Source organism: Homo sapiens, chromosome 10, assembly GCF_000001405.40.
Source record: "Homo sapiens chromosome 10, GRCh38.p14 Primary Assembly".
Taxonomy (NCBI): Eukaryota; Metazoa; Chordata; class Mammalia; order Primates; family Hominidae; genus Homo; species Homo sapiens.
The window spans coordinates 41775433-41911640 of record NC_000010.11 but is presented as its reverse complement, the minus strand read 5'-3'; the positions used below and the strand labels follow the sequence as shown (position 1 = coordinate 41911640).

The 136208-nt window shown below is 38.1% G+C and overlaps 65 annotated features.

The window, feature by feature from the left end:
• Nucleotides 26991-27770: an enhancer, noted in NCBI's record as "OCT4-NANOG-H3K27ac hESC enhancer chr10:42355559-42356338 (GRCh37/hg19 assembly coordinates)". NCBI's record gives its function as "activates a minimal SCP1, AML or CMV promoter by ChIP-STARR-seq in naive and primed H9 embryonic stem cells {active_cell/tissue: H9 hESC(naive and primed)}" and the evidence as "EXISTENCE:reporter gene assay evidence [ECO:0000049][PMID:30033119]".
• Nucleotides 27771-28550: an enhancer, noted in NCBI's record as "OCT4-NANOG-H3K27ac-H3K4me1 hESC enhancer chr10:42356339-42357118 (GRCh37/hg19 assembly coordinates)". NCBI's record gives its function as "activates a minimal SCP1, AML or CMV promoter by ChIP-STARR-seq in naive and primed H9 embryonic stem cells {active_cell/tissue: H9 hESC(naive and primed)}" and the evidence as "EXISTENCE:reporter gene assay evidence [ECO:0000049][PMID:30033119]".
• Nucleotides 28551-29330: an enhancer, noted in NCBI's record as "OCT4-NANOG-H3K27ac-H3K4me1 hESC enhancer chr10:42357119-42357898 (GRCh37/hg19 assembly coordinates)". NCBI's record gives its function as "activates a minimal SCP1, AML or CMV promoter by ChIP-STARR-seq in naive and primed H9 embryonic stem cells {active_cell/tissue: H9 hESC(naive and primed)}" and the evidence as "EXISTENCE:reporter gene assay evidence [ECO:0000049][PMID:30033119]".
• Nucleotides 29331-30110: an enhancer, noted in NCBI's record as "OCT4-NANOG-H3K27ac hESC enhancer chr10:42357899-42358678 (GRCh37/hg19 assembly coordinates)". NCBI's record gives its function as "activates a minimal SCP1, AML or CMV promoter by ChIP-STARR-seq in naive and primed H9 embryonic stem cells {active_cell/tissue: H9 hESC(naive and primed)}" and the evidence as "EXISTENCE:reporter gene assay evidence [ECO:0000049][PMID:30033119]".
• Nucleotides 30111-30890: an enhancer, noted in NCBI's record as "OCT4-NANOG-H3K27ac-H3K4me1 hESC enhancer chr10:42358679-42359458 (GRCh37/hg19 assembly coordinates)". NCBI's record gives its function as "activates a minimal SCP1, AML or CMV promoter by ChIP-STARR-seq in naive and primed H9 embryonic stem cells {active_cell/tissue: H9 hESC(naive and primed)}" and the evidence as "EXISTENCE:reporter gene assay evidence [ECO:0000049][PMID:30033119]".
• Nucleotides 30891-31670: an enhancer, noted in NCBI's record as "OCT4-NANOG-H3K27ac-H3K4me1 hESC enhancer chr10:42359459-42360238 (GRCh37/hg19 assembly coordinates)". NCBI's record gives its function as "activates a minimal SCP1, AML or CMV promoter by ChIP-STARR-seq in naive and primed H9 embryonic stem cells {active_cell/tissue: H9 hESC(naive and primed)}" and the evidence as "EXISTENCE:reporter gene assay evidence [ECO:0000049][PMID:30033119]".
• Nucleotides 31671-32450: an enhancer, noted in NCBI's record as "OCT4-NANOG-H3K27ac-H3K4me1 hESC enhancer chr10:42360239-42361018 (GRCh37/hg19 assembly coordinates)". NCBI's record gives its function as "activates a minimal SCP1, AML or CMV promoter by ChIP-STARR-seq in naive and primed H9 embryonic stem cells {active_cell/tissue: H9 hESC(naive and primed)}" and the evidence as "EXISTENCE:reporter gene assay evidence [ECO:0000049][PMID:30033119]".
• Nucleotides 32451-33231: an enhancer, noted in NCBI's record as "OCT4-NANOG-H3K27ac-H3K4me1 hESC enhancer chr10:42361019-42361799 (GRCh37/hg19 assembly coordinates)". NCBI's record gives its function as "activates a minimal SCP1, AML or CMV promoter by ChIP-STARR-seq in naive and primed H9 embryonic stem cells {active_cell/tissue: H9 hESC(naive and primed)}" and the evidence as "EXISTENCE:reporter gene assay evidence [ECO:0000049][PMID:30033119]".
• Nucleotides 33232-34011: an enhancer, noted in NCBI's record as "OCT4-NANOG-H3K27ac hESC enhancer chr10:42361800-42362579 (GRCh37/hg19 assembly coordinates)". NCBI's record gives its function as "activates a minimal SCP1, AML or CMV promoter by ChIP-STARR-seq in naive and primed H9 embryonic stem cells {active_cell/tissue: H9 hESC(naive and primed)}" and the evidence as "EXISTENCE:reporter gene assay evidence [ECO:0000049][PMID:30033119]".
• Nucleotides 34012-34792: an enhancer, noted in NCBI's record as "OCT4-NANOG-H3K27ac-H3K4me1 hESC enhancer chr10:42362580-42363360 (GRCh37/hg19 assembly coordinates)". NCBI's record gives its function as "activates a minimal SCP1, AML or CMV promoter by ChIP-STARR-seq in naive H9 embryonic stem cells {active_cell/tissue: H9 hESC(naive)}" and the evidence as "EXISTENCE:reporter gene assay evidence [ECO:0000049][PMID:30033119]".
• Nucleotides 34793-35571: an enhancer, noted in NCBI's record as "OCT4-NANOG-H3K27ac-H3K4me1 hESC enhancer chr10:42363361-42364139 (GRCh37/hg19 assembly coordinates)". NCBI's record gives its function as "activates a minimal SCP1, AML or CMV promoter by ChIP-STARR-seq in naive and primed H9 embryonic stem cells {active_cell/tissue: H9 hESC(naive and primed)}" and the evidence as "EXISTENCE:reporter gene assay evidence [ECO:0000049][PMID:30033119]".
• Nucleotides 35572-36352: an enhancer, noted in NCBI's record as "OCT4-NANOG-H3K27ac-H3K4me1 hESC enhancer chr10:42364140-42364920 (GRCh37/hg19 assembly coordinates)". NCBI's record gives its function as "activates a minimal SCP1, AML or CMV promoter by ChIP-STARR-seq in naive and primed H9 embryonic stem cells {active_cell/tissue: H9 hESC(naive and primed)}" and the evidence as "EXISTENCE:reporter gene assay evidence [ECO:0000049][PMID:30033119]".
• Nucleotides 36353-37132: an enhancer, noted in NCBI's record as "OCT4-NANOG-H3K27ac-H3K4me1 hESC enhancer chr10:42364921-42365700 (GRCh37/hg19 assembly coordinates)". NCBI's record gives its function as "activates a minimal SCP1, AML or CMV promoter by ChIP-STARR-seq in naive and primed H9 embryonic stem cells {active_cell/tissue: H9 hESC(naive and primed)}" and the evidence as "EXISTENCE:reporter gene assay evidence [ECO:0000049][PMID:30033119]".
• Nucleotides 36381-36675: a silencer, noted in NCBI's record as "tiled region #3881; HepG2 Repressive DNase matched - State 24:Quies". NCBI's record gives its function as "represses a minimal TATA promoter and a strong SV40 promoter by Sharpr-MPRA in HepG2 cells {active_cell/tissue: HepG2}" and the evidence as "EXISTENCE:reporter gene assay evidence [ECO:0000049][PMID:27701403]".
• Nucleotides 37133-37912: an enhancer, noted in NCBI's record as "OCT4-NANOG-H3K27ac-H3K4me1 hESC enhancer chr10:42365701-42366480 (GRCh37/hg19 assembly coordinates)". NCBI's record gives its function as "activates a minimal SCP1, AML or CMV promoter by ChIP-STARR-seq in naive and primed H9 embryonic stem cells {active_cell/tissue: H9 hESC(naive and primed)}" and the evidence as "EXISTENCE:reporter gene assay evidence [ECO:0000049][PMID:30033119]".
• Nucleotides 37913-38691: an enhancer, noted in NCBI's record as "OCT4-NANOG-H3K27ac-H3K4me1 hESC enhancer chr10:42366481-42367259 (GRCh37/hg19 assembly coordinates)". NCBI's record gives its function as "activates a minimal SCP1, AML or CMV promoter by ChIP-STARR-seq in primed H9 embryonic stem cells {active_cell/tissue: H9 hESC(primed)}" and the evidence as "EXISTENCE:reporter gene assay evidence [ECO:0000049][PMID:30033119]".
• Nucleotides 38728-39610: an enhancer, noted in NCBI's record as "OCT4-NANOG-H3K27ac-H3K4me1 hESC enhancer chr10:42367296-42368178 (GRCh37/hg19 assembly coordinates)". NCBI's record gives its function as "activates a minimal SCP1, AML or CMV promoter by ChIP-STARR-seq in naive and primed H9 embryonic stem cells {active_cell/tissue: H9 hESC(naive and primed)}" and the evidence as "EXISTENCE:reporter gene assay evidence [ECO:0000049][PMID:30033119]".
• Nucleotides 39611-40492: an enhancer, noted in NCBI's record as "OCT4-NANOG-H3K27ac-H3K4me1 hESC enhancer chr10:42368179-42369060 (GRCh37/hg19 assembly coordinates)". NCBI's record gives its function as "activates a minimal SCP1, AML or CMV promoter by ChIP-STARR-seq in naive and primed H9 embryonic stem cells {active_cell/tissue: H9 hESC(naive and primed)}" and the evidence as "EXISTENCE:reporter gene assay evidence [ECO:0000049][PMID:30033119]".
• Nucleotides 40493-41374: an enhancer, noted in NCBI's record as "OCT4-NANOG-H3K27ac-H3K4me1 hESC enhancer chr10:42369061-42369942 (GRCh37/hg19 assembly coordinates)". NCBI's record gives its function as "activates a minimal SCP1, AML or CMV promoter by ChIP-STARR-seq in naive and primed H9 embryonic stem cells {active_cell/tissue: H9 hESC(naive and primed)}" and the evidence as "EXISTENCE:reporter gene assay evidence [ECO:0000049][PMID:30033119]".
• Nucleotides 41375-42256: an enhancer, noted in NCBI's record as "OCT4-NANOG-H3K27ac-H3K4me1 hESC enhancer chr10:42369943-42370824 (GRCh37/hg19 assembly coordinates)". NCBI's record gives its function as "activates a minimal SCP1, AML or CMV promoter by ChIP-STARR-seq in primed H9 embryonic stem cells {active_cell/tissue: H9 hESC(primed)}" and the evidence as "EXISTENCE:reporter gene assay evidence [ECO:0000049][PMID:30033119]".
• Nucleotides 42257-43138: an enhancer, noted in NCBI's record as "OCT4-NANOG-H3K27ac-H3K4me1 hESC enhancer chr10:42370825-42371706 (GRCh37/hg19 assembly coordinates)". NCBI's record gives its function as "activates a minimal SCP1, AML or CMV promoter by ChIP-STARR-seq in primed H9 embryonic stem cells {active_cell/tissue: H9 hESC(primed)}" and the evidence as "EXISTENCE:reporter gene assay evidence [ECO:0000049][PMID:30033119]".
• Nucleotides 43139-44020: an enhancer, noted in NCBI's record as "OCT4-NANOG-H3K27ac-H3K4me1 hESC enhancer chr10:42371707-42372588 (GRCh37/hg19 assembly coordinates)". NCBI's record gives its function as "activates a minimal SCP1, AML or CMV promoter by ChIP-STARR-seq in primed H9 embryonic stem cells {active_cell/tissue: H9 hESC(primed)}" and the evidence as "EXISTENCE:reporter gene assay evidence [ECO:0000049][PMID:30033119]".
• Nucleotides 44021-44902: an enhancer, noted in NCBI's record as "OCT4-NANOG-H3K27ac hESC enhancer chr10:42372589-42373470 (GRCh37/hg19 assembly coordinates)". NCBI's record gives its function as "activates a minimal SCP1, AML or CMV promoter by ChIP-STARR-seq in primed H9 embryonic stem cells {active_cell/tissue: H9 hESC(primed)}" and the evidence as "EXISTENCE:reporter gene assay evidence [ECO:0000049][PMID:30033119]".
• Nucleotides 44903-45784: an enhancer, noted in NCBI's record as "OCT4-NANOG-H3K27ac hESC enhancer chr10:42373471-42374352 (GRCh37/hg19 assembly coordinates)". NCBI's record gives its function as "activates a minimal SCP1, AML or CMV promoter by ChIP-STARR-seq in primed H9 embryonic stem cells {active_cell/tissue: H9 hESC(primed)}" and the evidence as "EXISTENCE:reporter gene assay evidence [ECO:0000049][PMID:30033119]".
• Nucleotides 45785-46667: an enhancer, noted in NCBI's record as "OCT4-NANOG-H3K27ac hESC enhancer chr10:42374353-42375235 (GRCh37/hg19 assembly coordinates)". NCBI's record gives its function as "activates a minimal SCP1, AML or CMV promoter by ChIP-STARR-seq in naive and primed H9 embryonic stem cells {active_cell/tissue: H9 hESC(naive and primed)}" and the evidence as "EXISTENCE:reporter gene assay evidence [ECO:0000049][PMID:30033119]".
• Nucleotides 46668-47549: an enhancer, noted in NCBI's record as "OCT4-NANOG-H3K27ac hESC enhancer chr10:42375236-42376117 (GRCh37/hg19 assembly coordinates)". NCBI's record gives its function as "activates a minimal SCP1, AML or CMV promoter by ChIP-STARR-seq in primed H9 embryonic stem cells {active_cell/tissue: H9 hESC(primed)}" and the evidence as "EXISTENCE:reporter gene assay evidence [ECO:0000049][PMID:30033119]".
• Nucleotides 47550-48432: an enhancer, noted in NCBI's record as "OCT4-NANOG-H3K27ac hESC enhancer chr10:42376118-42377000 (GRCh37/hg19 assembly coordinates)". NCBI's record gives its function as "activates a minimal SCP1, AML or CMV promoter by ChIP-STARR-seq in naive H9 embryonic stem cells {active_cell/tissue: H9 hESC(naive)}" and the evidence as "EXISTENCE:reporter gene assay evidence [ECO:0000049][PMID:30033119]".
• Nucleotides 48433-49313: an enhancer, noted in NCBI's record as "OCT4-NANOG hESC enhancer chr10:42377001-42377881 (GRCh37/hg19 assembly coordinates)". NCBI's record gives its function as "activates a minimal SCP1, AML or CMV promoter by ChIP-STARR-seq in naive H9 embryonic stem cells {active_cell/tissue: H9 hESC(naive)}" and the evidence as "EXISTENCE:reporter gene assay evidence [ECO:0000049][PMID:30033119]".
• Nucleotides 49314-50196: an enhancer, noted in NCBI's record as "OCT4-NANOG-H3K27ac-H3K4me1 hESC enhancer chr10:42377882-42378764 (GRCh37/hg19 assembly coordinates)". NCBI's record gives its function as "activates a minimal SCP1, AML or CMV promoter by ChIP-STARR-seq in naive H9 embryonic stem cells {active_cell/tissue: H9 hESC(naive)}" and the evidence as "EXISTENCE:reporter gene assay evidence [ECO:0000049][PMID:30033119]".
• Nucleotides 50197-51078: an enhancer, noted in NCBI's record as "OCT4-NANOG-H3K27ac-H3K4me1 hESC enhancer chr10:42378765-42379646 (GRCh37/hg19 assembly coordinates)". NCBI's record gives its function as "activates a minimal SCP1, AML or CMV promoter by ChIP-STARR-seq in naive H9 embryonic stem cells {active_cell/tissue: H9 hESC(naive)}" and the evidence as "EXISTENCE:reporter gene assay evidence [ECO:0000049][PMID:30033119]".
• Nucleotides 51079-51960: an enhancer, noted in NCBI's record as "OCT4-NANOG-H3K27ac-H3K4me1 hESC enhancer chr10:42379647-42380528 (GRCh37/hg19 assembly coordinates)". NCBI's record gives its function as "activates a minimal SCP1, AML or CMV promoter by ChIP-STARR-seq in naive and primed H9 embryonic stem cells {active_cell/tissue: H9 hESC(naive and primed)}" and the evidence as "EXISTENCE:reporter gene assay evidence [ECO:0000049][PMID:30033119]".
• Nucleotides 51161-51455: a silencer, noted in NCBI's record as "tiled region #1927; HepG2 Repressive non-DNase unmatched - State 24:Quies". NCBI's record gives its function as "represses a minimal TATA promoter and a strong SV40 promoter by Sharpr-MPRA in HepG2 cells {active_cell/tissue: HepG2}" and the evidence as "EXISTENCE:reporter gene assay evidence [ECO:0000049][PMID:27701403]".
• Nucleotides 51961-52841: an enhancer, noted in NCBI's record as "OCT4-NANOG-H3K27ac-H3K4me1 hESC enhancer chr10:42380529-42381409 (GRCh37/hg19 assembly coordinates)". NCBI's record gives its function as "activates a minimal SCP1, AML or CMV promoter by ChIP-STARR-seq in naive and primed H9 embryonic stem cells {active_cell/tissue: H9 hESC(naive and primed)}" and the evidence as "EXISTENCE:reporter gene assay evidence [ECO:0000049][PMID:30033119]".
• Nucleotides 52934-53532: an enhancer, noted in NCBI's record as "OCT4-NANOG hESC enhancer chr10:42381502-42382100 (GRCh37/hg19 assembly coordinates)". NCBI's record gives its function as "activates a minimal SCP1, AML or CMV promoter by ChIP-STARR-seq in naive and primed H9 embryonic stem cells {active_cell/tissue: H9 hESC(naive and primed)}" and the evidence as "EXISTENCE:reporter gene assay evidence [ECO:0000049][PMID:30033119]".
• Nucleotides 53656-54608: an enhancer, noted in NCBI's record as "OCT4-NANOG-H3K27ac-H3K4me1 hESC enhancer chr10:42382224-42383176 (GRCh37/hg19 assembly coordinates)". NCBI's record gives its function as "activates a minimal SCP1, AML or CMV promoter by ChIP-STARR-seq in naive H9 embryonic stem cells {active_cell/tissue: H9 hESC(naive)}" and the evidence as "EXISTENCE:reporter gene assay evidence [ECO:0000049][PMID:30033119]".
• Nucleotides 54609-55560: an enhancer, noted in NCBI's record as "OCT4-NANOG-H3K27ac-H3K4me1 hESC enhancer chr10:42383177-42384128 (GRCh37/hg19 assembly coordinates)". NCBI's record gives its function as "activates a minimal SCP1, AML or CMV promoter by ChIP-STARR-seq in naive and primed H9 embryonic stem cells {active_cell/tissue: H9 hESC(naive and primed)}" and the evidence as "EXISTENCE:reporter gene assay evidence [ECO:0000049][PMID:30033119]".
• Nucleotides 55561-56512: an enhancer, noted in NCBI's record as "OCT4-NANOG-H3K27ac-H3K4me1 hESC enhancer chr10:42384129-42385080 (GRCh37/hg19 assembly coordinates)". NCBI's record gives its function as "activates a minimal SCP1, AML or CMV promoter by ChIP-STARR-seq in naive and primed H9 embryonic stem cells {active_cell/tissue: H9 hESC(naive and primed)}" and the evidence as "EXISTENCE:reporter gene assay evidence [ECO:0000049][PMID:30033119]".
• Nucleotides 55561-57464: a biological region, named in NCBI's record as "OCT4-NANOG-H3K27ac-H3K4me1 hESC enhancers GRCh37_chr10:42385081-42386032 and GRCh37_chr10:42384129-42385080".
• Nucleotides 56388-57133: a silencer, noted in NCBI's record as "fragment chr10:42384956-42385701 (GRCh37/hg19 assembly coordinates)". NCBI's record gives its function as "represses an EF-1alpha promoter that drives an FKBP-Casp9 reporter gene in an ReSE screen in HepG2 liver carcinoma cells {active_cell/tissue: HepG2}" and the evidence as "EXISTENCE:reporter gene assay evidence [ECO:0000049][PMID:32094911]".
• Nucleotides 56513-57464: an enhancer, noted in NCBI's record as "OCT4-NANOG-H3K27ac-H3K4me1 hESC enhancer chr10:42385081-42386032 (GRCh37/hg19 assembly coordinates)". NCBI's record gives its function as "activates a minimal SCP1, AML or CMV promoter by ChIP-STARR-seq in naive and primed H9 embryonic stem cells {active_cell/tissue: H9 hESC(naive and primed)}" and the evidence as "EXISTENCE:reporter gene assay evidence [ECO:0000049][PMID:30033119]".
• Nucleotides 57465-58416: an enhancer, noted in NCBI's record as "OCT4-NANOG-H3K27ac-H3K4me1 hESC enhancer chr10:42386033-42386984 (GRCh37/hg19 assembly coordinates)". NCBI's record gives its function as "activates a minimal SCP1, AML or CMV promoter by ChIP-STARR-seq in naive and primed H9 embryonic stem cells {active_cell/tissue: H9 hESC(naive and primed)}" and the evidence as "EXISTENCE:reporter gene assay evidence [ECO:0000049][PMID:30033119]".
• Nucleotides 58417-59368: an enhancer, noted in NCBI's record as "OCT4-NANOG-H3K27ac-H3K4me1 hESC enhancer chr10:42386985-42387936 (GRCh37/hg19 assembly coordinates)". NCBI's record gives its function as "activates a minimal SCP1, AML or CMV promoter by ChIP-STARR-seq in naive and primed H9 embryonic stem cells {active_cell/tissue: H9 hESC(naive and primed)}" and the evidence as "EXISTENCE:reporter gene assay evidence [ECO:0000049][PMID:30033119]".
• Nucleotides 59369-60320: an enhancer, noted in NCBI's record as "OCT4-NANOG-H3K27ac-H3K4me1 hESC enhancer chr10:42387937-42388888 (GRCh37/hg19 assembly coordinates)". NCBI's record gives its function as "activates a minimal SCP1, AML or CMV promoter by ChIP-STARR-seq in naive and primed H9 embryonic stem cells {active_cell/tissue: H9 hESC(naive and primed)}" and the evidence as "EXISTENCE:reporter gene assay evidence [ECO:0000049][PMID:30033119]".
• Nucleotides 60321-61272: an enhancer, noted in NCBI's record as "OCT4-NANOG-H3K27ac-H3K4me1 hESC enhancer chr10:42388889-42389840 (GRCh37/hg19 assembly coordinates)". NCBI's record gives its function as "activates a minimal SCP1, AML or CMV promoter by ChIP-STARR-seq in naive and primed H9 embryonic stem cells {active_cell/tissue: H9 hESC(naive and primed)}" and the evidence as "EXISTENCE:reporter gene assay evidence [ECO:0000049][PMID:30033119]".
• Nucleotides 61273-62225: an enhancer, noted in NCBI's record as "OCT4-NANOG-H3K27ac-H3K4me1 hESC enhancer chr10:42389841-42390793 (GRCh37/hg19 assembly coordinates)". NCBI's record gives its function as "activates a minimal SCP1, AML or CMV promoter by ChIP-STARR-seq in naive and primed H9 embryonic stem cells {active_cell/tissue: H9 hESC(naive and primed)}" and the evidence as "EXISTENCE:reporter gene assay evidence [ECO:0000049][PMID:30033119]".
• Nucleotides 62226-63177: an enhancer, noted in NCBI's record as "OCT4-NANOG-H3K27ac-H3K4me1 hESC enhancer chr10:42390794-42391745 (GRCh37/hg19 assembly coordinates)". NCBI's record gives its function as "activates a minimal SCP1, AML or CMV promoter by ChIP-STARR-seq in naive and primed H9 embryonic stem cells {active_cell/tissue: H9 hESC(naive and primed)}" and the evidence as "EXISTENCE:reporter gene assay evidence [ECO:0000049][PMID:30033119]".
• Nucleotides 63178-64130: an enhancer, noted in NCBI's record as "OCT4-NANOG-H3K27ac-H3K4me1 hESC enhancer chr10:42391746-42392698 (GRCh37/hg19 assembly coordinates)". NCBI's record gives its function as "activates a minimal SCP1, AML or CMV promoter by ChIP-STARR-seq in naive and primed H9 embryonic stem cells {active_cell/tissue: H9 hESC(naive and primed)}" and the evidence as "EXISTENCE:reporter gene assay evidence [ECO:0000049][PMID:30033119]".
• Nucleotides 64131-65081: an enhancer, noted in NCBI's record as "OCT4-NANOG-H3K27ac-H3K4me1 hESC enhancer chr10:42392699-42393649 (GRCh37/hg19 assembly coordinates)". NCBI's record gives its function as "activates a minimal SCP1, AML or CMV promoter by ChIP-STARR-seq in naive and primed H9 embryonic stem cells {active_cell/tissue: H9 hESC(naive and primed)}" and the evidence as "EXISTENCE:reporter gene assay evidence [ECO:0000049][PMID:30033119]".
• Nucleotides 65082-66034: an enhancer, noted in NCBI's record as "OCT4-NANOG-H3K27ac-H3K4me1 hESC enhancer chr10:42393650-42394602 (GRCh37/hg19 assembly coordinates)". NCBI's record gives its function as "activates a minimal SCP1, AML or CMV promoter by ChIP-STARR-seq in naive and primed H9 embryonic stem cells {active_cell/tissue: H9 hESC(naive and primed)}" and the evidence as "EXISTENCE:reporter gene assay evidence [ECO:0000049][PMID:30033119]".
• Nucleotides 66035-66986: an enhancer, noted in NCBI's record as "OCT4-NANOG-H3K27ac-H3K4me1 hESC enhancer chr10:42394603-42395554 (GRCh37/hg19 assembly coordinates)". NCBI's record gives its function as "activates a minimal SCP1, AML or CMV promoter by ChIP-STARR-seq in naive and primed H9 embryonic stem cells {active_cell/tissue: H9 hESC(naive and primed)}" and the evidence as "EXISTENCE:reporter gene assay evidence [ECO:0000049][PMID:30033119]".
• Nucleotides 66987-67938: an enhancer, noted in NCBI's record as "OCT4-NANOG-H3K27ac-H3K4me1 hESC enhancer chr10:42395555-42396506 (GRCh37/hg19 assembly coordinates)". NCBI's record gives its function as "activates a minimal SCP1, AML or CMV promoter by ChIP-STARR-seq in naive and primed H9 embryonic stem cells {active_cell/tissue: H9 hESC(naive and primed)}" and the evidence as "EXISTENCE:reporter gene assay evidence [ECO:0000049][PMID:30033119]".
• Nucleotides 67939-68889: an enhancer, noted in NCBI's record as "OCT4-NANOG-H3K27ac-H3K4me1 hESC enhancer chr10:42396507-42397457 (GRCh37/hg19 assembly coordinates)". NCBI's record gives its function as "activates a minimal SCP1, AML or CMV promoter by ChIP-STARR-seq in naive and primed H9 embryonic stem cells {active_cell/tissue: H9 hESC(naive and primed)}" and the evidence as "EXISTENCE:reporter gene assay evidence [ECO:0000049][PMID:30033119]".
• Nucleotides 69376-70142: an enhancer, noted in NCBI's record as "OCT4-NANOG-H3K27ac-H3K4me1 hESC enhancer chr10:42397944-42398710 (GRCh37/hg19 assembly coordinates)". NCBI's record gives its function as "activates a minimal SCP1, AML or CMV promoter by ChIP-STARR-seq in naive and primed H9 embryonic stem cells {active_cell/tissue: H9 hESC(naive and primed)}" and the evidence as "EXISTENCE:reporter gene assay evidence [ECO:0000049][PMID:30033119]".
• Nucleotides 70143-70908: an enhancer, noted in NCBI's record as "OCT4-NANOG-H3K27ac-H3K4me1 hESC enhancer chr10:42398711-42399476 (GRCh37/hg19 assembly coordinates)". NCBI's record gives its function as "activates a minimal SCP1, AML or CMV promoter by ChIP-STARR-seq in naive and primed H9 embryonic stem cells {active_cell/tissue: H9 hESC(naive and primed)}" and the evidence as "EXISTENCE:reporter gene assay evidence [ECO:0000049][PMID:30033119]".
• Nucleotides 70909-71674: an enhancer, noted in NCBI's record as "OCT4-NANOG-H3K27ac-H3K4me1 hESC enhancer chr10:42399477-42400242 (GRCh37/hg19 assembly coordinates)". NCBI's record gives its function as "activates a minimal SCP1, AML or CMV promoter by ChIP-STARR-seq in naive and primed H9 embryonic stem cells {active_cell/tissue: H9 hESC(naive and primed)}" and the evidence as "EXISTENCE:reporter gene assay evidence [ECO:0000049][PMID:30033119]".
• Nucleotides 71675-72439: an enhancer, noted in NCBI's record as "OCT4-NANOG-H3K27ac-H3K4me1 hESC enhancer chr10:42400243-42401007 (GRCh37/hg19 assembly coordinates)". NCBI's record gives its function as "activates a minimal SCP1, AML or CMV promoter by ChIP-STARR-seq in naive and primed H9 embryonic stem cells {active_cell/tissue: H9 hESC(naive and primed)}" and the evidence as "EXISTENCE:reporter gene assay evidence [ECO:0000049][PMID:30033119]".
• Nucleotides 72941-73442: an enhancer, noted in NCBI's record as "OCT4-NANOG-H3K27ac hESC enhancer chr10:42401509-42402010 (GRCh37/hg19 assembly coordinates)". NCBI's record gives its function as "activates a minimal SCP1, AML or CMV promoter by ChIP-STARR-seq in naive H9 embryonic stem cells {active_cell/tissue: H9 hESC(naive)}" and the evidence as "EXISTENCE:reporter gene assay evidence [ECO:0000049][PMID:30033119]".
• Nucleotides 73443-73942: an enhancer, noted in NCBI's record as "OCT4-NANOG-H3K27ac hESC enhancer chr10:42402011-42402510 (GRCh37/hg19 assembly coordinates)". NCBI's record gives its function as "activates a minimal SCP1, AML or CMV promoter by ChIP-STARR-seq in naive and primed H9 embryonic stem cells {active_cell/tissue: H9 hESC(naive and primed)}" and the evidence as "EXISTENCE:reporter gene assay evidence [ECO:0000049][PMID:30033119]".
• Nucleotides 75416-76036: an enhancer, noted in NCBI's record as "OCT4-NANOG-H3K27ac hESC enhancer chr10:42403984-42404604 (GRCh37/hg19 assembly coordinates)". NCBI's record gives its function as "activates a minimal SCP1, AML or CMV promoter by ChIP-STARR-seq in naive H9 embryonic stem cells {active_cell/tissue: H9 hESC(naive)}" and the evidence as "EXISTENCE:reporter gene assay evidence [ECO:0000049][PMID:30033119]".
• Nucleotides 77022-77523: an enhancer, noted in NCBI's record as "NANOG hESC enhancer chr10:42405590-42406091 (GRCh37/hg19 assembly coordinates)". NCBI's record gives its function as "activates a minimal SCP1, AML or CMV promoter by ChIP-STARR-seq in primed H9 embryonic stem cells {active_cell/tissue: H9 hESC(primed)}" and the evidence as "EXISTENCE:reporter gene assay evidence [ECO:0000049][PMID:30033119]".
• Nucleotides 77565-78432: an enhancer, noted in NCBI's record as "OCT4-NANOG-H3K27ac hESC enhancer chr10:42406133-42407000 (GRCh37/hg19 assembly coordinates)". NCBI's record gives its function as "activates a minimal SCP1, AML or CMV promoter by ChIP-STARR-seq in primed H9 embryonic stem cells {active_cell/tissue: H9 hESC(primed)}" and the evidence as "EXISTENCE:reporter gene assay evidence [ECO:0000049][PMID:30033119]".
• Nucleotides 78433-79298: an enhancer, noted in NCBI's record as "OCT4-NANOG-H3K27ac hESC enhancer chr10:42407001-42407866 (GRCh37/hg19 assembly coordinates)". NCBI's record gives its function as "activates a minimal SCP1, AML or CMV promoter by ChIP-STARR-seq in primed H9 embryonic stem cells {active_cell/tissue: H9 hESC(primed)}" and the evidence as "EXISTENCE:reporter gene assay evidence [ECO:0000049][PMID:30033119]".
• Nucleotides 79410-79987: an enhancer, noted in NCBI's record as "OCT4-NANOG hESC enhancer chr10:42407978-42408555 (GRCh37/hg19 assembly coordinates)". NCBI's record gives its function as "activates a minimal SCP1, AML or CMV promoter by ChIP-STARR-seq in primed H9 embryonic stem cells {active_cell/tissue: H9 hESC(primed)}" and the evidence as "EXISTENCE:reporter gene assay evidence [ECO:0000049][PMID:30033119]".
• Nucleotides 80240-80813: an enhancer, noted in NCBI's record as "OCT4-NANOG-H3K27ac hESC enhancer chr10:42408808-42409381 (GRCh37/hg19 assembly coordinates)". NCBI's record gives its function as "activates a minimal SCP1, AML or CMV promoter by ChIP-STARR-seq in naive H9 embryonic stem cells {active_cell/tissue: H9 hESC(naive)}" and the evidence as "EXISTENCE:reporter gene assay evidence [ECO:0000049][PMID:30033119]".
• Nucleotides 80814-81386: an enhancer, noted in NCBI's record as "OCT4-NANOG-H3K27ac hESC enhancer chr10:42409382-42409954 (GRCh37/hg19 assembly coordinates)". NCBI's record gives its function as "activates a minimal SCP1, AML or CMV promoter by ChIP-STARR-seq in naive H9 embryonic stem cells {active_cell/tissue: H9 hESC(naive)}" and the evidence as "EXISTENCE:reporter gene assay evidence [ECO:0000049][PMID:30033119]".

The following is a 136208-nucleotide window of genomic DNA, read 5'->3' as shown; positions in this document are numbered from 1 at the left end:
AGTCCTTTCCATTCCATTACATTCCACTCGGTTTGTTTCCATTACATTGAATTCCATTCCATTCCATTCCATTCCATTCCATTCCATTCCACTCCTCTCCATTGCATTCCATTGCATTCCATTCCACTCGGGTTGTTTCCTTTCCATTCCATTCCATTAGTATCCGTTCCATTCCATTCCATTCATTCCATTCCATTCCATTCCACTCAGGTTGATTCCGTTCGATTCCATTCCATTCCATTCTAGTTGATTCCATTGCATTGCATGCCGTTCCATTCCGTTCTACTCCATTCCAATCCATTCCACCCGGGTTGATTCCATTCCATTCCATTCCATTCCATTGCATTCCACTCGGGTGGATTCCATTCCATTCCATTCCATTCCATTCCATTCCATTCCATTCCATTCCATTTCGTTCCTTTCCTGTTGATTCCCTTCCATTCCATTGCATTCCATTCCATTCCAATCGGGTTGATTTAATTCCATTCCATTCCATTCTAGCCCATTCCATTCGATTCCAATCCATTCCGTTCCATTCCATTCCATTCCTCTCCATTCCAATCCATTCCATTCCATTCCATTCCATTTCTTTCCATTCCCCTCCATTCCATTGCATTCCATTCCACTGGTGTTTATTCCATTCCACTCCATTCCATTGCATTCCATTCCATTCCATTCCATTCCATTCCATTCCATTCCATTCCATTCCATTACATTACATTTCATTCCATTACATTCCATTTCATTCCATTCCATTCCATTCCATTCCACTCGGGTTGACTCCATTCCATACCATTGCATTCCATTGCATTCCATTCGTTTCCTTTCCATTCCATTCCTTTCCATTCCATTCCTTTCCACTCGAGTTGATTCTATTCCATTCTATTCCATTCCATTCCATTCCATTCCATTCCATTCCATTCCATACCATTCCGTTCCCTTTGATTCCTTTCCAGTTGATTCCATTCCATTCCATTGCATTCCATTCCATTCCAGTCGGGTTGATTTCATTCCATTCCATTCCATTCTAGCCTTTCCATTCCATTCCGTTCCTGTCCATTCCATTCATGTCCATTCCATTCCGTTCCATTCCAGTCCACTGGTGTTTATTCCATTCTAGCTCTATTCCATTGCATTCCATTCCACTGTTTTTTATTCCGTTCCACTCCATTCCATTGCATTCCATTCCATTCCATTTCATTCCATTCCATTCCATTCCATTCCACTGGTGTTTATTCCATTCCACTCCATTCCTTTGCATTCTATTCCATTCCATTTCATTCCATTCCATTCCATTCCATTCCACTCGGGTTGACTCCATTCCATTCCATTGCATTAAATTCCTTTCCTTTCCATTCCATTCTAGTCCATTCCTTTCCATTCCATTCCATTCCATTCATTCCACTCGTTTTTATTCCATTCTATTCCATTCCATTCCACTCGGGATGATTCCATTCCATTCCATTCCATTCCATTCCATTCTACCCGGGTTGATTCCTTTCCATTCCATTCCATTCCATTCCATTCCATTCCATTCATTTCATTCCTTTCCAATTGATTCCATTCCATTCAATTGCATTCCATTCCATTCCAATCGGGTTGATTTCATTCCATTTTATTCCATTCCATTCCATTCCATTCCATTCCATTCCATTCCATTCCTGTCCATTCCATTCCATTCCATTCCATTCCATTCCATTCCATTCCATTCCATTGGTGTTTATTCCATTCCACTCCATTCCGTTGCATTCCATTCCATTCCATTTCATTCCATTCCATTCCGTTCCATTCCAATCCACTCGGGTTGACTCCATTCCATACCATGGCATTCTGTTGCATTCCATTCCTTTCCTTTCCATTTCATTCCTTTCCATTCCATTCCTTTCCACTCGAGTTTATTCCATTACATTCTATTCCATTCCATTGCATTCCATTCCATTCCATTCCATTCCATTCCACTCGTGTTTATTCCATTCCATTCCATTCCATTCCATTCCATAACATTCTACTAGGGTAGATTCCATTCCATTCCATTCCATTCCATTGCTTTCCATTCCACTCGGGTTCATTCCATTCCGTTCCGTTCCATTCCATTCCATTCCATTCCATTCATTTCCATTCCATTCCATTGCACTCTACTCGGGTTGATTCCATTCCATTCCATTCCATTCCATTAAATTCCATTCCATTCCATTCCATTCCAGTTCATTCCATTCTTTCCATTCCATTCCAGTTCATTCCATTCCTTTCCATTCGATTCCATTCCATTGCGTTGGAATCGGGTTGACTCCAATCCATTCCATTACATTCCAGTCCTTTCCATTCCATTCCATTCCCTCGCTTTTTTTCCATTCCATTGAATTCCATTGCATTCCATTCCATTCCATTGCATTCCATTGTATTCCATTCCACTCTGGTTGTTTCCTTTCCATTACATTCTATTAGTTTCCATTCGGTTCCATTCCATTCATTCCATTCCATTCCATTCCATTCCATTCATTCCATTCCATTCCATTCCATTTCATTCCTTTCCAGGTGATTCCATTCCATTCCATTGCATTCCATTCCATTCCAATCGGGTTGATTTCATTCCATTCCATTCCATTCTAGTCCATTCCATTCCATTCCATTCCATTCCATTCCATTCCACTGGTGTTTATTCCATTCCACTCCATTCCATTGCATTCGATTCCATTCCATTCCATTCGATTCCATTCCATTCCATCCACTCGGGTTGACTCCATTCCATACCATTGCATTCCATTGCATTCCATTCCTTTCCATTCCATTCTATTCCTTTCCATTCCATTCCTTTCAACTCGGGTTGATTCCATTCCATTCTCTTCCACTCCATTCCATTCCATTCCATTCTATTCCATTCCATTCCATTCCACACGTGTTCATTTCATTCGATTCCATTCCTTTTCATTCCATTGCATTCCATTGCACTCGGGTTGTTTCCATTCCATTCCATTCCATTCTATTCCACTCGGGTTGATTCCATTCCATTCCATTCCAATCCATTCCACTCGGGTTGATTCCATTCCATTCATTTCCGTTCCATTCCTTTCCATTCCTATCCACTCGGTTTTATTCCATTCCATTCCATTCCATTCCATTCCATGCCGTTACAGTCCATTCCATTCCATTCCACTCGGGTTGATTCCACTCCATTCCATTGCATTCCATGCCGTTATATTCCATTCCATTCCATTCCATTCTATACCATTACATTGCACTCGAATTGATTCCTTTCTATTCCATTCCATTCCATTCCATTCCATTCCATTCCATTCCATTCCATGACGTTACATTTCATTCCACTCGAGTTGATTCCATTCAATTCCATTCCATTCCATTCCGTTCCATTCCATTCTACTCGGGGTCATTCCATTTCTTTCCATTCCATTCCATTCCATTCATTTCCTTTCCATTCCATTCGACTCCCCTCGGGTTGATTCCATTCCGTTCCATTCCATTCCATTAAATTCCATTGCATTCCAGTTCATTCCATTCTTTTCCATTGAGTTCCATTCCCTTCCATTCCATTCCGTTGCGTTGTAATCGGGTTGATTCCAATCCATTCCATTACATCCCAATCCTTTTCATTCCATTATATTCCACTCGGTTTGTTTCCATTACACTGAATTCCATTCCATTCCATTCCATTCCATTGCATTCCATTGAATTCCATTCCACTCGGGTTGTTTCCTTTCCATTCCATTCCTTTAGTTTCCATTCCATTCATTCCATTCAATTCCATTCCATTCCATTCCTTTCCATTGCATTCCATTGAATTCCATTCCACTCGGGTTGTTTCCTTTCCATTCCATTCCTTTAGTTTCCATTCCATTCATTCCATTCCATTCCATTCCATTCCACTCAGGTTGATTCCGTTCGATTCCATTCCAATCCATTCCATTCCATTCCATTCTAGTTGATTCCATTACATTCCATGCCGTTCCATTGCATTCCACTCCATTTCAATCCATTCCCCTCGAGTTGATTCCATTCCATTCCATGCCATTCCATTCCATTCCATGCCATTCCATTCCATTCCATTGCATTCCACTCGGGTTGATTCCATTCCATTCCATTCCATTCCATTTCATTCCTTTCAAGTTGATTCCATTCCATTCTATTGCATTCCATTCCATTCCATTCCATTCGGGTTGATTTCATTCCATTCCATTCCATTCTAGTCCATTCCAGTCCATTCCATTCCATTCCATTCCATTCCATTCCTGTCCATTTCATTCCATTCCATTCCATTCTAGTTGATTCCATTGCATTCCATGCCATTCCATTACATTCCATTTTATTCCAATCCATTCCATTAGGGTTGATTTCATTCCATTCCATTTCATTCCATTCCATAGCATTCTACTCGGGTTAATTCCATTCCATTCCACTCCATTCCATTCCATTCCATTCCACTCCATTTCATTCCATTCCATTCCACTCCACTTCATTCCTTTCCTGTTGATTCCATTCCACTCCATTGCATTCCATTCCATTCCAATCTGGTTGATTTCATTCCATTCCATTCCATTCTAGTCCATTCCATTCCATTCCATTTCATTCCATTCCATTCCATTCCATTCCTGTCCATGCCATTCCATTCCATTCCATTCCACTAGTGTTTATTCCATTCCACTCCAATCCATTCCATTCCATTCCATTCCATTCCATTCCATTCCATTCCACTCGGGTTGTCTCCATTCCATACCATTGCATTCCTTTGCATTCCATTCCTTTCCTTTCCATTCGATTCCTTGCCATTCCATTCCTTTCCTCTCGAGTTATTCCATTCCATTTTTTCCATTCCATTCCATTCCATTCCATTCCATTCCGTTCCATTTGATTCCTTTCCGGTTGATTCCATTCCATTCCATTCCATTGCATTCCATTCCATTCCAATCCGGTTTATTTCATTCCATTCCATTCCATTCTAGTCAATTCCATTCCATTCCATTCCATTCCATTCCATTCCATTCCATTCCGTTCCATTACTGTCCATAAAATTCCATTCCATTCCATTCCATTCCATTCCATTCCATTCCATTCCTTTCCATTCCATTCCATTCCATTCCATTCCATTCCATTCCACTCGTGTTCATTTCATTCCATTCCATTCCTTTCCATTCCATTCCATTCCGTTGCAGTCGGGTTCATTCCATTCCAATCCATTCCATTCCATTCCACTCGGGTTGACTCCATTCCATTCCATTCCACTCCATTCCACTCGGGTTGATTCCATTCCATTCGTTTCCATTCCATTCCATTCCACTCGGTTTGTTTCCAGTCCATTCCATTCCATTCCATGCCGTTATAGTCCATTCCATTCCATTTCACTCGGGTTGATTCCACTCCATTCCATTGCATTCCATGCCGTTACATTCCATTCCATTCCATTCCATTCCAATTCATTCCATTCCATTCCTTTCCATTCCATTCCATTCCTTTCCATTCCATTCCACTCTGGTTGATTCCATTCCATTCCATTCCATACCATTCCGTTCCATTGTATACCATTACATTGCAGTTTAATTGATTCCATTCTATTCCATTACATTGCACTCGAATTGATTCCATTCTATTCCACTCCATTCCATTCCATTCCATTCTATTCCATTCCATTCCATTAATTGACATTCCGTTTCATTCCACTCGAGTTGATTCCATTCCATTCCATTCCATTCCATTCCATTCCATTCCATTCCATTCGTGTTTATTCCGCTCCATTCCATTCCACTCGGGTTGATTCCATTCCATTCCATTCCATTCCATTCCATTCGACTCGGGTTCAATCCTTTTAGTTCCGTTCCATTCCATTCCATTCCATTCCATTCCATTCCATTCCATTCCATTCCACTCGGGTTGATTCCATTCCATTCCATTCCATTCCATTCTACTCGGGTTCATTTCATTTCGTTCCGTTCCATTCCATTCCATTCCATTCCATTCATTTCCTTTCCATTCCATTCCACTCCACTCGGGTTCATTCCATTCCGTTCCATTCCATTCCATTAAATTCCATTGCATTCCAGTTCATTCCATTCCTTTCCATTCCATTCCATTCCCTTCCATTCCATTCCGTTGCATTGTAATCGGGTTGATTCCTATCCATTCCATTACATCCCAGTCTTTTTCTTTCCATTACATTCCAATCGGTTTGTTTCCATTACACTGAATTCCATTCCATTCCATTCCATTCCATTCCATTCCATTCCATTCCATTGCATTCCATTCCACTCGGGTTGTTTCCTTTCCATTGCATTCCTTTAGTTTCCATTCCATTCCATTCCATTCATTCCATTCCATTCCATTCCATTCCACTCAGTGTGATTCCGTTCGATTCCAATTCAATCCATTCCATTCCATTCCATTCTAGTTGATTCCATTGCATTCCATGCCGTTCCATTCCATTCCACTCCATTCCAATTTATTCCACTCGAGTTGATTCCATTCCATTCCATTCCATTCCTTTCCGTTGCATTCCACTCGGGTTGATTCCATTCCATTCCATTCCATTCCATTCCATTCCATTCCTCTCCATTCCCTTCCATTTCATTCCTTTCCAGTTGATTCCATTCCATTCCATTGCATTCCTTTCCATTCCAATCGGGTTGATTTCATTCCATTACATTCTATTCTAGTCCATTCCACTCCATTCCATTCCATTCCATTCCATTCCATTCTATTCCATTCCTGTCCATTCCATTCCATTCCATTCTAGTTGATTCCATTGCATTCCATGCCTTTCCTTTCCATTCCACTCTATTCCTATGCATTCCACTCGGGTTGATTTTGTTCCATTCCATTCCATTCCATTCCATTGCATTCCACTCGTGTTGATTCCAGTCCATTCCATTCCATTCCATTCCATTCCATTCCATTTCATTCCTTACCAGTTGATTCCATTCCATTCCATAGCATTCCGTTCCATTCCATTCCATTCCAATCCTGTCCATTCCATTCCATTCCATTCCATTCCATTCCATTCCATTCCACTGGTGTTTATTCCATTCCACTCCATTCGATTGCATTCCATTCCATTCCATTTCATTCTTTTCCACTCAACTCTGGTTGACTCAATTCCATACCATTGCATTCCATTGCATTCCATTACTTTCCTTTCCATTCCATTGCTTTCCGTTCCATTCTTTTCCACTCGAGTTGATTCCATTCCATTCTATTCCATTACATTCCATTCCATTCCACCCGTGTTTATTCCAGTCCATTCCATTCCATTCCATTCCCCTCGTGTTGATTCCATTCCATTCCATTCCATTCCATTCCATTCCATTCCATTCCATTCCATTGTATTCCTTTCCACTCCATTCCATTCCATTTCATTCCACTCGGGTTGATTCCATTCCATTCCATTCCATTCCAGTCCATTCCATTCCATTCCATTCCACTCGGGTTGATTTCAGTCCATTCCATTCCATTCCATGCCATTAGATTCCATTCCATTCCATTCCACTCGGGTTGATTCCACTCCATTCCATTCCATTCCATGCCATTCCATTCCATTCCATTCCATTCCATTCATTTCAATTTCTTTCCATTCCATTGCACTCTGGTTGATTCCATTCCATTCCATTCCATTCCATTCTATACCATTACATTGCACTCGAATTGATTCCATTCTATTCCATTCCATTCCATTCCATTCCATTCTATTTGGTTGATTCCAATCCATTGTTTTCCATTCCTTTCCATTCCATTCCCTTCCATTCCATTTCACTCGGGTTGATTCTATTCCATTCCATTCCATTCCATTCCATTATATTACATTCCATTCTAGTTGATTCCATTGCATTCCATGCCGTTCCATTCAATTCGTCTCTATTCCTATCCATTCCACTCGGGTTGATTTCATTCCATTCCATTCCATTCCATTCCATTCCGTTGCATTCCACTGTGGTTGATTCCATTCCATTTCATTCCATTTCATTCAGGTTGAGACCATTCCATTCCATTCCATTCTGTTCCCTTCCGTTCCGTTCCATTCTATTCCATGCCATTCCATTCCATTCCGTCCCATTCCATTCCATTCCACTCCATTCCATTCTATTCCACTCGGGTTGATTCCATTCCATTGCATTCCAATCCATTCCATTCCATTCCATTCCACTCGAGTTCATTCCATTCCATTCCATTCCATTCTATTCCGTTCCTTTCCATTCCATTCCATTCCATTCCATTCCATTCCATTCCATTCCATTCAACTCGGGTTCATTCCGTTCTGTTCCATTCCATTGCATTCCGTTCCATTCCATTCCATTCCATTCCATTCCATTCCATTCATTTCCATTCCATTCCATTCCATTCCAGTTCATTCCATTCGTTTCCATTCCATTCAATTCCGTTGCATTGGAATCGGGTTGATTCCGATCCATTCCATTACATTGCAGTCCTTTCCATTCCATTGCATTCCAGTCGGTTTTTTTTCCATTATATCAAATTCCATTCCATTCCATTCCATTCCATTGCATTCCATTGCTTTCTATTCCACTCGGGTTGTTTCCTTTCCATTCCATTCCATTAGTTTCCACTCCATTCATTCCATTCCATTCCTTTCCATTCCACTCAGGTTGATTCCGTTTGATTCCATTCCATTCCATTCCATTCCATTCCATTCCATTCCATTCCAGTTGATTCCATTGCATTCCATGCCATTCCATTCCATTCCACTCCATTCCAATCCATTCCAGCCTGGTTGATTTCTTTTCATTCCATTCCATTCCATTCCATTTCATTCCACTCGGGTTGATTCCGTTCCATTCCATTCCATTCCATTTCAATTCTTTCCAGTTGATTCCATTCCATTACATTGCATTCCATTCCATTCCAATCGGGTTGATTTCATTCCATTCCATTCCATTCTAATCCATTCCATTCCATTCCAATCCCTTCCATTCCATTCCATTCCTTTCCTTTCAATTCCATTTCATTCCATTCCCTTCCATTCCATTCCATTCCATTCCATTCCATTCCATTCCATTGCTTACTAATCGGGTTGATTCCAATCCATTCCATTACATTCAATTCCTTTCCATTCCATGCCATTTCACTCGGGGTGTTTCCATTCCATTGAATTCCATTCCATTCCATTGCATTCCATTCCACTCGGGTTGTTTGCATTCCATTCCATTAGTTTCCATTCCATTCCATTCATTTCCATTCCATTCCATTCCACTCCACTCGGGTTGATTTCATTCCATTCCATTAAATTGCATTCCATTCCATTCCAGTTCATTCCATTCCTTTCCATTCCATTCCATTCCCTTCCATTCCATTCCATTCCGTTCCATTCCATTCCATTCCATTCCCTTCTAATCAACTCGGGTTGATTCCATTCCATTCCATTCCTTTCCATTCCATTGCATTCTACCCGGGTTGATTCCATTCCATTTCATTCCATTCCATTCCATTCCGTTAAATTCCATGCCGTTCCATTCCATTCCAGTTCATTCCATTCTTTCCTTTCCATTCCATTCCGTTCCACTCTATTCGATTACATTCCATTCTGTTGCATTGGAATCGGGTTGATTCCCATCCATTCCATTACATTCCAGTCCTTTCCATTACATTACATTCCACTCGGTTTGTTTCCATTACATTGAATTCAATTCCATTCCTTTGCATTCCATTGCATTCCGTTCCACTAGGGTTGTTTCCTTTCCATTCCATTCCATTAGTTTCCATTCCATTCCTTTCCATTCATTCCATTCCATTCCATTCCATTACACTCAGGTTGATTATATTTGATTCCATTCCAATCCATCCCATTCCATTCTATTCTAGTTGATTCCATATCATTCCATGCCGTTCCATTCCATTCCACTCCATTCCAGTCCGTTCCACTCGGGTTGATTCCATCCCATTCCAACCCATTCCATTCCACTCCATTCCATACCATTCCATTGCATTCCATTCCATTCCATTCCATTTCATTACATTCCTTTCTGTTCCACTGAGGTTGATTCCATTCCATTGCATTCCTTTCCTTCAATTCCATTCAATTTGATTCCATTCCATTCCACTCGTGTTGATTCCACTCCGTTATATTCCATTCCATTCTATTCCTGTCCATTCCATTCCATCCCATTCCATTCCATTCCACTGCAGCTGATTCCATTCCATTCCATTCCATTCCATTGTATTCCATTCCATTCCAGTCCATTCCACTTGGGTTGATTCCATTCCATTCCATTCCATTCCATTCCATTCCATTCCCTTGCATTCGACTCGGGTGGATTCCCTTCCATTCCATTCCATTCCATTCCATTCCATTCCATTCAATTCCTTTCCATTCCATTTCGTTCCTTTCCAGTTCATTCCATTCCATTCCATTGCATTCCATTCCATTCCAATCGGGTTGATTTATTTCCATTCCATTCCATTCTAGTCCATTCCATTCCATTCATGTCCATTCCATTCCATTCCATTCCATTCCATTCCATTTCTTTCCATTCCACTCCATTCCATTGCATTCCATTCCACTGGTGTTTATTCCATTCCACTACATTCCATTGCATTCCATTCCATTCAATTTCATTCCATTCCATTCCATTTCATTCCTTTAAATTCCATTCCATTCCATTCCATTCCATTCCATTCCATTCCACTCGGATTGACTCCATTCCATACCTTTGCATTCCATTGCATTCCATTCCTTTCCTTTCCATTCCATTCCTTTCTTTTCCATTCCTTTCCACTCGAGTTGATTCTATTCCATTCTGTTCCATTCCATTCCATTCCATTCCGTTGCATTCCATTCCGTTCCCTTTGATTCCTTTCCAGTTGATACCATTCCATTCCATTGCATTCCATTCCATTCCAATCGGTTTGATTTCATTCCATTCCATTCCATTCTAGTCCTTTCCATTCCATTCCATTTCATTCCATTCCTGTCCATTCCATTCCGTTCCATTCCATTCCACTGGTGTTTATTCCATTCCACTCCATTCCATAGCATTCCATTCCATTCCATTGCATTCGATTCCATTCCAATCCATTCCACTCGTGTTGACTCCATTCCATACCATTGCATTCCATTGCATTCCATTCCTTTCCATTCCATTCTATTCCTTTCCATTCCATTACTTTCCACTCAGATTGATTCCATTCCATTCTCTTCCATTCCATTCCATTCCATTCCATTCCATTCCATTCCATTCCATTCCACTCGTGTTCATTTCATTCCATTCCATTCCTTCCCATTCCATTCCATTCCGTTGCAGTCGGGTTCATTCCATTCTAATCCATTCCATTCCATTCCACTCGGGTTGATTCCATTCCATTCCATTCCACTCCATTCCACTCGGGTTGATTTCATTCCATTCGTTTCCATTCCATTCCATTCCACTCGGTTTGTTTCCAGTCCATTCCATTCCATTCTATGCTGTTACAGTCCATTCCATTCCATTCCACTCGGGTTGATTCCACTCCATTCCATTGCATTCCATGCCGTTACATTCCATTCCATTCCATTCCATTCCATTTCATTCGATTCCATTCCTTTCCATTCCATTCCATTCCTTTCCATTCCATTCCACTCTGGTTGATTCCATTCCATTCCATTCCATTCCATTCCATTCTATACCATTACATTGCAGTTTAATTGATTCCATTCTATTCAATTACATTGCACTCGAATTGATTCCATTCTATTCCATTCCATTCCATTCCATTCCATTCCATGACGTTACATTTCATTCCACTCGAGTTGATTCCATTCCATTCCATTCCATTCCATTCCATTCCATTCCATTCGTGTTTATTCCGTTCCATTCCATTCCATTCCATTCCACTCGGGTTGAATCCATTCCATTCCATTCCATTCCATTCCATTCCCTTCCATTCCATTCCCTTTGATTCTTTTCCAGCTGATTCCATTCCATTCCATTGCATTCCATTCTATTGCAATCGGGTTGATTTCATTCCATTCCATTCCCTTCTAGTCCTTTCCATTCCATTCCATTCCATTCCATTCCATTCCTGACCATTCCATTCCATTCCATTCCATTCCATTCCATTCCATTCCACTGGTGTTTATTCCATTCCACTCTATTCCATTGCATTCCATTCCACTGTTGATTATTCCATTCCACTGCATTCCATTGCATTCCATTCCATTCCATTTCATTCCATTCCTTTCCATTCCATTCCACTCGGGTTGACTCCATTCCATACCATTGCAATTCATTGCATTCCATTCCTTTCCATTCCATTCCATTCTAGTCCATTCATTTCCATTCCATTCCATTCCATTCCATTCCACTCGTGTTTATTCCATTCCATTCCATTTCATTCCACTCGGGTTAATTCCATTCCATTCCATTCCATTCCATTCCATTCCATTCCATTCCTTTCCATTCCACTCGGGTTCATTCCATTCCGTTCCGTTCTACTCCATTCCATTCCATTCCATTCATTTCCATTCCAATCCATTCCACTCCACTCGGGTTGATTCCATTCAATTCCATTCCATTCCATTAAATTCCATTCTATTCCATTCCATTCCAGTTCATTCCATTCCTTTCCATTCCATCCCATTCCATTCTAGTTGATTCCATTGCATTCCATGCCGTTCCATTCCATTCCACTCTATTCAAATCCATTCCATTCGGGTTGATTTCATTCCATTCCATTCCATTCCATTCCATTCCACTGCATTCCACTCGGGTTAATTCCATTCCATTCCATTCCATTCCATTCCATTCCATTCCATTCCTTTCCATTTGATTCCTTTCCAGTTGATTCCATTCCATTCCATTGCATTCCATTCCATTCCAATTGGGTTGATTTCATTGCACTCCATTCCATTCAATTCCATTCCATTCCATTCCATTCCAATCCATTCCATTCCATTCCATTCCATTCCTGTCCATTCCATTCCATTGCATTCCATTCCTTTCCACTGGTGTTTATTCCATTCCACTCCATTCCATTGCATTCCATTCCATTCCATTACATTACATTCCATTGCATTCAATTCCACTCGGGTTTACTCCATTCCATACCTTTGTATTCCATTGAATTCCATTAGTTTCCTTTCAATTCAATTCCTTTCCAATCCATTCCATTCCATTCTATTCCATTCCATTCCATTCCATTCCATTCCATTCCATTCCATTCCTTTCCATTCCACTCTTGTTTATTCCATTCCATTCCATTCCATTCCATTACATTACATTCCACTGGGGTTGATTCCATTCCATACCATTCCATTCCATTCCATTCCATTCCATTCAATTCCATTCCATTCCATTGCATTCCATTCCACTGGTGTTCATTCCATTCCACTCTATTCCATTGCATTCCATTCCATTGTTGATTATTCCATTGCACTCCATTCCATTGCATTCCATTCCATTCCATTTCATTCCATTCCATTCCATTGCATTCCACTCGGGTTGACTCCATTCCATACCATTGCATTCTATTGCATTCCATTCTTTCCTTTCCCTTCCATTCCTTTCCATTCCATTACTTTCCACTCGAGTTGATTCCATTACATTCTATTCCATTCCTTTCCATTCCATTCCATTCCATTCCAATCCTGCTTATTACATGCCATTCCATTCCATTCCATTCCATTCCATTCCATTCCATTCCATTCCAATTTTGTAGATTCTATTGCGTTCCATTCCATTCCATTCCATTCCACTCCACTCGGGTTGATTCCATTCAATTCCATTAACTTCCATTCCATTCCATTCCATTCCATTCCATTCCAGTTCATTCCATTATCTTCCATTTCATTGCATTCCATTCCATTCCATTGCATTGGAATCGGGTTGATTCCAATCCATTCCATTACATTCCAGTCCTTTCCATTCCGTTACATTCCACTCGGTTCGTTTCCATTACATTGAATTCCATTCCATTCCATTACATTCCCTTATAATCCATTCCATTCCATTCCATTCCAGCCTCATTGATTCCATTCCATTCAATTATAATCGAGTCCATTCCATTACATTCTACTGGGTTTGATTCCTTTCCATTCCATTCCATTCCATTCCATTCCGTTCCATTTGATTCCTTTTCAGTTGATTCCATTCCATTCCATTGCATTCCATTCCATTACAATCGGGTTGATTTCATTCCATTCCATTCCATTCTAGTCCATTCCACTACATTCCATTCCATTCCATTCCATTCCATTCCATTCCATTTCTGTCCATTCCATTGAATTCCATTAAATTCTATTTGATTCCATTGCATTCCATGCCATTCCATTCCATTCCACTCTATTCCAATCCATACCATTCTGGTTGATTTCATTCCATTCCATTCCATTCAATTACATTACATTCCACTAGGGTTAATTCCATTCCATTCCATTCCATTGTATTCCATTCCATTCCAATAGGGTTGATTTCATTGCACTCCATTCCATTCCATTCCATTCCATTACATTACATTACATTCCTGTCCATTATATTCCATTCCACTGGTGTTTATTTCATTCCACTCCATTCCATTGCATTCCATTCCATTCCCTTTCATTCCATTCCATTCGATTCCATTCCTCTCGGGTTGACTCCATTCCATACTATTGCATTCCATGGCATTCCATTCCTTTCCTTTCCTTTCCATTCCTTTCCAATCCATTCCTTTCCACTCGAGTTGATTCCATTCCATTCTATTCCATTCCATTCCATTCCATTCCATTCCATTCCACTCGTGTTTATTCCATTCCATTCCATTCCATTCCATTCCATTCCATTCCATTCCATTCCACTCGAGTTGATTCCATTCCGTTGCATTCCATTCCATTCCCTTCCATTCCATTCCCTTCCAATCAACTCGGGTTGATTCCATTCCATTCCATTCCATTCCATTCCATTGCATTCTACCCGGGTTGATTCCTTTCCATTCCATTCCATTCCATTCCATTCCATTCCATTCCATTCATTTCATTCCTTTCCAATTGATTCCATTCCATTCAATTGCATTCCATTGCATTCCAATCGGGTTGATTTCATTCCATTTCATTCCATTGTAGTCCATTCCATTCCATTCCATTCCATTCCATTCCATTCCATTCCTGTCCATTCCATTCCATTCCATTCCATTCCATTCCATTCCATTGGTGTTTATTCCATTCCACTGCATTCCGTTGCATTCCATTCCATTCCGTTGCATTCCATTCCATTCCATTTCATTCCATTCCATTCCGTTCCATTCCAATCCACTCGGGTTGACTCCATTCCATACCATGGCATTCTATTGCATTCCATTCCTTTCCTTTCCATTCCATTCCTTTCCATTCCATTCCTTTCCACTCGAGTTGATTCCATTACATTCTATTCCATTCCATTCCATTAGATTCCATTCCATTCCATTCCATTCCACTCGTGTTTATTCCATTCCATTCCATTCCATTCCATTCCATTCCATTCCATTCCATTCCATTCTACTCGGGTAGATTCCATTCCATTCCATTCCATTCCGTTCCGTTGCATTCCATTCCACTCGGGTTCATTCCATTCCTTTCCGTTCCATTCCATTCCTTTCCATTCCATTCATTTCCATTCCATTCCATTCCATTCCATTAAATTCCATTCCATTCCATTCCACTTCATTCCATTACTTTCAATTCTATTCCAGTTCATTCCATTCCTTTCCATTCGATTCCATTCCATTGCGTTGGAATCGGGTTGACTCCAATCCATTCCATTACATTCCAGTCCTTTCCATTCCATTCCATTCCCTCGATTTTTTTGCATTACATTGAATTCCTTTCCATTCCCTTCCGTTCCATTGCATTCCATTGCATTCCATTCCACTCGGGTTGTTTCCTTTCCATTACATTCCATTAGTTACCATTCCGTTCCATTCCATTCATTCCATTCCATTCCATTCCATTCCATTCCATTCCATTCCATTCATTCCATTCCATTCCATTCCATTCCATTCCATTCATTCCATTCCATTCCATTCCATTCCATTTCATTCCTTTCCAGGTGATTCCATTCCATTCAATTGCATTCCATTCCATTCCAATCGGGTTGATTTCATTCCATTCCATTCCATTCTAGTCCATTCCATTCCATTCCATTCCATTCCACTGGTGTTTATTCCATTCCACTCCATTCCATTGCATTCCATTCCATTCCATTCCATTCGATTCCATGCCATTCCATCCACTCGGGTTGACTCCATTCCATACCGTTGCATTCCATTGCATTCCATTCCTTTCCATTCCATTCTATTCCTTTCCATTCCATTCCTTTCAACTCGTGTTGATTCCATTCCATTCTCTTCCATTCCATTCCATTCCATTCCATTCCATTCCATTCCATTCCATTCCATTCCATTCCATACGTGTTCATTTCATTCGATTCCATTCCATTTCATTCCATTGCATTCCATTGCACTCGGGTTGATTCTATTCCATTCCATTCCATTCTATTCCACTCGGGTGGATTCCATTCCATTCCATTCCAGTCCATTCCACTCGTGTTGATTCCATTCCATTCATTTCCATTCCATTCCTTTCCATTCCATTCCACTCGGTTTGATTCCACGCCATTCCTTTCCATTGCATGCCCTTACAGTCCATTCCATTCCATTCCACTCGGGTTGATTCCACTCCATTCCATTGCATTCTATGCCGTTCCATTCCATTCCATTCCATTCCAATCCATTCCATTCCATTCCTTTCTTTCCATTCCACTCTGTTTGATTCCATTCCATTCCATTCCATTCCATTCCATTCTATACCATTACATTGCACTCGAATTGATTCCATTCCATCCCATTCCATTCCACTCCATTCCATTCCATTCCATTCCATTCATGTTTTTTCCATTCCATTCCATTCCATTCCACTTGGGTTGATTCCATTCCATTCCATTCCATTCCATTCCATTCCATTCTACTCGGGTTCATTCCATTTCGTTCCATTCCATTCCGTTCCATTCATTTCCTTTCCATTCCATTTGACTCCCCTCGGGTTGATTCCATTCCATGCCATTCCATTCCATTAAATTCCATTGCATTCCAGTTCATTCCATTCTTTTCCATTGAATTCCATTCCCTTCCATTCCATTCCGATGCGTTGTAATCGGGTTGATTCCAATCCATTCCATTACATCCCAGTCCTTTTCATTCCATTATATTCCACTCGGTTTGTTTCCATTACACGGAATTCCATTCCATTCCATTCCATTCCATTGCATTCCATTGCATTCCATTCCACTCGGGTTGTTTCCTTTCCATTCCATTCCTTTAGTTTCCATTCCATTCATTCCATTCCATTCCATTCCATTCCACTCTGGTTGATTCCATTCGATTCCATTCCAATCCATTCCATACCATTCCATTCTAGTTGATTCCATTGCATTCCATGCCATTCCATTCCATTCCACTCCATTTCAATCCATTCCACTCGAGTTGATTCCATTCCATTCCATTCCATTCCATTCCATTTCATTCCTTTCAAGTTGATTCCATTCCATTCCATTGCATTCCATTCCATTCCAATCGGGTTTGTTTCATTCCATTCCATTCCATTCTAGTCCATTCCAGTCCATTCCATTCCATTCGATTCCATTCCATTCCTGTCCATTTCATTCCATTCCATTCCATTCTAGTTGATTCCATTGCATTCCATGCCATTCCATTCCATTCCATTTTATTACAATCCATTCCATTAGGGTTGATTTCATTCCATTCCATTTCATTCCATTCCATAGAATTCTACTCGGGTTAATTCCATTCCATTCCATTCCATTCCATTCCATTCCATTCCATTCCACTCCATTCCATTACATTCCATTCCACACCACTTCATTCCTTTCCTGTTGATTCCATTACCTTCCATTGCATTCCATTCCATTCCAATCTGGTTGATTTCATTCCATTCCATTCCATTCTAGTCCATTCCATTCTATTCCATTTCATTCCATTCCATTCCATTCCATTCCTGTCCATGCCATTCCATTCCTGTCCATTCCACTAGTGTTTATTCCATTCCACTCCAATCCATTGCATTCCATTCCATTCCATTCCATTCCATTCCATTCCACTCGGGTTGACTCCATTCCATACCATTGCATTCCTTTGGATTCCATTCCTTTCCTTTCCATTCGATTCCTTGCCATTCCATTCCTTTCCCCTCGAGTTGATTTCATTCCATTCTATTCCATTGCATTCCATTCCATTCCGTTCCATTTGATTCCTTTCCTGTTGACTCCATTCCATTCCATTGCCTTCCATTCCATTCCAATCCGGTTGATTTCATTACATTCCATTCCATTCTAGTCCATTCCACTCCATTCCATTCCATTCCATTCCTGTCCATTCCATTCCATTCCATTCCATTCCATTCCATTCTAGTTGATTTCATTGCATTCCATGCCTTTCCATTCCATTCCACTGTTTTCCAATCCATGCCACTCGGGTTGATTTCATTCCATTCCTTTCAATTGCATTCCATTCCATTCCATTCCATTCCATTCCATTTCATTCTTATCCAGGTGATTCCAATCCATTCCATTGCATTCGATTCCATTCCAATCGGGTTGATTTCATTCCATTCCATTCCATTCTAGTCCATTCCATTCCATTCCATTGCATTCCATTCCACTGGTGTTTATTCCCTTCCACTCCATTCCATAGCATTCCATTCCATTCCATTGCATTCGATTCCATTCCATTCCATTCCACTCGGGTTGACTCCATTCCATACCATTGCATTCCATTGCATTCCATTCCTTTCCATTCCATTCTATTTCTTTCCATTGCATTCCTTTCCACTCGGGTTGATTCCATTCCATTCTCTTCCATTCCATTCCATTCCATTCCATTCCATTCCATTCCAGTCCATTCCATTCCATTCTATTCCATTCCATTCCACTCGTCTTCATTTCATTCCATTCCATTCCTTTCCATTCCATTCCTTTCCGTTGCACTCGGGTTCATTCCATTACAATCCATTCCATTCCATTCCACTCGGGTTGATTGCATTCCATTCCATTCCACTCCATTCCACTCGGGATGATTCCATTCCATTCCTTTCCATTCCATTCCATTCCACTCGGTTTGTTTCCAGTCCATTCCATTCCATTCCATGCCGTTACAGTCCATTCCATTCCATTCCACTTGGGTTTATTCCATTCCATTCCATTCCATTGCATTCCATGCCGTTACATTCCATTCCATTCCATTCCATTCCATTCCATTTCATTCCATTCCATTCCTTTCCATTCCATTCCATTCCTTTCCATTCCATTCCACTCTGGTTGATTCCATTCCATTCCATTCCATTCCATTCTATACCACTACATTGCAGTTTAATTGATTCCATTCTATTCCATTACATTGCACTCGAATTGATTCCATTCTATTCCATTCCATTCCATTCCATTCCATTCCATGACGTTACATTTCATTCCACTCGAGTTGATTCCATTCCATTCCATTCCATTCCATTCCATTCCATTCCATTCGTGTTTATTCCATTCGATTCCATTCCATTCCACTCGGGTTGATTCCATTCCATTGCATTCCATTGCATTCTACTCGGGTTGATTCCATTCCATTCTATTCCATTCCAATCCATTCCATTCCATTCCATTCCATTCCATTCATTTCATTCCTTTCCAGTTGATTCCATTCCATTCCATTGTATTCCATTCCATTCCAATCTGGTTGATTTCATTCCATTCCGTTCCATTCTAGTGCATTCCATTCCATTCCATTCCATTCCATTCCATTCCATTCCATTCCATTCCATTCCATTCCTGTCCATTCCATTCCCTTCCATTCCATTCTATGCCACTGCTGTTTATTCCATTCCACTCCATTCCATTGCATTCCATGCCATTCCATTTCATTCCATTCCATTCCATTCCATTCCATTCCATTCCATTCCATTCCATTCCACTCGGGTTGACTCCATTCCATACTATTGCATTCTATTGCATTCCATTCTTTCCTTTCCATTTCATTCCTTTCCATTCCATTCCTTTCCACTCGAGTTGATTCCATTACATTCTATTCCATTCCTTTCCATTCCATTCCATTCCATTCCATTCCATTCCATTCCAATCGTGTTTATTACATGCCACTCCATTCCATTCTATTCCATTCCATTCCATTCCAATTGTGTACATTCCATTCCGTTCCATTCCATTCCATTCCATTCCATTCCATTCCATTCCACTCGGGTTCTTTCCGTTCCGTTCCGTTCCATTCCATGCCATTCCATTCCATTCCATTCCATTCCATTCATTTCCATTCCATTCCATTCCACTCCACTCATGTTGATTCCATTCCATTCCATTCCATTCCATTCCATGAACATCCATTCCATTCCATTCCATTCCATTCCATTCCATTCATTTCCATTCCATTCCATTCCTCTCCACTCGGGTTGATTCCATTCCATTCCATTCCATTCCATTCCATTCCATTCCATTCCATGAACATCCATTCCATTCCATTCCATTCCATTCCATTCCATTCATTTCCATTCCATTCCATTCCTCTCCACTCGGGTTGATTCCATTCCATTCCATTCCATTCCATTCCATTCCATGAACATCCATTCCATTCCATTCCATTCCTGTTCATTCCATTCCCTTCCATTCCATTCCATTCCATTCCATTGCATTGCATTGGAATCGGGTTGATACCAACCCATTCCATTACTTTCCAGTCCTTTCCATTCCATTACATTCCACTCGGTTTGTTTCCATTACATTGAATTCCATTCTATTCCATTCCATTCCATTCTATTCCATTCCATTGCATTCCATTGCATTCCATTCCATTCCATTAGTATCCGTTCCATTCCATTCCATTCATTCCATTCCATTCCATTCCATTCCACTCAGGTTGATTCCGTTCGATTCCATTCCATTCCATTATAGTTGATTCCATTGCACTGCATGCCGTTCCATTCCGTTCTACTCCAATCCAATCCATTCCACCCGGGTTTATTCCATTCCATTCCATTGCATTCGACTCGGGTGGATTCCATTCCATTCCATTCCATTCCATTCCATTCCATTCCATTCCATTCCGTTTTGCTCCTTTCCAGTTGATTCCATTCCATTCCATTGCATTCCATTCCATTCTAATAGGGTTGATTTAATTCCATTCCATTCCATTCTAGTCCATTCCATTCCATTCCATTCCATTCCATTCCATTCCTTTCCTGTCCATTCCATTCCATTCCATTCCATTTCATTCCATATCCATTCCATTCCATTTCTTTCCATTCCACTCCATTCTATTGCATTCCATTCCACTGGTGTTTATTCCATTCCACTCCATTCCATTGCATTCCATTCCATTCCATTTCATTCCATTCCATTCCATTCCATTCCACTCGGGTTGACTCCATTGCATACCATTGCATTCCATTCCTTTCCTTTCCATTCCATTCCTTTCCATTCCATTCCTTTCCACTCGAGTTGATTCTATTCCATTCCATTCCATTGCATTCCATTCCATTCCAATCGGGTTGATTTCATTCCATTCCATGCCATTCTAGTCCTTTCCATTCCATTCCATTCCTGTCCATTCCATTCCGTTCCGTTCCAGTCCACTGGTGTTTATTCCATTCCACTCCATTCCATTGCATTCCATTCCATTCCATTTCATTCCATTCCATTCCATTCCATTCCACTCGGGTTGACTCCATTCTATACCATTGCATTAAATTCCTTTCATTCCCATTCCATTCTAGTCCATTCCTTTCCATTCCATTTCTTTCCATTCCATTCCATTCCATTCCACTCGTGTTTATTCCATTCTATTCCATTCCATTCCACTCGGGATGATTCCATACCATTCCATTCCATTCCATTTCACTCGGGTTCATTGCATTCCCTTCCGTTCCATTACATTCGATTCCATTCCATGCATTTCCATTCCATTCCATTCCACTCCACTCAGGTTGATTCCATTCCATTCCATTCCATTAAATTCCATTCCATTCCATTCCACTCCAGGTCATTCCATTCCTTTCCATTGCATTCCATTCCCTTCCATTCCATTCGTTTTTATTCCATTCCATTCCATTCCATTCCATTCCATTCCATTGCACTCGTGTTGATTCTATTCCATTCCATTCCATTCCATTCCATTCCATTCCATTCCATTCCATTCGTGTTGATTCCATTCCTTTCCATTCCAGTCCATTCCATTCCATTCCATTGCATTCCATTCTTGTTGATTCCATTCCTTTCCATTCCAGTCCATTGCATTCCATTCCATTCCACTCGGGTTTATTCCATTCCATTCCATTCCATTCCATTGCATGCCGTTACAGTCCATTCCAATCCATTCCACTCGAGTTGATTCCACTCCATTCCATTCCATTCCATGCCGTTACATAACATTCCATTCCATTCCATTCCATTCCATTCCATTCCATTCCATTCCATTCCTTTCCATTCCATTCCACTCTGGTTGATTCCATTCCATTCCATTCTATACCATTACATTGCACTCAAATTGATTCCATTCTATTGCATTGCATTCCATTCCATTCCATTCCATTCCATTACATTACATTACATTACATTACATTCCACTCAGGATGATTCCATTCGATTCCATTCCAATCCATTCCATTCCATTCCATTTTAGTTGATTCTATTGCATTCCATGCCGTTCCATTCCATTCCACTCCCTTCCAATCCATTCCACTCGTGTTGATTCCATTCCATTCCATTCAATTCCATTCCACTGCATTCCACTCGGGTTGATTCCATTCCATTCCATTCCATTCCATTCCATTCCATTCCATTCCATTCCATTCAATTCCATTCCATTCCATTTGATTCATTTCCAGGTGATTCCATTCCATTCCATTGCATTCCATTCCATTCCAATCGGGTTGATTTCATTCAATTCCATTCCATTCTAGTCCATTCCACTCCATTCCATTCCATTCCATTCCATTCCATTCCATTCCATTCCATTCCTCTCCATTCCATTCCATTCCATTCTAGTTGATTCCATTGCATTCCATGCCTGTCCTTTCCATTCCACTCTATTCCTATGCATTCCACTCGGGTTGATTTTATTACATTCCATTCCATTCCATTGCATTGCATTCCACTCGTGTTGATTCCATTCCATTCCATTCAATTCCATTCCATTCCATTCCATTCCATTCCACTTCATTCCTTTCCAGTTGATTCCATTCCATTCCATAGCATTCCGTTCCATTCCATTCCATTTCAATCCTGTCCATTCCATTCCTTTCCATGCCATTCCATTCCATTCCATTCCATTCCATTCCATTCCATTCCATTCCATTCCATTCCACTGGTGTTTATTCCATTCCACTCCATTCCATTGCATTCCATTCCATTCCATTTCATTCTTTTCCACTCCACTCTGGTTGACTCAATTCCATACCATTTCATTCCAGTGCATTCCATTACTTTCCTTTCCATTCCATTGCTTTCCATCCCTTTCTTTTCCACTCGAGTTGATTCCATTCCACTCGATTCCATTCCATTCCATTCCATTCCATTCCATTCCATTCCACTCGTGTTTATTCCATTCCAATCCATTCCATTCCATTCCACTCATGTTGATTCCATTCCTTTCCATTCCATTCCGTTCCATTCCATTCCATTCTATTCCATTCCATTGTATTCCTTTCCACTCCATTCCATTCCATTTCATTCTACTCGGGTTGATTCCTTTCCATTCCATTGCATTCCAGTCCATTCCATTCCATTCCATTCCACTCGGGTTGATTTCAGTCCATTCCATTCCATTCCATGCCGTTAGATTCCATTCCATTCCATTCCACTCGGGTTGATTCCACTCCATTCCATTCCATTCCATGCCGTTCCATTCCATTCCATTCCATTCCATTCGATTCATTTCAATTTCTTTCCATTGCATTGTACTCTGGTTGATTCCATTCCATTCCATTCCATTCCATTCTATACCATTACATTGCACTCGAATTGATTCCATTCTATTCCATTCCATTCCATTCCATTCCATTCCATTCCATTCCATTTGTTTGATTCCAATCCATTGCTTTCCATTCCTTTCCATTCCATTCCCTTCCATTCCATTTCACTCGGGTTGATTCTATTCCATTCCATTCCATTCCATTATATTACATTCCATTCTAGTTGATTCCATTGCATTCCATGCCGTTCCATTCAATTCCTGTCTATTCCTATACATTCCACTCGGGTTGATTTCACTCCATTCCATTCCATTCCATTCCATTCCATTCCATTCCATTCCGTTGCATTCCACTTTGGTTGATTCCATTCCATTTCATTCCATTTCATTCAGGTTGATACCATTCCATTCCATTCCATTCCGTTTCTTTCCGTTCCGTTCCATTCTATTCCATGCCATTCCATTCCATTCCGTCCCATTCCATTCCATTCCATTCCATTCCATTCCATTCTATTCCACTCGGGTTGATTCCATTCCATTATATTCCAATCCATTCCATTCCTTTCCATTCCACTCGTGTTCATTCCATTCCATTCCATTCCATTCTGTTCCGTTCCTTTCCATTCCATTCTATTCCATTCCATTCCATTCCACTCGGGTTCATTCCTTTCTGTTCCATTGCATTGCATTCCGTTCCATTCCATTCCATTCCATTCCATTCCATTCCATTCCATTCCATTCCATTCATTTCCATTCCATTCCGCTCCATTCCAGTTCTTTCCATTCGTTTCCATTCCATTCAATTCCGTTGCATTGGAATCGGGTTGATTCCGATCCATTCCATTACATTGCAGTCCATTCCATTCCATTGCATTCCAGTCGGTTTTTTTTCCATTATATCAAATCCCATTCCATTCCATTCCATTCCATTGCATTCCATTGCTTTCTATTCCACTCGGGTTGTTCCTTTCCATTCCATTCCATTAGTTTCCATTCCATTCATTCCATTCCATTCCTTTCCATTCCACTCAGGTTGATTCCGTTTGATTCCATTCCATTCCATTCCATTCCATACCATTCCAGTTGATTCCATTGCATTCCATGCCATTCCATTCCATTCCAATCCATTCCAATCCATTCCACCCGGGTTGATTTCATTTCATTCCATTCCATTCCATTCCATTGCATTCCACTCGGGTTGATTCCGTTCCATTCCATTCCATTCCATTTCAATCCTTTCCAGTTGATTACATTCCATTACATTGCATTCCATTCCATTCCAATCGGGTTGATTTCATTCCATTCCATTCCATTCTAATCCATTCCATTCCATTCCAATCCCTTCCATTCCATTCCATTCCTTTCCATTCCATTCCATTACATTCCATTCCATTCCCTTCCATTCCATTCCATTCCATTCCATTCCATTGCTTTCTAATCGGGTTGACTCCAATCCATTCCATTACATTCAAGTCCTTTCCATTCCATGACATTTCACTCGGGGTGTTTCCATTCTGTTGAATTCCATTCCATTCCATTCCATTCCATTCCATTCCATTGCATTCCATTCCACTCGGGTTGTTTGCATTCCATTCCATTAGTTTCCATTCCATTCCATTCATTTCCATTCCATTCCATTCCACTCCACTCGGGTTGATTCCATTCCATTCCATTCCATTAAATTGCATTCCATTCCATTCCAGTTCATTCCATTCCTTTCCATTCCATTCCATTCCCTTCCATTCCATTCCATTCCGTTCCATTCCATTCCAATCCGTTCCATTCCATTCCATTCCGTTCCATTCCAATCCATTCCATTCCATTCCATTGCATTGCAATCGGGTTGATTCCAATCCATTCCATTCCATTCCAGTCCTTTCCATTACATTACATTCCACTCGGTTTGTTTCCACTACATTGAATTCAATTCCATTCCATTGCATTCCATTCCATTCCGTTCCACTCGGGTTGTTTCCTTTCCATTCCATTCCATTCCGTTCCACTCGGGTTGTTTCCTTTCCATTCCATTCCATTAGTTTCCATTCCATTCCTTTCCATTCATTCCATTCCATTCCATTCCATTCCATTCCATTCCACTCAGGTTGATTCCGTTCGATTCCATTCCAATCCATCCCATTCCATTCCATTCTATTTGATTCCATATCATTCCATGCAGTTCTATTCCATTCCACTCCATTCCATTCCATTCCATTGCATTCCATTCATTTCAATTTCTTTCCATTCCATTGCACTCTGGTTGATTCCATTCCATTCCATTCCATTTCATTCTATACCATTACATTGCACTCGAATTGATTCCATTCTCTTCCTTTCCATTCCATTCCATTCCATTCCATTGCATTGCAATCGGGTTGATTCCAATCCATTCCATTCCATTCCAGTACTTTCCATTACATTACATTCAACTCGGTTTGTTTCCATTACATTGAATTCAATTCCATTCCATTGCATTCCATTACATTCCGTTCCACTCGGGTTGTTTCCTTTCCATTCCATTCCATTTGTTTCCATTCCATTCCTTTCCATTCATTCCATTCCATTCCATTCCATTCCATTCCATTCCATTCCACTCAGGTTGATTCCGTTCGATTCCATTCCAATCCATCCCATTCCATTCCATTCTATTTGATTCCATATCATTCCATGCAGTTCCATTCCATTCCACTCCATTCCATTCCATTCCATTGCATTCCATTCCATTCTATTCCATTCCATTTCATTACATTCCTTTCTGTTCCACTGAGGTTGATTCCATTCCATTGCATTCCTTTCCTTCCATTCCATTCAATTTGATTCCATTCCATTCCACTTGTGTTGATTCCACTCCGTTATATTCCATTCCATTCTATTCCTGTCCATTCCATTCCATCCCATTCCATTCCATTCCACTGCAGCTGATTCCATTCCATTCCATTCCATTCCATTGCATTCCATTCCATTCCAGTCCATTCCGCTTGGATTGATTCCATTCCATTCCATTCCATTGCATTCCATTCCATTCCATTCCATTCCATTCCACTCGTGTTGAATCCATTCCATTCCATTCCATTCCACTCGGGTTGATTCCCGTCCTTTCCATTCCATTCCATTCCATCCCATTCCATTCCATTTCACTCTGGTTGATTCCATTCCATTCCTTTCCATTCCAATACATTCCAGTCCATTCCACTCTGGTTGATTCCATTCCATTTTATTAAATTGCATTCCATTCCATTCCATTCCATTCCATTCCATTCCTTTCCATTCCATTCCTTTACATTCTACTCCATTCCATTCCATTCCATTCCATTCCATTCCATTCCATTCCATTTAACATGGGTGGATTCCAATCCATTCCATTCCATTCAATTCCATTCCCTTCCATTCGGGTTGATTCCATTCCATTCCGTTCCATTACTTTCTATTCCATTCCATTCCATTCATTCCATTCCAATCTTGTTGATTCCATTCAATTCCATTTCGCTCCATTCCATTCCATTCCATTCGATTCCATTCCATTCCTTTCCATTCATTCCACTTGGGTTAATTCCATTCCATTCCATTACATTCAATTCCATTCCATCCCATTACATTCCGTTCCACTCGGGTTGAGTCCATTCCATTCCATTCCATTTTATTCCACTCCACTCGGGTTGATTCCATTCCCTTCCATTCCATTCCATTCCATTCCATTCCACTCGGGTTGATTCCATTCCATTCCATTCCATTCCATTCCATTCCACTCCATTCTATTCCATTTCATTCCATTCCAGTTGGTTCCATTCCATTCCATTCCATTCCATTCCATTCCATTCCACTCGGCTTGATTTCATTCCATAGCATTCCAGTTGATTCGATTCCATTCCAATCCATTCCATTCCATGCCACTTCTTGTTGCTTCCATTCCATTCCATTCCATTCCAGTTGATTCCATTCCATTCCATTCCTTTCCATTCCATTGCATTCCATTCCCTTCCATTCCATTCCATTCCATTCCATTCCATTCCGTTCCATTCCATTCCATTCCATTCCATTCCGTTCCATTGCTTTCTAATGAGGTTGATTCCACTCCTTTCCATTACATTCAAGTCCGATCCATTCCATGCCATTTCACTCGGGTTGTTTCCATTCCGTTGAATTCCACTCCGTTCCATTCCATTCCATTCCATTCCATTCCATTCCACTCAGGTTGATTCCATTCCGTTCCATTCCATTCCATTCCATTCCATTCCATTCCAGTTGATTCCATTGCATTCCATTCCGTTCCATTCCATTCCATTCCATTCCATTCCATTCCATTCCACTAGGGTTGATTCCATTCCATTCCATTCCATTGCATTCCATTCCATTCCATTCCACTCAAGTTGATTCCGTTCCATTCCATTCCATTCCATTTCATTAAATTCCGTTCCTGCTGTTTCCACTGCCTTCCATTCCATTCCAATCCATTCCATTCCATTCCGTTCCACTCTCGTTGATTCCATTCCATTCCATTCCATTCCATTCCATTCCAGTTGATTCCATTGCATTCCATTCCGTTCCATTCCATTCCATTCCATTCCATTCCATTCCATTCCATTCCATTCCATTCCACTGGGGTTGATTCCATTCCATTCCATTCCATTGCATTCCATTCCGTTCCATTCCACTCAGGTTTATTCCGTTCCATTCCATTCCATTCCATTTCATTAAATTCCGTTCCTGCTGTTTCCACTGCCTTCCATTCCATTCCAATCCATTCCATTCTATTCCGTTCCACTCTCGTTGATTCCATTCCATTCCATTCCTCTCGGGCTGATTCCGTTCCATTCCATTCCATTCCATTTCATTCCATTCCATTCCATTCCATTTCATTCCATTCCATTCCATTCCATTCCTTTCCATTCGGGCTAATTCCATACCATTCCATTCCATTCCATTCCGTTCCTTTCCATTCCATTCCATGCCAGTCATGTTGATTCAATTCCATTCCTTTCCATTCCATGCCATTCCATTCCATTCCTTTCCATTCCATTCCACTGGTTTGATTCCGTTGCATCCATTCTATTCCATTACACTTTGGTTGATTCCATTCCATTCCACTCGGTTTGATTCCTTTGCATTCCGTTCAATTCCATTCCACTTTGGTTCATTCCATTCCATTCCATTCCATTCCACTGTGGTTGATTCCATTCTATTCCATTCCATTCCATACCGTTCCAGTCCATTTATTTACATTCCACTCAGGTTGATTCCATTCCATTCCATTCCATTCCACTGTGGTTGATTCCATTCTAATCCATTCCATTCCATACCGTTCCAGTCCATTTATTTCCATTCCACTCAGGTTGATTCCGTAGCATTCCATTCCATTCCATTCCATTCCTTTCCATGCCATTCCATTCCATTCCATTCCATTCCATTCCATGACTTTCCATTCCTGTCCATTCGTGTTGATTCCTTTGCATTCCATTCTTTTCGATTCTTTTCCACTCCATTCCCTTCCGTTCCATTCGGGATGATTCCATTCCATTCCATTCCATTCCTTTCCATTCCATTCCATTCCATTCCATTCCACCGGGATTGATTCCATTCCATTCCATTATAATCCATTCCATTCCACCCGGATTGTTTCCTTTCCATTCCATTGTAATGCATTCCATTCCACTGGGGTTGATTGCATTCCATGCCATTCCATTCCATTCCATTCCATTCCATTCCATTCCATTGCAGTTGATTCTAATGCCTTCCACTCCATTCCATTCCATTGCATTCCACTCCATTCAATTACACTCGGGTTGATTCCATTCCATTCCATTCCACTCAGGTTGATTCCATTGCATTCTCTTCCATTCCATTCCGTGCCTTTCCATTCCATTCCATTCCACTCGGGTTCATTCTATTCCATTCCATTGCATTCCATTCCATTCCATTCCATTCCATTCCATTCGTGTTTATTCCATTCCATTCCATTCCATTCCATTCCACTCGGGTTCATTGCATTCAGTTCCGTTCCATTCCATTCCATTCCATTCCATTTATTTCCATCCCATTCTATTCCACTCCACTCGGGTTGACTCCATTCCATTCCATTCCATTGCATTAAATTTCATTCCATTCCATTCCATTCCAGTTCATTCCAATCCTTTCCATTCCATCCCATTCCATTCTAGTTGATTCCATTGCATTCCATGCCGTTCCATTCCATTCCACTCTATTCCAATCCATTCCATTCGGGTTGATTTCATTCCATTCCATTCCATTCCACTGCATTCCACTCGGGGTAATTCCATCCCATTCCATTCCATTCCATTCCATTCCGTTCCATTTGATTCCTTTCCAGTTGATTCCATTCCATTCCATTGTATTCCATTCCATTCCAATCGGGTTGATTTCATTGCACTCCATTCCATTCCATTCCATTCCATTCCATTCCAATCCATTCCATTCCATTCCATTCCATTGCATTCCATTACTTTCCACTGGTGTTTATTCCATTCCACTCCATGCCATTGCATTCCAGTCCATTCCATTCCATTCCATTCCATTGCATTCCATTGCACTCGGGTTTACTCCATTCCATACCATTGCATTCCATTGCATTCCATTCCTTTCCTTTCCATTCCATTCCTTTCCAATCCATTCCATTCCATTCTAATCTTGTTTATTCCATTCCATTCCATTCCATTCCATTCCATTCCATTCCATTCCATTCCATTCCATTACATTCCACTCGGGTTTATTCCATTCCATTCCATTCCACTCTGGTTGATTCCATTCCATTGCATTCCATTGCATTCCATTCCTTTACATTCCACTCGGGTTTATTCCATTCCATTCCATTCCATTCCATTCCATTCCAATCCATTCCATTCCATTCCATTCCATTCATTTCATTCCTTTCCAGTTGATTGCATTCCATTCCATTGTATTCCATTCCATTCCAATCTGGTTGATTTCATTCCATTCCATTCCATTCTAGTCCATTTCATTCCAATCCATTCCATTCCATTCCATTCCCTTCCATTCCATTCCATTCCATTGCTGTTTATTACATTCCACTCCATTCCATTGCATTCCATTCCATTCCATTTCATTCCATTCCATTCTATTCTATTCCACTCGGGTTGACTCCATTCCATACCATTGCATTCTATTGCATTCCATTCTTTCCTTTCCATTCCATTCCTTTCCATTCCATTCCTTTCCACTCGAGTTGATTCCATTACATTCTATTCCATTCCTTTCCATTCCATTCCATTCCATTCCATTCCAATCCTGTTTATTACATGCCACTCCATTCCATTCCATTCCATTCCATTCCATTCCATTCCAATTGGGCAGATCCATTCCATTCCAATCCATTCCATTCCATTCCATTGCATTCCATTCCATTTATATCCACTCCATTCCATTCCACTCCACTCGGGTTGATTCCATTCCATTCCATTCCATTCCATTCCATTAAATTCCATTCCATTCCATTCCATTCCACTTCATTCCATTCCTTTCCATTCCATCCCATTGCATTCTAGTTGATTCCATTACATTCCATGCCGTTCCATTCCATTCCACTCTATTCCAATCCATTCCATTCGGGTTGATTTCATTCCATTCCATTCCATTCCGTTCCACTGCATTCCACTGGGGTTAATTCCATTCCATTCCATTCCATTCCATTCCATTCCTTTCCATTTGATTCATATCCAGTTGATTCCATTCCATTCCATTGCATTCCATTCCATTCCAATCGGGTTGATTTCATTGCACTCCATTCCATTCCATTCCATTCCATTCCAATCCTTTCCATTCCATTCCATTCCTGTCCATTCCATTCCATTGCATTCCATTCCTTTCCACTGGTGTATATTCCATTCCACTCCATTCCATTGCATTCCATTCCATTCCATTACATTACATTACATTGCATTCAATTCCACTCGGGTTTACTCCATTCCATACCATTGCATTCCATTGCATTCCATTCCTTTCCTTTCCATTCCATTCCTTTCCAGTCCATTGCATTCCATTCCAATCCATTCCATTCCATTCCACTCTTGTTTTCCATTCCATTCCATTCCATTACATTCCACTCGGGTTTATTCCATTCCATTCCATTCCATTCCATTCCATTCCATTCCGTTCCACTCGGGTTGATTCCATTCCATAGCATTCCATTCCATTCCAATCTGGTTGATTTCATTCCATTCCATTCCATTCTAGTCCATTCCATTCCATTCCATTCCATTCCATTCCATTCCATTCCATTCCATTCCATTCCATTCGGGTTGATTCCATTCCATTGCATTCCATTCCATTCCAATCTGGTTGATTTCATTCCATTCCATTCCATTCTAGTCCATTCCATTCCATTCCATTCCATTCCATTCCATTCCATTCCATTCCATTCCATTCCGTTCCACTCGGGTTGATTCCATTCCATTGCATTCCATTCCATTCCAATCTGGTTGATTTCATTCCATTCCATTCCATTCTAGTCCATTCCATTCCATTCCATTCCATTCCATTCCATTCCATTCCATTCCTGTCCATTCCATTCCCTTCCATTCCATTCCATTACACTGCTGTTTATTCCATTCCAATCCATTCCATTGCATTCCATTCCTTTCCATTTCATTCCATTCCATTCCATTCCATTCCATTCCACTCGGGTTGACTCCATTCCATACCATTGCATTCTATTGCATTCCATTCTTTCCTTTCCATTCCATTCCTTTCCATTCCATTCCTTTCCACTCGAGTTGATTCCATTACATTCTATTCCATTCCTTTGCATTCCATTCCATTCCATTCCATTCCAATCCTGTTTATTACATGCCATTCCATTCCATTCCATTCCAATAGGTGTATTCCATTCCGTTCCATTCCATTCCATTCCATTCCATTCATTTCCTTTCCATTCCTTTCGACTCCACTCGGGTTGATTCCATTCCATTCCATTCAATTCCATTCTGTTGCATTCCACTCGGGTTGATTCCATTCCATTGCATTCCATTCCATTCAATTCCATTCCATTCAATTCCATTCCATTCCATTTGATTCCTTTCCAGTTGCTTCCATTCAATTCCATTGCATTCCATTCTATTCCAATCGGGTTTTTTTCATTCAATTCCATTCCATTCTAGTCCATTCCACTGATTCCATTCCATTCCATTCCATTCCATTCCATTCTAGTTGATTCCATTGCAATCCATGCCGTTCCTTTCCATTCCACTCTATTCCTATGCATTCCACTCGGGTTGATTTTATTCCATTCCATTCCATTGCATTCCACTCGGGTTGATTCCATTCCATTCCATTCCATTCCATTTCATTCCTTTCCAGTTGATTCCATTCCATTCCACAGCATTCCGTTCCATTCAATTCCATTCCAATCTTGTCCATGCCATTCCATTCCATTCATTCCATTCCATTCCATTCCATTCCACTCTGTTTGATTCCATTCGATTCCATTCCAATCCATTCCAGTTGATTCCATTCTAGTTGATTCCATTGCATTCCATGCCGTTCCATTCCATTCCACTGCATTCCAATCCATTCCACTCGGGTTGATTCCATTCCATTCCTTTCCATTCCATTCCATTCATTTCCATTCCATTCACTCGGGTTGACTCCATTGCATTCCATTCCATTCCATTCCACTTGGGTTGATTCCATTCCATTCCATTACATTCCTTTCCGTTCCATTCCATTCATTTCCATTCCACTTGTGTTGATTCCATTCCATTCCATTCCTTTCCAGTCCATTCAGTTTGATTCCATTCCATTCCATTCCTTTCCATTCCTTTCCATTCCTTTACATTCCATTCCATTCCATTCCATTCGGGTTGATTCCATTCCATTCCGTTCCATTCCATTCCATTCCATTCCACTCCATTCCATTCCATTCCATTCCACCCAGATTGATTCCTTTCCATTCCATTATAATCCATTCCATTCCACTCAATTCCACTGGGGTTTATTCCATTCCATTCCATTCCATTCCATTCCATTCCATTCCATTCCATTCCGTTTCTTTCCCTTCCATTGCAGTTGATTCTAATGCCTTCCATTCCATTCCATTGCTTTGTATTCCATTCCATTCCATTCCATTCCACTCGGGATGATTGTATTCCATTCCATTCCAGTCGGGTTCATTCCATTCCATTCCATTCCATTCCATTCCATTCCATTCCGTTCCATGACGTTACATTTCATGCCACTCTAGTTGATTCAATTCCATTGCATTCCATTCCATTCCATTCCATTCCATTCCATTCCATTCCACTCGGCTTCATTCCTTTTCGCTCCGTTCCATTCCTTCCAATCCATTCCATTCCATTCTATTCCATTCCATTCCATTCCATTCCACTAGGGTTGATTCCATTCCATTCCATTCCATTCTACTCGGGTTCATTTCATTTCGTTCCGTTCTATTCCATTCCATTCCATTGCATTCATTTCCTTTCCATTCCATTCCACTCCACTCGGGTTGATTCCATTCCGTTCCATTCCATTCCATTAAATTCCATTGCATTCCAGTTCATTCCATTCCTTTCCATTCCATTCCATTCCATTCCATTCCGTTGCATTCTAATCGGGTGGTTTCCAATCCATTCCATTACATCCCAGTCCTTTTCATTCCATTATATTCCACTCGGTTTGTTTCCATTACACTGAATTCCATTCCATTGCGTTCCATTGCATTCCATTCCACTCTGGTTGTTTCATTTCCATTCCATTCCATTAGTTTCCATTACATTCAATTCCATCCATTCCATTCCATTCCATTCCACTCAGGTTGATTCCGTTCGATTCTATTTCAATCCATTCCATTCCATTCCATTCTAGTTGATTCCGTTGCATTCCATGCGGTTCCATTCCATTCCACTCCATTCCAATCCATTCCACTCGAGTTGATTCCATTGCATTCCATTCCATTCCATTCCATTCCATTCCATTCCATTCCATTCCATTCCTTTCCAGTTGATTCCATTCCATTCCATTCCATTCCATTCCATTCCATTCCATTTCATTCCTTTCCAGTTGATTCCATTCCATTCCATTGCATTCCTTTCCATTCCAATCGGGTTGATTTCATTCCATTCCATTCCATTCTAGTCAATTCCATTCCATTCCATTCCATTCCATTCCAGTCCATTCTATTCCATTCCATTCCTGTCCATAACATTCCACTCTGGTTGATTTCATTCCATTCGATTCCATTCCATTCTATACCATTACATTGCAGTCGAATTGATTCCATTCTATTCCATTCCATTCCATTCCATTCCATTCCATTCCATTCCATTCCATGACGTTACATTTCATTCCACTTGAGTTGATTCCATTCCATTCCATTCCATTCCATTCCATTCGTGTTTATTCCATTCCATTCCATTCCATTCCATTCGGGTTGATACCATTCCATACCATTCCATTCCATTCCATTTTAATCGGGTTCATTACTTTTCGTTCCGTTCCATTCCATTCCATTCCTTTCCATTCCATTCCATGCCGGTCATGTTGTTTCCATTCCATTCCTATACATTCCGTGCCAATCCATTCCATTCCTTTCCATTCCATTCCTGTCCTTTTCATTCCATTCCATTCCATTCCATTCCATTCCATTCCATTCCATTCCATTCAATTCCATTCCACTGGTGTTTATTCCATTGCACTCCATTCCATTGCATTCCATTCCATTCCATTGCATTCAATTCCATTCCATTCCATTCCACTCGGATTGACTCCATTCCATACCCGTGCATTCCATTGCATCACATTCCTTTCCATTCCATTCCATTCCTTTCCATTACATTCCTTTCCACTCCAGTTGATTCCATTCCATTCTATTCCATTCCTTTCCATTCCATTCCACTCGTATTTATTCCATTCCTTTCCATTCCATTCCATTCCATTCCACTCGGGTTGATTCCATTACATTCCATTCCACTCAATTCCTTTCCATTCCACTCCATTTCATTCCATTGCATTCCAGTCGGGTTGATTTCATTCCATTCCTTTCCATTCCATTCCATTCATTTCCATTCCATTCACTCGGGTTGATTCCATTGCATTCCATTCCATTCCATTCCACGTGGGTTGATTCCATTCCATTCCATTACATTCCTTTCCGTTCCATTCCATTCATTTCCATTCCACTTGAGTTGATTCCATTCCATTCCATTCCATTCCGTTCCATTCCATTCCAGTCCATTCGGGTTGATTCCATTCCATTCCATTCCTTTCCATTCCTTTCCATTCATTTCCATTCCATTCCATTCCATTCTATTCGGTTTGATTCCATTCCATTCCATTCCATTCCATTCCATTCCATTCCATTCCACTCCATTCCATTCCATTCCATTCCACCCGGATTGATTCCTTTCCATTCCATTTTAATCCATTCCATTCCACTCCTTTCCACTGGGGTTGATTCCATTCCATTCCATTCCATTCCATTTCATTTCTTTCCATTCCATTCCAGTTGATTCTTATGCCTTCCATTCCATTCCATTCCATTGTATTCCATTCCATTCCATTCCATTGTATTCCATTCCATTCCATTCCATTCCACTCGGGATGATTGCATTCCATTCCATTGCAGTCGGGTTGATTCCATTCCATTCCATTCCATTCCATTCCATGACGTTACATTTCATTCCACTCGAGTTGATTCCATTCCATTCCGTACCATTCCATTCCATTCCATTCCATTCCATTCCATTCCATTCCATTCGTGTTTATTCCATTCCATCCCATTCCATTCCACTCGGGTTGATTCCATTCCATTCCGTTACATTCAATTCTACTCGCCTTCATTCCTTTTCGTTCCATTCCATTCCATTCCATTCCATTCCATTCCATTCCATTCCATTCCGCTTGGGTTGATTCCATTCCATTCCATTCCATTCCATTCCATTCCATTCCATTCCATTCTACTCGGGTTCATTTCATTTCATTCGGTTCCATTCCATTCCATTCCATTCCATTCCATTCCATTCATTTCCTTCCCATTCCATTCCACTCCACTCGGGTTGATTCCATTCCGTTCCATTCCATTCCATTAAATTCCATTGCATTCCAGTTCATTCCATTCCTTTCCATTCCATTCCATTCCCTTCCATTCCATTCCGTTGCATTGCAATCGGGTTGATTCCAATCCATTCCATTACATCCCAGTCCTTTTCATTGAATTATATTCCACTCGGTTTGTTTCCATTACACTGAATTCCATTCCATTCCATTCCATTCCATTGCATTCCATTGCATTCCATTCCACTCGGGTTGTTTGCTTTCCATTCCATTCCTTTAGTTTCCATTCCATTCCATTCCATTCCATTCCATTCCATTCCACTCAGGTTGATTCCGTTCGATTCCATTTCAATCCATTACATTCCATTCCATTCTAGTTGATTCCATTGCATTCCATGCCGTTCCATTCCATTCCACTCCATTTCAATCCATTCCACTCGAGTTGATTCCATTCCATTCCATTCCATTCCATTCCATTCCATTCCTTTCCAGTTGATTCCATTCCATTCCATTGCATTCCTTTCCATTCCAATCGGGTTTATTTCATTCCATTCCATTCCATTCTAGTCATTTCCATTCCATTCCATTCCATTCCATTCCAGTCCATTCCATTCCATTCCATTCCTGTCCATAACATTCCACTCTGGTTGATTCCATTCCATTCCATTCCATTCCATTCTATACTATTATATTGCAGTCGAATTGATTCCATTCTATTCCATTACATTGCACTCAAATTGATTCCATTCTATTCCATTCCATTCCATTCCTTTCCATTCCATTCCATTCCATTCCATGACGTTACATTTCATTCCACTCGAGTTGATTCCATTCCATTCCATTCCATTCCATTCCATTCCATTCCATTCCATTCGTGTTTATTCCATTCCATTCCATTCCATTCCACTCGGGTTGTTTCCATTCCATTCCATTCCATTCCATTCCATTCTACTCGGGTTCATTACTTTACGTTCCGTTCCATTCCATTCCATTCCATTCCATTCCACTCGGGCTGATTCCATACCATTCCATTCCATTCCATTCCATTCCTTTCCATTCCATTCCATGCCAGTCATGTTGATTCCATTCCATTCCTATCCATTCCGTGCCATTCCATTCCATTCCTTTCCATTCCATTCCTGTCCTTTTCATTCCATTCCATTCCATTCCATTCCATTCCATTCCATTCCACTGGTGTTTATTCCATTCCACTCCATTCCATTCCATTCCATGGCATTCAATTCCATTCCATTCCATTCCACTCGCATTGACTCCATTCCATACCCGTGCATTCCATTGCATTCCATTCCATTCCATTCCATTCCATTCCTTTCCATTACATTCCTTTCCACTCGAGTTGATTCCATTCCATTCTATTCCATTCCATTCCATTCCATTCCACTCGTATTTATTCCATTCCATTCCATTCGATTCCACTCGTATTTATTCCATTCCATTCTACTCCATTCCATTCCATTCCACTCGGGTTTATTCCATTACATTCCATTCCACTCAATTCCTTTCCATTCCACTCCATTTCATTCCATTGCATTCCACTCGGGTTGATTTCATTCCATTCCTTTCCATTCCATTCCATTCATTTCCATTCCATTCACTCGGGTTGATTCCATTCCATTCCATTCCATTCCATTCTATTCTACTCGGGTTCATTTCATTTCTTTCCATTCCATTCCATTCCATTCATTTACTTTCCATTCCATTCGACTCCACTCGGGTTGATTCCATTCCGTTCCATTCCATTCCATTAAATTCCATTGCATTCCAGTTCATTCCATTGTTTTCCATTGCATTCCATTCCCTTCCATTCCATTCCGTTGCATTGTAATCGGGTTGATTCCAATCCATTCCGTTACATCCCAGTAATTTTCATTCCATTATATTCCACTCGGTTTGTTTCCATTACACAGAATTCCATTCCATTCCATTCCATTCCATTCCATTGCATTCCATTCCACTCGGATTGTTTCCTTTCCATTCCATTCCATTCCATTCCATTGCATTCCATTGCATTCCATTCCACTCGGGTTGTTTCCTTTCCATTCCATTCCTTTAGTTTCCATTCCATTCCATTCCATTCTTTCCATTCCATTCCATTCCACTCAGGTTGATTCCGTTCGATTCCATTCCAATCCATTCCATTCCATTCCATTGTAGTTGATTCCATTGCATTCCATGCCGTTCCATTCCATTCCACTCCATTCCAATCCATTCCACTCGAGTTGATTTCATTCCATTCCATTCCATTCCATTCAATTGCATTCCACTCGGGTTGTTTCCATTCCATTCCATTCCATTCCATTTCATTCCTTTCCAGTTGATTCCATCCCATTCCATTGCATTCCATTCCATTCCAATCGGGTTGATTTCATTCCATTCCATTCCATTTTAGTCCATTGCAGTCCATTCCATTCCATTCCATTCCATTCCATTCCATTCCATTCCATTCCATTCCTGTCCATTTCATTCCATTCCATTCCATTCTAGTTGATTCCATTGCATTCCATGCCATTCCATTCCATTCCATTCTATTCCAATCCATTCCATTAGGGTTGATTTCATTCCATTCCATTTCATTCCATTCCATAGCATTCTACTCGGTTAATTCCATTCCATTCCATTCCATTCCATTCCATTCCATTCCACTCCACTTCATTCGTTTCCTGTTGATTCCATTACCTTCCATTGCATTCCATTCCATTCCAATCGGGTTGATTTCATTCCATTCCATTCCATTCTAGTCCATTCCATTCCATTCCATTCCATTCCTGTCCATTCCATTCCATTCCATTCCATTCCATTCCTGTCCATTCCATTCCACTAGTGTTTATTCCATTCCACTCCAATCCATTGCGTTCCATTCCATTCCATTCCATTCCATTCCACTCGGGTTGATTCCATTCCATACCATTGCATTCCTTTGCATTCTATTCCTTTCCTTTCCATTCCATTCCTTGCCATTCCATTACTTTCCCCTCGAGTTGATTCCATTCCATTCTATTCCATTCCATTCCATTCCATTCCATTCCGTTCCATTTGATTCCTTTCCAGTTTATTCCATTCCATTCCGTTGCATTCCATTCCATTCCAATCCGGTTGATTTCATTCCATTCCATTCCATTCTAGTCCATTCCACTCCATTCTATTCCATTCCATACAATTCCATTCCTGTCCATTCCATTCCATTCCATTCCATTCCATTCCATTCCATTCTAGTTGATTCCATTGCTTTCCATGCCTTTAAATTCCATTCCACTCTATTCCAATCCATTCCACTCGGGTTGATTTCATTCCATTCCTTTCCTTTGCATTCAATGCCATTCCATTCCATTCCATTTCATTCTTATCCAGGTGATTCCATTCCATTCCATTCCATTCGATTCCATTCCAATCGGGTTGATTTCATTCCATTCCATTCCATTCTAGTCCATTCCATTCCATTCCATTCAATTCCATTCCACTGGTGTTTATTCCATTCCACTCCATTCCATTGCATTCCATTCCATTCCATTGCATTCGATTCCATTCCATTCCATTCCACTCGTGTTGACTCCATTCCATACCATTGCATTCCGTTGCATTCCATTCCCTTCCATTCCATTCTATTGCTTTCCATTCCATTCCTTTCCACTCTGGTTGATTCCATTCCATTACATTCCAGTCCATTCCACTCGGGTTGATTCCATTCCATTCCTTTCCATTCCATTCCATTCCACTCGGTTTGTTTCCAGTCCATTCCATTCCATTCCATTCCATGCCGTTACAGTCCATTCCATTCCATTCCACTCGGGTTGATTCCACTCCATTCCATTGCATTCCATGCCGTTACATTCCATGCCATTCCATTCCATTCCATTCTATTCCATTCCATTCCATTCCATTCCATTCCTTTCCATTCCATTCCACTCTGCTTGATTCCATTCCATTCCATTCCATTCTATACCATTACATTGCAGTAGAATTGATTCCATTTTATTCCATTACATTGCACTCGAATTGATTCCATTCTATTCCATTCCATTCCATTCCATTCCATTCCATTCCATTCCATTCCATGACGTTACATTTCATTCCACTCTAGTTGATTCCATTCCATTCCATTCCATTCCATTCCATTCCTTTCCATTCCATTCGTGTTTATTCCATTCCATTCCATTCCATTCCACTCGGGTTGATTCCATTCCATTCCATTCCATTCCATTCCATTCTACTCGGGTTCATTACTTTTCGTTCCGTTCCATTCCATTCCATTCCATTCCATTCCATTCCATTCCATTCTACTTGGGCTGATTCCATACCATTCCATTCTATTCCATTCCATTCCATTCCATTCCATTCCTTTCCATTCCCTTCCATGCCAGTCATGTTGATTCCATTCCATTCCTATCCGTTCCGTGCCATTCCACTCCAATCCTATCCTTTTCATTCCATTCCATTCCATTCCATTCCATTCCATTCCACTGGTGTTTATTCCATTCCAATCCATTCCATTGCATTCCATTCCATTCCATTGAATTCAATTCCATTCCATTGCATTCAATTCCTTTCCATTCCATTCCACTCGGATTGACTCCATTCCATACCCGTGCATTCCATTGCATTCCATTCCTTTCCATTCCATTCCATTCCTTTCCATTACATTACTTTCCACTCGAGTTGATTCCATTCAATTCTATTCCATTTAATTCCATTCCATTCCACTCGTATTTATTCCATTCCTTTCCATTCCATTCCATTCCATTCCATTCCATTGCATTCCATTCCATTCCATTCCATTCGGGTTGATTCCATTACATTCCATTCCACTCAATTCCTTTCCATTCCACTCCATTTCATTCCATTCCTTTCCATTACATTCCATTCATTTCCATTCCATTCACTCGGGTTGATTCCATTGCATTCCATTCCATTCCATTCCACGTGGGTTGATTCCATTCCATTCCATTAAATTCCTTTCCGTTCCATTCCATTCATTTCCATTCCACTTGAGTTGATTCCATTCCATTCCATTCCATTCCATTCCATTCCATTCCAGTCCATTCGGGTTGATTCCATTGCATTCCATTCCTTTCCATTCCTTTCCATTCCTTTCCATTCCATTCCGTTCCCTTCCATTGGGGTGATTCCATTCCATTCCGTTCCATTCCATTCCATTCCATTCCATTCCACTCCATTCCATTCCATTCCATTCCACCCGGATTGATTCCTTTCCATTCCATTATAATCCATTCCATTCCACTCCATTCCACTGGGGTTGATTCAATTCCATTCCATTCCATTCCATTCCATTCCATTTCATTTCTTTCCCTTCCATTCCAGTTGATTCTAATGCCTTCCATTCCATTCCATTCCATTCCATTCCATTCCATTCCATTCCTTTCCAGTTGATTCCATTCCATTCCATTGCATTCCTTTCCATTCCAATCGGGTTTATTTCATTCCATTCCATTCCATTCTAGTCATTTCCATTCCATTCCCTTCCATTCCATTCCAGTCCATTCCATTCCATTCCATTCCTGTCCATAACATTCCACTCTGGTTGATTCCATTCCATTCCATTCCATTCCATTCTATACTATTACATTGCAGTCGAATTGATTCCATTCTATTCCATTACATTGCACTCGAATTGATTCCATTCTATTCCATTCCATTCCATTCCTTTCCATTCCATTCCATTCCATTCCATGACGTTACATTTCATTCCACTCGAGTTGATTCCATTCCATTCCATTCCATTCCATTCCATTCCACTCCATTCGTGTTTATTCCATTCCATTCCATTCCATTCCACTCGGGTTGATTCCATTCCATTCCATTCCATTCCGTTCCATTCTACTCGGGTTCATTACTTTACGTTCCGTTCCATTCCATTCCATTCCATTCCATTCCACTCGGGCTGATTCCATACCATTCCATTCCATTCCATTCCATTCCTTTCCATTCCATTCCATGCCAGTCATGTTGATTCCATTCCATTCCTATCCATTCCGTGCCATTCCATTCCATTCCTTTCCATTCCATTCCTGTCCTTTTCATTCCATTCCATTCCATTCCATTCCATTCCATTCCATTCCACTGGTGTTTATTCCATTCCACTCCATTCCATTATATTCCATTCCATTCCATGGCATTCAATTCCATTCCATTCCATTCCACTCGCATTGACTCCATTCCATACCCGTGCATTCCATTGCATTCCATTCCATTCCATTCCATTCCATTCCTTTCCATTACATTCCTTTCCACTCGAGTTGATTCCATTCCATTCTATACCATTCCATTCCATTCCATTCCACTCGTATTTATTCCATTCCATTCCATTCGATTCCACTCGTATTTATTCCATTCCATTCCATTCCATTCCATTCCATTCCATTCCACTCGGGTTTATTCCATTACATTCCATTCCACTCAATTCCTTTCCATTCCACTCCATTTCATTCCATTGCATTCCACTCGGGTTGATTTCATTCCATTCCTTTCCATTCCATTCCATTCATTTCCATTCCATTCACTCGGGTTGATTCCATTCCATTCCATTCCATTCCATTCCATTCTATTCTACTCGGGTTCATTTCATTTCGTTCCATTCCATTCCATTCCATTCATTTACTTTCCATTCCATTCGACTCCACTCGGGTTGATTCCATTCCGTTCCATTCCATTCCATTAAATTTCATTGCATTCCAGTTCATTCCATTGTTTTCCATTGCATTCCATTCCCTTCCATTCCATTCCGTTGCATTGTAATCGGGTTGATTCCAATCCATTCCGTTACATCCCAGTAATTTTCATTCCATTATATTCCACTCGGTTTGTTTCCATTACACAGAATTCCATTCCATTCCATTCCATTCCATTCCATTGCATTCCATTCCACTCGGATTGTTTCCTTTCCATTCCATTCCATTCCATTCCATTGCATTCCATTGCATTCCATTCCACTCGGGTTGTTTCCTTTCCATTCCATTCCTTTAGTTTCCATTCCATTCCATTCCATTCTTTCCATTCCATTCCATTCCACTCAGGTTGATTCCGTTCGATTCCATTCCAATCCATTCCATTCCATTCCATTGTAGTTGATTCCATTGCATTCCATGCCGTTCCATTCCATTCCACTCCATTCCAATCCATTCCACTCGAGTTGATTTCATTCCATTCCATTCCATTCCATTCAATTGCATTCCACTCGGGTTGTTTCCATTCCATTCCATTCCATTCCATTCCATTTCATTCCTTTCCAGTTGATTCCATCCCATTCCATTGCATTCCATTCCATTCCAATCGGGTTGATTTCATTCCATTCCATTCCATTTTAGTCCATTGCAGTCCATTCCATTCCATTCCATTCGATTCCATTCCATTCCATTCCATTCCATTCCATTCCATTCCTGTCCATTTCATTCCATTCCATTCCATTCTAGTTGATTCCATTGCATTCCATGCCATTCCATTCCATTCCATTCTATTCCAATCCATTCCATTAGGGTTGATTTCATTCCATTCCATTTCATTCCATTCCATAGCATTCTACTCGGTTAATTCCATTCCATTCCATTCCATTCCATTCCATTCCATTCCACTCCACTTCATTCGTTTCCTGTTGATTCCATTACCTTCCATTGCATTCCATTCCATTCCAATCGGGTTGATTTCATTCCATTCCATTCCATTCTAGTCCATTCCATTCCATTCCATTCCTGTCCATTCCATTCCATTCCATTCCATTCCATTCCTGTCCATTCCATTCCACTAGTGTTTATTCCATTCCACTCCAATCCATTGCGTTCCATTCCATTCCATTCCATTCCATTCCACTCGGGTTGATTCCATTCCATACCATTGCATTCCTTTGCATTCTATTCCTTTCCTTTCCATTCCATTCCTTGCCATTCCATTACTTTCCCCTCGAGTTGATTCCATTCCATTCTATTCCATTCCATTCCATTCCATTCCATTCCATTCCGTTCCATTTGATTCCTTTCCAGTTTATTCCATTCCATTCCGTTGCATTCCATTCCATTCCAATCCGGTTGATTTCATTCCATTCCATTCCATTCTAGTCCATTCCACTCCATTCTATTCCATTCCATACAATTCCATTCCTGTCCATTCCATTCCATTCCATTCCATTCCATTCTAGTTGATTCCATTGCTTTCCATGCCTTTAAATTCCATTCCACTCTATTCCAATCCATTCCACTCGGGTTGATTTCATTCCTTTCCTTTCCATTGCATTCTTGTCCACTCCATTCCATTCCATTCCATTCCAATCTATTCCATTCCATTCCATTCTGGTCCATTCCATTCCATTGCATTCAATTCCTTTCCACTGGTGTTTATTCCATTCCCCTCCATTCCATTGCATCCCATTGCATTCCATTTCATTCCCTTCCATTCCACTCGGGTTGACTCCATTCCATACCATTGCATTCCATTGCATTCCATTCCTTTCCTTTCCATTCCATTCCTTTCTAATCCATTCCTTTCCACTAGAGTTGATTCCATTGCATTCCATTCCATTCCATGCCATTTCATTCCATTCGATTCCATTCCACTCGTGTTTATTCCATTCCATTCCATGCCATTTCATTCCATTCGATTCCTTTCCACTCTTGTTTATTCCCTTCCATTCCATTCCATTCCATTCCATTCCATTACTTTCCACTCGGGTTGATTCCATTCTGTTCCATTCCATTCCACTCGTGTTGATTCCATTCCACTGCATTCCATTCCATTCCATTGCATTCTACTCAGGTTGATTCCATTCCATTCCATTCCATTCCAATCCATTCCATTCCATTCCATTGCATTCATTTCATTCCTTTCCAGTTGATTCCATTCCATTCCATTACATTCCACTCCATTCCAATCGGGTTGATTTCATTCCATTCCATTCCATTCTAGTCCATTCCATTCCATTCCATTCCATTCCATTCCATTCCATTCCATTCCATACCATTCCATTCCATTTCATTCCTGTCCATTCCATTCCATTCCATTCCATTCCATTGCATTCATTTCATTCCTTTCCAGTTGATTCCATTCCATTCCATTACATTCCACTCCATTCCAATCGGGTTGATTTAATTCCATTCCATTCCATTCTATTCCATTCCATTCCATTCCATTCCATTCCATTCCATTCCATTTCATTCCTGTCCATTCCATTCCATTCCATTCCATTCCATTCCACTGCTGTTTATTCCACTCCACTCCATTCCATTGCATTTCATTCCATTCCATTTCATTCCTTTCCATTCCATTCCATTCCCCTCGAGTTGATTCCATTCCATTCCATTCCATTCCATTCCATTTCATTCCTTTCCAGTTGATTCCATTCCATTCCGTTGCATTCCACTCCATTCCAATCGGGTTGATTTCATTCCATTCCATTCCATTCCTGTCCATTCCATTCCATTCCATTCCACTCCATTCCATTCCACTCCATTCCATTGCATTCCATTCCACTGGTGTTTATTCCATTCCTCTCCCTTCCATTGCATTGCATTCTATTCCATTTAATTCCATTCTTTCCATTCCATTCCTCTCGGATTGACTCCATTCCATACCACTGAATTCCATTGCATTCCATTCCTTTCCTTTCCATTCCATTCCTTTCCCTTCCTTTCCTTTCCACTCGAGTTGATTCCATTCCATTCTATTCCATTCCATTCCATTCCATTCCATTCCGTTCCATTTGATTCCTTTCCACTTTATTCCATTCCATTTAATTGCATTCAATTCCATTCCAATCGGGTTGATTTCATTCCATTACGTTCCATTCTATTCCATTCCACTCCATTCCATTCCATTCCATTCCTGTCCATTCCATCCCATTCCAATCCATTCTAGTTGATTCCATTGCATTCCATGCCGTTCCATTCCATTCCACTCTATTCCAATCCATTCCAGTCGGGCTGATTTCATTCCATTCCCTTCCATTCCATTCCATTGCATTCCACTCAGGTTGATTCCATTCCATTCCATTCCATTCCATTCCATTCCATTCCATTCCATTCCATTTCATTCCTTTCCTGTTGATTCCATTCCATTACATTGCATTCCATTCCATTCCAATCGGGTTGATTTCACTCCATTCCATTCCATTCTAGTCCATTCCATTCGATTCAATTCCATGCCATTCCATTCCATTCCTTTCCTGTCCATTCCATTCCATTCCTTTCCATTCCATTCCACTGGTGTTTATTCCATTCCACTCCATTCCATTGCATTCCGTTCCTTTCCAGTTCATTCCGTTCCATTCCATTCCATCAGATTCCCTTCCATTCCATTCCACTCGGGTAGATTCCATTCCATTCCATTCCATTCCATTCCATTGCATTCCATTCCATTTCATTCCATTCCACTCGGGTTCATTCCATTCCGTTCCGTTCCATTCCATTCCATTCCATTCATTTCCTTTCCATTCCATTCCACTCCACTCGCGTTTATTCCATTCCATTCCATTCCGTTAAATTCCATGCTATTCCATTCCATTCCAGTTCATTCCATTCCTTTCCATTCCATTCCATTCCGTTCCACTCCATTCCATTACATTCCATTCTGTTGCATTGGAATCGGGTTGATTCCAATCCATTCCATTACATTCCATTCCACTCAGTTTGTTTCCATTGCATTCCATTCCACTCGGGTTGATTCCATTCCATTCCATTCCGTGCCTTTCCATTCGATTCGATTCCCTTCCATTCCACTCGGGTTCATTCCATTCCGTTCCGTTCTTTTCAATTCCATTCTATTCCTTTCATTTCCATTCCATTTCATTCCACTCCACTCGGGTTGATTCCATTCCATTCCATTCCATTCCATTAAATTCCATTCCATTCCATTCCATTAAATTCCATTCCATTCCATTCCATTAAATTCCATTCCATTCCATTCCATTCCATGCCGTTGCATTGGAATCGTGTTGATTCCAATACATTCCATTACATTCCAGTCCTTTCCATTCCATTACATTCCACTCGGTTTGTTTACATTACATTGAATTGCATTCCATTCCTTTCCATAACTTTGCATTCCGTTGCATTCCATTCCACTCGGGTTGCTTCCAATCCATTCCATTCCATTAATTTCCATTCCGTTCCATTCCATTCATTCAATTCCATTCCATTCCATTCCTTTCCACTCAGGTTGATTCTGTTCGATTCCATTCCAATCCATTCCATTCCATTCCATTCTAGTTGATTCTATTGCATTCCATGCCGTTCCATTCCATTCCACTCCATTCCAATCCATTCCACTCGGGTTGATTCTATTCCACTCCATTCCATTCCATTCCATTCCATTCCATTCCATTCCATTGCATTCCACTGCATTCCATTCCACTCGAGTTGTTTCCTTTCCATTCCATTGCATTAGTATCCATTCCATTCCATTCCATTCATTCCATTCCACTCAGTTTGATTCCGTTCGATTACATTCAAATCCATTCCATTCCATTCCATTCTAGTTGATTCCATTGCATTCCATGCCGTTCCATTCCATTCCACTCCATTCCAATCCATTCCACTCAGGTTGACTCCATTCCAATCTAGTCCATTCCATTTCATTCCATTCAATTCCATTCCATTGCATTCCATTCCATTCCTGTCCATTCCATTCCATTCCATTCCATTCCATTCCACTCCATTCCATTGCATTCCATTCCACTGCTGTTTATTCCATTACACTCCATTCCATTGCATTCCATTCCATTCCATTCCATTTCATTCCATTCCATTCCATTCCGTTCCAATCGGGTTGACTCCATTCCATACCTTTGCATTCTTTTGCATACCATTCCTTTCCTTTCCATTCCTTTCTTTTCCATTCCATTCCTTTCCACTCGATTTGATTCCATTCCATTCCATTCCATTCCATTCCGTTCCATTCCGTTCCCTTTGATTCCTTTCCAGGTGATTCTATTCCCTTCCATTGCATTCCATTCCATTCCAATCGGGTTGATTTCATTCTATTCCATTCAATTCTAGTCCTTTCCATTCCATTCCATTCCATTCCATTCCTGATCATTCCATTCCATTCCATTCCGTTCCATTCCATTCCACTGGTGTTTATTCCATTCCACTCTATTCCATTGCATTCCATTCCACTGTTGTTTATTCCAATCCACTCCATTCAATTGCATGCCATTCCGTTCCATTTCATTCCATTCCATTCCATTCCATTCCACTCGCGTTGACTCCATTCCATACCATTGCATTCCATTTCATTCCATTCCTTTCCTTCCCATTCCATTCTAGTCCATTCCTTTCCATTCCATTCCATTCCATTCCATTCCACTCGTGTTTATTCCATTCCATTCAATTCCATTCCATTCGATTCCATTCCATTCCAGTCCATTCCTTTCCATTCCATTCCATTCCATTCCATTCCATTCCACTCGTGTTTATTCCATTCCATTCAATTCCATTCCATTCCATTCCATTCCATTCCATGTCACTCGGGTTCATTGCATTCCATTGCATTCTAGTCCATTCCATTCCATTCGTTTCCATTTTATTCCATTCCATTAAATTCCATTCCATTCCATTAAATTCCATTCCATTCCATTCCATTCCATTCCAGTTGATTCCATTCCTTTCCTTTCCTTTCCATTCCATTCCATTCCATTCCATTCCATTCCATTCCATTCCATTCCATTCCATTCCGTTGGATTGGAATCGGGTTGATTTCAATCCATTCGATTACATTCCAGTCCTTTCCATTCCAGTACATTCCACTCGGTTTTTTTCCATTACATTGAATTCCATTCCATTCCATTCCATTCCATTGCATTCCATTGCATTCCATTCCACTCGGGTTGTTTCTTTTCCATTACATTCCATTAGTATCCATTCCATTCCATTCCATTCATTCCATTCCATTCCATTCCATTACACTGAGGTTGATTCCGTTCGATTCCATTCCAATCCATTCCATTCTATTCCATTCTAGTTGATTCCATTGCATTCCATGCCGTTCCATTCCATTCCATTCCATTCCAATCCATTCCAGTCGGGATGATTCCATTCCATTCCATTCCATTCCATTGCATTCCACTCGAGTTGATTCCATTCCATTCCATTCCATTCCATTCCATTCCATTTCATTCCTTTCCAGTTGATTCCATTACATTCCGTTGGTTTCCACTCCATTGCAATCGGGTTGATTTCATTCCATTCCATTCCATTCCTGTCCATTCCATTCCATTCCACTCCTTTCCATTCCACTCCATTCCATTGCATTCCATTGCACTGGTGTTTATTCCATTCCTCTCCATTCCATTGCATTCCATTCTATTCCATTTAATTCCATTCTTTCCATTCCATTCCACTCGGGTTGACTCCATTCCATACCATTGAATTCCATTGCATTCCATTCCTTTCCTTTCCATTCCATTCCTTTCCATTCCTTTCCTTTCCACTCGAGTTGATTCCATTCCATTCAATTCCATTCCATTCCATTCCATTCCCTTCCGTTCCATTTGATACCTTTCCAGTTGATTCCATTCCATTTATTTGCATTCCATTCCATTCCAATCTGGTTGATTTCATTCCATTACATTCCATTCTAGTCCATTCCACTCCATTCCATTCCATTCCATCCCATTCCATTCCATTCTAGTTGATTCCATTGCATTCCATGCCGTTCCATTCCATTCCACTCTATTCCAATCCATTCCATTCGGGCTGATTTCATTCCATTCCATTCCATTCCATTCCCTTGCATTCCACTCGGGTTGATTCCATTCCATTCCATTCCATTCCATTTCATTCCTTTCCAGTTGATTCCCTTCCATTACATTGCATTCCATTCCATTCCAATCGGGTTGATTTCACTCCATTCCATTCCAATCTAGTCCATTCCATTCCATTCCATTCCATTCCATTCCATTGCATTCCATTCCATTCCATTGCATTCCTGTCCATTCCATTCCATTCCTTTCCATTCCATTCCACTGGTGTTTATTCCATTCCACTCCATTCCATTGCATTCCATTCCATTCCAATCGTGTTGATTTCATTCCATTCCATTCCATTCTAGTCCATTCCATTCCACTCCATTCCATTCCATTCCATTCCTGTCAATTCTACTCCATTCCATTCCATTCTAATCCTGTCCATTCCATTGCATTTCATTCCATTTCATTCCATTCCATCCCGTTCCATTCCATTCCACTCATGTTGATTCCATTCCATAATATTGCATTCCATTGCATTCCATTCCTTTCCATTCCATTCCATTCCTTTTCATCCCATTCCTTTCCACTCGACTTGATTCCATTCCATTCTCTTCAATTCCATTCCATTCCATTCCATTTCATTCCATTCCACTCGTGTTTATTTCATTCTATTCCATTCCATTCCATTCCATTCCCTTGCACTCGGGTTGATTCCATTCCATTCCATTCCATTCCGCTCCATTCGGTTTGATTCCATTCCATTCCATTCCAGTGCATTGCATTCCATTCCATTCCACTCGGGATTATTCCACTCTATTCCATTCCATTGCATGCCATTACAGTCCATTCCACTCCATTCCACTCGGGTTGATTACACTCCATTCCATTCCATTCCATGCCATTTCATTCCATTCCATTCCATTCCATTGCATTCCATTCCATTCCATTCCACTCCACTCTGGTTGATTCCATTCCATTCCATTCTATACAATTACATTGCACTCGAATTGATTCCATTCTATTCCATTCCATTCCATTCCATTCCATTCCATTCCATTGCACTCGGGTTGATTCCATTCCATTCCATTCCATTCCATTACATTCCACTCGGATTGATTCCATTCCATTACATTCCAGTCCATACCATTCCATTCCATTCCACTCGGGTTTATTCCACTCCATTCCATTCCATTCCATGCCGTTACAGTCCATTCCATTCCATTCCACTCGGGTTGATTCCACTCCATTCCATTCCATTCCATGCCGTTACATTCCATTCCATTCCTTTCCATTCCATTCCATTCCATTCCATTCCATTCCATCCGTTTCCGTTCTATTCCACTGTGTTTGATTCTATTCCATTCCATTCCATTCTATACCATTACATTGCACTCGAATTGATTCCATTCCATTCCATTCCATTCCATTCCATTGCAGTCGAATTGATTCCATTCCATTCCATTCCATTCCACTCGGATTGATTCCATTCCATTCCATTCCAGTCCATAGCATTCCATTCCATTCCACTCGGGTTTATTCCACTCCATTCCATTCCATTCCATGCCATTACAGTCCATTACATTCCATTCCTCTCGGGTTGATTCCACTCCATTCCATTCCATTCCATGCCGTTACATTCCACTCCATTCCATTCCGTTCCATTCCATTCCATTCCTTTCCGTTCCATTCCATTCCATTCCTTTCCATTCCATTCCATTCCATTCCATTCCACTCGGGTTCATTCCATTCCGTTCCATTCTATTCCATTCCTTTCCATTCCATTCATTTCCATTCCATTCCTTTCCACTCCACTCGCGTTGATTCCATTCCATTTCATTCCATTCCTTTCCATTCCGTTAAATTCAATGCCATTCCATTCCATTCCAGTTCATTCTATTCCTTTGCATTCCGTTCCATTCCATTCAATTACATTACATTTCGTTTCACTGGAATCGGGTAGATTCCAATCCATTCCATTACATTCCAGTCCTTTCCATTATATTACATTCCACTCGGTTTGTTTCCATTACATTGAATTCCATTCCATTCCATTCCATACCAACGGGATTGATTCCATTCCATTCCATTATAATCCATTCCATTCCATTCCATTACAGTTGATTCTAATGCCTTTCACTCCATTATATTCCATTGCATTCCATTCCATTCCATTCCACTCTGTTTGTTTCCATTCCATTACATTCCACTCGGGTTGATTCCATTCCATTTGATTCCGTTCCATTCCATTCCATTACATTCCATTCCATTGCATTGGAATCGGGTTGATTCCAATCCATTCCATTACATTCCAGTCCTTTCCATTGTATTACATTCCACTCGGTTTGTTTCCATTACATTGAATTCCATTCCATTCCATTCCAATCCATTCCATTACATTCCATACCACCCAGATTGATTCCATTCCATTCCATTATAATCCATTCCATTCCATTCCATTCCAGTTGATTCTAATGCCTTTCACCCCATTCCATTCCACTGCATTCCATTCCATTCCATTCCACTCAGTTTGTTTCCATTCCATTCCATTCCACTCGGGTTGATTCCTTTCCATTCCATTCCATTCCATTTCATTCCATTCCATTCCGTGCCTTTCCATTCCATTCCATTCCATTCCATTCCACTCGGGTTCATTCCATTCCATTCGTTTTCATTCCATTCCATTCTATTCCATTCATTTCCATTCAATTCCATTCCACTCCACTCGGGTTGATTCCATTCCATTCCATTCCTTTCCATTAAATTCCATTCCATTCCATTACATTCCAGTTCATTCCATTACTTTCCCTTCCATTCTGTTCCCTTCCATTCCATTCCATTCCATTCCATGCCGTTGCATTGGAATCGGGTTGATTCCAATACATTCCATTACATTCCATTCCTTTCCATTCCATTACATTCCACTCGGTTTGTTTCCATTACATTGAATTCCATTCCATTTCTTTCCATAACATTGCATTCCTTTGCATTCCATTTCACTCTGGTTGCTTCCTTTCCATTCCATTCCATTTGTTTCCATTCCATTCCATTCCATTCATTTAATTCCATTCCATTCCATTCCTTTCCACTCAGGTTGATTCCGTACGATTCCATTCCAATCCATTCCATACCATTCCATTCTAGTTGATTCCATTGCATTCCATGCCATTCCATTCCATTCCACTCCATTCCAATACATACCACTCGGGTTGATTCCATTCCTTTCCATACCATTCCATTCCATTCCATTGCATTCCACTCGGGTTGATTCCATTCTATTCCATTCCATTCCATTCCATTCCACTCCACTGCATTCCATTGCATTCCCTTCCACTGGGGTTGTTTCCTTTCCATTCCATTGTATTAGTATCCATTCCATTCCATTCCATTCATTCCATTCCATTCCATTCCATTGCACTCAGGTTGATTCTATTCGATTCCATTCCATTCCTTTCTATTCCATTCCATTGCATTCCATTCCATTCTAGTTGATTGCATTGCATTCCATGCCGTTCCATTCCATTCCACTCCATTCCAATCCGTTCAACTCAGGTTGATTCCATTCCATTCCATTCCATTCCATTGCATTCCACTCGGGTTGATTCCATTCCTTTCCATTCCATTCCATTCCATTTCATTCCATTCCATTCCATTCCATTTCGTTCCTTTCCAGTTGATTCCATTCCATTCCATTGCATTCCATTCCATTCCAATTGGGTTGATTTAATTCCATTCCATTCCATTCTAGTCCATTCCATTCCATTCCATTCCATTCCTGTCCATTCCATTCCATTCCATTCCATTCCATTCCATTCCATTCCACTCCATTCCTTTCCATTACATTCCACTGGTGTTTATTACATTCCACTCCATTCCATTTCATTCCATTCCATTCCATTTATTCCATTCCATTCCATTCCATTCCACTCGGTTTGACTCCATTCCATACCATTGCATTCCATTGCATTCCATTCCTTTACTTTCCATTCCATTCCTTTCCACTCCATACCATTCCATGGATGGACTCATCAGCGAATGGATTCGAATGGAATCATCATCAGATGGAAATGAATGGAATCATCATAGAATGGAATCGAATGGATTCATTGAATGGAATCAGATGGAATCATCGAATGGACTTTAATGGAATCATTAAATGGACTCGAATGGAATCATTATTGAATGGAATTGAATGGAATCTTCCAATGGTCTCGAATGGAATTATTATCAAATGGAACCGAATGGAATCACCGAATAGAATCGAATGGAACAATCATCGAATGGACCCAAATGGAATTATCCTCAAATGGAATAGAATGGAATTATCGAATGCAATCGAATAGAATCATCGAATGGACTCGAGTGGAATCATCGAATGGAATGGAATGGAATAGTCAATGAACTCGAATGGAATCATCATTGAATGGAATCGAATGGAATCATTGAGTGGAATCGAATGGAATCACGATCAAATGGAATCGAATGTAATCATCATCAAATGGAATCAAAATAACCATCATCAATTGGTATTGAATGGAATTGTCATCAAATGGAATTCAAAGGAATCAACATCAAATGGAACCGAATGGAATCCTCGTTGAATGGAAATGAAAGGAGTCATCATCTAATGGAATCACATGGAATCATCATCTAATGGAATCGAATGGAATCATCATCGAATGGACTCATCATCAAATCGAATCTAATGGCATCATTGAAAGGAATTGAATGGAACCGTCATCGAATGAATTGAATGCAATCATTGAATGGTCTCGAATGGAATCATCTTCAAATGGAAAGGAATGGAATCATCGCATGGAATCAAATGGAATTATCATTGAATGGACCGAATGGAATCAACATCAAACGGAATCAAACGGAATTATTGAATGGAATCGGAGAGAATCATCGAATGGCCACGAATGGAATCATCTAATGGAGTGGAATGGAATAATCCCTTGACCCGAATGCAATCATCATCAAATAGAATCGAATGGAATCATCGAATGTACTCGAATGGAATAATCAAACGGAATCGAATGGAATCATCGTCGAATGGAAACGAATGGAATCATCATCGAATGGAAATGAAAGGAGTCATCATCTAATGGAATCGCATGGAATCATCATCAAACGGAATCGCATGGAATCATCATCAAATGGAATCTAATGGAATCGTTGAACGGAATTGAATGGAATCGTCATCGAATGAATTGAATGCAATCATCGAATGGTGTCGAATGGAATCATCTTCAAATGGCATGGAATGGAATCATCGCATAGAATCGAATGGAATTATCATCGAATGGACTCAAATGGAATCAACATCAAACGGAATCAAACGGAATTATCAAATGGAATCGAAGAGAATCATCGAATGGACTCGAATGGAATCATCTAATGAAATAGAATGGAATAATCCATGGACTCGAATGCAATCATCATCAAATGGAATAGAGTGGAATCGGCGAATGAACTCGAATGGAATAAACATTGAACGGAATCGAATGGAATCATCATCGGATGGAAACGAATGGAATCATCATCGAATGGAATCGAATGGAATCATCAAATGGAATCAGATGGAATCATCATCAAATGAAATCGAATAGAACTATGGAATGAAATCCAATATGATCATCATCGAATGGACTCGAGCGGAATCATCATCCAATGGAAGCTAATGGAATCAAAATCGTATGGAATCGAATGGAAACACCATCGAATTGAAACGAATGGAATTATCATGAAATTGAAATGGATGGACTCATCATCGAATGGATTCGAATGGAATCATCGAATGAAATTGATTGAAATCATCATCAAATGGAATCGAATGGCATCATTGAATGGAATCGAATGGAATCATCATCAGATGGAAATGAATGGAATCATCACTGAATGGAATCGAATGGATTCATTGAATGGAATCAGATGGGATCATCGAATGGACTTGAATGGAATCATTGAATGGACTCGAAAGGAATCATTATTGAATGGAATTGAATGGAATCATCGAATGGTCTCGAATGGAATCATTATCAAATGGAATCGAATGGAATCACCGAATAGAATCGAATGGAACAATCATCGAATGGACTCAAATGGAATTATCCTCAAATGGAATCGAAGGGAATTATCTAATGCAATCGAATAGAATTATCGAATGCAATCGAATAGAATCATCGAGTGGACTCGAATGGAATCATCGAGTGGAATGGAATGGAATAGTCAATGAACTCGAATGGAATCATCATTGAATGGAATAGAATGGAATCATCGAGTGGAATCGAATGGAATCACAATCAAATGGCATCGAATGTAATCATCATCAAATGGAATCAAAAATAACCATCATCAATTGGTATTGAATGGAATTGTCATCAAATGGAATTCAAAGGAATCATCATCAAATGGAACCGAATGGAATCCTCATTGAATGGAAATGAAAGGAGTCATCATCTAATGGAATCGCATGGAATCATCATCAAATGGAATCGAATGGAATCATCATTAAATGGAATCATCATCAAATCAAATCTAATGGTATCATTGAACGGAATTGAATGGAACCGTCATCTAATGAATTGAATGCAATCATCGAATGGTCCCGAATGGAATCATCTACAAATGGAAAGGAATGGAATCATCGCATAGAATCGAATGGAATTATGATTGAATGGACCGAATGGAATCAACATCAAACTTAATCAAACGGAATTATCGAATGGAATCGGAAAGAATCATCGAATGGCCACGAATGGAATCATCTAATGGAATGGAATGGAATAATCCATGGACTCGAATGCAATCATCATCGAATAGAATCGAATGGAATCATCGAATGGACTCGAATGGAATAATCATTGAACGGAATCGAATGGAATCATCGTCGAACGGAAACAAATGGAATCATCATCGAATGCAAATGAAAGGAGTCATCATCTAATGGAATCGCATGGAATCATCATCAAATGGAATCGCATGGAATCATCATCGAATGGAATCGAATGGAATCGTCGAATGGACTCGAAAGGAATAAACATTGAACGGAATCCAATGCAGTCTTCACCGGATGGAAACGAATGGAATCATCATCGAATTGAATGGAATGGAATCATCAAATGGAATCAGATGGAATCATCATCAAATGGAATCGAATAGAATTATGGAATGAAACCCAATGTGATCATCATCGAACGGACTTGAATGGAATCATCATCCAATGGAAACTAATGGAATCAACATCGAATGGAATCGAATGGAAACACCATCGAATTGAAACGAATGGAATTATCATGAAATTGAAAAGGAAGGACTCATCATCGAATGGATTCGAATGGAATCATCGAATGAAATTGATTGAAATCATCATCTAATGGAATCGAATGGAATCATTGAATGGAATCGAATGGAATCATCATCATATGGAAATGAATGCAATCATCATTGAATGGAATCGAATGGATTCATTGAATGGAATCACATAGAATCATCGAATGGACTTGAATGGAAACATTGAATGGACTCGAATGGAATCATTATTGAATGGAATTCAATGGAATCATCGAATGGTCTCGAATAGAATCATTATCAAATGGAATCGAATGGAATAATTATCGAATGGAATCGAATGGAACAATCATGGAATGGACTCAAATGGCATTATCCTCAAATGGAATTGAATGGATTTATCAAATGCAATCGAATGGAATTATAGAATGCCATCAAATAGAATCATCGAATGGACTCGAATGGAATCATCGAATGGAATGGAATGGAATAGTCAATGAACTCGAATGGAATCATCATTGAATGGAATCGAATGGAATCATCGAGTGGAATCGAATAGAATCATGATCAAATGGAATCAAGTGTAATCATCATCAAATGGAATCAAAAATAACCATCATCAGTTGGTATTGAATGGAATTGTCATCAAATGGAATTCAAAGGAATCATCATCAAATGGAACCGAATGGAATCCTCATTGAATGGAAATGAAAGGAATCATCATCTAATGGAATCGCATGGAATCATCATCAAATGGAATCGAATGGAATAATCATCGAATGGAATCTAATGGAATCATTGAACAGAATTGAATGGAATCGTCATCGAATGAATTGAATGCAATCATCGAATGGTCTCGAATGGCATCATCTTCAAATGGAAAGGAATGGAATCATCGCATAGAATCGAATGGAATTGTCATTGAATGGACTCGAATGGAATCAACATCAAACGGAATCAAACGGAATTATCGAATGGAATCGAAGAGAATCATCGAATGGCCTCGAATGGAATCCTCTAATGGAATGGAATGAAATAATCCATGGACACGAATGTAATCATCATCGAATAGAATCGAATGGAATCATCGTATGGACTCGAATGGAATAATCATTGAACGGAATCGAATGGAATCATCGTCGAATGGAGGAAACAAATGGAATCATCATAGAATGGAAATGAAAGGGGTCATCATCCAATGGAATCGCATGGAATCATCATCAAATGGAATCGAATGGAATCATCATCGAATGGAATCTAATGGAATCATTGAACGGAATTGAATGGAATCATCATCGAATGAATTGAATGCAATCATCGAATGGTCTCGAATGGAATCATCTTCAAAATGAATGGAATGGAATCATCGCATAGAATCGAATGGAATTAACATCGAATGGACTCAAATGGAATCAACATCAAACGGAATCAAACGGAATTATCGAATGGAATCGAAGAGAATCATCGAATGGACTCGAATGGAATCATCTAATGAAATAGAATGGAATAATCCATGGACTAGAATGCAATCATCCTCAAATGGAATCGAATGGAATCGTCGAATGGACTCGAATGGAATAAATATTGAACGGAATCGAATGGAATCATCATCGGATGGAAACGAATGGAATCATTATCGAATGGAATCGAATGGAATCATGAAATGGAATCAGATGGAATCATCATCAAATGGAATCAAATACAATTATGGAATGAAATCCAATGTGATCATCATCAAATGGAATCGAACGGAATCATCATCCACTGGAAACTAATGGAATCAACATCGAATGGAATCGAATGGAAACACCATCGAATTGAAACGAATGGAATTATCATGAAATTGAAATGGATGGACTCATCATCGAATGGATTCGAATGGAATCATCGAATGAAATTGATTGAAATCATCATCAAATGGAATCGAATGGAATCATTGAATGGAATCGAATGGAATCATCATCAGATGGAAAAGAATGGAATCATCATAGAATGGAATCGAATGGATTCATTGAATGGAATCAGATGGAATCATCGAATGGACTTGAATGGAATCATTGAAAGGAAACGAATGGAATGAACATCAAACGGAATCAAACGGAATTATCGAATGGAATCGAAGAGAATCATCAAATGGCCACGAATGGAATCATCTAATAAAATAGAATGGAATAATCCATGGACTCGAATGCAATCATCATCAAATGGAATCGAATGGAATCAGCGAATGGAATCAAATGGAGTAAACATTGAACGGAATCGAATGGAATCTTCATCAGATGGAAACGAATGGAATCATCATCGAATGGAATCGAATGGAATCATTGAATGGAATCGAATGGAATCATCTTCAGATGGAAATGAATGGAATCATCAAACAATGGATTCGAATGGATTCATTGAATGGAATCAGAAGGAATCATCGAATGGACTTGAATGGAATCATTGAATGGACTCGAATGGAATCATTATTGAATGGAATAGAAAGTAATCATCGAATGGTCTCGAATGGAATCATTATCAATTGGAATCGAATGGAATCACCGAATAGAATCGAATGGAACAATCATCAAATGGACTCAAATGGAATTATTCTCAAATGGAATCAAATGGAATTATCGAATGGACCGAATGGAATTATCGAATGCAATCAAATAGAATCATCGAATGGACTCGAATGGAATCATCGAATGGAATGGAATGGAATAGTCAATGAACTCGAATGGAATCATCATTGAATGGAATAGAATGGAATCATCGAGTGGAATCAAATGGAATCATCATCAAATGGAATCGAATGTAATCATCATCAAATGGAATCAAAAATAAACATCGTCAATTGGTATTGAATGGAATTGTCATCAAATGGAATTCAAAGGAATCATCATCAAATGGAACCGAATGGAATCCTCATTGAATGGAAATGAAAGGAGTCATCATCTAATGGAATCGCATGGAATCATCATCAAATGGAATCGAATGGAATCATTGAACGGAATTGAATGGAATCGTCATCGAATGAATTGAATGCAATCATCGAATGGTCTGGAATGGAATCATCTTCAAATGGAAAGGAATGGAATCATCGCATAGAATCGAATGGAATTATCATTGAATGGATTCAAATCGAATAAACATCAAACGGAATCAAACGGAATTATCGAATGGAATCGAAGAGCATCATCGAATGGCCACGAATGGAATCATCTAATGGAATGGAATGGAATTATCCATGGACACGAATGCAATCATCATCGAATAGAACCCAATGGAATCATCAAATGAACTCGAATGGAATAATCATTGAACGGGATCGAATGGAATCATCGCCGAACGGAAACGAATGGAAACATCATCGAATGGAAATGAAAGGAGTCATCATCTATTGGAATCGCATGGAATCATCATCAAATGGAATCGAATGGAATCATCATCGAATGGAATCTAATGGAATCATTGAAGGGAATTGAAAGGAATCGTCATCGAATGGATTGAATGCAATCATCGAATGGTCTCGAATGGAATAATCTCCAAATGGAATGGAAAGGAATCATCGTATAGATTCGAATGGAATTATCATCGAAAGGACTCAGATGGAATCAACATCAAACGGAATCAAACGGAGTTATCGAATGGAATCGAAGAGAATCATCGAATGGACTCGAATGGAATCATCTAATGAAATAGAATGGAATAATTGATGGACTCGTATGCAATCATCATCAAATGGAATTAAATGGAATCGTCAAATGGACTCGAATGGAATAAATATTGAACGGAATCGAATGGAATCATCATCAGATGGAAACGAATGGAATCATCATCGAATGGAATCGAATGGAATCATCAAATGGAATCAGATGGAATCATCATCAAATGGAATCGAATAGAATTATGGAATGAAATCCAATGTGATCATCATTGAATGGACTCGAATGGAACCATCATCCAATGGAAACTAATGGAATCAACATCGAATGGAATCGAATGGAAACACCATCGAATTGAAATGAATGGAATTATCATGAAATTGAAATGGATGGATTCATCACCGAATGGATTCGAATGGAATCATCGAATGAAATTGATTGAAATCATCATCAAATTGAATCGAATGGAATCATTGAATGGAATCGAAAGGAATCCTCATCAGATGGAAATGAATGGAATCATCATATAATGGAATCGAATGGATTCATTGAATGGAATCAGATGGAATCATCGAATGGACTTGAATGGAATCATTGAATGGACTCGAATGGAATCATTATTGAATGGAATAGAATGGAATCATCGAATGGTATTGAATGGAATCATTATCCAATGGAATCGAATGGAATCACCGAATAGAATCGAATGGAACAATCATCGAATGGACTCAAAAGGAATTATCCTCAACTGGAATCAAATGGAATTATCAAATGCAATCGAATGGAATTATCGAATGCAATCGAGTAGAATCATCGAATGGACTCGAATGGTATCATCGAATGGAACGGAATGGAATAGTCAATGAACTCGAATGGAATCATCATTGAATGGAATCGAATGGAATCATCGAGTGGAATCGAATGGAATCACGATTAAATGGAATCGAATGTAATCATCAAATGGAATCAAAAATAACAATCATCAATTGGTATTGAATGGAATTGTCATCAAATGGAATTCAAAGGAATCATCATCAAATGGAACCGAATGGAAACCTCATTGAATGGAAATGAAAGGAGTCATCAAATAATGGAATCGCATGGAATCATCATCAAATGGATTTGAATGGAATCATCATCAAATGGAATCTAATGGAATCATTGAAAGGAATTGAATGGAATCGTCATCGAATGAATTGAATGTAATCATCGATTGGTCTCGAATGGAATCATCATCAAATGGAAAGGAATGGAATCATCGCAAAGAATCGAATGGAATTATCATTGAATGGAGTCGAATGGAATCAACATCAAACGGAATCAAACGGAATTATCGAATGGAATCGAAGAGAATCATCGAATGGCCACGAATGGAATCATCTAATGGAATGGAATGGAATAATCCATGGTCCCGAATGCAATCATCATCGAATAGAATCGAATGGAATCATCGAATGGACTCGAATGGAATAATCATTGAACGGAATCAAATGGAATCATCGTCGAATGGAAACGAATGGAATCATCATCGAATGGAAGTGAAAGGAGTCATCATCTAATGGAATCGCATGGAATCATCATGAAATGGAATCGAATGGAATCATCATCGAATGGATTCTAATGGAATCATTGAACGGAATTGAATGGAATCGTCATCGAATGAATTTAATGCAATCATTGAATGGTCTCGAATGGAATCATCTTCAAATGGAATGGAATGGAATCATCGCATAGAATCGAATGGAATTATCATCAAATGGACTCAAATGGAATCAACATCAAACGGAATCAAACGGGATTATCAAATGCAATCGAAGAGAATCATCGAATGGACTCGAATGAAATAATCTAATGGGATGGAATGGAATAATCCATGGACTCGAATGCTCTCATCATCGAATGGAATCGAATGGAATCATCGAATGGACTCGAATGGAACAATCATTCAACGGAATCGAATGGAATCATCATTGGATGGAAACGAATGCAATCATCATCGAATGGAATTGAATGGAATCATCAAATGGAATCAGATGGAATCATCATCAAATGGAATTGAGTAGAATTATGGAATGAAATCCAATGTGATCATCATCGAATGGACTCGAATGGAATCATCATCCAATGGAAACTAATGGAATCAACATCGAATGGAATCGAATGGAAACACCATCGAATTGAAACGAATGGAATTATCATGAAATTGAAATGGATGGACTCATCATCGAATGGATTCGAAATGTAATCATCGAATGAAATTGATTGAAATCATCATCAAATTGAATCGAATGGAATCATTGAATGGAATCGAATGGAATCATCATCAGATGGAAACGAATGGAATCATCATAGAATGGAATCGAATGGATTCATTGAATGGAATCAGATGGAATCATCAAGAGGACTTGAATGCAATCACTGAATGGACTCGAATGAAATCATTATTGAATGGAATTGAATGGAATCATCGAATGGTCTCGAAAGGAATCCTTATCAAATGGAATCGAATGGAATCACCGAATAGAATCGAATGGAACAATCATCGAATGGACTCAAATGGAATTATCCTCAAATGGAATCGAATGGAATTATCGAATGCAATCGAATGGAATTATCGAATGCAATCAAATAGAATCATCGAAAGGACTCGATTGGAATCGTCGAATGGAATGGAATGGAATAGTCAATGAACTCGAATGGAATAATCATTGAATGGAATCGAATGGAATCATTGAGTGGAATCGAATGGAACCATGATCAAATGGAATCGAATATAATCATCATCAAACGGAATCAAAAATAACCATAATCAATTGGTATTGAATGGAATTGTCATCCAATGGAATTCAAAGGAATCATCATCAAATGGAACCGAATGGAATCCTCATTGAATGGAAATGAAAGGAGTCATCATCTAATGGAATCGCATGGTATCTTCATCAAATGGAATCGAATGGAATCATCATCAAATGGAATCGAATGGAATCATTGAACGGAATTGAATGGAATCGTCATAGAATGTATTGAATGCAATCATCGAATGGTCTCGAATGGAATCATCTTCAAATGGATTAGAATGGAATCATCGCATAGAATCGAATGGAATTATCATCGAATGGACTGGAATTGAATCAACATCAAACGGAATCAAACGGAATTATCGAATGGAATCGAAGAGCATCATCGAATGGACTCGAATGGAATCATCTAATGGAATGGAATGGAGTATTCCATGGACTCGAATGCAATCATCATCGAATGGAATCGAATGGAATCATCGAATGGACACGAGTGGAATAATCATTGAACGGAATCGAATGGAATCATCATCGAATGGCATCGAATGGAATCATCAAATGGAAGCAGACGGAATCATCATCAAATGGAATCGAGTAGAATTATGGAATGAAATCCAATGTCATCATCATCGAATGGACTCGAACGGAATCATCATCCAATGGAAACTAATGGAATCAACATCGAATGGAATCGAATGGAAACACCATCGAATTGAAAGGAATGGAATTATCATGAATTTGAAATGGATGGACTCATCATCGAAAGGATTCGAATGGAATCATCGAATGAAATTGATTGAAATCATCATCAAATGGAATCGAATGGAATCATTGAATGGAATCGAATGGAATCATCATCAGATGGAAATGAATGGAATCATCATAGAATGGAATCGAATGGATTCATTGAATGGAATCAGATGGAATCATTGAATGGACTTGAATGGAAACATTGAATGGACTCGAATGCAATCTTTATTGAATGGAATTGAATGGAATCATGGAATGGTCTCTAATGGAATCATCATCAAATGGAATCGAATGGAATCACCGAATAGAATCGAATGGAAGAATCATTGAATGGACTCAAATGGAATTATCCTCAAATGGAATCGAATGGAAATATCGAATGCAATCGAATGGAATTATCAAATGCAATCGAATAGAATCATCTAATGGACTCGAATGGAATCATAGAATGGAATGGAATGGAATAGTCAATGAACTCGAATGGAATCATCATTGAATGGAATCGAATGGAATCATCATCAAATGGAATCTAATGGAATCATTGAATGGAATTGAATGGAATCGTCATCGAATGAATTGAATGCAATCATCGAATGGTCTCGAATGGAATCATCATCAAATGGAAAGGAATGAAATCATCGCATAGAATCGAATGGAATTATCATTGAATGGACTCGAATGGAATCAACATCAAACGGAGTCAAACGGAATTATCGAATGGAATCGAAGAGAATCATCAAATGGCCACGAATGGAATCATCTAATGGAATGGAATGGAATAATCCATGGACCCGAATGCAATCATCATCGAATAGAATCGAATGGAATCATCGAATGGACTCGAATGGAATAATCATTGAACGGAATCAAATGGAATCATCGTCGAATGGAAACGAATGGAATCATCATCGAGTGGAAATGAAAGGAGTCATCATCTAATGGAATCGTATGGAATCATCATCAAATGAAACCTAATGGAATCTTTGAACGGAATTGAATGGAATCGTCATCGAATGAATTGAATGCAATCACTGAATGGTCTCGAATTTAATCATCTTCAAATGGAATGGAATGGAATCATCGCATAGAATCGAATGGAATTATCATCGAATGGACTAAAATGGAATCAACATCAAACGGAATCAAACTGAATTATTGAATGGAATCGAAGATAATCATCGAATGGACTCGAATGGAATCATCTAATGGAATGGAATGGAATAATCCATGGACTCGAATGCAATCATCTTCGAATGGAATCGAATGGAATCATCGAATGGACTCGAAGGGAATAATCATTGAAAGGAATCGAATGGAATCATCATTGGATGGAAACGAATGGAATCGTCATTGAATGGAATCGAATGGAATCATCAAATGGAATCAGATGGAATCATCATCAAATGGAATCGGTTAGAATTATGGAATGAAATCCAATGTGATGATCATCGAATGGACTCGAATGGAATCATGATCCAATGGAAACTAAAGGAATCAACATCGAATGCAATCAAATGGAAACACCATCGAATTGAAAAGAATGGAATTATCATGAAATTGAAATGGATGGACTCATCATCGAATGGATTCAAATGGTGTCATCGAATGAAATTCATTGCAATCATCATCAAATGGAATCGAATGGAATCATTGAAATGAATCAATTGGAATCATCATCAGATGGAAATGAATGGAATCATCATAGAATGGAATCGAATGGAATCATCAAATGGAATCAGATGGAATCATCATGAAATGGAATAGAATAGAATTATGGAATGAAATCCAATGTGATCATGATCGAATGGACTCAAATGGAATCATCATCCAATGGAAACTAATGGAATTAACATCGAATGGAATCGAATGGAAACACCATCGAATTGAAACGAATGGAATTATGAAATTGAAATGGATGGACTCATCATCAAATGGATTCGAATGGAATCATCAAATGAAATTGATTGAAATCATCATCAAATGGAATCGAATGGAATCATTGAATGGAATTGAATGGAATTATCATCAGATAGAAATGAATGGAACCATCATAGAATGGAATCGAATGGATTCATTGAATGGAATCAGATGGAATCAACAAATGGACTTGAATGGAATCATTGAATGGACTCGAATGGAATCATTATTGAATGGAATTGAATGGAATCATCGCATGGTCTCGAATGGAATCATTATCAAATAGAATCGAATGGAATCACCGAATAGAATCGAATGGAACAATCATCGAATGGACTCAAATGGAATTATCCTCAAATGGAATCAAATGGAATTATCAAATGCAATCGAATGGAATTATCGAATGCAATCGAATAGAATCATCGAATGGACTCAAATGGAATCATCGAATGGAATGGAATGGAATAGTCAATGAACTCGAATGGAATCATCATTGAATGGAATCGAATGGAATCATCGAGTGGAATCAAATGGAATCATGATCAAATGGAATCGAATGTAATCATCATCAAATGGAATCAAAAATAACCATAATCAATTGGTATTGAATGGAATTGTCATCAAATGGAATTCAATGGAATCATCATCATATGGAACCGAATGGAATCCTAATTGAATGGAAATGAAAGGAGTCATCATCTAATGGAATCGCATGGAATCATCACCAATGGAATCGAATGGAATCATCATTAAATGGAATCTAATAGAATCATTGAACGGAATTGAATGGAATCGTCATCGAATGAATTGAATGCAATCATCGAATGGTCTCGAATGGAATCACCTTCAAATGGAAAGGAATGGAATCATCGCATAGAATCGAATGGAATTATCATTGAATGGACTCAAATGGAATCAACGTCAAACGGAATCAAATGGAATTATCAAATGCAATCGAAGAGAATCATCGAATGGACTCGAATGGAACCATCTAATGGAATGGAATGGAATAATCCATGGACTCGAATGCAATCATCATCAAATGGAATCGAATGGAATCATCGAATGGACTCAAATGGAATAATCATTGAACGGAATCAAATGGAATCATCATCGGATGGAAACGAATGGAATCATCATCTAATGGAATCAAATGGAATCATCAAATGGAATCAGATGGAATCATCATCAAATGGAATCGAGTAGAATTATGGAATGAAATCCAATGTGATCATCATCGAATGGACTCGAATGGAATCATCATCCAAAGGAAGCTAATGGAATCAACATCGAATGGAATCGAATGGAAACACCATCAAATTGAAACGAATGGAATTATCATGAAATTGAAATGGATGGACTCATCATCGAATGGATTCGAATCGAACCATCGAATGAAATTGATTGAAATCATGATCAAATGGAATCCAATGGAATCATTGAATGGAATCGAGTGGAATCATCATCAGATGGAAATAAATGGAATCATCATAGAATGGAATCGAATGTATTCATTGTATGGAATCAGATGGAATCATCGAATGGACTTGAATGGAATCGTTGAATGGACTCAAATGGAATCATTATTGAATGGAATTGAATGGAATCATTGAATGGTCTTGAATGGAATCATTATCAAATGGAATCGAATGGAATCACCGAATAGAATCGAATGGAACAACTTGGGAAGGAGTATGTGTTGAGGAATTTATCCATTCCTTCTAGATTTTCTGGTTTATTTGCACAGAGGTGTTTTTAGTATTCTCTGATGGTAGTTTGTATTTCTGTGGGATTGGTGGTGATATCCCCTTTATCATTTTTAATTGCATCTATTTGATTCTTCTCTCTTTTCTTCTGTGTTGTTCTTGCTTGATTGTGCCTCTCCTCTTCCAAAGGAATGCAGCTTCACACCAGCAATGGAACAAAGCTAGATGGAGAATGACTTTGATGAGTGGAGGGAAGAAGTGTTCCGATGATCAAACTTATCCGAGCTAAAGGAGGAAGTTCGCACACATGGCAAAGAAGTTAAAAACCTTGACAAAAAATTAGATGAATGGCTAACTAGAATAATGAATGCAGAGAATTCCTTAAAGGACCTGATGCAGCTGAAAACCATGACACGAGAACTACATGATGAATTCACAAACCTCAGTAACCGGTTTGATCATAGAGCAATTTCAAAACACTCTGTTTGTAAAGTCTGCAAGTGGATATTTGGACCTCTTTGAGGCCTTCGATGGAAAGAGGATTTTTTCATATAATGCTAGACAGAAGATTTCTCAGTAACTTCTTTGTGTTGTGTTTAATTCAAGTCTCAGGGTTGAACCTTCCTTTAGACACAGCAGATTTGAAACTCTCTTTTTGTGGAATTTTCAGGTGGAGATTTCAAGTGCATTGGGGCAATGGAAGAAAAGGAAATATCTTCGTATAAAAACTAGAAAGAAGCATTCTCAGAAACTACTTTGTGATGTGTGCATTCATCTCACAGAGTTTATCCTTTTTTTTCATAGAGCAGTTTGGAAACGCTCTGTTTGTAAAGTCTGCAAGTGGATATTTGGACCTCTTTGAGCCCTTCGTTGGAAACGGGATTTCTTCATATAATGCTAGACAGAAGAATTGTCAGTAACTTCTTTGGGTTGAGTGTATTCAACTCACAGAGTTCTACCTTCCTTTAGACAGAGTAGAATTGAAACAGGCTTTTTGTGGAATTTGCAAGTGTAGATTTCAAGATATTTGAGGCCAATGGTAGAAAAGGAAATATCTTCCTATAAAAACTAGACAGAATCATTCTCAGAAACTACTTTGTGATGTGTATGTTCAACTCGCAGAGTTTAACCTGTCTTTTCATAGAGCAGTTTGGAAACACTCTGTTTGTAAAGTCTGCAAGCGGATATTTTGACCTCTTTGAGGCCTTCGTTGGAAATGGGATTTCTTCATATAATGCTAGACAGAAGAATTCTCAGTAACTGCTTTGCGTTTTGTGTATTCAACTCACAGAGTTGAACCTTCCTTTAGACAGAGCAGATTTGAAACACTCTTTTTGTGGAATTTGCAAGTGGAGATTTCAAGAGATTTGAGACCAATGGTAGAAAGGAAATATCTTCGTATAAAAACTAGACAGAATCATTCTCAGAAACTACTTTGTGATGTGTGTGTTCAACTCACAGAGTTTAACATTTCTGTTCATAGAGCAGTTTGGAAACACTCTGTTTGTTAAGTCTGCAAGTGGATATTTGGACCTCTTTGAGGCCTTCGTTGGAAATGGGATTTCTTCATATAATGCTAGACAGAAGAATTCTTAGTAACTTCTTTGGGTTGGCTGTATTCAACTCACAGAGTTGAACCTTCGTTTAGACAGAGCAGATTTGAAACACTCTTTTTGTGGAATTTGCAAGTGGAGATTTCAAGAGTTTTCAGGCCGATGGTAGAAAAGGAAATTTCTTCGTATAAAAACTAGACAGAATCATTCTCAGAAACTTCTTTGTGATGTGTACATTCAACTCGCAGAGTTTAACCATCCTTTTCATAGAGCAGTTTGGAAAATCTCTGTTTGTAAAGTCTGCAAGTGGATATTTGGACCTCCTTCAGGGCTTCGTTGGAACGGGGTTTCTTCATATAATGCTAGACAGAAGAATTCTCAGTTACTTCTTTGTGTTGTGTGTATTCAACTCACAGAGTTGAACCTTCCTTTAGACAGACCAGATTTGAAACACTCTTTTTGTGGAATTTTCAAGTGGAGATTTCAATCGCTTTGAGGCCAATTGTAGGAAAGGAAATATCTTCTTATAAAAACTAGACAAAATCATTCTCAGAAACTACTTTGTGATGTGTGTGTTCAACTCACAGAGTTTAACCTTTCTTTTCATAGAGCAGTTTGGAAACCCTCTGTTTGTAAAGTCTGCAAGTGGATACTTTGACCTCTTTGAGGCCTTCATTGGAAACGGGATTTTTCTTATAAAACTAGACAGAAGAATTCTGAGAAACTTCTTTGTGATGTGTGCATTCAACTCACAGGGTTGAACCTTACTTTCCAAAGAGCAGTTCTCAGACACTCTTTTTGTAGAACTTCCAAGTGCATACTTAGAGTGCTTTGAAGCCTACGGTAGACAACTTAATATCTTCATGTAAAAACTAGACAGAACCTTTCTCAGAAAGCACGTTGCGATCTCTGCATTCAACTCACAGAGTTTCACCTTTCTTTCATTAGAGCACTTATGGAACACTCTCTTTGTAGAATTTGCCAGGGTGTATTTAGAGGGCTTTGAGGCCTATGGTAGAAAAGGAAATATCTTACATAAATACTAGACAGAAGCGTTCTCAGAAACTAAGTTGTGATGTTTGCATTCAACTCACAGAGTTCAACATTCCTTTTGATAGAGCGGTTTTGAAATACTCTTTGCAGAATCTGCAAGTGGATATTTGGACCTCTTTGAGACCTTCGTTGGAACGGGATTTCTTCATATAGTGGTAGACAGACGAATTCTCAGTAACTTCTTTGCGTTGTGTGTATTCAACTCACAGAGTTGAACCTTCCTTTAGACAGAGAAGATTTGAAACACTCTTTTTTTGGAAATTGCAAGTGGAGATTTCAGGCGCTTTGAGGCCAATGGTAGAAAAGGAAATATCTTCGTATAAAAACTAGACAGAATCATTCTCAGAAACTACTTTGTGATGTGTGCATTCAACTCACAGAGTTTAACCTTACTTTTCATAGAGCAGTTTGGAAACACTCTTTTTGCAGAATCTGCAAGTGGATATTTGGACCTCTTTGAGGCCTTCGTTGGAAACGGGATTTCTTCACATAATGTTAGACAGAAGAATTCTCAGTAACTTCTTTGTGTTGTGTGTATTCAACTCACAGAGTTGAACCTTCCTTTAGACAGAGCAGATTTGAGACACTCTTTGTGGAATTTGCAAGTGGAGATTGAAAGCGCTTTGAGGCCAAAGGAAGAAAAGGAAATATCTTCGTATAAAAACTAGACAGAATCATTCTCAGAAACTACTTTGTGATGTGTGCGTTCAACTCACAGAGTTTAAGCTTTCTTTTCATAGAGCAGTTTGGAAACACTCTGTTTGTAAAGTCTGCAAGTGGATATTTGGACCTCTTTGAGGCCTTCGCTGGAAACGGGATTTCTTCATATCAAACTAGACAGAAGAATTCTGAGAAACTTCTTTGTGATGTGTGCATTGAACTCACAGTTTTGAACCCTCCTTTCGTTACAGCTGTTTTGAAACACTCTTTTTGTTGAATTTCCAAGTGCATATTTGGACTGCTTTGAAGCCTATTGTAGAGAACGAATTATCTTCATATAAAAACTAGACAGAATCATTCTCAGAAACCACTTTGTGATGTGTGTGTTCACTTCACAGAGTTTAACCTTTCTTTTGATAGAGCAGTTTTGAAACCCTCTTTTTGTAGAATCTACAAGTGGATATTTGGACCTCTTTGAAGCCTTCATTGGAAACGGGATTCTTCATATAAAACTAGACAGAAGAATTCTTAGAAACTTCTTTGTGGTGTGTGTATTCAACTCACAGTGTTGAACCTTACTTTGGATAGAGAAGTTTTGAAACACTCTTTTTGTAGAATTTCGAAGTTAATGTTGTGAGAACTTTTATGCCTATATTAGAAAAGGAAATATCTTCAAATGAAAACTAGACAGAATCATTCTCAGAACCTATTTTGTGATGTGTGCCTTCAACTCACAGAGTTTAACGTTTCTTTTGAAAGAGCTGTTTTGAAACACTCTTTTAGTAAAGTAAGCAAGTGGATATATGGAACTCTTTAAGGCCTTCGTTGGAAACGAGAATTCTTCTTATAAATCTAGACAGAAGAATTCTGAGAAACTTCTTTGTGATTTGTGCATTCAACTCACAGTGTTTAACCTTTCTTTTGATAGAGCAGTTTTGAAACACTGGGTATAATTTGCAAGTGGATATGTGAAGCTCTTTGAGGCCTACGATATAAAAAGAAATATCTTCATACAAAAACTAGACAGATTCATTCTTAGAAACTTCTTTGTGATGTGGGGGTTCAACTCACAGAATTTAAACTTTCTTTTGATAGAGCAGTTTTGAAACACTCTGTATGAAAATTCTGCAAGCGGATATTTCGACCTCTTTGAGGCCTTCGTTGGAAACGGGAATTCTTCATATAAAACAAGACCGAAGAATTCTGAGAAACTTCTTTGTGATGTGTGCATTCAAGTCACAGAGTTGAACCTTACTTTTGAAAGAGCAGTTTTCAAACACTCTTTTTGTAGTACTTCCAAGTGCATACTTAAAGTGCTTTGAAGCCTACGGGAGACAATGAAATATCTTCATGTAAAAACTAGACAGGATCATTCTCAGAAACCACGTTGTGATCTGTGCGTTCAACTCACAGAGTTTAACCTTTCTTTCCATAGAGCAGTTATGAAACACTCTCTTTGTAGTATTTGCAATGGTGTATTTAGAGGGCTTAGTGGCCTATGGTAGAAAAGGAAATATCTTACCATAAAAACTAGACAGAAGCATTCTCAGTAACTACTTTGTGATGTTTGCATTCAACTCACATAATTCAACTTTCCTTTTGATAGAACATTTTTGAAACCCTCTTTTTGCGGAATCTGCAAGTGGATATTTGAACCTCTTTGAGGCCATCGATGGAAACGGGATTTCTTCATATAATGCTAGACAGAAGAATTCTCAGTAACTTCTTTGTGTTGAGTGTATTCAACTCACAGAGTTGAACCTCCCTTTAGATAGAGCAGATTTGAAACACTCTTTTTGTAGAATTTGCAAGTGGAGATTTAAAACACTTTGTGGCCAATGGTAGAAAAAGAAATATCTTTGTATAAAAACTAGAAAGAATGATTCTCAGAAATTATTTTGTGATGTCTCCGTTCAACTCACAGAGTTTAACCTTTCTTTTGGTAGAGAAGTTTTGAAACACTTTGTTTGTAACGTCTGCAAGTGGATATTTGGACCTCTTTGAGGCCTTCATTGGAAACGATATTTCTTCATATAAAAATAGACCGAAGAATTCTGAGAAACTTCTTTGTGGTGTGCATTGAACTCACAGTTTTGAACCCTCCTTTCTTTAGAGCTGTTTTGAAACGCTGTTTTTGTAGAATTTCGAAGTGCATATTTAGTCTGCTTTGAATCCTATTGCAGAAAAGGAATTATCTTCATAAAAAAATTGACAGAATCATTCTCAGAAACCACTATGTGATGTGTGTGTTCACCTCACAGAGTTTATCCTTTCTTTTGATAGAGCAGTTTTGAAACCCTCTTTTTGTAGAATCTGCAAGTGGATATTTGGACCTCATTGATGCCTTCATTAGAAACGGGTTTCTTCATACAAAACTAGATAGAGGAATTCTCAGAATCTTCTTTGTGATGTGTGTATTCAACTCACAGTGTTGAACCTTACTTTCGATAGAGGAGTTTTGAAACACTCTTTTTGTAGAATTTCCAAGTTAACATTCTGAGAACTTTTAGGCTTATATGAGGAAAGGAATATCTTCATGTAAAAACTACAAAGAATCATTCTCAGAATCTATTTTGTGATGTGTGCATTCAACTCACATAGTTTAACCTTTATTTTGAAAGAGGTGTTTAGAAACACTCTGTTTGTAAAGTAAGCAAGTGGATATTTGGACCTCTTTGAGGCCTTCATTGGAAATGGGATTTCTTCTTATAAACGTAGACAGAAGATTTCTGAGAAACTTCTTTTGAGGTGGAGATTCATCTCCCAGAGTTGAAACTTCCTTTGGCAGAGCAGATTTGAAACACACTTTTTGTAGAATTTCAAAGTAAATATTGTGAGAACTTTCAGGCCTATATTATGAAAGGAAATATCTCATATAAAAACTAGATAGAATAATTCTGAGAATCAATTTTGTGATGTGTGTGTAAAACTCACAGAGTTTAACATTTCTTTTGTAAGAGCTGTTTTGAAACACTCTGTAAAGTAAACCTGTGGATATTTGGACCTCTTTGAGGTCTTCTTTGGAAACGGGATTTCTTCTTATAAAACTGGACAGAAGAATTCTGAGAAAATTCTTTGTGATGTGTGCATTCAACTCACTGAGTTGAACCATCCTTTCGATAGGGCAGTTTTGAAACACACTTTTTGCATAATTTCCAAGGGCATATTTAGAGTGCTTTGAAGCCTATTGTAAAAAAAGGAATATCTTCATATAAAAAGTAGACAAAATCATTCTCAGAAACAACTTTGTGTTGTGTGTGTTCTACTCACAGAGTTTAACATTTCTTTTGATAGAGCAGTTTTGAAACACTCCTTTTGTAGAATTTGCAAGTGGATTTATAAAGCACTTTGAGGCCTATGTTAGAAAAGTAAACATTTTCATAAAAAACCAGACAGATTCATTCTCAGAAACTACTTTGGGATGTTTTCGTTCAACTCACAGTGTTCAACATTGTTTTTGATACAGCTGTTTTGAAACACTTATTTTGTAGAAGCTGCAAGTGGATATTTGGACGTCTTTGAGGCCTTCATTTGAAAAGGGAATTCTTCATATAAAACAAGACAGAAGAATTCTGAGAAACCCCTTTTGGATGTGTGCATTCAACTCACAATGTTGAACCGTACTTTCAAAAGAGCAGTTTTGAAACACTCCTTTGTAGAACTTCCAAGTGCATACTTAGAGTGCTTTGAAGCCTATGGCAGAAAACGGAATATCGTCATATAAAAACTAGACAGAATCATTCTCAGAAACCGCGTTGTGATGCGTGCGTTCAACTCACAGAGTTTAACCTTTCTTTTGATAGAGCAGTTATGAAACACTCTTTTTGTAGAATTTGCAAGGGTGTATTTAGAGGGCTTTGTGGCCTATTGTGGAAAAGGAAATAGCTTACCATGAAAACTAGACAGAAGCATTCTCAGAAACTAATTTGTGATGTTTGCATTCAACTCACAGAGTTCAACATTCCTTTTGATAGAGCAGTTTTGAAACACTCTTTTTGTAGAATCTGCAAGTGGATATTTGGACCTCTTTGAGGCCTTCATTGGAAATGAGATTTGTTCATATAAAACTAGACAGAAAAATTCTCAGTAACTTGTTTGTGTTGTGTGTATTCAACTCACAGAGTTGAAGCTTCATTTAGATAGAGAAGATTTTAAACACTCTTTTTGTTGAATTTGCAAGTTGAGATTTAAAGCACTTTGAGGCCAGTGTTAGAAAAGGAAATATCTTCGTATAAAAACTAGACAGAATTATTCTCATAAATTACTTTGTGATGTGTGCATTCATCTCACAGAGTTTAGCCTTTCTTTTGATAGAGCAGTTTTGAAACACTGTGTGTGTAAAGTCTGCAAGTGGATATTTGGACTTCTTTGAGGCCTTCATTGGAAACGGGGTTTCTTCATATAAAACTAGACAGAAGAATTCTGAGAAATTTCTCTGTGATTTGTGCATTGAACTCACAATTTTCAACCCTCCTTTCTTTAGAGCTGTTGTGAAACACTCTTTGTGTAGAATTTACAAGTGCATAGACTGCTTTGAAGCCTATGGTAGAAAATGAATTATCTTCTTATAAAAACGAGACAGAATCATTCTAAGAAACCACTTTGTGTTGTGTGTGTTCATCTCACAGAGTTTAAACTTTCTTTTGATAGAGTGGTTTTGAAACCCTCTTTTTGTAGAATCTGCAAGTGGATATTTGGACCTCTTTGAGGCCTTCGTTGGAAACGGGTTTCTTCTTATAAAACTAGACAGAAGAATTCTCAGAAACTTCTTTGGATTTGTGTATTCAACTCAAAGTGTTGAACCTTTCTTTCGATAGAGCAGTTTTGAAACACTCTTTTTGTAGAATTTCCAAGTTAATATTTTGAGAACTTTTAGGCCTATATGTGAAAAGAAATATCTTCATATAAAAACTAGATAGAATCATTCTCAGAATCTATTTTGTGATGTGTGTGTTCAACTCACAGAGTTTAACCTTTCTTGTGAAAGAGCTGTTTTGAAACACTCTGTTTGTAAAGTAAGCAAATGGATATTTGGATCTCTTTCAGGACTTCGTTGGAAATGGGAATTCTTCATATAAAACAAGACAGAATTCTGAGAAACTTCTTTGTGATGTGTGCATTCCACTCACAGAGTTGAACCTTCCTTTAGGGAGAGCAGATTTGAAACACTCCTTTTGTAGAATTTGCAAGTGGATATTTAAAGCGCTTTGAGGCCTATGGTAGAAAAGGAAATATCTTCATATAAAAACTAGACAGATTCACTCTCAGAAACTACTTTGTGATGTGTGCGTTCAACTCACAGAATTTAACCTTTCTTTTGATAGAGCAGTTTTGAAACTCTCTGTTTGTAAAGTCTGTAAGTGGGCAGTTTGACCTCTTTGAGGCCTTCATTGGAAACGGGAATTCTTCCTACAAAACAGGACAGAAGAATTTTGAGAATCTTCTTTGTGATGGGTTCATTGAACTCAGAGAGTTGATCCTTATTTTCAAAAGAGCAGTTTTCAAAGACTCTTTTTGTAGAACTTCCAAGTGCATACTTACAGTGCTTTGAAGCCTGAGGTAGAAAACGAAATATGTTCGTATAAAAACTAGACAGAATCACTCTCAGAAACCATGTTGTGATGTGTGCGTTCAACTCACAGAGTTTAACCTTTCTTTTGATAGAGCAGTTATGAAACACTCTTTTCGTAGAATTTGCACGGGTGTAATTAGAGGGCTTTGGGGCCTATGCTAGAAAAGGAAATATCTTACCATAAAAACTAAACAGAAGCATTCTCTGATACTAATTTGTGATGTTTGCATTCAACCCACAGAGTTCAACATTCCTTTTGATAGAGCAGTTTTGAAACATTGTTTTTGTAGAATCTGCAAGTGGATATTTGGACCTCTTTGAGGCCTTCATAGAAACGGGATTTAGTCATTTAAAACTAGACAGAAAAATTCTCAGTAAATTCTTTGTGTTGAGAGTATTCAACTCACAGACTTGAACCTTCCTTTAGATAGAGCAGATTTGAAACACTCTTTTTGTAGAATTTGCAAGTGGAGAGTCAAAGCGCTTTTAGTCCAATGGTAGAAAAGGAAATATCTTCGTATAAAATCTAGACAGAATCAATCTCAGAAACTGCTTTGTGATGCGTGCATTCAACTCACAGAGTTTAACCTTTCTTTTGATAGAGCAGTTTGGAAACACTCTGTTTGTAAAGTCTGCAAGTGGATATTTTGTCGTCATTGAGGCCTTCATTGGAAATGGGATTTCTTCATATAAAACTAGACAGAAAAATTCTCAGTAACTACTTTGTGTTGAGTGTATTCAACTCAGAGAGTTGAACCTTCATTTAGATAGAGCAGATTTGAAACACTCTTTTAGTAGGATTTACAAGTGGAGATTTAAAGCACTTTGAGGCCAATGGTAGAAAAGGAAATATCTTCGTATAAAAACCAGTCAGAATCATTCTCAGAAACTTATTTGTGTTGTGTGTATTCAACTCAAAGAGTTGAACCTTCCTTTAGATAGAGCTGATTTGAAAATCTCATTTTTTTGAATTTGCATGTGGAGATTTAAAGCACTTTGAGACCAATGGTAGAAAACGTCATATCTTCGTATAAATACGAAATGTCTTCGTATAAAAACTAGACAGAAGTAGTCTCAGAAACTACTCTATCAAAAGGTCAACATTCCTCTTGATAGAGCTGTTTTGAAACACTTTTTTTCTAGAATCTGTAAATGGATATCTGGAACTATTGAGGTCTTTTTTGGAAATGGGACTTCTTCATATAAAGCTAGACAGAAGAATTCTCAGTAGCTTCTTTGTGTTGAGTGTATTGAACTCACAGAGTTGAACTTTCCTTTAGATAGAGAAGATTTGAAACACTCTTTTTCTAGAATTTGCAAGTGTAGATTTCAAGCGCTTTGAGACCTATGTCAGAAAAGGGAATATCTTTGTATAAAAACTAGACAGAATCATTCTCAGAAACTAATTTGTGCTGTGTGTGTTCAACTCACGGAGTTTAACCTTTCTTTTGATATAGCCGCTTTGAAACCCTGTTTGTAAAGTCTGCAAGTGGATATATGGACCTCTTTGAGGACTTCGTTGGAAATGGGATTTCTTCATATAAAACTAGAAAGAAGAATTCTGAGAAACTTCTTTCTGGTGTGTGCATTGAACTCACAGTGTTGAACCTTCCTTTCAATAGAACAGTTTTGACACACACTTTTTGTAGAATTTCCAAGTGCATATTTGGAATGCTGTGAAGCCTATGGTAGAAAATGAAATATCTTCATATAAAAACTAGACAGAGTCATTCTCAGAAACCGCTTTGTGATGTGTGTTTTCAACTCACAGATTTTAACCTTTCTTTTGATGTAGCAGTTTTGAAACACTCTCCTTGTAGAATTTGCAAGTGGACATTTAAAGTGGGACAATGGTAGAAAAGGGTATATCTTCGTATAAAAACTAGACAGAATCATTCTCAGAAACTACTTTGTGATGTGTGAGTTCAACTCACAGAGTTTTACCTTTCTTTTGATAGTGCAGATATGAAACACTCTTTTTGTAGAATTTGCAAATGTATATTTAGAGGGCTTTGTGGCCTATTGTAGAAAATGAAATATCTTACCCTAAAAACTAGACAGAAGCATTCTCAGAAACTAATTTGTGATGTTTGCATTCAACTCACAGAGTTCAACATTCCTTTTGATAGAGCGGTTTTGAAACACTCTTTTTGCAGAATCTGCAAGTGGATATTTGGACCTCTTTGAGGCCTTCTTTGGAAACGGGATTTGTTCCTATACAGCTAGATAGAAGAATTCTCAGTAGCTTCTTTTTGTTGAGTGTATTCAACTCACCGAGTTGATCCTTCCTTTAGATAGAGCTGTTTTGAAACACTCTTTTTGTAGAATTTGCAAGTGGATATTTAAAGCGCTTTGTGGCCAATGGCAGAAAAGGAAATATCTTGGTATAAAAACTAGACACAATCATTCTCGGAAACTACTTTGTGATGTGTGAGTTCAACTCACAGAATTTAACCTTTCTTTTGATAGAGGAGCTTTGAAACACTCTGTTTGTAAAGTCTGCAAGTGGATATTTGGACCTCTTTGAGACCTTCGTTGGAAATGGGATTTCTTCATATAAAACTAGACTTAAGATTTCTGAGAATCTTCTCTGTGATGTGTGCATTGAACACACAGTTTTGAATCCTCCTTTCGTTAGAGCTGTTTTGAAACTCTTTTTGTGTAATTTCGAAGTGCATATTTAGACTGCTTTGAAGCCTCTGCTAGAAAACGAATTATCTTCATAGAAAAACTGGACAGAATCATTCTCAGAAACCACTTTGTGATGTGTGTGTTCACCTCACAGAGTTTAAGCTTTCTTTTGATAGAGCAATTTTGTAACCCTCTTTTTGTAGAATCTGCAAGTGGATATTTGGACCTCTTTGAGGCCTCTGTTGGAAACAGGTTTCTTCATATATAAGTAGACAGAAGAATTCTCAGAAACTTCTTTGTGATGTGTGCATTCTACTCACAGCGTTGAACCTTCCTTTCAATAGAGCAGTTTTGAAACACTCTTTTTGTAGAATTTGCAAGTCGAGACTTAAAGCGCTTTGTGGCCAATGGTAGAAAAGGAAATATCTTTGTATAAAAACTAGACAGAATCATTCTCAGAAACTACTTTGTGATGTGTGCGTTCAACTCACAGAGTTTAACCTTTCTTTTGATAGAGTAGTTATGAAATACTCTGTTTGTAAAGTCTGCAAGTGGATATTTGGACCTCTTTGAGGCCTTCGTTGGAAACGGGATTTCTTCATATAAAACTAGACAGAAGAATTCAGAGAAACTTCTTTGTGATGTGTGCATTGAACTCACAGTTTTGAACACTCCTTTCATTAGAGCTGTTTTGAAACACTCTTTTTGTACAATTTCCAAGTGCATATTTAGACTGCTTTGAAGCCTATTGTAGGAAACAAATTATCTTCATATAAGACGAGACAGAATCATTCTTAGAAAGCACTTCGTGATATGTGTTCACCTCACTGAGTTTAACCTTTCTTTTGATAGAGCAGTTTTGAAACCCTCTTTTTGTAGAATCTGCAAGTGGATATTTGGACCTCTTTGAGGCCTTCTTTGGAAACGGGATTTCTTCTTATAAAACTAGACAGAAGAATTCTGAGAAACTTCTTTGTGATGTGTGCATTCACCTCATGGATTTGAACCTTACTTTTGATAGAGCAGTTTTGAAGCACTCTTTTTGTAGAATTTTCAAGAGCATATTTAGAGTGCTTTGAAGCCTATTGTAGAAAATGAAATATCTTCATATAAAACTAGATAGAATCATTCTGAGAAACCACTTTGTGATTTGTGTGTTCAACTCACAGAGTTGAACCTTTCTTTTCATTGAGCAGTTTGGAAACAGTCTTTTTGTAGTATCAGCAAATGGATATTTGGGGTGCATTGGGACTTATGTTGGAAATCAAATATCTTCACATAAAAACTAGACAGAAGCATTCTGAGAAACTTCTTTGTGATGTGTTTATTCATCTCACAGGGTTGAAACTTTCTTTGCACTTAGCAGTTTGGAAACAGACTTTTTATAATGTCTCCAAATGTATATTTGGAACTCCTTGAGGCCAATAGTGGAAAAGGAAATATCTTCACATAAAAACTAGACAGAAGCTCTCTGAGAAGCTTCTTTGTGATGTGTGCATTCATCTCACAGAGTTGAACCTTTCTTTCGATTGAGCACTTTTGAAGCACGTTTTCTGTAGAATCTGCAAGTGGATATTTGGAGTGCTTTGTGGCCTATAGTCAAAAAGCAAATATCTTCACATAAAAACTAGACAGAAACATTCTGAGAAACTTCTTTTTTATGTGTGCACTTATCCCACATAGTTGAATGTTTCTTTTGATTGAGCTGTTTTGAAACACTCTTTTTGCAGAATATTCAATTGGATAAGTAGAGCGCTTTGAGGCTTATGGTGGAAAAGGGTATATCTTCACATATAAACTAGACAGGAGCATTCTGAGAAACTGATTTGTGAAGTGAGCAATCAAATCACAGAGTTGAACCTTTCTTTTGATTGAGCAGTTTTAAAACACTCTTTTTGTAGAAGCTGCCAGTGGATATTTGGAGCACTTTGAGGTCTATGGTAGAAAAGAAAATATCTTCACATAAAAATGCAGCCGAAGGATTCTGAGAAACCTCTTTGTGATGTGTGCATTCAACTCACACGGTTGAAAGTTTCTTTTGATTGAGCAATTTGGAAACAGTCTTTCTGTAGTATATGCAAATGGATATTTGCAGTGCTTTGAGGCCTATGGTGGAAAAGGGAATATTTTCCCATCAAAACTAGACAGAAGCTTTCTGATAAACTTCTTTGTGATGTGTGCATTTCTCTCACAGAGTTGAAACTTTCTTTTGATTGTGCAGTTTTGAAACATTCTTTTTGTAGAATATCTAAGTGGATATTTGGAGGGTTTTCCAGCCTTGATTGAGCAGTTTTGTAGCACTCTTTTTGTAGAATCTGCAAGTGGATATTTGGACTGCTTTGAGGCCTATGGTGGAAAGGGTAATATCTTCACCTAAAAACTAGACAGAAGCATTCTGAGAAACTACTTTCTGATGTGTGCATTCAACTCACAGAGTTGAACCTTTCTTTTGATTGAGCAGTTTGGAAACAGTCGTTCTGTAGTATCTGCCAATGGTTATTTGGAGTGCTTTGTGGCCTATGGTGGAAAAGGAAATGTCTTCACATTAAAACTAGATAGAATTATTCTGAGAAATATCTTTGTGATGTGTGCATTCATCTCACAGAGATGAACTTTTCTTTTTATTGAGCAGTTTTGAAACACACTTTTTGTAGAATCTTCAAGTGGATATTTGGAGTGCTTTGAGGCCTATTGTGGAAATGGAAATATCTTCACATAAAAACTAGACAGAAGTATTCTGGGAAACTTCTTTGTGATGTGTGCATTCATCTCACAGTGTTGAACCTTTCTTTTGATTGAGTAGTTTTGAGGCATTCTTTTTGTAGAATCTGCATGTGGATATTTGGTGTGCTTTGCGGCCTATAATGGAAAAGGAATTATCTCCTCATAAAATCTAGACAGAATCATTCTGAGAAACTTCTTTGTGATATGTGCATTCATCTCACAGTGTTGAAACTTTCTTTTGACTGAGCAGTTTTGAAACACTCTTTTTGTAGTATCTGCAAGTGGTATTTGGAGTACTTTGAGGCCTATGGTGAAACTGGAAATATTTTCACCTGAAAACTAAACAAAAGCATTCTGAGAAACATCTTTGTGATGTGTGCAATTATCTCAAAGGGTTGAACCTTTCCTTTGGCTGAGCAGTTTGGAAACAGTCTTTCTGTAGAATCTGCAAATGGATATTTGGAGCCTTTTGAGGCCCATGGTGAAAAAGGAAATATGAGCACATAAAAACTAGACAAACGCATTCTGAGAAATTTCTTTGTGATTCCTACATTCGTTTCACAGAGTGGAACCTTTCTTTTTATTGAGCAATTTGGAAAACGTCTTTTTGTACAGTATGCAAAGGGATATTTCGGAGCCGTTTGAGGCCTATAGTGAAAAAGAAATATCTTCTCAGTAAAAGTAGACAGAAGCATCCTGAGAAACTTTTTTTGATGTGTGCATTCATCTCACAAGGTTGAACCTTTCTTTTGATTGAGCAGTTTGGAAACAGTATTTTCATAAATTCTGCCAGGGTTATTTTTGAGCCCCTTATGGCCTATGGTGAAATAGGAAATATTTTCACATAAAACATAGAGAGAAACTTTATCAGAAACTTCCTTGTGATGTATGCTTTCATCTCACCAAGCTGAACTTTTCTGTTCATTGAGCAGTTTGGAAACAGTCTTTTTGTAGAATCTGCAAATGGATAATTGTTGCGCTCTGAGGCCTATAGTGATAATGGAAATATCTTCACATAAAAACCAGACAGAAGCATTCTGAGAAACTTCTTTTAGATTCCTGCATTCATCTCACAGAATTGAACCTTTCCTTTGATTGAGCAGCTTGGAAACAGTCTTTTTGTACGATCTGCAAATGGATATTTCTTAGCCGTTTGAGGCCTATGGTGGAAAAGAAATATCTTCACTTAAAAACTAGACTGAAGCATTCTCAGAAACTTCTCTGTGATGTGTGCATTCATCTCACAGAGTTGAACCTTTCTTTTCATTGAGCAGTTTGGAAACACTCTTTGAGGCCTATGCTGAAAAAGGAAATATCCTCACAGAAAAACTAGGCAGAAGCATTGTGAGGAACTTCTTTGCGATGCCTGCATTCATCTCACAGAGTCGAACATTTCTTTTGATGAAGCACTTTGGAAACAGTCTTTTTGTAGTATCTGCAGAGGGATATTTGTGACAGGTTTAAGGTATATGGAGAAAAAGGAAATATCTTCACATTAAAACTAGACAGAAGCATTCTGAGAAACATCTTTGTGATGTGTGCTTTCATCTCCCAGAGTTGAAACTTTCTTTTGAGTAAGCAGCTTGGAAACCCTCTATTTGTAGAATCTGAAAATGGATATTTGGAGCGCTTTGAAGCCTATTGTGAAAAAGGAAATATCTTCAAATGAAAAGTACACAGAAGCTTTCTGAGATACTTCTTTGTGATGTGTGCTTTTATCTCACAGAGTTGAATCTTTCCTTTTATTGAGCAGGTTGGAAACACTCTTTTTGTAGAATCTGTAAATGTATATCTGGATCACTTTGAGGACTTTGGTGAAGAAGAAATATGTGTACATAAAAACTAGACAGAAGCATTTTGATAAATTTCTTTGTGATGCTTGCATTCATCTCACAGAGTTGAAACTTTCTTTAATGGAGCAATTTGGAATCAGACTTTTTGTAGAATCTGTACAGGTATATTTGTGAGCCCTTTATGGCCTATGGTGAAAGAGGAAATATCATCACATAAAACTAGACAGAAGTTTTCTGAGAAATTCCTTTTTGATGTATGCTTTCTTCTTACAGAGGTGAACTTTTCTTTTGATGGGACAGTTTGTAAATAGTCTTTTTGTAGAATCTCTAAATGGATTTTTGGAGGTTTTCAGGCTTCTGGTGCAAAAGGAAATATCTTCACATAAAAACTAGACAGAAGCATTCGGATAAACTTCTTTGTGTTGTGTGCATTCATCTCACAGAGATGAAGCTTTCTTTTGATTTAGCAGTTTGGAAACCATCTTTTTTTAAATCTGCAAATGGATATTTGGAGTGATTTGAGGACTACGGTGAAAAATTAAATATCTTCACATAAAAACTAGACAGAAGCATTCTGAGAAAGTTTGTCATAAAGTGTGCTTTCATCACACAGAGATGAACCAACCTTTTTTTATTGAGCAGTTTGGAAACAGTCTTTTTGTAGTATCTGCCGAGGGATATTTGTGACCAATTTAAGATTTATTGTGAAAAAGGAAATATCTTCACACAAAAACTAGACAGAAGCATTCTTAGAAACATCTTTTTGATGTTTTCATTCATCTCACAGAGTTGAAACTTTCTTTTGCTTGTACAGTTTGAAACGGTCTTTTAGTAAAATCTGCAAATTTATTTTTGGAGCGCTTCGAGGCCTATGGTGAAAAAGGATATATATTCACATAATAACTAGACAGCAGCATTCTGAGAAACTTCTTCCTGATGTGAGCATTCATCTAACAGATTTGAACGTTTCCTTGATTGAGCATTTTGGAAACAGTTTTGTTGTAGTTCTGCCATGGGATATTTGTTACCAGTTTAAGGCCTGTGGTGAAAAGGGAAATAACTTCACATAAAAAATAGACAGAAGTATTCTGAGAAGCTTCTTTGTGATGTGTGCATTCATCTCACAGAGTTAAACTTTTCTTTTGATTGAGCAGGTTGGAAACACTCCTTTAGTAGAATCTGCAAGAGGATATTTGGAGCGCTTTGAGGACTATGGTGAAAAATGAAATATCTTCACATAAAAACTAAATATAAGCTTTCTGAGAAACTTCAATTTGATATGTTCATTCATCTCACAAAATTGAACCTTTCTTTTGATTTAGCAGTTTCGAAACAGTCTTTTCATAGAATCTGCACAGGGATATTTGTGAGCCCTTTGTGGTCTATGGTGAAATAGGAAATATCTTCACATAAACACCAGACAGAAGCTTTCTGATAAACTTCTTTGTGATGTATGCTTTCATCTCACATAGTTTAACTTTTGTTTTGATTGAGCAGTTTGGGAACAGTGTTTTTGTAGAATCTGTAAATGGATATTTGGAGCATTTTGAGGCCTATGATGAAAATGAAATATCTTCACATGAAAACTAGACGGAAGCATTCTGAGAAACTTCTTTGCAATATGTTCATTCATTTCACAGAGATGAACCTTTCTTTTGATGGACCAGTTAGGAAACAGTCTTTTTGTAGTATTTGCAGAGGGATATTTCTGTCTGGTTTAAGGCCTATGGTGAAAAAGGAAATATCTTCACATAAAACCTAGACAGAAGTATTCTGAGAAACTTCTTTGTGATGTGTGCATTCATCTCACAGAGTTGAACCTTTCTTTTGATTGAGCAGTTGGAAACACTCGTTTTGTAGAATCTGCAAATGTATATTTAGAGCATTTTGAGGCCTATGGTGAAAAAGGAAATATATTCACAAAAAAAACTAGACAGACGCATTCTGAGAAACTTCTTTGTGATGTGTGTATTCATCTCACAGAGTTGAATCTTTCTTTTGATTGAAATGTTTGGAATCAACCTTTTTTAAGATCTGCAAGTGGATATTTGGAAGGCTTTGAGGCCTATGGTGGAAAAGGAAATTTCTTCACATAAAATCTAGACAGGAGCATTTTGAGAAACTTTGTAATGTGTACATTCATCTCACAGAGTTGAACCTTTCCTTAGATGGAGCACTTTGGAAACAATCTTTTTGTAGTATCTACAGAGGGATATTTGTGACCGGTTTAAGGCCTATGGTGAAAAAGGAAATATCCTCACATAAAAACTAGACAGAAGCATTCTGAGAAACTGTTTTGTGTTGTGCACATTCATCTCTCACAGTTGAAACTTTCCCTTGATTGGGCAGTTTGGAAACACTCTTTTTGTAGAATCTGCAAATGGATATTTGGAGGGCTTTGAGGCCTATGGTGATAAAGGAAATTTCTTCACATAAAAACTAGACAGAAGCATTCTGAGAAGCGTCTTTGTGATGTATGCTTTCATCGGACCCACTTGAACCTTTCTTTTCATTGAGCAGTTTGAAAACAGTGTTTTTGTAGAATTTGCAAATGGATATTTGCAATGCTTTGAGGCCTACGGTTAAAAGGAAATGTCTTCACATAAAAACTATACAGAAGCATTCTGAGAATCCTCTTTGTGATTTGTTCATTCATCTCACAGAGTTGAACCTTTCTTTTACTGGAGCAGTTTGGAAAAAGTCCTTTTTTAGTATCTGCAAAGGGATATTAATGACAGGTATAAGGTCTATGGTGAAAAAGGAAATATCTTCACATAAAAACTAGACAGAAGCATTCTGAGAAACTTCTTTTTGATGTGTCCATTCATCTCACAGAGTTGAAACTTTCTTTTGATTGATCAACTTGGAAAAAGTGTTTTTGTAGACTCTGCAAATGGATATTTGGAGCACTTAGAGGCCTATGATGAAAAAGGGAATATCTTCACATAAATAGTAGACAGAATCTTTCTGAGAAACTTCTTTGTGAAACCTGCATTCATCTCACAGAATTAAACCTTTCTTTTCATTGAGCAGTTCGGAAATAGTTTTTTTGTACAATCTGCAAAGGGATATTTCCAAAGCAATTGAGGCCTATGGTGAAAAATAAGTATCTTCATATATAAACTAGACAGAAGCATTCTGAGAAACTTCTATATGATGTGTGCATTCATCTCCCAGTCTTGAACCTTTCTTTTGATTGAGCAGGTTGGAAACACTCTTTTTGTAGAATCTGCAAATGGGTATTTGGAGCGCTTTGAGGCCTATGGTGAAAAAGGAAATATCCTCACATAAATATTACACAGAGGCATTCTGAGAAACTTATTTGTGATATGTGCATTCATCTCACAGAGCTGAACCTTTCTTGTGATTTAGGAGATCGGAAAGAGTCTTTTTGTAGAATCTACAAGTGGATATTTGAAGCATTTTGTGGTCTATGGTAATATAGGAAATACCTTCACATAAAAACTAGACAGAATCATTCTGAGAAACTTCTTTGTGATGCCTGCATTCAGCTCACAGAGTTAAACCTTTCTTTTGAATGAGCAGTTTGGAAACAGTCTTTTTGTACAATCTGCAAAGGGATATTTCCGAGACTTTTGAGGCCTAGGGTGAAAAAGAAATTTTTTCAGATAAATACTAGACAGGAGCATTCTGAGAAACTTCCTTGTGATGTGGGTATTCATATCACAGAGTTGAACCTTTCTTTTCATTTAGCAGTTTGGAAACAGTCTTTTCATAGAATCTTCACAGGGACATTTGTGAGCACTTTATGGCCTATGGTGATATAGGAAATATCTTCACATAAAAACTAGACAGAAACATTCTGAGAAAATTCTTTGTGATGTATGCTTTCATCTCACAGTGTTGGACCATTCTTTTGATTGATCTGTTTGGAAACAGCCTTTTTGTAGAATTCGCAAAAGGATATTTGGAGCGTTTTGAGGCCAATGGTGAAAAAGGAAATATCTTCACATAAAAACTAGCCAGAAACATTCTGAGAAACTTCTCTGTGATGTGTGCATTCATTTCACAGAGTTGAAGCATTCTTTTCATGTAGAAGTTTGGAACATTCTTTTTGCAGTATCTGCAGAGGCATATTTGAGACCAGATTAAGGCCTACAGTGAAAAAGGAAATACCTTCAGATAAAAACTAGACAGTAGGATTCTTAGAAACTTTTTTGTGACGTGTGCATTCATCTCACACAGTTGAAACTTTTTCTTCATTGAGTAGGTTAGAAATACTCTATTTGTAGAATCTACAAATGGATATTTGGAAAGATTTGAGGCCTATGGTGAATAGGAAACATCTTCACATCAAAACTAGACAGAAGCATTCTGAGAAACTTCTTTGTGATGTGTGCATTCATCTAACAGACTTGAACCTTTCTTTTAATGGAGCAGTTTGGAAAAAGTCTTTTTTTAGTAACTGCAGAGGGATATTAATGACAGGTTTAAGGCCTACTGTGAAAAAAGAAATTTCTTCACATTAAAACTAGACAGAAGCATTCTGAGAAACTTCTTTTTGAAGTGTGCAATCATCTCACATAGTTGAACATTTCTTTTGATTGAGCAGGTTGTAAACACTCTTTTTGTAGAATCTCCAAATGGATATATGGAGCACTTTGTGGCCTGTAGTGAAAAAGGAAATATCTTCACATAAAAAACCAGACGGAAGCATTCTCAGAATCTTCTTTGTGATGTGTACATTCATCACACAGATTTGAACCTTGCTTTTGATGGAGCACTTTTGAAACAGTCTTTTTGTATTATCTGCAGGGGGATATTTGTCACTGGTTTAAGGCCTATGGTGAGAAAGGAAACATCTTTACATAAAAACTAGCTAGAAGGATTCTGAGAAACATCTTTGTGATGTGTGCATTCATCTCACAGAGTTGAATTTTTTTTTTTTGATTGAGCAGTTTGGAAACAGTCTTTTCATAGAATCTGCACAGGGATACAAGAGCGCTTTGAGGTCTATGGTGAAAAAGGAAATATCTTCAAATAAAAACTAGACAGAAGCATTCTGAGAGACTTCTTTGTGATGTGTGCATTCATCTCACAGAGTTGAACCTTTCTTTTGATTGAGCAGGTAAGAAACACTGTTTTTGTAGAATCTGCAAATGGATATTTGGAGTGCTTTGAGGCCTATGGTGAAAAAGGAAATATCTTCACATAAAAACTAGACAGAAGCATTCTGAGAAACTTCTTTGAGATGCCTGCATTCATCTTACAGAGGTGAACCATTCTTTTGATTGAGCAGTTTGGCAACTGTCCTTTTTTAGAATCTGCAATTGGATATTTGGAGCGCTTTCAGGCCTATGCTGAAAAAGGAAAATCTTCACATAAAAACTAGACAGAAGCATTCTGACAAACTTCTTTGAGATGTGTGCATTCATCTCACAGAGTTGAACCTTTCTTTTGATAGAGCACTTTGGAAACAGTCTTTCTGTATATCTGCAGAGGGATATTTGTGACCAGTTTAAGCCTCTGGTGAAAAAGGAAATATCTTCACATAAAAACTACACAGAAGCATTCTGTGAAACTTCTTTGTGATGTGTGCATTCGTCTCACAAAGTTAAAACTTTCTTTTGATTGAGCAGTTTGGAAACACTCTTTTTGCAGAATCTGCAAATGGATATTTTGAGCGCTTTGAGGCTTATCATGAAAAAGGAACTGAGAAATTTCTTTCTGATGTTTGCTTTCACCTCATAGAGTTGAACGTTTGTTTTGATTGAGTAGTTTGGAAACAGTCCTTTATAGAATCTGCAAATGGATATTTGGAGTGCTTTGAGGTCTTTGGTGATAAAGGAAATATCTTCACATAAAAACTAGACAGAAGCGTTCTGAGAAACATTTTCATGATGTATGCATTCATCTCACAGAGGTGAACTTTTCTTTGATGGAGCATGTTGGAAATGGTTTTTTTGTAGTGTCTGCAGAGGGATATTGGAAAGCAGTTTAAGGCCTATGGTGAAAAAGTAAATATCTTGACATAAAAACTAGACAGAAGCATTCTTATAAACTACTTTGTGATGCCTGCATTCACCTCAAAGAGTTGAAATTTTCTTTTGATAGAGAAGTTTGGAAACAGTCATTTTGCAAAATCTGCAAAGGGATATTTCTGAGACGTTTGAGGCCTGTGGTGAAAATAAATATCTTCACATAAATACTAGACAGAAGCATTCCAAGAAACTTGTTTATGATGTGTCCATTCATCACACAGAGTTGAACCTTTCTTTTGATTGAGCAGTTTGGAAACAGTCTTTTCATTGAATCTGCAAAGGGATATTTGTTAGCCCTTAATGGCCTATCGTGAAATGGATAATATCTTCACATAAAAACTAGACAGAAGCTTTCTGAGAAACTTCTTTGTGACGTATTCTTTCATCTCACAGAATTTAACATTTCTTTTGACTGCACAGTTTGGAAACAGTCTTTTTGTAGACTCTGTAAATGGATATTTGGAGCGCTTTGAGGCCTATGGTGAAAAAGGAAATATCTTCATATAAAAACTAGACAGAAGCATTCTGAGAAACTTCTTTGTGAAGTGGGCATTCATCTCACAGAGGTGAACATTTCTTTTCGTGAAGCATTTTGGAAACAGTCTTTTTGTAGTGTCTGCAGATGGATATTGGAGAGCCGTTTAAGGCCTACAGTGAAAAAGTAAATACCCTCACATAAAAACTAGACAGAAGCATTCTGAGAAACTTCTTTGTGATGTGTGCATTCATCTCACAGAGTTGAACATCTGTTTTGACTGAGCAGTTTGGAAACACTCTTTTCGTAGAATCTACAAAGGGATATTTGGAGTGCTATTTGGCCTATGGGTAAAAAGTAAATATCTTCACATAAAAAGTAAACAGAAGCTTTCTGAGAAACTTCTTTATGATGAGCACATTCATCTCACAGTGTTTAACCTTTCTTTTGATTGACCAGTTTGGAACAGTCTTTTAGGAGAATCTGCAAAAGGATATGTGTGGGCACTTTGAGGCCTAAGGTGATATAGTAAATATCTTCACATAAAAACTAGACAGAAACACTCTGAGAAAATTCTTTGTGATGTGTGAATTCACCTCACAGAATTGAAACTTTATTTTGAATGAGTAGTTTGGAAACAGTCTTTTTGTACAATCTGTAAAGGCAGATTTGTGATCCCTTTGTGGCATACGGTGAAAAAGGAATTCTCTTCATACGAAAACTAAACAGAAGCTTTCTGAGACACATCTTTGTGAAGTGTGCATTTATTTCATGAAGTTGAACCTTTGTTTTAATTGAGCAGTTTTGAAACCGTATTTTTGTAGAATCTGCAAAGGGATATATGAAGGTGGTTTGAGGACTATGGTGAAAAAGGAAATATCTTCATATAAAAACTAGACAGATGCTTTCTGAGAACTTCTTTGTGATTTGTGATTTCATCACACAGAGTTGAACATCTCTTTTGATTGATCAGTTTGGGATCAGTCTTTTTGGAGAATCTGCAAAGGTATATTTGTGAGCAGTTTGAGACCTATGGTGAGAAAGTAAATATATTCACCTAAAAACTAGAGAGAAGCTTTCTGGGAAAATTCTTTGTGATGTGTTCATCCATCTCACAGAGTTGAACTGTTCCTTTGAGCAGTTTGCAAACAATCTTTTTGTCGAATCTGCAAAGTGATATTTGTGAACACTTTGAGGCTTATGTTGAAAAAGAAAATAACTTCACATAAAAACTAGACAGAAGCTTTCTGAGAAACTTTTTGTGATGTGTGCATTCATCTTATGGTGTCGAGGCTTACATTAAATTGAGCAGTTTGGAAACAATCTTTTTGTAAAATCTTCAAAGGGATATTTGTGATCCATTTGTGGCCATAAGGTGAAAAAGGAAATGTCTTCACAAAATACCAAGAAGCAAGCTTTCAGAGAAACTTCTTTGTGATATTTGCATTCATCTCACAGAGTTGAACTTTTCTTTTGATTGAGCAGTTTGGAAACAGTCTTTTTTGGAATCTGCAAAGGGACATTTGTGAGTGCTTTGAGGCCTATGGTGAAAAAGGAAATTTCTTCATATCAAAACTGACAGAAGCTTTCTGAGAAACTTCTTTGTGATGTGTGCATTCATCTCACAGTGTTGAAGCATACTTTTGATTGAACAATTTGGAAGTGGTGTTTTTGTAGAATCTGCAAAGGGATATTTGGGAGAGTGTTGAAGCCTATTGTGATAAAGGAATTATATTCACATAAAAACAACAAAGAAGCAGAGTCAAGATGGCCGAATAGCAACAGCTCCAGTCTACAGCTCCCAGGATGAGTGAGGCAGAAGATGGGTGATTTCTGCATTTCCATCTGAGGTACCGGGTTCATCTCACTAGGGAGTGCCAGACAGTGGGCTCAGGTCAGTGGGTGCAGTGCACCGTGCGCAAGCCGAAGTAGGGCAAGGCATTGCCTCATTCGGGAAGTGCAAGGGGTCAGGGAGTTCCCTTTCCTAGTCAAAGAAAGGGGTGACAGATGGCACCTGGAAAATCGGGTGACTCCCACACGATTGCAAAAATTTTTGCAACCTACTCATCTGACAAAGGGCTAATATCCCGAATCTACAATGAACTCAAACAAATTTACAAGAAAAAAACAAACAACCCCATCAAAAAGTGGGTGAAGGACATTAACAGACACTTCTCAAAAGAAGACGTTTATGCAGCCACAAAACACATGAAAAAATGCTCACCATCACTGGCCATCAGAGAAATGCAAATCAAAACCACAGTGAGATATCATCTCACATTAGTTAGAAGGGTGTTCATTAAAAAGTCAGGAAACAACAGGTGCTGGAGAGGATGTGGAGAAATAGGAACACTTTTACACTGTTGGTGGGACTGTAAACTAGTTCAATCATTGTGGAAGTCAGTGTGGTGATTCCTTAGGGATCTAGAGCTAGAAATACCATTTGACCCAGCCATCCCATTACTGGGTATATACCCAAATGACTATAAATCGTGCTGCTACAAAGACACACGCACACATACGTTTATTGTGGCATGATTCACAATAGCAAAGACTTGGAACCAACCCAAATGTCCAACAATGATAGACTGGATTAAGAAAATGTGGCACATATACACCATGGAATACTATGCAGCCATAAAAAACTGTGACTTCATGTCCTTTGTAGGGACATGAATGAAATTAGAAATCAACATTCTCAGTAAACTATCGCAGGAACAAAAAATCATACATCACATATTCTCACTCATACGTGGGAATTGAACAATGAAAACATATGGACACAGGAATGGGAACATCACACTCTGGGGACTGTTGTGGGGTTAGGGGAAGGGGGAGGGATAGCATTGGGAGATATACCTAATGCTAGATGACGAGTTAGTGGGTGCAGCGCACCAGTGTGGCACATGTTTACATATGTAACTAACCTGCACATTGTGCACATGTACCCTAAAACTTAAAGTATAATAATGAAAAAAAAACAAACAGAAAAGCTTTCTGAGTAACTGCTTTGTGATGTGTGCATTCATCACACAGAGTTGAACATCTCTTTTGATGGAGCAGTTTGGAAACAGTCTTTTTGGGGAATCTGCAAAGGTGTATTTGTGAGCAGTTTTTGGCCTATGGTGAGAAAGGAAATATATTCACAAAAAAACAACTAGACCAAAGTTTTCTGATAAACTTCTTTGTGATGTGTTCACTAGTCTCACAGAGTAGAACTATTCTTTTGATTGAGCAGTTTGGAAACAGTCTTTTTCTAGAATCTGCGAAGTGATATTTGTGTATGCTTTGAGGCCTATGGTGAAAAAGGAAGTATCTTCACATAAAAACTAGACAAAATCTTTCTGAGAAACTTCCTTGTGATGTGTGTATTCATCTCACAGAGTGTAACTGTTATTTTGGTTGAGCAGATTGTAAACAGTCTTTTTGTAGAATCTGTAAAGGGATATTTTTGTGCGGTTTGAGATCAATGGTGAGAAATTAAACATATTCACATAAAAACTAGACAGAAACTTTCTGAGAAACTTCTTTTTGATGTGTTCTTTCATCTCACGGAGTTCAACCATTCTTTTGATTTAGAAGTTTAGAAACAGTTTTTTTGTAGAATCTGCAAAGTGATATTTGTGAAAGCTTTGAGTCTTATGGTGAGAAAGGAAATATATTCACATAAAAACTAGACAGAATCTTTGTGACAAACCTCTTTGTGATGTGTGCATTCATCTCACATAGTTGAACATTTGTTTTCACTACGTACTTTGGAAAAAGCCTTTTTGAAGAATATGCAAAGGGATATTTGTGATCCAGTTGTGGTCTATGGTGAAAAAGGAAATGTCTTCAAATAAAAACTAGACACAAACTTTCTGAGGAACTTCTTGTGATGTGTGCATTATTCTCACAGAGTTGAATTTTCTTTTGATTGAATAGTTTGGAAACAGTCTTTTTGTGGAATCTGCAAAGGGATATATGTAGGCAGTTTGAGGCCTAAGGTGAAAAAGGAAATATCTTCACACAAAAAATAGACAGAAGCTTTCTGACAAACTTCTTTGTGAAGTGCACATTAATCACAAAGAGTTGAACCTTTCTTTTGATTGAGATGTTCAGAAACAGTCTTTTTGTAGAATCTGAAAAGGGATATATGAAGGTGGTTTGAGGCCTATTGTGAAAAAGGAAATACCTTCATATAAAAACTACATTGTAAGATTTCTGAGAAAATCCTTTGCGATGTGTGCATTCATCACACAAAGTTGATCCTTTCTTTTGATTGTATGGTTTGGAAACAGTCTTTTTCTGGAACGTACAAAGGAACATTTATTTGCACTTTCAGGCCTGTGGTGAAAAAGGAATTCTCTTCACATAAAAACTAGACAGAAGGTTTCTGAGAAACTTTTTTTTTTATGTGTGCATTCATCACACAGGGTTGAACATCTCTTTCAATTGAGCAGTTTGGAAACAGTCTTTTTGGGAATCTACAAAGGGATATTTGTGAGCAGTTTGAGGACTATGGTGAGAAAGAAAATATATTCACATAAAAACTACACAGAAACACTTCTTCGTGAAGTGTTCATTCGTCTCAAAGAGTGAACTGTCCCTTTGATTGAGCAATTTGGAAACAGTCTTTTTGTAGAATCTGCAAACTGATATTTTTGAATGCTTTGGGGCTTATGGTGAAAAAGTAAACATCTTCACATAAAAACTAGACAGAAGTTTTGTGAGAAACTTCCTTGTGATGTGTGCATTCATCTCACAGAGTTGAACCTTTGTTTTGATTGAGCAGTTTGGAAACAGTCTTTTTGGGGAATCTGCAAGGGATATTTTTAATCCATTTGTGGCCTATGGTGAAAAAAGAAATGCCTTCACATAAAAAATTAGACAGAAGCTTTCTGAGAAACTTCTTTGTAATGTGTGCATTCATCTCACAGATTTGAAGCTTACTTTTGATTGAGCAGTTTGGAAACAGTCTTTTTGGGGAATCCGCAAGGGATATTTTTGATCCATTTGTGGCCTATGGTGAAGAAGGAAATGCCTTCACATAAAAAATTAGACAGAAGTTTTCTGAGAAACTTCTTTGTCATGTGTGCATTCATCTCACAAGGTTGTAATTTTCTCTTGATTGAGCAGTTTGGAAGCAGTCTTTTTGTAGAATCTGCAAAGGGATACATGTAGGTGGTTTGAGGCATATTGTGAAAAGGGAAATATCCTCACATAAAAGCTAGACAGAAGTTTTCTGAGAAACTTCTTTGTGATGTGTGCATTCATCACACAGATTTGAACATCACTTTTGCTTGAGCAGTTTGGAAACAGTCTTTTTGGAGAATCTAAAAAGGGATATTTCTGAGTGGATGGAGGCCTATGGTTAGAAAGGAAATATATTCACATAAAAACTACACAGAAAAACTTCTTTGTGTTGTGTACATTTGTCTCACAGAGTTGAACCATTCTTTTGATTGAGCAGTTTGGAAACTGTCTTTTTGTAGAATCCGCAAAGTGATATTTTTAAACGTTTTGAGTCTTATGGTGAAAAAGTAAATATCTTCACATAAAAACTACAGAGAAACTTTCTGAGAAACTACTTTGTGATGTGTGCATTCATCTCACAGAGTTGAACCTTTGTTTTGATTGAGCAGTTTGGAAATAGTCTTTTTGGAGAATTTCAAAGGGATATTTGTGATCCGTTTGTGGCCTATGTTGAAACAGGAAATGTCTTCACATAAAAACTAGACACATACTTTCTGAGGAACTTCTTTGTGATGTGTGCATTCATCTCACAGAGCTTAACATTTCTTTTTATTGAATACTTTGGAAACAGTATTTTTTGGAGAATCTGCAAAGGGATATATGTAGGCAGTTTCAGGCTTATGGTGAAAAAGGAAATATCTCCACATAAAAACAAGACAGAAGCTTTCTGAGAAACTTCTTTGTGATGTGCGCATTCATCACACAGAGTTGAACTTTTCTTTTCATTGAGCAGTTTGGAAACAGTCTTTTTGTAGGATCTCCAAAGGGATATTTGTGATCCATTTGTGGCGTATGGTGAAAAAGGAAATGTCTTCACATAAAAGCAAGAATGAAGATTTCTGAGAAACTTTTTTGTGAAATGTGCATTCATCTCAGAGATTGGAACCATCCTTTTGACTGAGCAGTTTGGAAACAGTCTTTCTGTAGAATCTGCAAAGGGTTATTTGGGAGTACGTTGAGGCCTATGGTCAAAAAGGAAATATCATCACAAAAAAATTAGAAAGTTGCCTTCTGAGAAACTGCTTTGTGATGTGTGCATTCATCTCACAGAGGTAAAAGTTTCTTTTCATTGAACAGATTAGAAACTCTGTTCTAGGATTGGCAAAGGGATACATGTAAGCACTTTGAGGCCTATGGTGAAAAATGAAATATTTCCACATAAAAACTAGACAGAAGCTATCTGAGAAACTTCTTTGTGATGTGTACATTCATACTACAGAGTTCTCTGTTCTTCTAAAATCTGCAAAGGGATATTTGTGAGTGCTTTGAGGCCTATGGTGAAAAAGTAATTATCTTCACATAAAAACTAGACAGAAGCTTCCCAGAAAAATTGGTTGTGATGTGTGTATTCATCTCACAGAGTTGAACCATTCTTTTAATTGAGCAGTTTGGAAACAGTTTTCTGTGGAATCTGCAAAGGGATGCTGTGATTGATTTTAGGACTATGGTGAAAAATGAAATATCTTCAAATAAAGCTAGAAAGAAGCTTTCTGAGAAACTTCTTTGTTATGTGCACATTCATCTCACAGAGGTAAAAGTTTCTTTTCATTGAGTAGTTTGGAAGTTCTGTTCTTCTAGAATCGGCAAAAGGATATTGATGAGTGCTTTGAGGCTCATGGTGGAAAATGAAATATCATCAAATAAACCATAGACAGAAGATTTCTGAGAAACTTCTTTGTGATGTTTGCATTCATCTCACAAAGTTGAACCATTCTTTTGATGGAGCAGTTTGGAAACAGTCTTTTTGTAGAATCTGCAATGGATATATGGGAGCACGTTGAGGCCTATGGTGAAAAAGTAAATATCTTCACATTAAAACTGGTAAGAAGCTTTCTGAGAAACGGCTTTGTGATGTGTGCATTCACCCAACAGAGGTAAATTTTTCTTTTCATTGAACAGTTTGGAAACTCTGTCTTCTAGAATTGGCAAAGGGATATTTGTGAGTGCTATGTGGCCTAGGGTGAAAAAGGAAATATCTTCACATAAAAACTATACAGAAGTTTTCTGGGAAAATTCTTGCTGATTTGTGCATTCATCTCACAGATTTTGACTGTTATCTTGATTGAGCTGTTTGGAAACAGTCTTTTTGCAGAATCTGCAAAGGGATAATTGGGAGTGCATTGAGGACTATGGTGTAAAAGGAAATATCTTGATATAAAAACTAGAAAGAAGCTTTCTCAGAAACTAATTTGTAATGTGTGCATTCATCTCACAGAGGTGAACCGTTTTTCTGATTGAGCAGTTTGGAAGAAGACTTTTTATACAATCTCCAATGGGATATTTGGGAGAACGTTGAGGCCTATGGTGAGAAAGGAAATATCTTCACGTAAAAACTACATAGAAGCTTTCTGAGAAACTGCTTTGTGATGTGTGCATTCATCTCACATGGATAAAAGTTTATTTTCAATGAGCAGTTTGGAAACTCTCTTCTTCTAGAATTTGCAAAGGGAAATTTGGGATCATCTTGAGGCCTATGGAGAAAAAGTAAATATGTTCACATAAAAACAAAAAGAAGCATTCTGAGAAAGGCTTTGTGATGTGTACATTCATATAACAGAGGTAAAATATTCTTTTCATTTAGGAATTTGGACACTGTTCTTCTGGAATCATGAAAGAAATATTTGTGAGCACTTTGAGGCCTATGGTGAAAATGGAATTATCTTCACATAAAAACTAGACAGAAGATTTCTGAAAACTTCTTTGTAATGTGTGCATTCATCTCACAGACTAGAACCTTTCTTTTGATTAAGCAGTCTGCAAAAAGTCTCTTTGTAGACTCTGCAAAGGGATATTTGTGAGCGAGCACTTTAAGGTCTATGGTGAAAAAGAAAATATCATCACATAAAAACTAGACAAAAGCTTTCTGGGAATAGTCTTTGTGATGTGTCCATTCATCTCACGGAGTTGAACCATTCTTTTGAATGAGCAGTTTGGCAACTGTCCTTTTGTAGAATCTGCAAATGGTTATTTAGTAGCATGTGGAGGCCTATGGTAGAAAAGGAAACATTTTCACATAAAAACGACAAAGAAGTTTTCTGAGAATCTGCTTTGTGATGGGTGCATTCATCTTACAGAGGTAAACGTTACTTATTATTGAGTAGTTTGAAAACTCTATTCTTCTAAGATCAGCCAAGGGGTATTTTTGAACCTTTTTTGGCCTATTGTGAAAAAGAAATATCTTCACACAAAAACTAGACAGAATCTTTATGAGAAATTACTTTGTGATGTGTGCATTCATCTCACAAAGTTGAACCATGCTTTTGCTTGAACAGTTTGGAAATAGTCTTTTTGTAGAATCTGCAAAGGGATATTTTAGAGCATATTTGAGGCCTATGGTGAAAAAGTAAATATCTTCACATAAAAACTGCCAAGAAGCTTTCTGAGAAACTGCTTTTTCTTTGAGGGGTATCATGTAAAAGGAAATATCTTCACATAGAAACAAGACACAAGATTTTCGAGAAACTTCTTTCTGATGTGTGCATTCATCTCATAGTGTTGAATGATCTTTTGATGAGCAGTTTCAAAGAAGTCTTTCTGTAGGATCTGCAAAGGAATGTTTGGAAACCAGTTGAGGCCAATGGTGAAAAAGGATATATCTTCACATAAAAACTAGACAGATGCTTTCTGAGACATTTCTTTGTGATGTATGCATTCATCTGACAGGGTTAGTTGAAAATTTCTTTTGATTAAACAGTTTTGAAACACTCTTTTTGTGGAATCTGCAAGTGGATATTTGGATTGCTTTGAGGCCTATGGTGGAAAAGGAAATATCTTCACATAAAAACTAGACAGATGCATTCTGAGAAACTTCTTTGTGATGTGTGCATTAAACCCACAGAGGTAAATGTTTCCATTCATTGAGAAGTTTGGAAACTCTGTTCTTCTAGAATCTGCAAAGGGATATTTGAGAGTGCTTTGAGGCTTATGGTGAAAATGGAAATATGTTCCCATAAAAACTAGACATAAGCTTTCTGGGAAAATTCTTTGTGATGTGTGCATTCATCTCACAGAGTTGAACCATTCTTTTGATTGAGCAGTTTGTAAAATGTCTTTTGTAGAGTCTGCAAAGGGATAAGTGGGAGCACGTTGAGGCCTATGGTGAAAAAGGAAATACCTTCAAATAAAAGCTACAAAGAACCTTTTTGAGAAAATGCTTCATGATGTGTCCATTCATCTCACAGAGGTAAACATTTCTTTTTCATTGAGGAGTTTGGAAACTCTTTTCTTCTAGAATACGGAAAGGGATATTTGTGAGTGCTTTGAGGCATATGGTGAAAAATGCAATATCTTCACATAAAAACTAGACAGAAGCTTTCTGGGAAAATTCTTTGTGATGTGTGCTTTAATCTCTCAGACTTGAACCACACTTTTTATTGACCAATTTGGAAACAGTCTTTTTGTGAAATCTGCAAAGGGATATTTGGGCGCACATTCAGGCCTAGGGTGCAAAAGGAAATATCTATGCAAAAAAACTAGAAAAAGCATTCTGAGAAACTGCTCTGTGACTTGTGCATTCATCTCCCAGAGCTAAATGATTCTTTTCATTGAGGAGTGCAAATCAGTATTTTTGTAGAATCTGCAAAGGGATATTTGTGAGGCTTCCAGACAGGAAATATCTTCATATAGAAACTAGACAGAAGCTTTCTTAGAAGTTTATTCCTGATGTGTGCATTCATCTCACAGAGTTCAACAATTATTTTGATTCAGCAGTTTGGAAAAAGTCTTTCTGTAGAATCCGCAAAAGGATATTTGGGAGTGCATTGAGGCTTATGTTGAAAAAGGAAATATCTTCACATAAAAACTAGACATAAGCTTTCTCACAAGCTTCTTTGTGATGTGTGCATTCACCTCAAAGAGTTGAACCTTTGTTTTGATTGAGCAGTTTGGAAACAGTCTTTTTGTAGTAACTGCAAGGAGATATTTGGGAGCACATTGAGGCCCATGGTGAAAAAGGAAATATCTTCACATAAAAACTACAAAGAAGCTTTCTGAGAAACTGCTTTGTGATGTGTGCATTCATCTCACAGAGATAAAGGTTTCTTTTCATTGAGCAGTTAGGAAATTCTTTTCTTCTAGAATCTGCAAAGGGATATTTGTGAGTTTTTTGAGGCCTAAGATTAAAAAAGAAATATCGCCCCTTAAAAACTAAAGATAAGCTTTCTGAGAAACTTCTTTTTGATGTGTGCATTTATCTCACAGAGATGAACCATTCTTTTGACTGAGCAGTTTGGAAAGTCTTTTTGTAGAATCTGCAAAGGGATATTGGGGATCACTTTGGGACCTATGGTGTAAGAGGAAATGCCTTCACATAAAAAATACAAAGAAGCTTTGTGAGAAACTGCTTTGTTATGAGTGCATTCAACTCACAGAGGTAAACCTTTCTTTTCATTGTGCAGTTTGGAAACTCTGTTCTTGAAAATCTGCAAAGGGATAATTTTGAGTGCTTTGAGGCCTATGGTGAAGGAGGAAATATCTTCACATAAAAACTAGACAGAAGCTTTCTGAGAAACTTCTTTGTGATGTGTGCATTGATCTCACAGAGCTGAAACAAGCTTTTGATTGAGCAGTTTGGAAACAGTCTTTTTGTATTATCTGCAAGGGGATATTTTGGAGCACATTGAGGTCTATGGTGAAAAAAGAAATATCTTCACATAAAAACTAGAAAGAAGCTTTCTGAGAAACGGCTTTGTGATGTATGCATTCATCTCATGGTGGTAAGCATTCCTTTTCATTGAGAAGTTTGGAAACTTTGTTCTTCTGTAATCTGCAAAGGGATATTTTTCAGTGTTTATGTCCTATGGTGAAAAAGGAACTATCCTCACATGAAAACTAGACAGAAGTTTTCTGGGAAACTTCTTTGTGGTGTGTACGTTCATCTCATGGAGCTGAACCTTTCTATTAATTGAGCAGTTTGGAAACAGTTTTTTTGTATAATCTGCAAAGGGATATTTGGGAGCACATTGAAACCTAAGTTGAAAAAGGAAATATCTTCACATAAAAACTAGGAAGAAGATTTCTGAGGAACGGCTTTTTGATGTGTGCATTCATCTTACAGAGGTAAATGATTCCTTTCATTGAGCAGTTTGGAAATTCTGTTCTTCTGGAGTGTGCAAATTGATATGTGTGAGTGCCTTGAGGCCTGTGGTGAAAAAGGAAATATCTTCATATAGAAACTAGACAGAAGCTTTCTGGAAAAGTTCTTTGTGATGTGTGTATTCATCTCACAGAAGTGAACCATTCTTTTGATTGAGCAGTTTGTAAAATTTCTTTTTCTGGAATCTGCAAAGGGATATTTGGGAGCATGTTGGGACCTATGGTGAAAAAGGAAACATCCTCACATAGAAATCAGAAAGAAGCTTTCTGGGAAAATTCTTTGTGATGTGTGCATTCATCTAATAGAGATGGACATTCTTTTGATTGAGCAGTATGGAAACTTTCTTTTTCTAGAATCTGCCAAGGGTTATTTGGGAGTATGTTGAGGCCTAGGGTGAATAAGGAAATATCTTTATGTAAAACTAGAAATAAGCTGTCTGAGAAACTGCTTTGTGATGCGTGCATTCATCTCACAGAAGTGAACTTTTCTTTTCATTGAGTAGTGTCAAAACAGTCTTTTTGTGGAATCTGCAATGTGGTATTTGTGAGCGCTTTGAGGACTATGGTGATAAAGGAAATATCGTCACATAAAAACTAGATAGAAGCTTTCTGAGAAACTTCTTTGTGATGTGTGTGCATTCATCTCACAGAGATGAACCATATTTTTTATTGAGGAGTTTGGAAACAGTTTGGAAACAGACCTTTTGTAGAATCTGTAAAGGGATATTTGTGAGTGCTTTGAGGCCTATGGTGAAAAAGGAAATATCATCACAAAATAACTAGAGAGAAGCTTTCTGAGAAACATCTTCATGATGTGTGCATTCATCTCACAGATTTGAACCATTCTTTTGATTGGGGAGTTTGAAAACAGTCTTTTTTTGTAGAATCTCCAAAAGGATATTTGGGAGTTCATTGAGGCCTGTGGTGAAAAAGGAGATATCTTCACATAAAAATTAGAAAGAAGCTTTCTGAGAAACCTCTTCATGATGGGTGCATTCGTCTCATGGAGTTGAACCTTTCTTTTCATTGAGCAATTTGGAAACTGTCTTTTTTAGAATCTGTAAAGGATTGTTTGGGAGCGCATTGCGGCCTACTGTAAAAAACGAAATATCTTCACATAAAAACTGGAATGAACCATTCTAAGAAAGTTCTGTATGATGAGTGCATTCATCTCACAGAGTTGAATCATTGTTTTGATAGAGTAGTTTGGAAACAGTCTTTTTGTAGAATCTGCAAATGGATATTTACAAACACGGTGAGGTCTATGGTGAAAAAGGAAATATCTTCACATAAAAACTAGAAAGAAGATTTCTGAGAAACTGCTTTGTGATGTGTGCATTCATCTCTCAGAGTTAAATATTTCTTTTTATTGAGGAGTTTGGAAACTCTGTTCTTCTAAAATCTACAAAGGGATATTTTTGTGCGCTTTGAGGCCTATGATGAAAATGTTAATTTCGTCACATAAAAAATAGACAGAAGCTTTCTGAGAAACTTCTTTGTGACGTGTGCATTCATCTCACAGAGATGAACCATTCTTTTTGTTGAGCAATTTCAAAACAGTCTTTTTGTAGTATCTGCAAAGGGATATTTGTGAGTGGTTAGGGGCACTGGTGAAAAAGGAAATACCTTCACATAAAAACTAGACAGAATTTTTCTGAGAAATTTCTTTGTGATGTGTGCATTCATCTCACAGAGTTGAACCTTTGTTTTGATTGAGCAGTTTAGAAACAGTCTTTTTTTCAGAATCTGCAAAGGGATATTTGGGAGCGTATTGAGGCATATGGTGAAAAAGGAAATATATCTTCCCATAAAAACTATAAAGAAGTTTTAGAGAAGCTGCTTTGTGAAGTGTGCATTCATCTCACAGAGATTAAATTTTCTGATGATTGAGTAGTTTGGAAACTCTGTTCTTCTAGAATCTGCAAAGGGATATTTGTGAGCACTTTGAGCCCTATGGTGAAAAAGGAAATATCTTCACATAAAAACTGCAAAGGAACTTTCTGAGAAACAGCTTTGTGATTTGCCCATTCATCTCACAGAGGTAAATGTTTCTTTTCATTGAGCAGTTTGGAAACTCTGCTCTTATAGAATCTGCAAAGAAATATTAGTCAGTGCTTTGAGACCTATGTTGAAAAATGAAATATCTTCACATAAATCTAGAGAGAAGCTTTCTGAGAAATTTCTTTGGATGTATGCATTCATCTCACAGAGTTGAACAATTCTTTTGACTGAGAAGTTTGGAAAGAGTGTTTTTTGCAGAATCTGAAAAGGGATATTTGGGAGCATGTCATGGCCTATGGCGAAAAAGGAAATATCTTCACATATAAATCAGAAAGAATCTTTCTGAGAAACTGCTTTGTGATGTTTGCATTCATCTCAAAGAGGTAAACGTTCCTTTTCATAGAGCACTTTGGAAACTCGAATCTTCCAGTATCGGCAAAGGGATACTTGTGAGTGCTTTGAGACCTATGGTGAAAAAGGAAATATATTCACATAAAAACAAGACAGAAGCTTTCTGAGAAACTGCTCTGTGATGTTCACCTTCATTTCACAGAGGTAAATGTTTATTTTCATTGAGCAGTTTGGAAATTTTGTTCTTCTAGAATCTGTAAAGGGACATTTTTCAGAGCTTTGAGACCTACGTTGAATAATGAAATATCTTCATATAAATCTAGACAGAATCTTACTGAGAAACTTCGTTGGATGTGTGCATTCATCTCACAGAGTTGAACCTTTCTTTCGATGGAGCGGTTTGGAAACAGTCTTTTGGTAGTATATGCAGAGGGATATTTCTGAACAGTTTAAGGCCTATGGTAAAAAAGGAAATATCTTCACATGAAAACTAGACAGAAGCATTCTCAGAAAATACTTTGTGATGTGTGAATTTATCTCACAAATGTAAACGTTTGTTTTTCTTTCTTTTTTTATTCCTTAAAATATTGTTCTATATATATATTATTTTGTTATTATACTTTTTTAAATTTTAGAGTACATGTGCACAACACGCAGGTTAGTTACATACGTATACATGTGCCATGCTGGTGTGCTGCACCCATTAACTCATCATTTAGCATTAGGTATATCTCCTAATGCTATCCCTCCACCCTCCCCTCACCCCACAACTGTCTCCAGTGTGTGATGTTCCCCTTCTTGTGTACATGTGTTCTCATTGTTCAATTCCCACCTATGAGCAAGAACATGCGGTGCTTGGTTTTTTGTCCTTGTGATAGTTTACTGAGAATGATGATTTCCGATTTCATCCATGTCCCTACAAAGGACATGAACTCACCATTTTTTAAGGCTGCATAGTATTCCATGGTGTATATGTGCCACATTTTCTTAATCCAGTCTATCATTGTTGGACATTTGGGTTGGTTCCAAGTCTTTGCAATTGTGAATAGAGCCGCAATAAACATACGTGTCCGTGTGTCTTTATAGCAGCATGATTTATAGTCCTTTGGGTATATACCCAGTAATGGGATGGCTGGGTCAAATGGTATTTCTAGTTCTAGATCCCTGAGGAGTCACCACAGTGACTTCCACAATGATAGAACTAGTTTACAGTCCCACCAACAGTGTAAAAGTGTACCTATTTCTCCACATCCTCTCCAGCACATGTTGTTTCCTGACTTTTTAATGATTGCCATTCTAACTGGTGTGAGATGGTATCTCATTGTGGTTTTGATTTCCATTTATCTGATGACCAGTGATGGTGAGCATCTTTTCATGTGTTTTTTGGCTGCATCCCATTCACAATTCCTTCAAAGAGAATAAAATACCCACGAATCCAACTTACAAGGAATGTGAAGGACTTCTTCAAGGAGAACTACAAACCACTGCTCAACGAAATAAAAGAGGATACAAACTAATAAAAGAACATTCCATGCTCATGAGTAGGAAGAATCAATATCATGAAAATGGCCAAAATGCCCAAGGTTGTTTATAGATTCAATGCCATCCCCATCAAGCTACCAATGACTTTCTTCACGGAATTGGAAAAAACTGCTTTAAAGTTCATATGGAACCAAAAAAGAGCCTGCATCACCAAGTCAATCCTAAGCCAAAAGAACAAAGCTGGAGGCATCATGCTACCTGACTTCAAACTATACTACAAGGCTACAGTAACCAAAACAACATGGTACTGGTACCACAACAGAGATATAGATCAATGGAACAGAACAGAGCCCTCAGAAATAACACCACATATCAAAAAACATATGATCTTTGACAAACCTGAGAAAAACAAGCAATGGGGAAAGGATTCCCTATTTAATAAATGGTGCTGGGAAAACTGGCCAGCCATATGTAGAAAGCTGAAACTGGATCCCTTCCTTACACCTTATATAAAAATTAATTGAAGATGGATTGAAGAACTACATGTTAGATGTAAAACCATAAAAACCCTAGAAGAAAACCTAGGCAATACCATTCAGGACATAGGCATGGGCAAGGACTTCATGTCTAAAACACCAAAAGCAATGGCAATAATATCCAAAATTGACAAATGGGATCTAGTTAAACTAAAAAGCTTCTGCACAGCAAAAGAAACTACCATCAGAGTGAACAGGCTACCTACAAAATGGGAGAAAATTTTCACAACCTATTCATCTGACAAAGGGCTAATATCCAGAATCTACAATGAACTCAAACAAAATTTACAAGAAAAAAAAAACTATTGAAAATTGAGTGAAGGATATGAACAGACACTTCTCAAAAGAAGACATTTATGCAGCCAAAAAACACATGAAAAAATGCTCACCATCACTGGCCATCAGAGAAATGCAAATCAAAACCACAATGAGATACCATCTCACACCAGTTAGAATGGCAGTCATTAAAAAGTCAGGAAACAACAGGTGCTGGAGAGGATGTGGAGAAATAGGAACACTTTTACACTGTTGGTGGGAGTGTAAACTAGTTCAGCCATTGTGGAAGTCAGTGTGGCGATTCCTCAGGGATCTAGAACTAGAAATACCATTTGACCCAGCCATCCCATTATTCTAAACTGCTCAATCAAAAGAAAGGTTCAACTCTGTGAGATGAATGCACACATCACTAAGAAGATTCTCAGAAAGCTTCTGTTTAGTTTTTATGTGAAGATATTTCCTTTTTTACCATAGCGCTCAAAGCATTCCAAATATGCATTTGCAGATTCTACAAAAAGAGTGTTTCCAAACTGCTCAGCCAAAGGAAAGTTTCAGAGCCAAGATGGCCGAATAGGAAGAGATCCAGTCTACAGCTCCCAGCCTGAGCGACGCAGAAGATGGGTGATTTCTGCATTTCCATCTGAGGTACCGGGTTCATCTCACTAGGGAGTGCCAGACAGTGGGCACAGGTCAGTGGGTGCACGCACCATGCGCGAGCCAAAGCAGAGTGAGGCATTGCCTCACTCGGGAAGTGCAAGGGGTCAGGGAGTTCCCTTTCCTAATCAAAGAAAGGGGTGATGGACGGCACCTGGAAAATCGGGTCACTCCCACCCGAACACTGCACGTTTCCAACGGGCTTAAAAAACGGCACACCACGAGATTATATCCCGCACATGGCTTGGAGGGTCCTACCCCATGGAGTCTCACTGATTGTTAGCACAGCCGTCTGAGATCAAACTGCAAGGCGGCAGCGAGGCTGGGGGAGGGGCGCCCACCATTGCCCAGGCTTGCTTATGTAAACAAAGCAGCCCAGAAGCTCGAACTGGGTGGAGCCCACCACAGCTCAAGGAGGCCTGCCTGCCTCTGTAGGCTCCACCTCTGGGGGCAGGGCACAGACAAACAAAAAGACAGCAGTAACCTCTGCAGACTTAAATATTCCTGTCTGACAGCTTTGAAGACAGCAGTGGTTCTCCCAGTATGCAGCTGGAGATCTGAGAACAGGCAGACTGCCTCCTCAAGTGGGTCCCTGACCTCTGACCCCCGAGCAGCCTAACTGGGAGGCACCCTCCAGCAGGCGCACACTGACACCTCACACTGCAGGGTACTCCAACAGACCTGCAGCTGAGGGTCCTCTCTGTTAGAAGGAAAACTAACAAACAGAAAGGACATCCACACCAAAAACCCATCTGTACATCACCATCATCCAAGACCAAAAGTAGATAAAACCACCAAGGTGGGGAAAAAACAGAACAGAAAAACTGGAAACTGTAAAAATCAGAGTGCTTCTCCTCCTCCAAAGGAAGGCAGCTCCTCACCAGCAACGGAACAAAGCTGAACAGAGAATGACTTTGACGAGCTGAGAGAAGAAGGCTTCAGACAATCAAATTACTCTGAGCTACGGGAGGCATTCAAACCAAAGGCAAAGAAGTTGAAAACTTTCAAAAAAATTTAGAAGAATGTATAACTAGATTAACCAATATAGAGAAGTGCTTAAAGGAGCTGATGGAGCTGAAAACCAAGGCTCAAGAACTACGTGAAGAATGCGGAAGCCTTAGGAGCCAATGCGATCAACTGGAAGAAAGGGTATCAGCAATGGAAGATGAAATGAATTAAATGAAGTGAGAAGGAAAGTTTAGAGAAAAAAGAATAAAAAGAAACGAGCAAAGCCTCCAAGAAATATGGGACTATGTGAAAAGACCAAATCTACATCTGACTGGTGTACCTGAAAGTGATGGGGAGAATGGAACCAAGTTGGAAAACACTCTGCAGGATATTATCCAGGAGAATTTCCCCAATCTAGCAAGGCCGCCCAACGTTCAGATTCAGGAAATAAAGAGAATGCCACAAAGATACTCCTCGAGAAGAGCAACTCCAAGACACATAATTGTCAGATTCACCAAAGTTGAAATGAAGGAAAAAATGTTAAGGGCAGCCAGAGAGAAAAGTCGGGTTACCCTCAAAAGGAAGCCCATTAGACTAACAGTGGATCTCTCGGCAGAAACTCTACAAGCCAGAAGAGAGTGGGGACCAATATTCAACTTTTTTAAAGAAAAGAATTTTCAACCCAGAATTTCATATCCAGCCAAACTAAGCTTCATAAGTGAAGGAGAAATAAAATACTTTACAGACAAGCAAATGCTGAGAGATTTTGTCACCACCAGGCCTGCCCTAAAAGAGCTCCTGAAGGAAGCGCTAAACATAGAAAGGACAAACGGTACCAGCCGCTGCAAAATCATGCCAAAATGTAAAGACCATCGAGACTAGGAAGAAACTGCATCAACTAACGAGCAAAATAACCAGTTAACATCATAATGACAGGATCAAATTCACACATAACAATATTAACTTTAAATGTAAATGGACTAAATGCTCCAATTAAAAGACACAGACTGGTAAATTGGATAAAGGGTCAAGACACATCAGCGTGCTGTATTCAGGAAACCCATCTCATGTGCAGAGACACACATAGGCTCAAAATAAAAGGATGGAGGAAGATCTACCAAGCAAATGGAAAACAAAAAAAAGGCAGGGGTTGCAATCCTAGTCTCTGATAAAACAGACTTTAAACCAACAAAGATCAAAAGAGACAAAGAAGGCCATTACATAATGGTAAAAGGATCAATTCAACAAGAAGAGCTAACTATCCTAAATATATATGCACCCAATACAGGAGCACCCAGATTCATAAAGCAAGTCCTGAGTGACCTACAAAGAGACTTAGACTCCCACACATTAAGAATGGGAGACTTTAACACCCCATTGTCAACATTAGACAGATCAACGAGACAGAAAGTCAACAATGATACCCAGGAATTGAACTCAGCTCTGCACCAAGCAGACCTAATAGACATCTACAGAACTCTCCACCCCAAATCAACAGAATACATATTTTTTTCAACACCACACCACGCCTATTCCAAAATTGACCACATACTTTGAAGTAAAGCTCTCCTCGGCAAATGTAAAAGAAAAGAAATTATAACAAACTATCTCTCAGACCACAGTGCAATCAAACTAGAACTCAGGATTAAGAATCTCACTCAAAACTGCTCAACTACATGGAAACTGATCAACCTGCTCCTGAATGACTACTGAGTACATAACTAAATGAAGGCAGAAATAAAGATGTTCTTTGAAACCAACGAGAACACACAACATACCAGAATCTCTGTGACACATTCAAAGCAGTGTGTAGAGGGAAATTTATAGCACTAAATGCCCACAAGAGAAAGCAGGAAAGATCCAAAATTGACACCCTAACATCACAATTAAAAGAACTAGGAAAGCAAGAGCAAACACATTCAAAAGCTAGCAGAAGGCCAGAAATAACTAAAATCAGAGCAGAACTGAAGGAAATAGAGACACAAAAATCCCTTCAAAAAATTAATGAATCCAGGAGCTGGTATTTTGAAAGGATCAACAAAATTGATAGATCATTAGCAAGACTAATAAAGAAAAAAAGAGAGAAGAATCAAATAGATGCAATAAAAAATGATAAAGGGGATATCACCACCGATCCCACAGAAATACAAATTACCATCAGAGAATACTACAAACACCTCTATGCAAATAACCCAGAAAATCTAGAAGAAATGGATAAATTCCTTGACACATACACTCTCCCAAGACTAAACCAGGAAGAAGTTGAATCTCTGAATAGACCAATAACAGGATCTGAAATTGTGGCAATAATCAGGAGCTTACCAACCAAAAAGAGACCAGGACCAGATGGATTCACAGCCGAATTCTACCAGAGGTACAAGGAGGATCTGGTGCCATTCCTTCTGAAACTATTCCAATCAATAGAAAAAGAGGGAATCCTCCTTAACTCATTTTATGAGGCCAGCATCATTCTGACACCAAAGCCAGGCAGAGACACAACCAAAAAAGAGAATTTTAGACCAATATCCTTGATGAATATTGATGCAAAAATCCTCAATAATATACTGGCAAACTGAATCCAGCAGCACATCAAAAAGCTTATCCATCATGATCAAGTGGGCTTCATCCCTGGGAGGCAAGGCTGGTTCAATATACGCAAATCAATAAATGTAATCCAGCATATAAACAGAACCAAAGACAAAAACCACATGATTATCTCAATAGATGCAGAAAAAGCCTTTGACAAAATTCAACAACTCTTCATGCTAAAAACTCTCAATAAATTAGGTATTGATAGGATGTATTTCAAAATAATAAGAGCTATCTATGACAAACCCACAGCCAATATCATACTGAATGGGCAAAAACTGGAAGCATTCCCTTTGAAAACTGGCACAAGACAGGGATGCCGTCTCTCACCACTCCTATTCAACATAATGTTGGAAGTTCTGGCCGGGGCAATTAGGCAGGAGAAGGAAATAAAGGGTATTCGATTAGGAAAAGAGGAAGTCAAATTGTCCCTGTTTGCAGACGACATGATTGTATATATAGAAAACCCCATTGTCTCGGCCCAAAATCTCCTTAAGCTGATAAGCAACTTCAGCAAAGTCTCAGGATACAAAATCAATGTACAAAAATCACAAGCATTCTTATACACCAACAACAGACAAACAGAGAGCCAAATCATGAGTGAACTCCCATTCACAATTGCTTCAAAGAGAATAAAATACCTAGGAATCCAACTTACAAGGGATGTGAAAGACCTCTTCAAGGAGAACTACAAACCACTGCTCAAGGAAATAAAAGAGAATACAAACAAATGGAAGAACATTCCATGCTCATGGGTAGGAAGAATCAATATCGTGAAAATGGCCATACTGCCCAAGGTAATTTACAGATTCAATGCCATCCCCATCAAGCTACCAATGACTTTCTTCATAGAATTGGAAAAATCTACTTTAAAGTTCATATGGAACCAAAAAACGGCCGCATCGCCAAGTCAATCCTAAGCCAAAAGAACAAAGCTGGAAGCATCACACTACCTGACTTCAAACTACACTACAAGGCTACAGTCACCAAAACAGCATGGTACTGCTACCAAAACAGAGATATAGATCAATGGAACAGAACAGAGCCCTCAGAAATAACGCCACATATCTACAACTATCTGATCTTTGACAAACCTGAGAAAAACAAGCAATGGGGAAAGGATTCCCTATTTAATAAATGGTGCTGGGAAAACTGGCTAGCCTTATGTAGAAAGCTGAAACTGGATCCCTTCCTTACACCTTATACAAAAATCAATTCAAGATGGATTAAAGATTTAAAAACCCTAGAAGAAAACCTAGGCATTACCATTCAGGACATAGGCATGGGCAAGGACTTCATGCCCAACACACCAAAAGCAATGGCAACAAAAGACAAAATTGACAAATGGGATCTAATTAAACTTAAAATCTTCTGCACAGCGAAAGAAACTACCATCAGAGTGAACAGGCAACCTACAAAATGGGAGAAAATTTTCGCAACCTACTCATCTGACAAAGGGCTAATATCCAGAATCTACAATGAACTCAAACACATTTACAAGAAAAAACAAACAACCCCATCAAAAAGTGGGCGAAGGACATGAACAGACACTTCTCAAAAGAAGACATTTATGCAGCCAAAAAACACATTAAAAGATGCTCACCATCACTGGCCATCAGAGAAATGCAAATCAAAACCACAATGAGATACCATCTCACACCAGTTAGAATGGCAATCATTAAAAAGTCAGGAAACAACAGGTGCTGGAGAGGATGTGGAGAAATAGGTACACTTTTACACTGTTGGTGGGACTGTAAACTAGTTCAACCATTGTGGAATTCAGTGTGATGATTCCTCAGGGATCTAGAACTAGTACCATTTGACCCAGTCATCCCATTACTGGGTATATACCCAAATGACTATAAATCATGCTGCTATAAAGACACGTGCACATGTATGTTTATTGCGGCATTATTCACAATAGCAAAGACTTGGGACCAACCCAAATGTCCAACAATGATAGACTGGATTAAGAAAATGTGGCACATATACAGCATGGAATACTATGCAGCCCTAAAAAAATGGTGAGTTCATGTCCTTTGTAGGGACATGGATGAAATTGGAAATCGTCATTCTCAGTAAACTATCGCAAGAACAAAAAACCAAACACCGCATATTCTCATTCATAGGTGGGAATTGAACAATGAGATCACATGGACACAGGAAGGGGAACATCACACTCTGGGGACTGTTGTGGGGTGGGGGGAGGGGGGAGGGATAGCATTGGGAGATATACCTAATGCTAGATGACGAGTTAGTGGGTGCAGTGCACCAGCATGGCACATGTATACATATGTAACTCACCTGCACAATGTGCACATGTACCCTAAAACTTAAAGTATAAAAAAAAAAAGAAGTTTCTCAGAATCCTTCTGTCTAGTTTTTTGGTGAACATATTTCTTTTTCACCATAGACCTCAAAGGGCTTGGAAATATCTCTTTGCAGATTCTACAAAAAGACTATTTACAAACTGCTCAATCATAAGAAAGGTTCAACTCTGTAAGATGAATGCAAGCATCACAAAGAAGTTTCTCAGAATGCTACTGTCTAGTTTTTATGTGAAGATATTTCCTTTTTCACCATAGGCCTCAAAGTGCTCTAAATATCAATTTGCAGAATCTACAAAAAGAGTGTTTCCAAACTGCTCAATCAAAAGGAAGGTTCTATTTTGTGAGATGAATGCACAAATCACAAAGAAGTTTCTCAGAATGCTTCTGTGTAGTTTTTATGTGAAGATATTTCCTTTTTCACCATAGGCCCCAAACTACTCTAAATATCCATTTGCCGGTCCTACAAAAAGAGTGTTTCCAACCTTCTCACTCAAAGGAAAGGTTCACCTCTGTGAAATGAATGCACACATCACAAAGAAGTTTCTCAGAATGCTTCTGTCTAATTTTTATGTGAAGATATTTCCTTTTTCACCATAGGCATTAAACCGGTCACAAATATCCCTCTGCAGATATTACAAAAAGACTGTTTCCAAACTGCTCCATTGAAAAAAAGGTTCAACTCTGTGAAATGAATGACACGTCACAAAGAACTTTCTCAGAGTGATTCTGTTTCGTTTTTATGTGAAGATATTTCCTTTTTCACCTTAGGCCAGGAAGCACTCCAAATATCCATTTGCTGATTCTACAAAAAGACTGTTTCCCAGCTGCTCAATCAAAAGAAAGTTTCAACTCTTTGAGATGAAAGTACATGTCACAAAGAAGTTTCTCAGAAAGTTTCTGTCTAGTTTTTATGTGAAGATATTTCCTATTTCACCATAGGCCAAAAATGGCTCACAAATATTCGTGTGCAGATTCTATGAAAAGATTGTTTCCGAACTGCTCTATCAAAGGAAAGGTTCAACTCTGTGAATTGAATCCACACATCACAAAGATGTTTCTCAGAATGCTTTTGTCTAGTTTTTATGTGAAGATATTCCCTTTTTCACCATTGGCCTCAAAGCTTTCCGAATATCGTTTTACAGATACTACAAAAAGAGTGTTTCCAACCTGCCCAATCAAAAGAAAGGGTCAACGCTGCTAGATGCATGCACACATCACAAACAAGTTTCTCAGAATGCTTCTGTCAAGTTTATATGTGAAGATATTTCCGTTTTCACCATAGGCCTCAAAGCGCTCCAAATATCCATTTGCAGATTCTGCAAAAAGAGTGTGTGCATCCTGTGTGATCAAAAGATAGGTTCAGCTCTGTGAGGTAAATTCACACATCAAAAAGAAGTTTCTCAGAATGCTTCTGTCTAGTTTTTATGTGAAATATTTCCTTTTTCACCATAGGCCTCAAAGTGCTCCAAATATCCATTTGTAGATTCTACAAAAAGACTGTTTCAAAACTGCTCAATCAAAAGAAAGGTTTAACTCTGTGAAATGAATGCACACATCCTAAAGAAGATTCTCAGAATGCTTCTGTGTAGTTTCTATGTGAGGATATTTCCTTTTTCACCATAGGCCTCAAAGTGCTCCAAATATCCACTTGCAGATTTTACAAAAAGAGTGTCTTCAACCTGCTTAATGAAAATAAAGGTGCAACTCCATGAGACGAACACACACATCACAAAGAAGTTTCTCAGAATGCTTCTGTCTAGTTTTTATGTGGATATTTCCTTTTTCACCACGGGCCTCAGAGCACTCCAAATATCCATTTGCAGATTCTACAAAAAGAGTTTTTGCAAACTGCTCAATCAAAGGAAGGTTCAACTTTGTGAGATGAAAGCACACATCAAAAACATGTTTCTCAGAATGGTTCCATCTAGTTTTTATGTGAAGACGTTTCCTTTTTTCACCATAGGCCTTAAACCAGTCACGAATATCCCTTTGCAGATACTACAAAAAGACTGTTTCCAAAGTGTGCCATCAATAGAAAGATTCAACTCTGTGAGATGAAAGCACACATCACAAGGAAGTTTCTCAGAATGCTTCTGTCTAGTTTTTATGTGAAGATATTTCCTTTTTCACTGTAGGCCTCAAAGCCCTCCAAATATCCATTTGCAGATTCTACAAAAGACATTTTCCAGAATGCTCAATCAAAAGAAAGTTTCAAGTCTTTGAGATGAAAGCATACATCACAAAGAAGTTTCTCAGAAAGCTTCTGTCTAGTTTTTATGTGAAGATACTTCCTATTTCCCAAAGGCCAAAAAAAACTCAAAAATATCTGTGTGCAGATACCATGAAACGAGCGTTTACAAACTGCTCAATCTAAAGAAAGTTTCAACTCTGTGAGATGAATGCACCCCTCACAAAGAAGTTTCTCCAAAAGCTTCTGTCTGGTTTTTATGTGAGGATACTTCCTATTTCAGTAAAGGCCATAAAGGACTCAAAAATATCCCTGTGCAGATACTATGAAAAGGGTGTTTACAAACTGCTCAATCAAAAGAAAGTTTCAACTCTGTGAGTTGAATGAACACATAACACATTAGTTTCTGAGAATTCTTCTGTCTAGTTTTTATGTGAAGATATTTCCTTTTTCACCAAAGGACTCAAGGGGCTCTAAATATCCATTTACAGGTTCTACTAAAAGAGTGTTTCCAAACTGCTCTATCAAAAGGAAGGTTCAATGCTGTGAGATGAGTGCACTCTTCACAAGTAAGAAGTTTCTCAGAATGCTTCTGTCTAGTTTTCATGTGAAGATATTTCCTTTTTCACCATAGGCCTCAAAGCACTCCAAATATCCATTTGCAGATTCTACAAAAAGACTGTTTCCCAACTACTGAAACAAAAGAAAGATTCAACTCTGTGAGATGAATGCACACATCACAAAGAATTTTCTAAGAATGCTTCTGTCTAGTTTTTATGTGAAGATGTTCCCTTTTTCACCATAGGCCTCAAAGTGCTCCAAATATCCATTTGCAGATTCTACCAAAAGACTGTTTTCAAACTGCTCAATCAAAAGAAAGATTCAACTCTATGCGATGAAAGCATACATTACAAAGAAATTTCTCAAAATACTTCTGTCTAGTTTTTATGTGAAGATATTTAGTTTTTTGACATAGGCCTCAATGCGCTCCAAATATCCATTTGCTGATTCTAAAAAAAGAGTGTTTCCAACCTTCTCAATCAAAAGAAAGGTTCAACTCTGTGAGATGAGTGCACGCATCCCAATGAAGTTTCTCAGAAAGCGTCTGTCTAGTTTTTATGCGACAATATTTCCTTTTTCACCATAGGCCTCATAGCGCCCTCAAATCTCCCTTTGCAGATTCTACAAAAAGACTGTTTCCAAACTGCTCAATCAAAAGAAAGGTTCAACTCTGTGAGATGAAGGCAGACATCACAAAAGAGTTTTTCAGAAAATTTCCCTCTAGTTTTTATATGAAGATAATTAGTTTTTCAAAGTAGGCTTCAAACGGCTCCCAAATATACCTTTGCAGATTCTTGAAAAAGACTGTTTCCAAACTGCTCAATCAAAAGAAAAGTTCTTCTCTATGAGATGAATGCACTCATCATAAGGAAGTTTCTCAGAAAACTTCTGTCTAGTTTTTATAGTAAGATATTTCCTTTTTCACCATAGGCCTCAAAGGGATCCCAAATATCCCTTAGCAGTTTCTACAAAAAGACTCTTTCCAAACTTCTCAATCAAAAGAAATGTTCAACTCTGTGAGATGAAAGCAAACCTCACAAAGAAGTTTCTCAGAAAGATTCTGTCTAGTTTTTATGTGAAGATATTTCCTTTTTCACCATAGGCCTCAAAGAGATCCCAAGTATCACTTTGTAGATTCTACCGAAAACTAATTCCAAACTGCTGAATCAGAAAAAAGTTTCATCTCTGTGAGTTGAATGCACACATCACAAAGAAATTTCTCAGAAAGCTTCTGTCTAATTTTTATATGAAAATGTTTCCTTTTTCACCATTGGCCTCAAACCACTCAGAAATATCCCTTTGCAGATTCTACAAAAAGACTGTTTCCAAACAGCTCAATCAAAGGAAAGTTTCAACTCTTTGAAATGAATGCACACATCACAAATAATTTTCTGAGAAAGCTTCTGTCTAGTTTTTATGTGAAGATATTCCCTTTTTCACCATAGGCTTCAAAGGGATTCCAAATATCCATTTGCAGATTCTTGAAAAAGACTGTTTCCACACTGCTCAATAAAAAGAAAGGTTCATCTCTGTGAGATGAATGCACACATCATGAACAAGTTTCTCAGAAAGCTTCTGTCTAGTTTTTATGTGAAGATATTACCTTTTTCACCACAGGCCTCAAAGGGATCCCAAATATCCCTTTGCAGATTCTACCAAAAGACTGTTTGCAAACTTCTCAATCAAAAGAAAGGTTCATCTCTGTGAGTTGAATGCACACTAGATAAAAAGTTTCTCAGAAAGCTTCTGTCTAGTTTTTATGTGAAGATATTTCCTTTTTCACCATAGGCCTGAAACCGCTCAGAAATATCTCTTTGCATATTCTAGAAAAACCTTTTCCAAACTTCCCAATCAAAAGAAAGTTTCAACACTGTGGGATGAATGCGCTCATCACAAAGAAGTTTCTCAGAAACCTTCTGTCTAGTTTTTATGTGAAGATATTCCCTTTTTCTCGATAGGCCTCAAAAGGATCCCAAATATCCCTTTTCACATTCTTTATAAAGACTGTTTCCAAACTGCTCAATCAAAAGAAAGGTTCAACGCTGTGACTTGAATGCAAACATCTCAAAGAAGTTTCTCAGAAAGTTTCTGTCTAGTTTTTATGTGAGGATATTTCCTTGTTCACCATAATTCTGAAACCACTCAGAAATATCCATTTGCAGATTCTAGAAAAAGACCTTTTCCAAACTGCTGAATCAAAAAAAGTTTCAACTCTTTGAGAAGAATGCACACATCACAAGGAACTTTCTCAGAAAGTTTCTGTCTAGTTTTCATATGAAGATACTACCTTTTTCACCATAGGCCTCAAAGGGATCCCTAATATCCCTTTGCAGATCCTACAAAAATACTGCTTCCAAACTGCTCAATCTAAAGAGAGGTTCAACTCTGTGGGATGAATGCCCACATTCCAAAGAAGTTTCTCAGAAAATTTTGTATAGTTTTTATGTGCACATATTTCCTTTTTCACTATAGGCCTCAAAGGGATCCCAAATATCTCCTAGCAGATTCTACAAAAAGACTGTTTCCAAACTGCTGAATCAAAAGAAAAGTTCAAGACTCTGGGTTCAATGCACATCATGAAGAATTTTCTCAGAAAGCTTCTGTCTAGTTTTATATGAAGTTATTTCCTTTTTCACCACGGGACACAAACTGCTCAGAAATATCCATTTGCAGCTTCTATAAAAAGACTGTTTCCAAACTGCTCAATCAAAAGAAATGTCCAACTCTGTGAGATGAATGCACACATCACAATGAAGTTTGTCAGAAAGCTTCTGTCTAGTTTTTATGTGAAGATATTTCATTTTTCAGCATAGGCCTCATAGCACCCTCAAATATCCCTTTGCAGATTCTACAAAGACTGTTTCCAAACCGTTCAATCAAAAGAAATGTTCAATTCTGTGAGATGAATGCAGACATCACAAAAGAGTTTCTCAGAAAATTGCTCTCTAGTTTTTATAAGAAGATAATTAATTTTTCAAAACAGGCCTCAAATGGCTCCCAATTATCCCTTTGCAGATTCTTGAAAAAGACTGTTTCCAAAATGCTCAATCAAATGAAAAGTTCTTCTCTGTGAGATGAATGCACACATCATAAAGAAGTTTCTCAGAAAGCTTCTGTCTAGTTTTTATAGGAAGATATTTCCTTTTCACCATAGGCCTCAAAAGGATCCCAAATATCCCTTTGCAGATTCTACGAAAAGACTCTTCCCAAACTTCTCAATCAAAGGAAAGATTCAACTCTGTGAGATGAAAGCCCACATCACAATGTAGTTTCTCAGAAAGATTCTGTCTAGTTTATATGTGAAGATATTTCCTTTTTCACCATAGGCTGAAAATGATTCCAATTTCACCGTAGGGCTCAATGCTCCCCTTAATATCCCTTTGCATGTTCCAAAAAGCAGTGCTTCCAAACCTCTGAGTGAAAATAAAGTTTTATCTCTGTGAGATGAATGCACACATCAAAAAATGGTTTCTCAGATAACCTCCTTCTAGTTTATATTGTGGGATATTATCTTTTTCGCCATTGGTCCCAATGAACTCCCATGAGTACATTTTCAGAATGCACAAAAACACTGTTTCCAAACTACTAATCCAAAGTAAGGTTTAAATCTGTGAGATGAGCGCACACATAACAAAGCAGTTTCTCAGAAAGCTTTCTTCTTGTTTTCATCTTAAGATGTTTTGTATTTCACCATAGGCTGCAACGCTCTCCAAAATATCCCTTTGAAGATTCTACAAAAATAGAGTTTTTAAATTGCTGAATGAAGAGAAAGGTTTAACTCTGTGAGATGAATGCACACATCAAAAAGCGGTTTCTCAGATAGCTTCCTTCTAATTATTCTCCTGTGATATTTCCTTTTTTGTCATTGGCCTCAATGACCTCCCAAATGTCCATTCACAGAATGGACAAAAACCATGTTTTCAAACCTGAATCCAAAGAAAAAATACCTCTGTGAGATAAATGCACACATCACAGTGCAGTTTCTCATAATGCTTCTTTCTAGTTTTTATCTGAAGATGTTTCCTTTCTCACCTTAGGTCTCAATGCTCTCCAAAATATCCCTTTGCAGAGTCTACAAAGACACATTTTCCAAGCTGCTGAATCCAAAGAAAGTTTTATCTCTGTGACATAAAGGCACACATCACAAAGCTGTTTCTCAGAAAGCTCCTTTTCAGTTTTTATCTGAAAATGTTTCCTTTTTACACCATAGGCCACAATGCTCTCCGACATATCCCATTATGGATTCCACAAAAACATTGTTTCCAAACTGCTGAATGAAAAGAAATGTATAACTCTGTGAAATGAATGCACACATCAAAAGTGGCTTTTCAGTTAGCTTCCTTCTAGGTTTTTGTCTGGGATGTTCACTTTTTCACCTTTGGCCCCAATGAGTTTGCAAATGTCCATCTGCAGAATGGACAAAAACCCTCTTTCCAAACTCTTGAATCCAAAGAAAGTTTTATCTCTGTGAGATGAATGCACACATCACAAAGCAGTTTCTCAGAAAGATTCTTTCCATTTTTATCTGAAGATATTTCCTTTCTTCACATTAATCTCTGAAATATTACTTTGCAGATTCTAAAAAAAAATTGTTTTTCCAAACTGCTGAATGAAAAGAAATGTTTAACTCTGTGTAATGAATGCACACATCACAATGTGGTTCCTCAGATAGCTTCCTTCTAGTTTTTATCCTGGGATATTCACTTTTTTGCCATTGGCCACAGTGAGCTCCCAAATATCAATTCACAGAATGGACAAAAACTGTGTTTCCAATCTACTGAACCCAAAGAAAGGTTTAAGTCTGTAAGATTAATACACACATCACAAAGCAGTTTCTCAGAAAGCTTCTTTCTAGTTTGTATCTGAAGAAGTTTCCTTTTTCATCATAGCCCTCAATGATCTCTGAAATATCCCTCTGCAGAATCTACAAAAACAGTGCTTCCAAAGCTGAATGAAAAGAAAGGTTTAACTCTGCAAGGTGAATGCGCACATAACACAGCAGTTTCTCAAATAGTTTCCTTTTAATTTTTATCCTGGAATATTCCGGTTTTTGCCATTGGCCTCAATGACCTTCCAAATGTCCATTCGCAGAATGGACAAAATTGTTTCCAAGCTGCTGAATCCAAAGAAAGGTTTAAGTCTGTGAGATGAATGCATACATCACAAAGCAGTTTCTCAGAATGCTTCTTTCTAGTTTTTATCCGAAGGTGTTTCCTTTTTCACCATACGCCTCAAAGCTCTTTGAGATATCCCCTTACAGATTCTGTGAAAACAGTTTTTCCAAACTGCTGAATCAAAATAAATATTTAACTCTGTGAGATGAATGCACACATAGCAAAGCAGTTTCTCAGAAAGCTTTTTATAGTTTTTATCTGAAGATGTTTCCTATTTCAAAATAACCCTCAATGCTGTCAGAAATATCCCTTTGCAGATTCTACAAAAACAGTGTTTCCAAACTGCTGAATGTAAAGAAAGTTTAACTGTGCAAGCTGAACACACACATCACATAGCAATTCCTCAGATAGCTTGCATCTAGCTTTATCCTGAGATATTCGATTTTTGAACATTGGCCTCTATAAGCTCTCAAATGTCCATTCACAAACTGTAGAGAAACACTCTTTCCAATCTACTGAATCCAAAGAAAGGTTGAATTCTGTGAGATGAATGCACACATCACAAAGCAATGTTCAGAAAGCTACTTTCTAGTATTTATCTGAAGATGTCTCCTTTTTAAATGTAGATCTCAATGCTCTCCGAAATTAGCCTTTGCAGATTATAGAAAAAGAGTGTTTCCAAACTGCTGAATGGAAAGGCAGGTTTAACACTGTGATATGAATGCACACATCACAAAACGGTTTCTCTGATAGCTTCCATCTAGTTTTTATCCTGTTATATTTGATTTTTCAAAATTAGCCTCAATGAGCTTCCAAATGTCCATTCCCAGAATGGACAAAAATAGTGTTTACAAACTACTGAATCAAAAGAATGCTTTAAGTCTGTGAGATGAATGCATACACTACAAAGTAGTTTGTTAGAAAGCTTTCTAGTTTTTTTCTGACAATAATTCCTTTTTCACCATAGTCCTCAATGCTCTCAGAAATATCCCTTTGCAGATTCTACAAAAACAGTGTTTCCAAACTGCTGAATGAAAAGAAAGTTTAACTCTGTTAGATGAATGCACACATCACAAAGCAGTTTCTCAGGTAGCTTCTGTCTACTTTTTATCTAGGGATATTCCCTTTTTCCCCATTGGCTTCAATGAGTTCCAAAATGTCCATCACAGAATGGACAAAAACAGTGTTTCCATAATACTGAATCCAAAGAAATGTTTAAGTCTGTGAGATGAATGCAAACATCACAAAGCAATTTCTCAGAAAACTTCTTTCTAGTTTTTATCTGAAGATATTTCCTTTTTCACCATAGGCCTCAATTCTCTCCTAAATATCCCTTTGCAGATTCTACAAAAACAGTGTTTCCAGACGCTGAAGGAAAAGAAAGGTTTAACTCTGTTAGATGAATGCACACATCACATAGCATTTTCTCAGATAGCTTCTGCCTACATTTTATTCTGGGATATTCACTTTTTCACCATTGGCCTGAATGTGCTCCCAAATGTCTATTCTCAGAATGGACAAAAGCAGTGTTTCCAAACTGCTGAATCCAAAGGAAGGTTAAACTAGTGAGATGATTGCACACATAACAAAGCAGTTTCCCAGAAAGCTTCTTTCTAGTTTCTATTGATAGATGTTTCCTTTTTCACCATAGGCCACAATGCTCTCCAAATTTTCCCTTTGCAGTTTCTACAAAAACAGTGTTTCCAAACTGCTGAATTAAAGAGACAAATAACTCTGTTAGATGAATGCACACATCCCATAGCAGTTTCTCAGATAGCTTCCAACTACTTTTTATCCTAGGATATTCACTTTTTCCCCATTGGTCTCAATGAGCTCCCAAATGTCAATTCGCAGAATGGACAAAAAATGTGTTGCCATACTACTGAATCCAAAGAAATGTTTAAGTCTGTGAGATGAATGCACACAACACAAAGCCATTTCTCAGAAAACTTCTTTCTAATTTTTATCTGCAGATATATTCTTTTTCACCATAGGCCTCAATGCTCTTTGAAATACCCATTTTCAGATTCTACAAAAAGAGTGTTTCCAAATTCCTGAATCTAAAGAAAGGTTCAACTCTGTGACATGAATGCACACATCACAAAGCAGTTTCTCAGAAAATTTCTTTCTAGTTTTTATCTGAAGATATTTCCTGTTTCACCATATGTCTCAATGTTATCTGAAATATCCTTTTGCAGATTCTACAAAAACAAGATTTCCAAACTGCTGAATGAAAAGAAAGGTTTAACACTGTGAGATGAATGCACACATCATATAGCAGTTTATCAGATAGCTTCCATCTAGTTTTTAATCCTGAAATATTCTCTTTTTAGTGATTGGCCAAAAAGAGCTACAAAATATCAATTTGCAGCATGGACAAAAACAGTGTTTCCAACTACTGAATCCAAAGAAAGGTTTAAGTCTGTGAGATGAATGCACACATCACAAAGCAGTTTCCCAGAAAGCTTCTTTCTAGTTTTCCTGTGAAGATGTTTCCTTTTTCACCATAGGCCTCAATGCTCTCCAAAATATACCTTAGCAGATTCTACAAAAACAGTGTTTCCAAAGTGTTGAACAGAAAAGTTTACCTCTTTGAGATAAATGCACTCATCAGAAAGTGGTTTCTCAGATAGGTTCCTTCTAGTTTTTAACCTTGGACATTCACTTTTTTGCCATTGTCCTCAGTGAGCTTCCAAATGTCCATTCGTAGAATGGACAAAAACAGTGTTTACAAACTACTGAATCCAAAGAAAGGTTTAAGTCTGTGAGAAAAATGCACACATCACAAAGCAGGTTGCCAGAAAGCTTCTTTCTAGTTTTTATCTGAAGATGTTTCCTTTTTCACCACAGGCCTCAATGCTCTCTGAAATATCCCTTTGCAGATTCTACAAAACATTGTTTCCAGTCTGCTGAATGAAAAGAAAGTTTTACCTCTCTGAGACGAATGCACAACTCACATAGGAGTTTCTGAGATAGCTTACTTCTATTTTTATCCTGTTATTCACTTTTTCGCCATCAGCCTCAATGAGCTCCCAAATGTCTATTCACAGAATAAAAAAGACTGTGTTTCCAAACTGCTGAATGCAAAGAAAGGTTTTATTCTGTGAGATGAATGCACACATCAGAAAGCAGTTTCTCAGCAAGCTTTTTTCTACTTTTCATTTTCCACATAGGCCTCAATCCTCTTTGAAATATCCCTTTGCAGATTCTACAAAAACAGTGTTTCAAAACTGCTGAAATAAAAGAAATGTTTAACTCTGTGAGATGAATGCACACATCACAAAGCGGCTTCTCTGACTACCTCCTCCTAATTTAATCCTGGGATAGTCACTTTTTCACCATTGGCGTCAATGAGCTCCCAAATATCCATCCTCAGAATGGACAAAAATAGTGTTTCGAAGCTACTGAATCTAAGGAATGGTTGAACTCTGTGAGATGAATGTGCACATCACAAAACAGTTTATCAGAAATCTTCTTTCTAGTTTCAATTGGAAGATGTTTCCTTTTTCACCATAGGCCACAATGCTCTCTGAAATATCCCTTTGCAGATTCTACAAAAATAGTGTTTCCAAATTGCTGAATGGAAAGGATGATTTAACTCTGTGAGATGAATGAACATATCACAAAGCACTTTCTCGGATATCTTCCTTCTATTTTTTATCCTGGGATAGTCCCATTGGCGAATCCAAAGAAAGGTTTAACTCTGCCAGATGAATGCACACATCACAATGCAGTTTCTCAGAAAACTTCTTTCTAGTTTTAATCTGAAGATGTTTCCTTTTTCACCCTAGGCCACAATGCTCTCTGAAATACCCCTTTGCAGATTCTACAAAAACAGTGTTTCCAAATTGCTGAAGGAAAAGGATGATTTAACTCTGTGAAATGAATGAACATATCACAAAGCAGTTTATCAGATATCTTCCTTCTAGTTTTGATCCTGGGATATTCTCTTTTTCACAGTTGGCTTCCAAGTGCCCCCAAATGTACATTCGCTGAGTTGACAAATACTGTGTTTCAAAGCTGCTGTATCCAAAGAAAGGTTTAATTCTGTGAGATGAATACACATATCACAATGCAGTTTCTCAGAAAGCTTCCTTCTAGTTTTTATCTGAAGATGTTTCCTATTTCATCACAGGCCTCAATGCTCTCTGAAGTATCCCTTGGCAGATTCTATGAAAACAGTATTTCCAAACTGCTGAATTTAAAAATAGTTTTAACTCTCTGAGACAAATGCACACATCACAAAGCAGTTTCTCAGATAGCTTCCTTCTAGTTTTTTTCCTGGTATATTCAATCTTTTACCATTGGTCTCAATGAGCTCCCAAATGTTCATTCATAGATGGAAAATAAACAGTGTTTCCAAACTAGTGAATCCAAAGAAAGGTTTAATTCTGTCACATGAATGCACACATCCAAAAGCAGTTTCTTAGAAAGCTTCTTTCTAGTTTTTATCTGAAGATATTTCCTTTTTCATAGTAGGACTTAATGGCTCCAATATATCCATTTGCAGATTCTACAAAAACAGTGTTTCCAAACTGCTGAATCCAAAGAAAGGCTTAACTCTGTGAGATGAATGCACACATCACAAAGCAGTTTCTCAGAAAGCTTCTTTCTAGTTTTTATCTGAAACTGTTTTCTTTTTCACCATAGGCCTCAATACTCTCTGAAATATCCCTTTGCAGATACTACAAAAACAGGATTTCTAAACTGTTGAATGAAAAAAACGTTTAACCCTGGGAGATGAATAAAAACATCACAAAGCATTTTTTCAAATAACTTTCTACTAGTTTTTGTCCTGGGATATTCCCTTATTCACCATTGGCCCCAATGAGCTCCCAGATGTCCATTCACAGAATGCAAAAATAACATTGTTTCTAAACTACTGAATCCAAAGAAAGGTTTAACTCTGTGACACGAATGAACACATCACAAGGCAGTGTCTCCAAAAGCTTATTTCTATTATTTATCTGAAGATGTTTCCTTTTTGATCACAGCCCTCAATGCTGTCAGAAATATCCCTTTGCAGATTGTACAAAAACAGTGTCAGTGTTTCCAAACTTCTGAATCCAAAGTAAGTTTTATCTCTGCAAGATGAATGCAGAAATTACATAGCAGTTTCTCAGATAGCTTCCACCAAGTTTTTATCCTGGGATATTCACTTTTTCACCATTAGCATCAATGAGGTCTCAAATGTCCATTCACTAAATACACAAAAACACTCTTTCTAAACTACTGTATCCAAACAAAGTTTTAACTCTGTGAGATGAATGCACACATTACAAAGCAGTTTCTCAGAAAGTTTCTTTCAAGTTTTTATCTGAAGATCTTTCCTTTGTCACCATAGGCCTCAATGCTCTACGAAATATCCCTTTGTGGATTTGATTAAAAAAGTGTTTTCAAACTACTACTGAATCCAAATAAAGGTTTAACTCTGTGAGATGAATGCACACGTCACAAAGCAGTTTCTCAGAAGTTTCTTTCTCTTTTGTATCTGTAGATGTTTCATTTTTCAAGATAGGCCTAAATGCTATCCAACTATTCCTTTGAAGATTTTTTAAAAACAGAGTTTCCAAACTGCTGAATGAAAAGAAAGGTTTATCTCTGTGAGATGAATGCACACATCACATAGAAGTTTCTCAAATAGCTTCCATCTAGTTTTTATCCTGGGATATTCACTTTTTCACCATTAGCCTCAATGAGCTCTCAAATGTCAATTCACTAAGTACACAAAAGCACTCTTTCCAAGCAACTCAATCCAAAGAAAGTTTTAAGTCTGTGAGATGAATTCCCAAATCACAAAGCAGTTTTTCAGAAAGCTTCTTTCTAGTTTTTACCTGAAGATATTTCCTTTTTCTCCATGGGCCTCACTGTTCTCTGAAATATCCCCACGCAGATTCTAAAAAAACAGAGTTTCCAAACTGTTGAATGAAAAAAAGTTTTAATTCTGTGAGATGAATGAACCCATCACAAATAGGTTTCTCAGAAAGCATCTCTATAGTTTTTATCTGAAGATGTTTCCTTTTTACCCAAAGCTTTCAATGCTCTCCAAAATATACCTTTACAGATTCTACCAAAACACTATTTCCAAACTGCTGTATGAAAAGAAAGCTTTAACTTTGTGAGATGAATGCACACATCACAAAGCAGTTTCTCACATAGCTTCATTCTAGTTTTTCTCCCTGGATACACACTTTTTTGCCATTAGCCTCACAGGACTCCCAACTGTCCATTCACAGAATGGACAAAAATACTTTTTCCAAACTACTGAATCCAAAGAAAGGTCTAACTCTGTGACATGAATGTACACATCACAAAGCCGTTTCTCAGATAGCTTCCTTCTAGTTTTTCTCATGTTATGTTTGCTTTTTTGCCATTGGCCTCAATGAGATCCCAAAGGTCCATTCACAGAATGGACAAAAACAGTGTTTCCAAACTTCTAAATCCAAAGAAAGGCTTAACTCTGTGAGATGAATGCACACATCACAGAGCAGTTTCTCACAAAGTTTCTTTCTAATTTTTATCTGAAGATGTTTCCTTTTTAAACTTAGGCGTCAATGCTCTCTGCAATATCCCTTTGCAGATTCTTCAAACACTGTGCTTCCAAACTGCTGAAGGAAAAGAAAGTTTTAACTCTGTGAAAGGAAGGCACTCATCACAAAACGGTTTCTCAAATAGATTCCTTCTGGTTTTTATCCAGGGATATTCGCTTTTTCAACATTGGCCTCAATGAGCTCCCAAAAGTCTATTCGCAGAATGGACAAAAACAGTGTTTAGAAACTGCTGAATCCAAAGAAAAGTTTAAATCTGTGAGATGGATGCACACATCACAAAGCAGTTTCTTAGAAACGTCTTTCTAGTTTTTGACTGAAGATGTTTGTTTCCTTTTTCACCATAGGCCTCAATGCCCTCCAAAATATCCCTTTGCAGATTCTACAAAAACAGTATTTTCCAAACTGCTGAATTAAAGGACAGGTTTAATTCTGCAAGAAGAATGCAAGCATAACAAAGAGGTTTCTCAGAAAGCATCCCTGAAGTTTTTATTTGAAGATATTTCATTTTCTACCATAGGTCTCAGTGCTCTCTGAATTATCCCTTTGCAGATTCTACAAAAACAGTGTTTCCAAACTGCTGAATGAAAAGAAAGTTTTAACTCTGTGAAAGGAATGCTCACAACACAAAGCGTTTTTTTTCAGATAGCTTCCTTGTAGTTTTAATCCTGGGATATTCCCTATTTCACCATTGGTGTCAGTGAACTCCCAAATGTCCATTCACAGAATGGACAAAAACAGTGTTTCCAATCTGCTGAATCCGAAGAAAAGTTTAATTCTGTTAGAACAATGCACACATCTCAATTTCGTTTTTCAGAGAGCTTCCTTCTTGTTTTTATCCTGGGATATTTGCTTTTTCCCCATTGTCCTCAATGAGTTCTCAAATGTCCATTTGCAGAGTGGACAAAAAAAGTGTTTGCACACTGCAGAATCCAAAGAAATGTTTAACTCTGTAAGATGAATGCACACAATACAAAGCAGTTTCTCAGAAACTTTCTTTCTTGTTTTTAGTTAAAGGTGTTTCCTTTTTCACCATCAGCCTCAATGCACTCTCAAATGTCACTTCGCAGATGCTACAAAAACAGTGTTTCCAAACTACTGAGTGAAAAGAAAGGCTTAACACAGCGAGATGAATGCACACATTACAAAGCGGTTTCTCAGATTGCTTCCTTCTAATTCTTATCCTGGGATATTTGCTTTTTCACATTGGTCTCAGTAAGTTCTCTAATATCCATTCACAGAATGGACAAAAACAGTGCTTCCAAATGGCTGAATCCAAAGAAATGTTTTACTCTGTGAGATGAATGCACACATCACAAAGCAGTTTCTCAGAAACCATCTTTCTACTTTGTATCTGAAGATGTTACCTTTTTCACCACAGGGCTCCGTATGCTCCCAAATATCCCTTTGCAGATTCTACAAAAACCATGTTTCCAAACTGCTGAAAGACAAGATAGTTTATCTCTGTGAGATGATTGCAAGCATGACAATATGGCTTCTCAGAGAGCTTCCTTCTATTTTTTATCCTGGGATGTTCATCTTTTTGCTATTGGCCCCAGGGAGCTTCCAAATGTCCTTTTGCAGAATGGACAAAAATAGTTTTTCCAAACTGCTGAATCCAAACAAAGGTGTAACACTGTGACATGAATGCACACATCACAAAGCAGTTTCTCAGAAAGCTTCTTTCTTTCTTTTATGTGAAGATGTTTCCTTTTCACCATAGGCCTCAAATTGCTCTGAAATATGACTTCACAGATTCTACAAAAACAGTGTTTCCAAACTGCAGAATTAAAAGAAAGTTTTAACTCTTCGAGATGAATGTACACAACAAAATGCAGTTTCTCAGAGGGCTGTTTTCTAGTTTTTTTCCTGGGATATTTGCTGTTTTGCCATTGGCCTCAATGAGCTCATGAAAGGCCATTTGCAGAATGGACAAAAACAGTGTTTCCAAACTGCTGAAACCAAAGAATGGTTTAACTCTGTGAGATGCATTCACACATCACAAAGCTGTTTCTCAGAAAGCTACTTTCTAGTTTTTTTCTGAAGATATTTTGTTTTAACAACTGGCCTCAATGCACTCTCAAATATCCCTTCACAGATGCAACAAAAACAGTGTTTCCAAGCTGCTGAATCCAAAGAAAATTTTAACTCTGTGAGATGAATTCACACATCACAAAGCAGTTTCTCAGAAAGCTTCTTTCTAGTATTTATCTGAAGATGTTTCCTTTTGCACCATAGGCCACAATGAAGTCTCAAATATCCCTTTGTTAATTCTAAAAAAACAGTGTTTTCAAATTGCTGAATGAAAAGTAAGGTTTAACTCTGCAAGATGAAAGCACACGTCACATAGTGGCTTCTCAGATAGCTTCCTTTTAGTTTTTGTCCTGGGATGTTTGCTTTTTCGCTATTGGCCTCACTGGGCTCCCAAATGTCCATACACAGAATGGACAAAAAGTGTGTTTCCAAACAGGTGAAATCAAAGAAAGTTTAAGACTCTGAGATGAATGCACACATCAAAAACCAGTTTCTCAGAAAGCTTCTTTCTAGTTTTTATATGAAGATGTTTCCTTTTTCACCATAGGCCTCAATGCGCTCCCAAATATCCCTTTGTATATGCTACAAAAACAGTGTTTCCAAACTGCTCAATGAAAATAAAGGTTTAACTCTGCAGGATGAATGCACACACCACAAATCCATTTCTGTTAGCTTCCTTCTAGTTTTTCCTGGTATATTCGCTTTTTTTGCTATTGGCCTCAATGAGCTATGAAATGTCCATTTGCATTAAAAACAAAAAGAGTGTTTATAAACTGCTGATTCCAAGGAAAGTTTAACTCTGTGAGGTGAATGCACACATCACAAAACAGTTTCTCAGATAGCTTGCTTCTACTTTTTATCCTGGGATATTCCCTTTTTTGCTATTACCCTCAATGTTCTCCCAAATGCCCATTCACAGAATGGACACAAACTATTTCCAAACTGCTGAATCTAAAGAAATTTTAACTCTGTCAGATGAATGTACGTATCATAAAGCAGTTTCTCAGAAAGTTTCTTTCAGATTTTTTTCTGAAGTTGCTTCATTTTTCACCATAGGGCTCCATGCGTTCCGAAATATCTCTTCACAGATTCTACAAAAGTGTGTTTCCAAACTACTGAATGAAATGAAAGGTTTAATTCGGTGAGATGAATGCAAACATCACAATGCAGTTTCTCAGAGAGCTTCCTTCTAGTTTTTATCCTGGGATATTCACTTTTTTGCCATTGGCCTCAAGGAGCTCACAAATGTCCATTCACAGAATGGACAAAAAGAGTTTTTCCAAACTGCTGAACCCAAAGAAATATTGAACACTGTGAGATGAATGCACACATCACAAGGCAGTTTCACAGAAATCTTCTAGTTTTTATCTGAAGATATTTTCTTTTTCACCATGGACCTCAATGTGCTCCTAAATATCCCTTCGCAAATTCAACAAAAACAGTATTTCCAAACTGCTGAATGAAAAGAAAAGTTTAACTCTGTAAGGTGAATGCACTCATCACAAAGCAGTTTCTCAGACAGCTTCCTTGTAGTTTTTATCCTGGGATATTCACTTTTTTGCCATTGGCCTCAGTGAGCTCCGAAATGTCCTTTCACATTAAGAACAAAAACAGTGTTCCCAAACTGCTGAATCAAAAATGGGTTTAACACTGTGAGATGAATGCACACATCACAAAGCATTTTCTCAGAAAGCTTCTTTCTTACTATTATTTGAAGATGTTTCCTTTCTCACCATAGACCTCAAAGTGCTCCCAAGTATCCCTTTGCAGATTCTACAAAAACAGGGCCCCCCAAATTGAAGAATGAAAAGAAAGTTTTAACTCTTCGAGATGAATGCACACATTACAATGTAGTTTCTCAGAGAGCTGTTTTACAGTTTTTATCCTGGGATGTTCTTTTTTTCGCAATTGGTGTCAATGAACTCACAAATGGCCAGTTGCAGAATGGACAAAAAAAGTGTTTCCAAACTGCTGAATCCAAAGAATGTTTTAACTGTGTAAGATGAATTCACACATCACAAAGCAGTTTCTCAGAAATCTTTTTTTCTAGTTTTTATCTGAAGATGTATCATTTTTAATCACAGGCCTAAATGCACTCCCAAATATCCCTTTGCAGATTCAACAAAAATGGTTTTTCCAACCTGCTGCATCCAAAGAAAGTTTTAACTCTGTGAGAAGAATGCCAACAGCACAAAGCAGTTTCTCAGGAAGCTTCTTTCTAGTTTTTATCTGAAGATGTTTCCTTTTTCACCATAGGCCAAAATGCGGTCCCAAATATCCCTTAATAGATTCTAGAAAAACAGTGTTTTCAAACTATTGAATGAAAAGAAATGTTTAATTTTGTGAGATGAATGCACACTTCACAAATCGGTTTGCCAGATAGCTTCCTTCTAGTTTTTGTCCTGGGTCTTAACACTGTGAGATGAGTGCAGACATCAAAAATCAGTTTCTCAGAAAGCTTCTTTCTAGTTTTTATATGAAGGTGTTTTCTTTTTCACCATAGACCCCCATGTGCTCCCAAATATCCCTTCACAGATGCTACAAAAAAGTTTCCAAACTGCTGAATGAAAAGAAAAGTTTAACTCTGCAAGATGAATGCACACATCACAAATCTGTTTCCCAGATAGCTTACTTCTAGTTTTTTTCCTGGGATATTCACTTTTTCAGCATTCACCTCAATGAGCTACCAAATGTCCATTCACGTTAAAAACAAAAAGAGTCTTTCCAAACTGCTAAATTTAAAGTAAGTTTTAACTCTGTGAGATGAATGCACACATCACAAAGTGATTTCTGAGATAGTTTCCTCTGAGTTTTTATCCTGAGAAATTCGATTTTTCGCTGTTGGTCTCAGTGAGTTCCTAAATGTACATTCGCAGAATGGAAAAAACAGAGTTTTCAAACAGCTGAATCCAAATAAAGATTTAAATCTGTGAGATGAATGCAAACATCCCAAAGGAGTTTCTCAGAAAGCTTCTTTCTAATTTCCATTGAAGATGTTTTCTTTTTCACCATAGACCTCAATGTGCTCCCAAGTATCCCTTCACAGATGCTACAAAAAAAGTGTTTGCAAACAGCTGAATGAAAGGAAAGGTTTAACTCTGCAAGATGAATGCACACGTCACAAAGCGGTTTTTCAGATAGCTTCCTTTTAGTGTTTATCCGGGGGTATTCGCTTTTTTGCCATTGGACTCAATAAACTGCCAAATGTCCAATTGCCAAATGGATAAAAAGAGTGTTTCCAATCGGCTGAATGCAAAGAAAGTTTTAGCACTGTGGATGAATGCAAACACAAAAAAACAGTTTCTCAGAAAGGTTCTTTCTAGTTTTTATCTCAAGATGTTTATTTTTTTACCATGAGTCTCAATGGGCTCCCAAATATCCCTTTGCAATTTCTACAAAAACAGTGTTTCCAAACTGCTGAATGAAAAGAAAGCTTTAACTCTGTGAGATGAATGCACACATCAGAAAGCTCTTTCTCAGATAACTTCCTTCTAGTTTTTTTCCTGGGATATTCGCTTTTTCACCATTGGCCTCAATGAACTCCTAAATGTCTGTTGGCAATAAGAACAAAAAGAGAGTTTCCAAACTGCTGAATCCAAATAAAGGTTTAACTCTGTGTGAGACGAATGCACACATCACAAAGCAGTTTCTCCTTCAAGTTATTTTCTAAAGATGTTTCCTTTTACACCAGAGGTCTCAAATCACTCCCAAATATCCCTTTGTAGATTCTACAAAAAGAGGTTTCCAAACTGCTGAATTAAAAGAAAGTTTTCATTCTGTGAGATGAATGCACACATCACATAGCAGTTTCTCAGATAGCTTCCTTCTAATTTTTAACCTGGGATATTCAGTTTTTCTCCATTGGCCTCAATGATCTCCCAAATTTCCATTTGTAGAATGGACAAAAAAAGTGTTTCCAAACTACTGAATCCATAGAAAGTTTTAACTCTGCGAAATGAATGCACCCATCACAATGTCGTTTCTCAGAGTGATTCTTCTAGTTTTTATCCTGGGATATTCGCTTTTTCAAAATTTGTCTCAATGAGCTCCCAACTGTCCATTCACAGAATGGACAAAAACAGTGTTTCCAAGTTGTCAAATCCAAAGAAAAGTTTAACTGTGAGATGAATGCAGTCATCACAAAGCAGTTTCTCAGAAAGCATCTTTCCAGATTTATCTGAAGATGTTTCTTTTTCACAATTGGCCTCAATGTGCTCCCAAAAATCCCTTTGCCGATTCTATGAAAACAGTGTTTCCATACTGCTGAATGAACAAAGAGACTTAAGTCTGCGAGATGAATGTCCACATCACAAAGTGGTTTCTGAGATAGATTCCCTCTAGTTTTTATCCTGGTATATTCACTTTTTCTTCATTGGCCTCAATTAGCTCCCAAATATCCATTCGCAGAATGTACAAAACAGTGTTTCCAAACTGCAAAATCCAAAGACAAGTTTAACTGTAAGATAAATTCATACATCACAAAGCATTTTCTCAGATAGCTTCTTGTTAATTTTTATCTGAATATGTTTCCTTTTTCACTGAATGTCTCAAAGAGCTCCAAAATATCTCTTCTCAGATTCTACAAAAACAGTGTCTGCAAAGTGCCAAATCCAAAGGCAGGTTTAACAGTGAGATGAATTCACACATCAGAAAGCATGTTCTCAGAAATCCTCTTTCTAATTTTTATCTGAGGATGTTTCCCTTTTCCCTGTAGGCCTCAATGAGAACCAAAATATTGCTTCTCAGATTCTACCAAAACAGTGTTTCCAAAATGCTGAAAGAAAAGAAATGTTTAACTCTATGTGGTGAATGCATACATAGCAAAGTGTTCACTCAGAGAGCTTCCTTCTAGTTTCTATCCTGGTATATTCACTTTTTCACATTGGCCTCAGTCAGCTCTTAAATGTGTATTCACGGAATGGACAAAAAGAGTGTATCCAAACTGCAGAATAAAAAAAAAGGTTTAACTGTGAGATGAATACAGATATCACAAAGCACTTTCTTTTTTTTTTTTTTTTGCTTGTTTTTTTTTTTATTATACTTTAAGTTTTAGAGTACATGTGCACATTGTGCAGGTTAGTTACATATGTATACATGTGCCATCCTGGTGCGCTGCACCCACTAACTCGTCATCTAGCATTAGGTGTATCTCCCAATGCTATTCCTCCCCCCTCCTCCCACCCCACGTCAGTCCCCAGAGTGTGATATTCCCCTTCCTGTGTCCATGTGATCTCATTGTTCAATTCCCACCTATGAGTGAGAATATGCGGTGTTTGGTTTTTTGTTCTTGCGATAGTTTACTGAGAATGATGATTTCCAATTTCATCCATGTCCCTACAAAGGACATGAACTCATCATTTTTTATAGCTGCATAGTATTCCATGGTGTATATGTGCCAAATTTTCTTAATCCAGTCTGTCATTGTTGGACATTTGGGTTGGTTCCAAGTCTTTGCTATTGTGAATAATGCCGCAATAAACATACATGTGCACGTGTCTTTATAGCAGCATGATTTATAGTCATTTGGGTATATACCCAGTAATGGGATGGCTGGGTCAAATGGTATTTCTAGTTCTAGATCCCTGAGGAATCGCCACACTGACTTCCACAATGGTTGAACTAGTTTACAGTCCCACCAACAGTGTAAAAGTGTTCCTATTTCTCCACATCCTCTCCAGCACCTGTTGTTTCCTGACTTTTTAATGATTGCCATTCTAACTGGTGTGAGATGGTATCTCATAGTGGTTAGGCATGGGCAAGGACTCCATGTCCAAAACACCAAAAGCAATGGCAACAAAAGACAAAATTGACAAATGGGATCTAATTAAACTCAAGAGCTTCTGCACAGCAAAAGAAACTACCATCAGAGTGAACAGGCAACTTAAAAAATGGGAGAAAATTTTCGCTACCTACTCATCTGACAAAGGGCTAATATCCAGAATCTACAATGAACTCAAACAAATTTACAAGAAAAAACAAACAACCCCATCAAAAAGTGGGCGAAGGACATGAACAGACACTTCTCAAAAGAAGACATTTATGCAGCCAAAAAA